Source organism: Protopterus annectens, chromosome 10.part0 (assembly GCF_019279795.1).
Source record: "Protopterus annectens isolate FY-2018-M chromosome 10.part0, PAN1.0, whole genome shotgun sequence".
Classification (NCBI taxonomy): Eukaryota; Metazoa; Chordata; order Ceratodontiformes; family Protopteridae; genus Protopterus; species Protopterus annectens.
Window position 1 is genome coordinate 618,447,789 of NC_056744.1, and position 144,179 is coordinate 618,591,967.

Consider the following 144,179-nt stretch of genomic DNA (forward strand, 5'->3'; position numbering starts at 1 on the left):
GGACATCCAGTGAAATAAATTTATGGTCTGATCTTACCAATGAGGGATATACTTCTGGTGTGGTGCATAGAGTCGGTAATGATCAGGTCTAGTATGTTGTCCCCTCTTGTGGGACTGGTGACTAGTTGTTCCATAGCATTTGAGTTTATAATTTCCAGGATCCTTTGGGCTAAGGTGCTGGGGCTTGAGTAGTGCTCCCAGTCAATGTTTGGGTAGTTGAAATCACCCAATATAATGGTGTTCGGAGAGATCTTCATGTTCTCCAATGTTTTCAGGAAAGCTGAGTGGGATTCCTGACTTTGAGAGGGTGGTCTGTAGGATGCTATAAACTGAAAAGCAGTCTTGCCCACTGTTAGTTGCACATGGATAGTCTCCGATACTTCGTGCAATGCCACTAACCTCTAGGTGTGGATATCCTTGATAAATATGGAAACTCCCCCTCCTTTTGTGGTTTGGTCCGGGTTTTGGGGCCGAAAAGCATGATATGAGGTATAGCCTGGTAGTGCTGGGGTGCTCTTTGGAGCCTTGAACCAGGTTTCTGTCACTGCACAGATATCAATGTTCTCCATACTGAGGAGAGCTCGAAAAGTGCATCTTGAGGTTAAGACTTCTGGCGTTAAGCAGCATTACCCTTAGTTTCTTGTTCCTTGTGCTGTCTATGGGAGTGGTTTTGACTTTTGAGCCTTGCCTAAAAAGGCACTATGGGGGTGGCAAGAGCCTTTGCCAATATCCAAAAGCCCAGTGGTGACAGGTGCAAGCCGTCCCTAGTGAAGCAACGTGGCTTGTCAAGCATGTCATCCCAGGCTGACTGACACTGGATCCCCTTTGAATGACACCAAAATTTTAGCCAATTGTTAAAATCGATCATTTTGTCTTTGTACTGTGGCATCATTCTAGGTGAGGGTAAGATGCTGCTCAAGGTCAGGGTCATACCAGCCTGGGCTACATGATCAGAGAGCTCCTCTATGTCTCTTTTCATGTAGTCCAGGGAGGTATGTCTCAGGTCATTCACACCAGTATGTACAATGACTGAGTCATATTTGTATTTGCTTTGGAGTGACCTGAGTGCTTGTGTTATGTGGCGGATCCTAGCACCCCACAGGCAGCTCACCGTGACCTTCTCTTTATTCAGCCTGGTGAGCGGGACGTCTGACAACAGAGTCACCTATTACAAGAGTATCAGGTGTGTTATTCAGCCTTAAGGTCTGTGGCTGCTTGGCACACTGACTTTGTGGGCTATGTGTTGTGCTTGTTTTGTTTTGAGGTAGCATTTGCTTGGATGTCTGCTTTGGAGGTCTCTGTTGCTTAGGTAGATTTTTATTTAGAGCCTCTGAGTATGTTTTTGTGTATTTATGTGTTTGGTTCGCTGATGTGGTGGGACTATGTGATACTGGAATTGTGTTGTGTGAGGTTACCTTCTCCTCCTGACTGGTTACACCAGTTTTGAGATGAGAGAGCTCAGCCTCCAGTTTGGCTAAATAGTTGCATCTCTCACATATATTTGAACCTGTTTGGAGGAGGAGGAGAGGGTTGTCCATGTACATGAGACAGTTGTAACATTGCCTCAAAATTCCCAGATTCACCAGCTGGACTGGAGAGGAAACCATTGACTGACCTTTGGACATGCTAGAGTAATATAGGGAAACTGAATTTAAAACGGACCAATAGAGGACAGGGTAATCGTAGAGAGTATACGAGTAAGTGGTGCTTATGGTTTAATAGTGCTAACTTGTAGGATTACTTAATTGGACCAGTGAAGGGCCTTAGAATGAGAATATGGTGTTTAAATTGAGAGATAGAGCAGTTCTAAGGGAAAAAGTGAAGAGCAGACTTTGTGGAGCCAGGAATAGTTTAAACCCAATTAGGCGGTGCCGCTTATGCTTATGCACAAAAACGCACAAAACTGCACAAAAGAGGGTTTTAAGAGAGGAAGATGAAGGAGTTTGGAATTGACCCAAAATGGCCAATAAAACTACAGTTTCAAGACAGTAACCACTCCCACAGGGGCAGGCAGGCTGCTCAATGTTTTTCACTGCCACTGATCAACAGAGAGACTTCCCTTTAGCCCAAGCAAAAATTGGCCTCCAAGAAACTTACAAACAGTTCAAGAACAGCAAGCCTGTAACTGAACTTTTCTAAATCTCAGAAATGTGGGAAAAAAGTAAGATTTTTTTTTTGTTTTTTTGTTTTTTTCAGAGATAGCAGAGGTTCACAAGTATCAGCAAGTTATAACAGTGCAGTAAATGACCCCACACAAGAGTGCTAGGCCAAAGACAGATAAAATGCAAGTTTTGAGAAAAAAACGATTTTAAAAATAAGTGCAAACAGGAAATTCAGTAAACAGCTCTAGGTTGTGCTCTAAATACAGTTACTAATGCAGAAGTATCATGGAAGTATCGAATAGAGAAAACTATAAAGCAATTAAGACAAGAAGTGTCACTGTTAGAAGAATACAGAAGAGGGAACAGATCAACAAAAATACTAAGAAAGATGTGATAAAAGCACAGTATTAGAACAGACTAGGATCTGTCATGCACTATCGCAAATAAACTAAAAATCTCAGCACATTTAGAACTTAGAAGATACACAGATAAATATAAAGAAAACATACAAAATAAGCAATTTATTGATGACCCAAAAAAAGTTTTATAGAGAACTGGGAAACAAGGTAAAAGGAATTGAAAGACCACCAAAAAAGAAGAAATAGATACATTTTGGAGAAGTATCTATGAAGAGCCTGTGGAACTTAACAACGATGCTAAATGGATAGAAGAAGTAAAATAAAGAAAGGATAAGAAGTTTAAAGGTACAGAATATGAAATGTGATGAAGTAACAGGTAGAGTGATTAAAACAAATTTAAGAAAAAGCCTCTAATTGGAAAACCCCAGGCCCAGATGCAGTACCTGACTTTTGGTTAAAAGTATTAACATCTTTGCATGAAGATTTAGCCATGAGTAAGAACTATTTATATGCACACCCTGAACAGACACCAACCTCACTAACAACAGGAAAAAAATGCTTTTACTTGTGATGCCCCTGCACTGGTCCAGTAATCAAGGAGCCTCAACCATTGCAACTGGCAAAAGCTAGGGGACATATACGCTGGGAGGATGACAAGTATACACACAGTAAAGTGCAATTTCCCTTAAGAGCACACAGAGACCACAGTCAGTCTGGGGCTAGTTTCTGCCTCTTTTTCCAGATCCTCAATAAGAGTCCTCACTGGCACAGCTGTAGAGTTGAGCCCTTAGCCAGGGTTTCAAGCCAAGTCCTCCAACACTCTCACTGTCCAACCAGTGCTTCGTGTCCCTGCCCAAGTAGCTGACACACACACACTTTGAGATTTGTTTTACACACACACACACACACACACACACACACACACACACACACACACACACACACCTGGGGAAGGCTGGCACAGGTTTACTAGCTATGCCTCCTTCTGCCCAGACTATAAGGTAGTTATCACTGCCATCAGAACACCTACTTATCAGCTACTTTAAGGACCTTACAAAGGGTATCCAATCCTACTGTGTAATGTTACTATTAATCCAAATGGTCGACTGACCAAGACTTGCACGGCTATTTATGAGTGGCCTGTACAGTGTCACCAGATACATATGCACGTACTCTCTGAGCTTAAATATGTCTCACAAATAGCCACAATGATAGGGTTAAATATATTTAATAATAAATAATAAAAGAACAAGGCAATACTCAGTAACTCAACACAGAAACTTCAGAGTTCAAAATCACAGGGAATATTTAAAACAACAATGCAGGACCATCTCAAATAAATGCAGAAAGCATCTAAACTAATCTTTACTATATTCCTAACTATATCTGAAAGAGTTATTATGTCCTAGAAACTTACTTACAGAACAAGGCAATTGCAGATGTGATGAGTAGATGCCCCCAGGTCAAAGACAAAATACAAAATGCCCAGTCTCTCTCTTAAATTAATATCAGATATTACTGTTGGGTTAGCTTGGATGAAATCACTTTTTGTCACCTGACTTCAGTTCCCAGGATAAACCCCTTTTGTCAGAAACAGAATTTAACATCTCTGTGTGAAAAATACACATCTTCAGATGCTTGCAGTTGCTAGAAGACATAAAACAATAAAACACTTACAAAACAATGCAGAAGGCACCCTAGGTCTAGACATCCTGTCTCCTTGCTGCATTGAAACTAACTTTTATAACACAATCATAAAACAATTTAATTTCAACTTATTTTCTTGAAGTTTTACAAGTTAGCCTTTTTTGTCCCAGTTTCTACTGTTAAAACATATAGTTAAACAATTACAATAGTTTATATACATTTCTATTCTAAGCCAGCAGGGCATGCAGTGATTACATTTAACTCAGTTCATAACATAGATTTCTGTATTAATCATATCAATATTCACAAATGACATAAAATTATTTACAAAATTCCAGATAGCTGGGCTGGCAATATTTCCTTTTGTGATAGAGTGAACCTGCAGGCAACCCTAAAAATTATGGACTAATAACTTGCCTTCTGATGACGTATAAACTATATATAGGAAGTGATGCTGACAGAGTTTATCGCCATTTAGAAGAAAACTCAATTATGGCTGTAGAATAAAAGGGCAATAAAAGAAAGTCATATGGAACAAAGGATCATTTGTTGTTAAAGTCATAGCGGAGAACTGTAAAAAGTGGAAGAATCTAAGTAAGGCACGGATTGACTACAAAAAGGTATTTGGTAGTATCCCACATTCATGGATAAAAGAGTGCTTGGAAATGTATAGGATACACCCTACACTGATCAGATATACTGCAGTAACCATGAAACAGTGGCAGACCACTTTGCAATTAAGCCATAATAAAGGACAAATCATTATACCAGGGATACAAAATTCAAAGGGGGATATTCCAAGGTGACTGTCTGTTACCGCTGCTATTCTGCCTTGCCCTTAATCCACTAAGCTGTCTACTTAACAGCTTAGGCCATGGCGCATGTGATAAGTACTGCAAGCTATAGTGTGCACAATTAGATAGGTAGGGGTTCTAATCTCACAGCATCCAACTTGTGTGTGTGTGTGTGTGTGTGTGTGTGTGTGTGTGTGTGTGTGTGTGTGTAAATATATCTCCCATGCAGCACTTCAGACAAGCCCATATGGGCAGTCTCTTTACAATGGTTATGTATTTGGTCTTTGTGTGATCTGTATTGCTCTGAACATCATAATCTCTGACTACATTTAATTTTGATTTGAAGTTCTTTATTTAAGGTTTGATCACGTCTATTTTGTATCTTATTCTAGTATTACATTTATTTTTTTAAGTTGTCTGTTCTGTTGGTGTTTTAAGAGGTCTTGGCTAGGGTCAGTTAAAAAAGTTACCAAAGAATTCCTTTGCAAACTGTGAATAGCATCAGTTAATTAGTGGGAGAGCTGAGAAACAGCACTGTTTTTTTATTTAGAAATATCTGTATTTAGCTAAAGTGTTTGTATGGCCTGCATTTCTCTGAATATCACTCATGTCTGACTGTATTCTTCCCCTTCCCACCCATCATGTCCTTGTTGTGTTGTTAAATTTGGTGGTTTCTGAGTTGTGCACCCCTATTATAAATCTCATTTGGACACTCCTCCCAGTCCCATCTCTCTAGCTCATTCTACTGAGTAGAGAGAGATCATTTGGAAAGGCCCATCCCCTTAGTTTCTCAGCCTTGAATTATCTTGTTTCATTCATTCCCACTTAACCTAAAAAAAAAACAAACAAGCAAAAAATGCACTTTATTCATCTGCTTTTAATGTATTTGTGTTTTTTCCTACTTTATTACTTTATTTTATTTTTGCTGCTTGTTCTTAAAGGTACTCAATTGCATTTATTCTGCTGCATTTATTACTGCTTGTTAGTAGCCTGATTAAACTGTAACTGTTATTCTAAGCCTTTTGGTTTAAGCACTTGGGCTTCAGGCCAGTTGTTTTACATTAAGAAGGTTTGTGGGCTACACTCTTGTGACAGGAGAGGTAGCTTACAACCTTTTAAGTTGGGAATTGCTGGTTGAAGGCTTAGTGTCTTGTATTCTAAAAGTTGGTGACTTTAACTATCCAACCATAGAGTGGAAGATGTATTCTAGCCCAAATATGAAGAACGCCCAGAGATTTCTCATCTTCGTCAATGCCAATACATTGGATCAGCTAGTCAACATCCCTATGAGAGGTGAAAATATCCTGGACCTAGTCCTAACGAACATGAGTAGGCACTGTAGCACCCCTACAGTGTCATCCTCCTTGGTAAGATCTGACTTAAAGCAATCAGTTTTGAAGTCACCATCTCTCCTGGGCCCCCCTTGTCAGGGTCAAACAAAAAAACTTTTCCAGAACTGACTACAACCTCCCCAGAGCAGGTATAAGCAGCTTCACAGCCACTGTCTCTTCAGTCAGGACTAGCACTAATATCCAAGCCCACACCAAAAAACTATATGAGCACCTATATAGCTGTATGGACTCAGCAATACCTGACAGGACCAAATCATCTTCCTCAAGGAAGAGTAAACCTGTCTGGTGGACAGCAACAATAAACAAACTCTATAATAAAAGCAAATAATTGCTGTCCAGGACCAAGAAGGAGCAGGTGCCAAATTGGAACCAATCTCTCCTTTGTCTGAACAAGCAAATACGGTCACTGGTGAAATCCTCTAAGGCTAACTTTGAGTCCAAATTGGCCATATCCACTAAGGACAATCACAAGGCCTTCTTCATATGTCCACAATTCCAAAGGTAACACCCAAATCTGCTCTGAACCGGTGGTCAATAACACCACACACAAATGCCATAGATATAGCCAACCTGCTGGCAGAAAGGTTCAGTGAAGACTTCACCCTCCTGCTGGCAGACAGGTTCAGTGAAAACTTCAACCCCCTGTCCCCCCACTAGTAAACCAGGACATCTCCAACACCCCCCCCCCTTTCCTCATCTCCAGGAAACAGGTCTTCAATGCCCTCTCAAAGGCAAAAAAATACATTCTCCATGGGACCCAATAACATCCCAGCTGTATCCCACATGAGCTCAGGCATGAGATCTCAACTCCATTAGGCACTCTATTCAACCAAAGGTTGAGCAGCGGCTTCATCCCAGCTGAATAGAGGACAGCCACTGTCATCCCTCTTCACAAAGGTGGAGTGTCCACTGACCTATGAAATTATTGGCCCATCAGCCTAACTAGCTTGATCTGCAAGGCCATAGAACGCATTATCATGGACCTTATAAACAAGAACATTGGCAACCTCCAAACACTTGACACCACACAGTTTGGTTTTGTCAAAGGGAGATCATAACCATTAAACTTGGTCGACTTCTTCAAAACAGTCACCAAAGTCATGGAAGAGGGGAAGACAGTTCACACCACCTACCTTGACCTAGCCAAAGCCTTTGACACTATTCCCCACTTAGGTATACTAGATAAACTCTCCCAGCTAGGCATCAACCCATATGTTACCAGATGGGTAGTTAACTGGCTCACTGATAGTACCCACTCAGTCAAAATAGGGGAAGCCACCTCTAGTAGTAGACCCATAATGAGTGGTGTACCCCAAGAATCGGTTTTGGGGCCTCTACTGTTTAGGATATACTTTTCAGAGGTGCAAGCCAAAACCAGTGGTCTCTGGCTGACCATGTTTGCAGATGAGCACAAGTTGGGCACTGTCTTAAATTCCCCTAGTGATGTGAACATCCTCCAAGAAGGCCTTACCGAAACTAATGACCAGTGCAGGAAGCATGGTTTCAAACTGAATGACAAGAAATGCATCAATATTCCCTTTGGGGAAAATGGCATCCCCACTAATTATCATATTAAAAACAACATACTAAGCATGCAATCAGTTGTGAGGGACTAGGACACCCAGGCTGATAGCAACCTAACTTTTGACCACCACATTGTCATACGAAAGGCTTTCTACATGGCCCACATCATAAATAAGGGCATTTCATCCAGGAACAAGGAAGTCATAACATCCCTGTACTCCTCCCTTATCAGACCCATTATCAAGTACAATGCTCCCTTCGGCATACACCTTGCCAAGCACATGCAGCAGCTGGAGAGACCACAGAGGTTCCTGACCAGGAAAATCCAGGGTCTGAAACATCTATCCTATACAGATAGGCTAAAATCCCTGTCCTTCTACTCATTCTCATACAGACTGCTCAGAGGTGGCTTGTGTCTGGCGTACAAGGCCATCTCAGACCCAGTCTTGATGGAGTTGCTGCATATCCATAAGTCAAACTCCACTCATGCAACCCACACACAAGGCCTTAACCTGGTCTGTGACATTAATAGAACTTGTTGGCGGGATAGATTTGTGTCCCAAGGACTCCACCATCTGTGGAATAGACTCCCTCTCCATGTCAAGAAGAGTACCTCTCTAGCCCTCTTTAAAAGGAACCTGGAGAACTGGATGATAAACAGAAAACACACCCCTGGGATCTCACCTGTGTTCCTTCTGGACAGGGAAAACAAGTGCTGACTTTGAGGGAACATGGGCCAAATTCTTGGCTAAGCTTATAAGGGCCTCTGGGCCAATAGCCTAGTATGAACCTATGAACCTATAATTTGGCTCCTAGTGTAAAGACTTCTCATCTTGTCTTTCTCGATGGTTTAAAACTGTATAGCTCATCAGATAAGGAACTGAAAGCACAACTGCAAGATGTCAAAACTTTTTTAGATGATATAAGAATGTCATTTGGTCTTGATAAATGTGCAAAAGCAACTTTTAAAGCAGGAAAATGGCAGCACCAGGAAAACATCAGTTTGGGACAAGAATGTGATATTAAAGAACTTGAGCAAGAGGGAGTGTACAAATATTTAGGAATTGATGAAGGATCAACAATAACACATGAAGAAATGCGAATAAAACTTGGTAAGGAATACTTTAGAAGATGTTAATTAGTCCTGAAAACAGCATTGACATCTAGGAACAAAATCCAAGATGGAAACCAATTTCATCTTCCTGTCCTAACTTACAGTTTTGGACTGATTGACTAGCCCCAAAATGTGCTGAATAGATTAGATAGGAAAACAAGAAGGATGCTTCATGCTCACCAAATGATTTATAAAAATCAGTGCATACCAAGATTATATATTCTGAAGGAGGGATGGGCCTCCTTGAAGTTGATTATATGCATAGATCTACAATTGTGGGACTCCACACATATCTGCTGACTTTATAAGACCCAAATGTAGTAAAATTTCTGAAACACGAGGAGACTACATGTAAAATGACTTCTCTGCTTAATCTAGCAGAAGCATATCGGCATCAAGCAGGAATGGAAATCAAACCAGAAGTAGATAAAAATCAGGCAGCAACTGAATGTGCTAAAAAGCAAAAAAAATAATAAAAGGTGAAGGACAAGATGAGAAGGCAAGAAATGTGGAAAATGCATATAGTTCCAAGTATAGAAAACTTCTGGAAGAACCTGATGTTGATCAGGAATGAATGCTGGAATGGTTAAGAAGAGGCAAATTCAAACCAAGAGATGAAAGATTAATATTGGCGGCCCAAGATAGTGGGTTGCATACACGTTGGTTTACAAAGTCCATTGAACATGTGGGAAAAACAGATAAATGTAGGTTTTGTAAAACTGAATTGGAAACAATCACACACCTCATTGCTGGTTGAGACATACTAATAGCAGAAGGACTGTATACTGAAAGGCATGATGATGTGGCAAGATTGTTGCACTGGAGATTGTGCAAACATTATGGTATTGAAGTGGCTGAAAAACTCTGGAAACATGAACCACAAAGCACCATAGAAAATGATGAAGTTTACATCCCATGGGATCATCCATTACCAACAGTTCAAAAGATAGATGCTAGAAAACCAGATATAGTAGTCCATGAAACCTGGCTAAAACCTTCTACTTCAGATAAAGAAGTTATACCGCCAGGCTATAATATCCTAAGGCTTGATCAAACCAATGGGAAGGGAGGTGTGGTAGCTGTTCTGTACAAATCCATGCTTGAAGAGTCCAGTAATGTCCTGCAAACATCCCTATTTGGCAAGGCTGAAATGCTTATCACGAAGCTCCACATTAATAAGAACAAGTGTATAAATCTCATATGTGTGTATATTCCCCCAGGCAATAACACAAATACCCTTTAAGATATCCTACATTTGTTATACAGCAATTACCCCCAGTAAACCATTGTACTTGGGGACTTCAACATAGACTGGAACATTTGTTCCTCAGAACCCCCCACTCACCACAAAAACCTTTATGGATTTTCACAGGTCATATCCTCCCCAACTAGGATCAGTAAACCCAACAATAAAGCAAGTATTCTGGATTGGATTCTTTTTAACACCCATTCCCTCAAATACAAGAGTGGGACCCTGACTGATGATGTAAGTGATCACCTTCTCACCTATTTAATCAGACAAAAAGCTGATATCCACTACCAGTCCATTTTTAAAGCAATAAGGAACAATAAGAATTTCAACTGCACAAATTTCCAAAATGAACTCAAATCTTGCAATTGGTCAGTTCTGAAGCAATTACCACTTGAAGAAGCAGTAAATTACTTTAATACCAAATTCCTATCCATCCTTGACACCCATGCACCAGCATGGATGATTAGAACCAAAACAAATGTTGCTCCTTAGCTCTCAAAAGAAACCAGACACAAAATACTACTTAGAAATAAGGCTTGGGCCACTTCGAGGACCACAAAAAACCCATAGATCAACTTAGATACAGACAGCTAAGAAATGAAACAAAAAATCCACCACATTAGACAAGAAAAACTATTACTGTCATCTAAAAGAAAAACACCAAAACAAGCCACAAAAGTTTTGGGTAGGTATAAACAAACTCCTTAGTCCAGGACAGTCCTCCACTCATACCTTCTTGGATTCTAACCAAACCCCCCCAGCAGAAATTGCCAATACCTTTAACAGCTTCTTTACAACAACCATCCAAAACCTAGCTAACCAATTATCCCCTGGATGACCATATTCTCCAGCCACTACACCCTGCTCCCAACTCCCCTTTAACTTCAAGCCAGTTTGCACATCTTTGGTCCGAAAATTACTTAAAAAACTAAAGCCTACCACCCAATCGGCTGATCTCCTCCCTGCAGAATATCTACAAAATGCCGCAGATGCCATAGCATACCCCATTACTATCCTGATCAATAGAACTATAACTGAAGTGTCCATTCCCTCCATCTAGAAGATATCCCATGTCATCCCACTTCATAAAGGGGGCAGCTGTACCGAACTTTCAAACTATAGACCCATAGTTATTCTGTCACCCTTGGCTAAAATTATGGAAAAATGCATCCACAATCAACTCCTGAACTATCTTCATAGGTTCATACTAGGCTATCTGTCCTAGGGCATTTATAAGCCTAGCCAGAGTGTGTTTGGCTTTCGCCACCCATTTTAAATGAATTTTGCTATGCCCTTTTTCGAGGTTAGTATATTGTGCCTCTGTCTAACAGTAACACAGAAGTGATACCCGGGGTAAACCTACGATCTCCCATCCACTCATCAAGATTCCTCTTGAAGAGAGTCAATGAGGAACTCTGCCTAACCTGGACTGGGATTTTATTCCAGAGTGAAGGGAGCCTCTGGGTTATGAATCTGTCCCTCCAGCATGTCCTATTTATTGTAGTGCTGAGGTTCAAGTCTCTCGAGCGCGTAGCTCGATGGGATTTGGATTTTTTGAGGTGCAGCATGTCCATTAATTCCGGGTTGGACATGGCTTTATATGTCAGGCACAGATCGCCTCTGAGCAGGCGGTATGCCACTGAGTAGAGCTGGAGTTTCTTTAACCGGGCAGCATATGGCATCTGTTTTTGAGCCCTTTGATCCTCTTGGTGAGGTACTTTTGGGGTCTTTCCAGTTGCTGCAGGTGTCTGGTAAGGTACATCCCAAAAGGGGCATTGTACTCAATTATGGGCCTGATGAGGGATGAGTAAAGAGGCACGATGACCTCCCCTGATCTAGATGTGAATCCCTTCATGGTTAGGTGGGCTATATAAAATGTTTTTCTAACCACTTTGGCCATGTGGTTGTCAAATGAGAGATTGCTATCAACTTGGGTCCCCAGGTCCCTAATTACTTCTTCTGTACTTAATGGATTACCACCTATGTGGTAATTTGTGGGCACTTTGTTTTTGCCAAAGGGGATGACTATACACTTTTTGGCGTTTAGCTTGAGGCCATGGCTCTGGCACCAGTTGTCTGTTTCTATGAGGCCCTTTTGCAGGATGCTTGTGTCGGCTGGAGAGTCGATTATGGCACCCAGTTTGCAGTCATCTGGGAACTTGGTCAGCCACAGTCCTTCCGTGTTTGTCTGTACCTCCGAGAAATATATACCAAACAAGAGAGGTCCCAGGACTGAGCCTTGTGGGATGCCACTTGTAACTGGTTTGGAGTCTGACATGGCTCCAGCAATTCTAACCATGTGGGTTCTGTCCTTGAGCCAGTTTGCAACATATCTAGTGACATAGGGGTTTATATTTAAGCTGGTGAGCTTATCTATAATGCCTGAGTGGGGTATTGTATCGAAGGCTTTTGTGAGGTCCAGGTAGGCTGTGTGGACCACCTTCCCCCCCTTGTCAATGGCCTTGGTGACTGTTTCAAAGAAATTAACCAGGTTTAAGAGGCAGGATCTGCCCTTAACAAAGCCGAACTGGGTAGGATCCAATTTCTGTAGGTCCCCAATATCTTATTTATGAGGTCCATGATGATCCTTTCCATAGCTTTGCAGACCAAGCTAGTCAGGCTTATGGGGCAATAGTTTCCAGGATCCGTTGAGGCACCACCTTTGTGGAGAGGGACCACTGTTGCTGTACGCCACTCTTTGGGTACATGTCCTGTAGTAAGGCTGAGACTGAACACTAGTTTTATGTTTGGGTTTAGCTTTTCTTGCAGTTCATGTAGGACGTAGCCCGGGACACCGTCTGGTCCCATTGATGCTGTGTTTTTTGCTTTGGAGAGGGTGGCTCTTACCTGAGCATCTGAGATGTCAGGGAGGCAGCACACTGCTGGGACAGATATTCGCCCTTTTGGTGGGGGAGGGGGAGTTTGCGCTGAATCTGTCAGCTAGGATGTTGGCAATGTCTGTGGGTTTGGTGTATTTTTTGTCATTTTGGACTAATTCTGAGCATATCTGGGAATTCCCACCCAGGTTCCTAACATAACTAAAGAAAGCCTTGTGATTATCCTTAGTGTCCTGTGCAATTTTTCTCGCGAAGCTGGCCTTAGACGATTTTATGAGTGCCCATAGTTTTTTGCTAATACTGATCAGAGATGCCTTCCCTTTTTGGGATTTTGCTCTATCATATAGTAGCTTCCTCCTTCTATTGTATAGTTTGTTTATGGCTGTGGTCCACCAGACAGGACGTCTGCCTTTGGAGGATTGGGTCTTGGTTTTATTTGGGATTGCATGATCCATACATTCCTGAAGGTGTTCATAGAATGCGTTTATAAAGGATTCTGCAGTCTGGACCGTATTTTCCACAGGCCTGGTGGCTTTGAAGGATTCCACCTCGGTTTTGAGGAGTGTGAAATTTGCATTTAGAGAAGTTTTTCACTGTGGTTTTCTGGGCAGGGGGTGGGGTCGGGATGTGAATATCCAGTGAGATTAGTTTATGGTCTGATCTTACCAGTGAGGGATACACTTCTGGTCTGGAGCATAGAGTCCCCATGTTGGTGATGATCAGGTCCAGTATGTTTGATTATCCATAATAATCTTCTAGCCAACACCAAACATAGCTTTAGACCATTCCATAGTACAACCTCAGCCCTCCTCTCCTTCTCTAATGTCATTAACCAACACCGAAACAATAATAAACTTTCCTTTGCTATCTTTCTTTATCTTTCAAAAGTCTTTGATATGGTAAACCACCAAATATTCATAAACACTTTGAAATCCATCTCCCTAGAGGAACAGGCCATCCAATGGTTTCAATCATATCTCAGTGGTAGACAATAGTTTGTCCTATGGCAGAGAAAACTATCCACCCTTTTACCCATCACCCTCGGAGTACCCCAAGGCTCCATACTCGGACCACTATTTTCCATTTTCATCAATGATTTGTATAAGGTCATCCCAAATGCAACATGCATTCAATATGTGGATGACTCCACTTTAGTATGCTCCAACACTTCCCCTACAGAGTTGCAGATTCTATCCCAAAATACTTTTAACACAGTTAAAAATTGGTTGCTTAACCGTCATCTCATGTTAAATCCTAACAAAACCAAACTGCTGCTTTTCTCCCCAACTCACAGGTCTGCCCCTATAACCTTTACATTAAAATACAACAACGGCACCATTATTTCCCCAGATTCCTCAACCAAACTGTTAGGAGTTATAATAGATAATAACCTTAAGTTTGATTTGCATATCAATAAAACTATTAAAACAGTTAATAAAAAACTTGGCTCATGCCCTTCCTAATGCCATTAGCCAGAACTATAATTGCTCGTACACATCAACTCTCCACCCTCCAATATGCTTCCCCTCTATTTACAAACCTCAGTAAAACTGACCTTAATAAACTTTCTAGCAGCTACAATCACATTGCTAGATTTGTTACCGATGCAGCCTACAGAACTCATCACTGTCATAACCTAAATCTACTAGGATGGCTTGAACTGCCTAACCTACCTCAGGTTAACCAACTAATAGTTGCACACAAGATCCTGTACCAACCAGATAATACACCCGTACTTAAAAACCTCATCACCTCCTACAGTAACCTTAGTGCACTTCATTCATCCGAAAGACTACTAGTTCTAACTCTCAAATCTAACAACACAGCCAGTAAATCTCTATTTGCTAACTCTGTTGGCAAAACTTGGAATTCTCTTCCTGCTAATTTTAAATCTGAACTCTCTCTACCTCAATTCAAGAAAAGTCTGATTCAGTACTTTAAAAAACGATGGCTATGTCCTTGTCCTAATCCAGACTAACTATAACAATCACTCATGTGCACATAGAGGACTTCTGCCTACACTTTATTGTTTCTTAACTTATAAATCTTATGATCTCATTGGATCTACTACCAGGTTAGCCTACTAGACATTCAATACCCTATCATACTTAAAAACACTGTCTAGAATTTTCCATCTAAGTAAAAATGTAATAATTTGTGTATATCTGTTTGTTGTGTTTGTTTACATCTGTGTAAAAATCCTTTTATTTGTGTTTTATTTTCTGTTTTAAACTGTAAAAATGAAACAGTTTGTTAAATGTCTTTTTGGAGCTGTTCTCCCCGGGCCTCCGCTGAAAATGGACATATAGCCAGTCTGACTATCCCGGTAAACAAATGTAAAATAAATAAAATAAATAAATAAGAGAAGACAAAAGTAGAATTGGTCATTGAAATTGCCACAGCCAGTGACTACAGTGCCTTGCATACAGAGACACACAGAATCATAAAATATCAGGATCTGAGGCAGAAACGAGAGTAATGTGGAAGAAAGATACCTAGACAGCCCCAATGATAGTAGGAGCAATGGGTCTTATAAAATATAATCTACAATCATATATAGATATGTTACCAATATATGTAACTCTGTATGAATTGTAGAAAGAGTCATTACTGGGCACATTGCGGGTGCTGCAAAGAGAACTTCTGGCTGCCATCAAAGATTGAAACAATAATAGTTTCATGAAGTTTAATCATACTTTTATTTAGGAATGAGTCCATTCCTGTCATGGTATTAGAAACCCCAAAGACTAGGAGAAATTGGAAAAATGGCAGATATCTCCAGTTATCCTCTTTGCCATTTTTTTTTGCCATTTTTGCCATCACTGTCTACTGATCATCAGTTCAACCATCTAAATGATTAATTTGTACTCCCTTCACTAGAGACTTAGGGTCAGCCAGAAAGGATCATCATTTAGGCAGCCATGTTAGGTGAATGATTATTATTATTTTATGTACTTTAACTCCCACTGCACATGCCCAGTTTTTCCAAGCATTCTATGTGAAATAGGCATATGGATCAAGGACTTTGTCTTCTGCTTCTGTATGTGACATAATCCCACATGACTACCTTAACCCCTCAAAGCCAGAACTCCTGTATAGTTCTCCAGTTTCTACCTGAGATTGATCTGTATGAACAAATGTCCAGATATTAACCCCATTACATGCTCCTGGAAGGGAGATTATCCTTCAAGCCATGTCAGTCCTCTCTTCCCCCCATGTCAGCGGCCACAGGTGTCTGAGATGATATTCACCTCAGGTCATCTGGTTCATAGTCAGAGATTTATCTTAATATGCTGTCAGAGCTGGCTTATACTGAATTTTAATGGTAGTCTGCTGCATAATTACAGTAGTGCCCCCATCAATGGAAACGTAAAATTATCAGCAATATCAATCCTCCAAACCACTAATCAAATATGGGTCACATGGTTCATACTAGTCAGGGCTCTGTCCTTTTATTCTACAGAGGAGGGGTTCAGGCTACCTCTTCTTGAGATTATTTAATGCAGTTTTGAGTTTTCAGGCACCTGTAACATTTTTTTTCTCTTTTTTTTTAACTTTCTAAATGTTTTGGATTTCTAATACCATGAAAGGAATTGACCCCATTCCTGAGTAAGGGTAAGATTAGAGCTTGTCTTTGATGTTTACTTTTACATGCTGTATTTAATACTATGCTTTTGCTAAATGTGTTCTGAGTAGCATTTCATAGTTCTACTGGAAGTGAGAAGACACGAAGTATTCAATTTCAAAATTTATGTTAATTAGGTATCCAGATTTTTGGCTATATATACCTATTTTTCAGGTGCCTTTGCACCTGTTTTCAATGTAGGTGATTAGATGTCTGCCCTATGCTTAGATTTCAGCTACAGTAATGTACATCTTCTATGGTCTGTTTCTTTCCCCACCCCATGCCATTCCCCGTCCCTATCATCTCTGTTATCCATTATCCTTCCTTTCTATAGCCTGTAGAATATCCATCCATTTTACAAGTCTTGTTTTAAACATTTTAATGCAATTGAGCTTTGCCTGAGGCAAGTGGGAGATAAACACAAGCAAGCTTTGTTTTTGTTTATCGTTTTCTTCATCATGAAGTTTTAGATTTCTTTACAAGAAGCCTACAACGGAGATCGAATTAGGTGAACAAACATCTAGCAGAGGCCAGATTTTCATCTAAACCTTTAGGAAAATTCATCCTAATGCTTTAATCAGATGATTATGCAACTAGATTTTTTGGTAAGCTGAGCAAGATTTTATCCAGTACTAGCAAGGATTCCTGTTCTTCCTGCAGAGTTGATTATCCTTCCAGGATTCAGACCCATAAATAACAGAAAATATTGCTGTTTCAGCTGTGGGGAAGAAGTAAAGAACTGTGAGATTAAAAACAAAGCTTAACAGTCATTTGGCTAACATGTTCTGTCTTGTAAAGAACAGAACTCCTGGTGTGGCTTATCCTAGACCCTAAAACAATTATAGCTTGTTACATTTTTCCTTTCCCAGCATGGCAGAACAATCCACAAATAAGACTGCTAGCTGCATGTAATAAAGCCAAGAAACTGAAGCATTCACTTCTATATTTTAAAAGGCTGGCATTACATCAGAGGATAGTGATCAGTCCAGCTGGATAAACTAAACAATCTTCAAAGCTAATCTCAAATCCAGTGCCATCAATAAGACGAAACAAGAAGCTATGGTTGAGACCCATATGATTTCTTTACAGCTCTTATTTTCTGTCACAGCCCGTAAATAGGAGTGGGGCCTGACAAGTTACACCATACATTCAATGTAGTGATTCTATTGAAATGAACTTTTATATCCCAGTAATCCTGGAGAATGACAGTGCTGCTTTATGTCTCTTTTATCATAACTGTACCAATAAAGTCACAGCATACTGACATTTGTCTAGAGATGCTGCACACCTTACATAGCTGGCTTCTTCATTTGGAACAAGTGGAGAGCTTATATTTTGTGTAAGGTGTATGTTTCTATTTATTGATTTGTTGATGCAGAGTTATAATAGTTTGCATTTTCAGAAACAGCTGTACACTCTTTTCTATGTCTGCAAAATTTTGCAGAGAAAGTAAAACCCCAACTACAGATTTTGCTGTGATGGGTACAATTCATAGCAGCTCAGTATTAATAAAAGCGGAGGTGCGAAGCTTGGGTACAGACTGTTTAAGCTTCCAAATCGCTCATGGGAAAAGTTAACATGGACTTTTCTTTATGGGAAATTCACAACTTTGCTTTTTGACAACAAATTCATTTCCCAGTTTTGAAAAGTGCAGAAATTAAATGAAAATAAAGTCTTTTAGAAACATTGATATTGAATAATGTGTCATGTTTAGCACCACGAACAGACACATCAATAAAACTGTACATATCTTATAATGGTATATGTTACCTGTATCCTAATGTATATATTATCAGTCCAAGGTTTGTGTGACCTTATAATGAAAATAATTCAGTACAGATGATTCACAGCATTGCACGGTGGATATGCATGCAGCTATCCCTATGCTTCTGTGGAATTCCGTCTTTTAGAATGTATCCTTCTTACAAACACCACAATTTCCCACTTCCTGACAGAAAAGTATAGTCAGTATAGAAATGTTAAGCTCTGTTTTCATTTTTAATATCTAGAAGCTTGAAGTGCCTCTCCTGTGTCTTCTGGCATGAAATCAGTTAAGAATACTTCTTCTCACAGAAAATGATGTAGAAAAAGATCTGCCAGTACTGTGAGTCTATGACTAATGTTCTAGCATCTCTGAAAGAAAGAATAATTATTATTTTTTGTAACTTTGATGTGCCTACCTTGAAACCATAATGAGTGCTACATAATGCCTGCACAGTTTAAGACCTAAATGACCTTCTGGTGAGAGCTATCCCAGATGATGATTCTCTGAACCCAACATCTGTTTGGAAGATGATTCATTGTGGCTTATCTGAGACCATCTTTGGAATGTGATAAAATGAATGCTCAGGAATAAGGTGAACAAGAGCCTACTGCTAGTTCTAACAACCAGAAAATGATAAGTGAGCTGAAAGAACCTTATTGGTAATAATTAAGTCCCATTTTCTGTAGGTTCATAGGTTCATAAGTGTTTACTAGGCTAATGACCACAAGAGCCTTTTTAAGCCTAGCCATGCATCCCAAATCTCTGACAGGTTAAGGGTAAGCATGGGCCTGGGAGATTAAATATTTACAAGTTAGGGCCTGGGAGATGAACCATTTACAGGTTGCCTGTACCCATTAGAGACATAGGTGCCAAACCAGGGATGAATTTCCTGTTCCCCATCCAATTGCCCAGGTTTCACTTGAATTGATTTAGGGGGAACGCTGCTTCACATGGATGGGGAGCCTGTTCCATAGATGGGGTAGTCTCTGGGATACATACCTATCTCTCCAGCAGGTCCTATTTTTATCATAGGCAATGTTTAAATCTTTAGAACAAGTAATTCTGGTGCTGTTTGTTTTGTGGATATGCAGAAGGACCATCAGAGTGGGGTCTGACAATGTTCTATATCGGGCATAGCTCTCCCCTCAAAAGCCTGTAAGAGACAGACTACAGGGATAGAGTCTTGAGGCTGTCTGCATAGGACATTTTACTTAAGCCCTTTATTCTTTTAGTGAGGAACCTCTGTGTACATTCTAATTGTTGGATATGCTTGGTTAGGTACATACAAAAGGGGGCATTGTACTCAATGATAGGTCTGATGAATGCCAAATACAGTGGAACAATGACTACCTTGGACTTAGATGCCATACCTTTGTTTATAAGTTGTGCAACACAGACTGATTTCCTCACCAGATTACTGTTTACATGTGTCCCTAAGTCCCTAACTACTGGGTCAACTCTAAGGGGTGTGTTGTCAATATGATAGTTACCGAGGTGGATGACTTCCCAAAAGATACTATTATGCATTTCTTGGCATTTAGCTTTAGTCCGTGGCTTTGACACCAGTTGTTTGTCTGTGTCAGCCCCTCCTGGAGAACATTTCTGTCAGTGTGGGATTCAATGACAGCTCCTAATTTGCAATTATCTGCAAATTTAGTCAGCCAGAGACCACTGACATTGGTCTTGACTTCAGAGAAGTAAATGCCAAAAAGGAGAGGTCCAAGGACTGATCCCTGAGGGACTTTACTTGTGACTGGCCTATTTGTAGAGATGAACTTCCCAATTCTAACTTCCTGGGTCCTATCTATAGTTGTTTCTATAGCACCTTGAAGAGGTAGTTGGTGACTGGTAAGGTCCCACTTCCTGACAGAAAAGTATAGTCAGTATAGAAATGTTAAGCTCTGTTTTCATTTTTAATATCTAGAAGCTTGAAGTGCCTCTCCTGTGTCTTCTGGCATGAAATCAGTTAAGAATACTTCTTCTCACAGAAAATGATGTAGAAAAAGATCTGCCAGTACTGTGAGTCTATGACTAATGTTCTAGCATCTCTGAAAGAAAGAATAATTATTATTTTTTGTAACTTTGATGTGCCTACCTTGAAACCATAATGAGTGCTACATAATGCCTGCACAGTTTAAGACCTAAATGACCTTCTGGTGAGAGCTATCCCAGATGATGATTCTCTGAACCCAACATCTGTTTGGAAGATGATTCATTGTGGCTTATCTGAGACCATCTTTGGAATGTGATAAAATGAATGCTCAGGAATAAGGTGAACAAGAGCCTACTGCTAGTTCTAACAACCAGAAAATGATACACATACATATATATAAATATATATTAATACATATGAAATATAGTTGTAGGTCTCAGTAGCCATACACACTCACTACAGGAAACAGTGAAGATATATGCAGCAACCAGAATCTGCAACACAGCCTGGCTCCTGTGAGACCTACTAAGCCCTTTAACTGCTTAAAGGTGCCTCCAGCACTGTGATTGATAGGCCCTATACTCAACTCAAAAGCAGAATATGAGCATACTAGTAGGCCCTACCACAAGACCATTGTAACACTAGTCTGTATGACCTACCACTAAGCCATGACTCTCATACAGGAATATAGTGCTAAATAAGTGGAACATGTAATAGTAGGAATGAAGATAAAGGCAATATAGTATGTCTACTACCCAAAGCATGTCAGGCAGACTTTTATAGTCCCAATTACTGGATTCCCATACTAGAGTAGTGTTAACAGAAACAGCCCTGCTAATTGTTAGCTTGTACCCAATAATGTCAGCTAATGTACATATATGAAAGTATGTATATGTACACAAATATATATATATATATATTTATATAGCAATACATATGACATATAGTTGTAGGTGTCAGTATGCATACACACTCAAATAAAGGAACAGGCAAGATAAATGCAGCAACCTGAATCTACAACACAGCATGAAGCATGGGAGATGTACTAACCTTCACACTCACAGAACACTGTCAACAGCATACCAGCATGGTCCACACAATCTGAAAGGGCAACGCCTATCTCACATACCCTTTTATAGCAGTGTCCTGAAATCACAGTGAGACATGCAATCAGTACACACCCAGCTGCTTGCAATTAGCAAATGCTGCCTTACAATTGGTGCAGAGGCCATCACATGGACCTATGCAGATACCTACAAAAGTATTCAGTACCCACACTCCACTCATGCAATACAGTCATTGCACAAACCTAATGAGAAAGAGAGACAGAGAGACAGAGAGAAGACAAAATATACAGACGGCCAGCAGCAAAACAGCAGCAGCAGCAGCAGCAACAGCACAAAATTCAAGGAGCACGAGTGCCACACCAAAAACTGCCACAAACACAGGTAATGCAAAGTAGCAGGATAATCCTGTGTATACTGTGACACCTCAAATGTATCATAGTTCACTATCTATAGGTATGTCCATGAGATAGGTTGTGTGTAGATAGTCATGAAATATAAACATATGTAATATTGTTGTACATGTGGGCCATAACTAACACTTCCATAGCTTAGAACACAAGGCCAGTTGTGCATATGATGCAGTAGTTCCCAGGGTCAGTAGAGGTTCCTCCTCATTGGTGTGGGACCACTGTGTATGTATGGCACTGTTCAGGTACATATCCTGTAGTATGGCCAGGGATTAATATCAGTCTGTCATGTGGTGCTATGTCCTCCAGGGGTGAATGTAGCACACATCCAGGGATACCATTTCGTAACAGTGATGATATGTGTTCTGCAATGATGAGGGTGGCTCTCACCTGGACATGTGAGAGGATAGGGAGGTTACAGTCATCTGGGATAACTAATAACACGTGTGTAGGACAATGGGGGGGGGTACCTGCACCTAAACTGTCAGGAACAAAGTTGGCAATATCTGTGCATTTGGTGAATGTGAAGCATCTTAACACTGCAGACAACAGATGCCTTCCCGTCATGTGAATCTGCCCTGTGCTGCAGTAGCCTCCTACTATTGTTATACAATATGCCTGTATCTGTAGTCCACTGGACAGGATTAATAAGTGGTGTGCAGTTGTTCTGGGTTAGATAACTGTGTGCACAGTACATGCAGTATGTGGGATGTCTGTGGTAAGCATATGCAAAGGTGCTGGCTGTGTGTGTGGCTTCCACTGGCCCAGTGGGCTGCATGGATAGCATCACTGTCATAACTACTGAATAACTGTGTAATAACATGCATACATAGCAAGGTAGTGTATTGTGCTTGTGGTGTTGTTCAGATATGTATATCCAGGCTGAGTAATGTGTCCACATCACAGGGTTGGATGGCAGCACACATCCAGTATGTATGGATGAACACCCAGAATGTGTCACACGTCACCTGTGCAGACGATCTGGCCATTACCTGTGCATCCCCACAACACACACACACATGCAACATATGGCAGAAGTACTATAGCAGTACACACATGGTTCATACTAGGCTATCTGGAGGGCATTTACAAGCCTAGCCCATCGTTTTGTGGCTTACGCCACCCCTTTAGTATGGGGAACCATACCCATTATTTTGCTGTGCCTCTGTCGAGCAGTGACACTGAGGTAATCCCTGGGGTATATCTGCGATCTCCCATCCATTGGTCAAGATTTCTCTTGAACAAGGCCAGCGAGGTGCTCTGCCTCACATATACCGTGATTTTGTTCCACAGCATAGGGAGTCTTTGGGTGATGAATCTATCCCTCCAGCATGTCCTATTAATAGCCGTGACGAGGTTTAAGTCTCCTGGCCTTGTGGCTCTGATGGATCTAGATTCTTTTAGGAGAAGCATATTCATCAAATCTGGGTTTGACATGGCCTTGTATGTTGGGCAAAGGTCACCTGTGAGCAGGCGGTAAGGGAGTGAAAAGAACAAACATGGACATGCTGGAGGGGCAAATCTCTAACTGAGAGGCTCCCTTTACTCTGTAATGAGCTCGAACAGTTGAGAATGAACAGTTCATAGGTTCATACTAGGCTATTTGCCCTAGGGCATTGGTAAGCCTAGTAGAATGTGTTTGTCTTTTGCCACCCAATCACAAGTTATGCTGCTATGCCCTTGTCCGACTTTTAGTATACTTGCCTCTGTCTAACAGTGACATAGAAGTGATACCTGGGGTACAACTATGATCTCCATCCACTCATCCAGATTCCTATGGAAGAGAGTCAATGAGGGACTCTGCCTAACCAGTAGTGTGAGCTCATTACAGAGTGAAGGGAGCCTCTCGGTTAGGAATATGCCCCTCCAGCATGTCCATGTATGTCAGTGCTGAGGTCCAGCTCTCCTGAGCATGTGGCTGTATGGGACTCTGATTGCCTGAGGTGCATCATGTTCATTACTGCTAGGTAGGACATGGCTGTATATGGCATGCACAGATTGCCTCTGAACAGGCAGTATGCCACTGAGTCCAGCTGGATTCACTTTACCTGGGCAGCATATGACATCTGTGTGAGCCATTGCATCCCTTGATGATGTACTGTTGTCCTGTACCAGTTGCTGTAGGTGTCTGGTTAGGTACATCCCAAAAGGTGCATTGTACGCAATTATAGGCCTGATGATGGATGAGTACAGAGGCACAATGACCTCCCCTGCCATACATGTGAATCAGTCATGATTAGCTGGGCTATATAACATGTCTGTCAATCCACGTTGGCCATGTGGTAGACAAATGACAGACCGCTACCATGTTTCTTCCCAGGTCCCCAACCACGTCTTCTGTACTCAATGGCCTAACACCTATGTTGTACTGTGCCACCAATGTGGAGGTGGGAATCTGCATTGAATACTGATACTCCCCTCCTTGTTCAAGTGTTGGCCGACAAGAATGGTAACAGCTATAACGCTGGTAGTACTGGTGTGCTCCTGTGAAACCTGAAACAGGTTCATGTTACTGCACAGATATCGATGTCCAGAATGCTAGGTAGGGTTTTGGGTGCGTGCATCCTTGGGTCTAGACTCCAGTGTTGAGTAGCATCACTCTTACTTCCTCATCCTTTGTGATACAAATGGATGTGGGTTTGCCTTATGAGCCTTGCCTAATACAGGCACTATGGGTGTAGCAGAAGGCTCCGCCAAATGTCAATAGGACTGTGGTGACAGGTGCAAGCTGTCCCTAGATGCATACCACCCCAAGATGGCAGGCATTGGCACACCTGTGAATGACACCAGTATGTCAGTCAATTGTTGGAAGGGATCATCGTGCCTTGATATTGTGGCATTGTTCTTGGTGAGGGTAGGATGCTACTCAAGGTCAGGGTCAAACTGTCTCGGGCTACGTGCTCAGAGAGCTCTGTAATGTCTCATGTCATGTAGTCCAGGGAGGAATGTGTCAGGCCATTCACAGCAGCATGGACATTGACTGAGTCATACCTGTACCTGCCTTGGGGTTACCTGACTGTTTGTGTTATGTGGCAGGTCATAGTGCCTGACAGGCTGCACCGTGACCCTCACCTCGTTAAGCCTGGTGAACGTGATGTGAGTGTGCCTGATGATAGAGGCACCTAGTACAGGTGTATGAGGTGTGTTGTTAACTGTTAATGGCTGTGAGTGTTCAGCACATTGGCTTTGTGTGATATGTGTTGCACATGTTCGTTTTTGTGTGGTAGTGGTTGCCTGGATGTCTGCTTAGGAGGTCTCTGCTGCATAGGCAGAGCTGTGGCTACAAGTATGATCATGTGTGATCATGTGTTAGGTCCGCTGTTGTGGTAGGTCTACGTGAGACTGGAAGTGTAGTGAGTGATCCCCTTTGCCACCTGACTGGTTATGGCGGTATTGAGTAGACAGAGCCTAGCCTCCAGTCTGGTATATGGTTGCATCACTCACATGAGTTTGAATTTGTTGTTAGGAGGAGGGGGTTGTCTGTGTACATGCATCTGTTCTAACATTGTCTCTGGAGTACCACACTCACCAGCTGGACTGAGGAGGAACTGACAACTGACCTCTGGACATGCTAGAATACTATTGTGAACTCTGTAATCACTAATGATTGAAAACAAGGTCCAGTGGGGAGTGAGGGTGTACTGACATTACCTACAACTGCTGACTGATATAAAAGCGTCAGTGAGCAAATGCCAGGTAACCTAAGTGCAATGTGTCACAATGAAGTAAATGCAACAATGACAAGCAGTCACTTGCTGTCATGTGTAACATGGAAATTACAGTAAGCAATGCAGATAACAGTAGTGAGTCACAGATGTGTTGCAAAGATGTGTACTATGTGGAAGTAGCATACCAGTGAAATAACAAGCTAACAGATAACAAGCATATAAACAAAGGTAGATGGAGGCCTGGATGTAGTACAACAAACAAGGTGTAGCAATGTCAGTAAGATACAGCTATGCAGGCACTATAAACCTGAAACCAGATGTCCCCAGCTATGAATGGCAGAGTACAGCCTATTGTCACACATGAGTGCAGACCACAAACCTCGTTAATGTTAAATAACTGGCCTGAAGGCCAACTGCCCATACCAGAAGTAATACACTTGTACACTGGGCCCACAATCAGCAGTTCCCAACTTCAATGGATGAAAGATATGTGTCCTGCCACCACAGTGCTTGCCACCAACCTCCCTAATGTAAAACAACTGGTCTGAAGGCCAAGTACTTAGTACAAATGACATAGAATGATAGCTACACTGTAATCAGGTTTTAACCAATCAGTAATAAGTAGAAGTTAACACTCCCTGTATAGAATGTGTACCATGTATTGTTGAGATACTATGCTGATAACCTGTTTGTGTACCTTTCCAGATAGACATGGCACCTAAAAGAAATCCTGTGTACTCTGCTGCAGAGGATGACGTGATCCACCAGAGCCTGGTGCGTGACTATGCCATCCTGTTCTGCACCACCCAGAATCAGCAGGAGAGGTCTGCACTGTGGCAAAACCTTGTTAGCAGGATAAATGATGTTGGCATGCATGATAGGACATATGAGCAGGTGAGACATCACTGCAGTGATTTGATAAGGAATGTCCGCCAGCGTGCTGCAGATATCCGCAGGCAACAGGCTGCCACAGGTGGGGTGGCCACACATCCCCCTCACCAGACAGGAGGGGCTACTGCTAAGTGTTGTGGATCCAGCCCCAGAACAACAGCAACATCATGCATCCTGATGGAGGTTGGATCCACACAGCAGCAAGACAGCGGCGTGCAGGGAAGATGCCATATTCATTTATTGTTATTACTTTTACATTTGTTGACCCAGATAGTCTAGCTGCATATAAGTTCATTTTCAGTAGAGGCCTGTGGTGAAAAGCTCCACACATAACGTAATAAAGGCAGACAGACAAGTTGTCAATACAGACAGCCAACATAATAGAATTGTACACCAGCCTGTTAATTAAATCAACATACATGTAAGGAAGTCAAACAGTTTAGAGTCATACACAATGTACCGTTGGTTTCAAAGCAATCCTACCTAAAGCATAATGGTTATGCAATAAGGCAAAAGCCATATACATACTAGCTAGGGCCTGAAGGGTAGAGAAGCAGAAGGAGTATGACAGATACAATGATATGGAAGAGGCAGGAGTCAGAAGGGAAGTGAGGAAAGAAGGGCGAAGACAGCTGAGAGGAGCTGGGTGATGGGAGAAGTAGGTCAGAGCATAGAAGGACATCAAGGTGAAAGAACAGGTAGAAGTTAGTTTCATGCACAATGAGGGTTAAAGGTGAAGAGAGCGTAGGAGAGGGACTGCAGTCGGACCCAAGAAGAAAGTTTCAGTGGTTTGGAAGTACAATTTGAGTTGACGCTGAAGAGAGGGGTAAGGTGAGATTATTAACCCCTGGTATGTACATATGACTGTTCTGTACGCTGTTACCATGCACTAATAAGTGTGCATGTGGTATGTATCTGTTATCATGATATATATACAGACATGATGTTGATGTGTATAAGGAACTAGTGTACTACTTGTACTGTATCATGTGTGAAACAAATGGCACACATAAAACACTGACATTACTCTTCATACCCAGGTCCTCTCCCATGTAGCAACGTAGGCAGGCCATACATGTTGGTGAGTCTTTTAACAGTATCCAGAAAACAATGACAAAACTAGGAAGAGAAAAATCCTGTAGTAGACATGCTGGTGACTGTACACAACTGTAATTGATGGTAAAAATTGAGTAGTGTAACAATGCAATGATGTGTAAATGGGTGTATGTGTATGTTTGTGCCCAAGTGTGCATGTGTGTTAGTGTCCATGAGTGCATGTGTCCACTTGAATGTGCATTAGTATTGAAGTATCTTCAAATATGTATTGAGACCGTAATCTGTGTTCCATGTTTTCTCCCTCAGAGGCTCTTGTGCTGCTCTGTGACTGCAGAACCTTGAATTTTGTGCCCAGGTACTGATGATGATGAAATGTCAATGGTGGTATGTGCCTGGGTTCGCTATTATCAGCCAATCGACAGTGTACACAGCTTTCAACCCCACAAAGACAGTCATCCGTCATAACTTTATCACCATTGTCCCTAGGTGATGGACAGTCAGCAGTGGAATAGATCAGGCAAGTGGTACCTATAATATATCCTCAAGGCAGCCATGTGCAGAGGCCTCCAATGGTACCACGCAGACAGCCGCCTATGGGTTTTGGGCATCCGTGGGTCAGGACGCCCCTGGTCAGATGCGCTCAAGGAGGTATGTCAACCTCCACTATGTTTAGAACTGCCGCGCAGGCACAGGCACGTATGGAAAGGCACCAGACAGGGCCCGAGGATGGTATACGTCGCATAGCCACATGACAGACGGGCATGCATGATGTCATGTAATGCTATCCGAACTTCACAGATGTCGTTGACAGACGCTTTGGGGGCATACAAGGCTGCTCCACAACCAGATGTCCAAGGGCCAGGGCGACAGGTAGTGTTTATGGCTACGACGTGAAGTCAGTATGCTGCAAAGAGCACCAGCTGGCAGTGGCCGGATCTACAACGCTCACCGCTTTCACAGCAGCACCGCCCCAGCAATGCTGGGTCTGTGCTGTCATCCAGACGCCCCAGGAGACCACGCACGTGGCTCTGGACAGTCCCAACAGGGAACTGTGTCCAGCCTTCAACACACCCTCAAGCTCGATGACAGTACCCAGTCTGGGTTAGTACCGATAATGCCTTCCGTAGCACCCCCTGCCAGGCACAGGTGGTACCGCGGTCCTGGGTGCTCTACAGACACTGATCGATCTGGATGACCTGACAGGTGCAGTCTGTGGCTGTCCACAAAACCCCTGTACATGCGGCAGCCATTATGTGGGGACTGTGTGCAGCTTACACACATGCAGAAACCTAACACCTAGGGCAAACACATACACACTGCACCAACAACGGGTCCACCCTGTATCACTGCTGCCCTCACAAACACACATACACACACACATGTCAATTGGTGTTACCAGTGGCCGGGTTTGGGCATACCTTAACCCACACCCCTGTGCATATAGATGACATTCCTCAGCCATTTCCTCCTGCATACTACAACATCGGGTGCAGGTAGCAAACACGTTGCTGATGCACAGATGTGACTAGTATAGATGTGTATAAGTAGTAACATGTTGGTAACTGTTGTGTGTTGCAGTATAAAATGTGTGTATATCCCATCAGTCCTGCTGCAAGGTAACTGTATGAATGTCCTCAATTGTTATCTGCACCCATACTACTTCTAACAGTGTAAAATGCTGCATTACCATTTACATGCTAACATTGACTATGGCAATGTGCACTTTGTGCTGTTATGTAGATTCAGCTATGTATCTGTTCTGTCACACATGCAATATACACACCCTGCTACCCAATATTATTGCACACGCCAATTCCCATTATTTATCACCACATGAGAATATTAAGAAAATACCAGAAGTGCGTATGTTGTTTACTACTGGCATCCTCACCTGTACTCATAGGTGCAGGGCAACCTCATCAGTTGGAGATAATGTATCAGTACTGAAAATTGATTACAGCAGCATGTTTCTCATGGAAATGCACACAGACACATCCCACATCCACACTACTACATTCATACCAGAACACTATTCAGGTATATTCGGTTACATGTGCAGTTATAGTATGTAACACTCATACTGGAGTACTGGCAGTTAGTTGTCTGCTTTCGTCATGTTTAAGTTCCGGTGGATAGAATAAAGAATATTTTATTATCCTACCCGCTTTTGTGATATTACTGAACAAGTGTTACCATATGTAAGCATTATCAGTACCAACACCTTATGTTTTGTAGTTTTGTTTGTATAGGGTGCTATCAACATCACTGCTTGTTAAGGGTAATGACCACCCCTGCAGTGCATAGCCCTCATGGCAAAGCCACATCCTAATTCTGCATCATTATACACACTAACCCCACCAACAGTAAACACATAATTTTCCATTTGGTAAGATTCAAACCCATACCTAATCAGCAATGACAGAAACAGAGCAAGATTAGCAGAGGTGTTATTTGCAGTAAAGCTGGAGAAATCTTTACTGAATGCTGTAATTTGAGGGTGCTGACATCATCTGTGTAGGAGGAGGGATGTGCACTGTAGTGTTCTCCTATTGGCAAAAGGCAGTTAAACCCTCCCATAGTGCACACACATAAACCATACTATATATTCCTTGCAGGATTCAAACCCCACCTAATTACGTTATGACACTGAAGAAAGACATATTGCAGAGCGCTGCCATAAACACCGGAGGACGTTACTACAGGTGATAGTAGTTATACAGTCCCACATCATCACTGTTTCAAAAGGGGGATCTGCATCCCGTAATACTGTCATGGTTGCTAATAGGACATTTCCCACACACACACATCGGCTGTGTTGGAGGCCTGCATGTGGGGATCCAGAACACCCAGTGTGATTAGTATGGTTTGATTGGCAATAATGAGGGAGCATCTGAAGAGTGCTTTACCAAGTTTGTAAAGATCAGTTTGTATATCTGCCCCTCTTGTGGAAGGTTGGGTTACCTGTTCCATAGCCAAAGAATGTCTGATCAATGGGAACCTAGAGCTATTGTGGCCTGTGTAATGGGCTACAGTCTATGTTTGGGTAGCTGGCATCACCCAGCGATGGTGTTTGCAGAGTAATCTAAACCAAACTCTCCTGTGTCAGCATGAAGGCCGTGGGAGACCTTGGAGCCTAGAGGTGCTGTAAGAGCCCTCTGCGTCTCTTTCCATGTGGTCCATAGGGAGGTACTCTCCCCAACAGGTAGCTGGGATCAGACCTCTTGCTCTGTCTGGAGGGCGCACGCCTGTCAACAGCCTGCGTCGCGCGCACACCCTCAAATGATGGAACTTCAAAGGCCCAAGGCCTGTTGAAAATATGGACCAGACTGCAGACACCCATAGAGGCATTCTGTGGACACATTCAGGAATGCATGGATCATGAAGCCAGCATGACCCACTCCTCCAAAGGCAGATGTCTATGCCTGACACCAGCCATAAACACACTATACAATAGAAGGATGAACACTACATGATACAACAACAACCTCCCAAAATGTGAAGGTACCACTGATGAGTATTAAAGACAAATCTACAGGCACCCATGATTGTCTAAGGCCATCTTTGAGAGAGAGATCTCACAAGCCACTGAGGATAATCAAGGCTGCCTGTAGTTATGTTAGTAACCTGTGGTACTACCCAGATCTGCTCAGAGCGTATTCTATATGTCACACAAAATATAAAACACACAGACTTTGCCATCATCCTAGTGGACAGGTTCACGTTGCCTTCTCCCCACCACCAAAAGGAACATATGTCTCGCATCACACTGCTTCCCCCCCCTGACATCACAGATGCTCAGGTAAGAGATGCCCTTCCCAAAGCAATAAACACTGCATCAGTCGGGACCAGACAGTGTCCCAGGCTGTCCTACATGAACCAAGAAGAGCTACACACAGACATAACACCACTGTCCAATGCGAGCATTAATACATGATATGTGGCCAGAGAGTGGCATACAGCAACAGTGGTCCTCAACATGCAGGTGGTGCTGCCACGGATCCTGGACACTACTCGCCCCATAAGGTTCAATTAGCTTTGTCTGCAAAAGTGGCAAGAATCATCATCAAGAACCCTCACATATCTAGATATTGTGACCCACAGATGTCACCACACACAGTTTGGCTTTGTCAATGGCAACTTATCAAACCTGTTTGCTTTGTTTCTGAAACAGTCATCAAGGCCACTGTCAAGGGGTAGAGGTCCACACAGCCTACCTGACCTTGCATGTTCTTGGATACACACCACTCCAGCATTCTAGAAGCTCACCAGCGTACATATTAACCCTATGTCACTATGGGTACAGTGGCTCAAGGGCAGAACACACATGGTAGAATTGCTGGAGCCATGTCAGCCTAACCTGGGTACAAGTGGTGTCCCGACAAGACAAAGCCCCTAGGGGCTGTCATGTTCATTATATATTTGTCATAGGTACAGCCAACATGGAAGTACTGTGGCTCAGCAAGTCACAGGTGACTGCAGACTGAACACCATAATCAACTCAACAGCTAACACACGCATCCTCCAAAAAGGACTCTGCAAACACACGACTTGTGCTACAGCCATGGCCTCCCCAACGTGAATGACAGAAAGAGTATAGTCATCCCCTTTGTCAAACACTAAATGACCACAATAAATTTTACATGTGTTAATCCAGTAAGTGCAGACTTCAAGGAATTATGGACCTAAAGCTACAGGTTGATAGCACCTACCATTTTGACAAACAACATGGACAAAGTGGTTAGGTAAGCATGTGATATGGGCCACATCATCATGGGATCCACATGTAGGCCAGGGGAGGACATTGTGCCTTTTACTCATCCCTCATCATGCCTATAATTGACTATGATGAACCTGTCGGCATGCACCTTACCAGACACCTGCAGCAACTGGGGATACCACATATCTACCTCGACAAGGATCAAAGTGCTCAAACAGATGCCACATACTGACTGGTTAAAAGTAGCAGCAGCTGTACTCAGTGACATACCCCTGACTCTTCATAGGCAATCTGTGTCTGGACATAGAAGAGCCAAGTCATACCCTCAACTAATGGCCATGCTGCATCATCAGAATATCCAGATCCCACCAGGATACACGCTTGGAAATACTTGAACTTCAGGAGTGATGCCTACATAGGACATGGTGGAGGGGCACATTCACAACCCAGAGGCACCCTTCATTCCTGATTTTTATCCCAATAGAGGCGTTAGGTGGACTGACTCAGTGACTATCTTCAAGAGCCGAGCATTAATGACTGGATGTGACATTGTAGGGTTACGCTGGTATCACTCTATGTGTCACTGTGAGAAAGAGGCACAGTATACTAATCCTAGCAGAAAAGGGCATAGCAAGACAGATTCCACAATGCATGTTGAAACGCGCACGACATTTCTGGCTAGGTGGATACATGCCCTGGGCAGATATCCCTGTACCCACCTATGGACCTATGTCTCTTTTCACCATTGGCCCTATGTGCTGTCAATCACCAATGTAATCTCACAATCCGGGTACTCCGGTGGCAACTTGTGCAAAGGTCAGTTGGTTTGGGGTCACCTCTATGGTTTACAGTTGTGGAATATGTGTGTCATGTAATGTAATGTCACAGCTGCCACATGTACACAGTCAACCCTATCCCTACTCCATTGATGTACATCCACATGTATGAGATGAAACACATGGCCAAACTGTAACAGCAACATACAAGTCAGTCCGATGCATGGACACATATGACTCAGTCATTGTCCATGCCACCACAGCTGATGTGGGATGTCACTCACTGGGATACGTGATAGGGAACATGGAAGGGATCACTGAGCAAGTGACACAGGCTGGTAGACCCCTGACCTTGGTTGGCATCAGACCCTCACCAGGGATTCCGACAAATTACTGAATGCTAATGAATAAGTGTATCTACACCATAACTGAATGGTTCTTAGCATGCAGTCACTGCATTGCTATGGAATACTGTCTTACCACTTCCACAATAGGTGAGAACATGCAGCTCCTGTACATTCAACCAACATGTAGACTTTATGCCCCAGACCAGGTGTGCATCCCTCACTACTAGGCTGATAGCATCTACATCTCACACTGTATATACACATCCCACATGCAGCATCTGCACAGAAGACCACGGTCATAATGTTACCCTAGTACAAATACCATGTATTCACATGTGGTAGGCATCACACATGGTAACTATTGAAAGTCTCAGGTACATATGTGTATTTGGCACACACATACATCATGTGTTCATTGCCATAACCGGTGTAATCAATGTCATGCATTATTGTGAGGGACAACCCACACACATGGGCATTCTGTGTGTGCACAACACACATGGCATGTCTGTAATCAAAATCCATACATAATTGTGATATCGTTTAGAAATGGGTATGTGCATCCTGTAGTGTGTTTTCCCAGTTGCCAAAACGGATGTTTCTTTCATACACCCTTACCCCCTTCACACACACTTGCCATCTGCTGTATTCAAACTCCTACTTAACTATGTTATGATACTAGAGACGGACGCATTAGCACAGCGTGCTATTCGCATTACTGGGGAATGTCCTTTCCCCTGATATACTTATGGGGTGCGGACATCATAAGAGTTTAGAAGGGAATGATCATCCTGTGGTGTGTTTTCCCAGTTGCCAAAAGGGATGTTTCTTTCCTTACACCCTTACACACACACTTGCCACCTGCTGGATTCAAGCCCTACCTAACTATGTTATGATACTAGAGGCGGACGCGTGCTTTGCCGCTATTCGCATTACTGGGGCTGTCCTTTCCCCTGCTATACTTGTAGAATTTGACATCATCAGAGTTTAGAAAGTGGAATGATCATCCTGTGGTGTGTTTTCCCAGTTGCCAAAGGGATGTTTCTTTCATACACACTTACCCCCTTCACACACACTCGCCACCTGCTGGATTCTAACCCTACCTAACTATGTTATGATACTAGAGGCGGATGCGTGCTGGCAACTATTCGCAGATGCGTGCAGGGGGAATGTCCTTTCCCTGATATACATGTAAGTGCTGACATCATCAGAGTTTAGAAAGTGGAATGATCATCCTGTGGTGTGTTTTCCCAGTTGCCAAAAGGGATGTTTCTTTCATACCTTACCCCCCTTCACACACTCGCCACCTGCTGGATTCAAACCCCTACCTAACTATGTTGCCGACACTAGAGGCAGATGCATTAACAGCGCACTATTCGCATTACTGGGGAATGTCCTTTCCCCTGATATACTTGTAGGGTGCTGACATCATCAGAGTTTACAAAGTGGAATGATCATCCTGTGGTGTGTTTTCCCAGTTGCCAAAAGGGATGTTTCTTTCACACATCCTTACACACACACTTACCCCCTTCACACACACTTGCCACCTGCTGGATTCAAACCCCTACCTAACTATGTTATGATACCAGAATGAGGCAGACGGCTTTTAGCGCAGCGTGCTATTCGCATTACTGGGCAATGTCCTTTCCCCTGATATACTTGTAGGGTGCTGACATCATCAGAGTTTAGAAAGTGGAATGATCATCCTGTGGTGTGTTTTTTCCCAGTTGCCAAAGGGATGTTTCTTTCATACACACACACACACACTTGCCCCCTTTCACACACACTTGCCACCTGCTGGATTCAAACCCCTACCTAACTATGTTATGACACTAGAGACAGACGCATTAGCACGGCACGCTATTCGGATTACTGCGAGAATCCTTTTCTCCAATACTTATAGGTTGCCATGATCAGTGTCTAGAAAGGGATGAGCATCCTCTGGTGTGTTTTCACATTTGCTAGGGGAGCAACATTTGGACCAAGTGTGTGAGCATGCCCAGTTCAGCCTTCCTGTGGCATGTTGTGTGAAAGATGTCTCATTTATCTAAGTGTGTGAGCATGCCCAGTGTGGGCTTTACATATGTTGAACTCTGCAGCCCATCACATTTGTGGATGAGTGTGACCTTCAACAAATACCTCCAGTTTATGGTTGTGTGTTCTGTGCCATGTTGTGTAGTTACTGTCCGAATGCTTTTTGTGTGAACAAAACTGGGAGTATACTGTGCCTGCAGGTTTTGCATAGGATACTTTGCACACAATTGTCAACATCCGTTCATACTGACCTAACACTGTAGCACTGTCTAGTGTAGTGTTTCAGTACTTTCACTGTGGTGGTCAGTATCCTGGGCTTCAGTCCTATCACTGATTTACTGGTTAGGGTCCAGTTGTGCACATCTGCACAAAGGCAGTGCCTCTACAGACCCTGTTAATTGCTGCCCCATAAGCTTAACAAGTGTAGTCTGCAAATCTATGGAGAGGATCATAATTGAGCTCATAAACAAAGATATAGGGGACATGCAGACATTGTACCCATCCCATTTTGGCTTGGTCATGGGCAGATCATGCCTTTTGTACTGTGTTGACATCTTCAAATTGGTCACTTAGGCCATTGTTGGGGAAAGGCAGTCCATACAGCCTACCTTGGCCTTGCTAACACTTTCAACACAATACCCCACTCAGGTATTGTGGAAAACCCTAACAACTGAAATGTAAACCCATATGTCACAAGATGGGTTGCAAACTGGCTTAAGGACGGGACCCACAGGGTTAGAGTTGCTGGCACTATGTTAGACTCCAGGCTGGTCACAGGTGGTGTCACACAGGGCTCAGTCCTTGCCACCATTGTTTGTCATGTACTTCCCAGGAGTACAGGCCAACATGGGAGGGCTTTGGATGACAATGTTAGCAGATGACTGCACACGGGGCACCATAGTGGACAGTGCATCACACACAGATATCATTCAGAAGGGACTCACAGTAACTGATAGCTGGTGCCAGGGCCATGGCCTGAAGTCAGAGTGCACAACATGTGTAGACATACCCTTCAGGAAAAGCAAGGTGACCCCAAGCTACCATATAGGTGGCAATCCTCTAAGCACAGAGGAGGTTATCATGGACCTGGGGACCCAGGTTGACATTCGCCATTCTTCTGAGACTCACATTGCTAAAGTGGCTAGGAAGACCTTCTACATTGCCCACCTGATAAGGATGGGATTCACATCCAGCCTAGTGGGTCATTGTTCCCTGTACTCTTCAGTTATCAGACCGGTGATCGAGTCAAATGCCCTATTGTGGCTGTATCTCACCCAACATCTGCAGCAATTGGAGACACCCTGACTGTCCCCACCTAAAGGATCAAGGAACCACAACAGCTGTCATATGCTGCCAGATTGAAGACACTCACACTCTATTCACTCACATACTGTCTGCTTAGAGGTGACATGTGCCTGACATGCGAGGCCATGTCCAAACAGGGATTAATGGACATGCTCCACCTCAGACTCAGAAGATCCACCTGAACCACTAGTGCAGGTGACTGACACCTTAGCAAGGATGTATGTTGGACATACAGGAGGGATGGAGTTATCACTCGGAGACTCCCTATGCTGTGGAATACAATCCTGGTCCATTTGAGGCAGAGCACCTTGCTGGCTGTGTTCAAGAGGTATCTTGACCTAATGCTAGTCGGAGAATGTGTTTGTCCATCAACACATTGTAAGCGTGGTTGACATGTCATATGTCTTGTTTAGTATACTGTGCCTCTGTCTACCTGTGACATAACATTGATACCCAGGGTAAACCTCCCATCTCCCATCCACTCATTAGGATTCCTGTTGAGGGGACTCAACAAGTGTCTTTATGGACAACCTGTACTGGTAGTTTACTCATGTCTGGGGGTGGCTTCTGTGTTTTGGATAATGCAGTACAGCCTGTCCTATATATGTCAGTGCTGGGGTTCAGGTCCCTCATGTGCATAGCTCCCTGCCATTCAGATTGTACAAGGTGCAGCATGTGCATTGATTCCAGCTTGGACATGGCTTTCTACATCAGGCAAAGCTTGCATCTGGGTGGACAGCATGGCAGTGTGTGGAGCTGCACTCTGTTTAATCAGACTACACATTACATGTGTTCCAGCTCTGTCATACTCCTGGTGAGGTACTGTTGTGGACTTTACAGGTGCTGGATGTGTGTGCATGAGGTACACCCACAGGGGCTGTTGTGGTCATTTCTACTGCTGATGAAAGATAACTGCAAAACCGAATGACCTCCCCTTAGCTAGATGTCAGACAGCATGGACCATACAATCACAACTGGAAACAGGACCCTCTCCACAAAGGGAAAGTGTCCTGTCTGGTGGACCCCAGCCATAAACAAACTGTATGACAGATGAGGGTTACTAATGCAAGACAGAGCTACATCTCCAAAGGGAAGACAGCTGAGATCAGCACTAGTAGAAAGCTACATTATCTCATGAAGACATGCAAGGTCAACTTGGGGACATAAATCACCAAAGACAATGAAGGTAACCACACTGCTTTCTTCAGTTATGTCAGACACCTGGTTGTGAACCCTCGGATATGCTCAGAGTTGGTACACAACAACATATATTCCAGTGACCTGACAGATATTGGCAACATTCGCGGACAGCTTCAGTGCGATGTACCCTCCCCCTCCTCACCCCAAAACAAGATAGTTATAACTGCTGTATGTAACCTCACTGTCATCTTGGATGTCCATGTGAGAGCCACACTCAGCAAAGACAAGTACACAGCATCCATGGGACCTGCTGGTATCTCCAGTTGCATGCTATGTGAACTCCAGAAGGGCTGGACCCATATATACAACTGCTAGTTAACCTTAGTCTTGCTACAGGATATGTACCTGAACACTGGCATACGGCAACAGTGGTCCCACTCCACAAGGGAGATGCCTCCACAGACCATGGCAACTACCACCACACAGGCTTAACCAGCCTTGTCTGCAAAGATATGGGAGGAGTCATGGAGCTCTTACACAGACACATTACTGACCTACAGACCCTTGTTCCCACCTAGTTCAGCTTTGTACAGGGCAGATCCTGCCTTTTTGCACCTTTGCACCGAAAGTACCTACCATGAAGATCAGGGTTCTTCAACACATGTCATATGCTTCGGAATAGAGGAAGTCCAGCTTTGTTCAGTGTCATACCGCATACTTACAGGTGACCTATGCCTGACATACAAGACCATGTCCAATCAGGATGTGGTAGACATGCTCCACTGCAAGCAATCCAAATCCACCAGAGCCATGAAAGCTGAGTATTTGAACCTCACCACATACATGTATAGGACATGCTGGAGGACAGAGCCATAACTCAGAGGCATCTCACACTCTAGCAGAGTATCCCAGTTCATGTTTGACAGAGTCCCTCACTGACTCTCTTCAGGAGACATCTGGACAACTGCATATGAGACGGAGGCACAGACTAGACAGAGACACAGTCATGTTATTCAATTACGTAAGGTGGTCATAATGTGTCACTACTAAGTCAGAGGCACAATATTCAGAATCTATTCTGTACACTTATTACCACTATAAGGGGTGGCAATAGCCACATCACTATGGCTAGGCTTATACATGCACTAGGGCAGATAGCCTAGTATGAACCTGTGAACATAGGCCTGGGGCAGTTCCTGCTATTAGGACAGTGGTCTGCAGCAAGCTATGTAGTAGTAGTCGGTTTTAGCCATTGGTTTTTGACCATGGCTATTCCATGTTGCTTCTTGTTGTGGTACAAACATGGGTGTGTGGTTATCCATGCTATTTATTGCTAGTCACCCTCATTTTGTATCTTGTTCCATGTTTTTGCACATGTACATCACTGTATGACGTGCAGCTGTTTCCACAGGGTCATATATGGATATGGATGTTAGTTGGGGTCCTCAGGTGTGCATATTGTACATGATATTACATTACTTAACACATGGCATTCATGCCTCAGGTGGTGCTGCAGGGCCACCTCTGTCGGATACACATACTACACTCCCTGTACGTTTGGAAGCAGGTTGTGTCATGTTAGGCATCCCTGTTACTGTATGAGTGAGTCAGAGCGGTATCAGTCCCAGTGTTCCTACTGACCAAGCATATGTGCTATGCGTTGCCTCTTTGCCAAGGCCAGGTCATACTGGACGCCCTTCTTCCTTCATGCTAACGAGTGCAGACCCGGGTTAAAATGCTTAAAAAGTGCCTTTATGGCACTTTGATTGACAGGTCTTGTACTCATTTTGAAAGTCTGAGACAAAATAAATTCCCACTGCCAGTCTCGAACCCAGGACCTTGGTAACATTAGTCTGTATGACCTACCACTAAGCCATGACAGCCATACAAAATCACTCTGCTAAAATAAATATAACAGTCAATAGTAGGAATTAGTATAAAGGCAATATAGGAGATGTACCATCCAAAGCATGTGAGGTAAAGTTTTAATGGCCAAATCTAATTCCACTTGTGTAGGAGAATGACGACGATATCTGCACCTAAGCTGTCTGCAACAATATTGCCAATATCTCAAACATGTTTTCCATACGGAAATGCACACACAGTAACATCCCACATCCACACACTTGCCACATTCAGGCTTCAAAACACTATCTAGGTATATTCTGGTACATCTGCATGTTACAGTAGCATGTAGCACTATACTGAGTAGTGGCAGTTGTCTGTTGCCATGTTGTTTGGATAGAGTAAAAGGAGCATTTGTTTATCCTACTTTGTTTTGTGGACATTAGTTGAAGTGTAACCTTACATGCATCATTGGTACCAACACCTTCTGCGTTGTTGTTCTGTTTGTACAGGGTGCTGTCAACATCACTGTTTGTTAAGGGAAATGTGCACCCTGCAGTGCATAGCCCCATTTGGCAAAAGAGACATCCCACCCCCACCATTGTGCACACACACCAACCCCACCCACAGTAAAACGCATACTTTCCATTTGCAAGATCCAAACCCCTACCTAGATGTGTTATGACTCTAAAGGCAGACACATTAGCAGAGTGTGCTATTTACATTAGTAGGAGCAATTTTTTCCAATACTGTACTTAGAGGGTGCTGACATCATCTGTGTTTACGAAGAGGGATGTGCACCCTGTAGTGTGTTCTCCCAGTTGGCAAAAGGCACTTTCTCTCCACAGCGTTATGCACACACAAACCCCACTCATACTAACACACATATATTCCCTTTGCAGGATTCAAACCCCTACCTAACTATGTTATGACACTAGAGATGGACGTATTAGCAGAGCGCGCTATTCGCATTACTGGGAGATTTCATTTCAGTTGATCTACTTATAGGGTGCTGACATCATCAGTGTTTAGAAAGTGGAATGAGCTCCCTGTGGTGTGTTTCCACAGTTGCCAAAAGGGATGTTCTTCTCATACACACTTATACACACACTTAACCCCATTCACACACACACATGCCACTTGCTGGATTCAAACCCCTACCTAATTATGTTATGACACTAGAGACAGACGCATTAGCGGAGCACGCTATTCGGATTACTGGGAGGTAGCATTTCTACTGATCTACTTATAGGGTGCTGACATCTTCATTGTTTGGAATTGGGAATGTGCATCCTGTGGTGTGTTTTCACAGTTGTTAAGAGGAACATTTGAACTAAGTGTGTGAGCATGCCCAGTTCAGCCTTCCCATGGCATGTTGTGTGAATGATGTCTCATTTATCAAAGTGTGTGAGCATGCCCAGTGTGAGCTTTCCATATGTTGAACTATGCAGCCCATCACAGTTGTGGATGAGTGTGAACTCCAAAAATAACTCCTGTTTAAGGTTGTGTGTTCTGTGACATGTTGTGTAGTTACTGTCCAGATGCTTCTTGTGAACACAACAGGGATTATACTGTGCCTGCAGGTTTTGCATGGGATACTTTGCATACAATTGTTAACATCCATTCCTACTGACCTAGCACTGTAGTACTGTATAGTGTAGTGGTTCAGTACTTTCACTGTGGTGGACAGTATCCTGGGCTTTAGTCCTATCACTGATTTACATTTCCATACTGTGCACAACAGCCTCTTTAGGGTCCAGTTGTGCACGTCTGCACAAAGGCAGTGCCTCTATGGACTCTGGTAATTACTGCCCCATAAGCTTAACAAGTGTAGTCTGCAAAGCTATGGAGAGGATCATAATGGAGCTCATAAAGAAAGATATGGGGACATGCAGACATTGTACCTGTCCCAGTTTGTGTTGATCAAGGGCAAGTCATGCCTTTTGTACTTGGTTGACATTATCAAAACAGTAACTAAGGCCATTGATGAGGGAAAGGCAGTCCATAGAGCCTACCTTGCCCTTGAAAACACTTTCAACGCAATACCCCACTCAGGTATTGTAGGAAACCCTACCAACAGAAATGTACACCCATATGTCACAAGATCAGGTTGCAAACTGTCTGACGGACAGGACCCACAGGGTTAGAGTTGCTGGCACTATGTCAGACACCAGGCCAGTCACATGTGGTCTCACACAGGGCTCAGTTCTTGGCTCCCTATTGTTTGTTATCTACTTCTCAGAAGTACAGGCCAACATGGGAGGACTTTGGCTGACAAAGTTTGCAGATGACTGCACACTGGGTGCCATAGTGGACAGTGCATCAGACACGGATATCCTTCAGAAGGGACTCACGGACACTGATAGCTGGTGCCAGAGCCATGGCCTGAAGTCAACTTGCAAAACATGTGTAGTCATACCCTTCAGGAAAGCAAGGTAACCCCAAGCTACCATATAGGTGGCAATCCTCTAAGCACAGAGGAGGTTATCATGGACCTGGGGACCCAGGTTGACAGTCACTGTTCTGATGACACTCACATTGCTAAAGTGGCTAGTAGGACCTTCTACATTGTCCACATGATCAGGAAGGGATCCACATCCAGATCTAGTGGGTCATTGTTCCCCTGTACTCTTCACTTATCGGACCCGGTGATCTGGTACACTGCCTTATCTGGATGTATCTCACCTGACTTCTGCAGCAAGTCGAGAGCCCCTGAATGTCCCCAACAAAGGATAAAGGGTCTCCAACATCTGTCATATGCTGCCAGATTGAAGACACTACAGCTCTATTCAGTCACATACTGTCTGCTTACAGGTGACATGTGCATGACATGCAAGCATGTCCAACCAGGGATTAATGGACATGCTCCACCTCAAAATCGTCAGATCCACCTGAACCACTAGTGCAAGTGACTTACTCCATAGCAGGGATGTTCATTGGACATGTTGGAGGGGTGGATTTATCACTCGGAGACTCCCTATGCTGTGGAATACAATCACAGTCCATGTGAGTCACAGCACCTTGCTGGCTCTGTTCAAGAGGTATCCTGACCTGTGGATGGGAAATCATAGGTTTACCCCGGGGATCGTCACTGTGTCACTGCTGGAGACAGGCACGTCCAACTAATGGGCACAGTACTGTTTCCATATAAGGGGTGGCGTACGCAACCAGACTCTGGGCTAGGCTTAGAACTGCCTTGGGGCAGATAGCCTAGTATGAACCTATGAACCTATGAACCTATCTGACCATGTTGCATTATGTTCATATGTGAACTACTTACAACGGCCTCATCCAACATCAGTAGTGTATTCCACAACATGGGTGTACATTGGCAAACACTACCGATGTGCCCAAGGCCATTTCTAATGCTTATTGGATAGTGTGTTTGTCCATCAACACATCGTAAGTGCAGTTTGACATGACATATGTCTTGTTTTGTATACTGTGCCTCTGTCTACCTGTGACACAACATTGATACCCAGGGTATACCTACCATCTCCCATCCACTCGTTAGGATCCCTGTTGAGTAGAATCAATGAGTGACTCTATGGATAACCTGTACTGGTAGTTTACTCATGCGTGGGGGTGGCTTCTGTGTTATGGATAATGCAGTACAGCTTGTCCTATGTATGTCAGTGCTGGGGTTCAGGTCCCTCATGTGCATATCTCCCTGCCATTCACATTGTACAAGGTGCGGCATGTGCATTGGGGCCAGCTTGGACATGGCTTGCTACATCAGGCACAGCTTGTGTCTGGGTGGCCAACATGGCAGTGTGTGGAGCTGAATTCTGTTTAATCAGGCGACACATTACATGTGTTCCAGCTCTTTGATACTCCTGGTGAGGTACTGTTGTGGACTTTACAGTTGCTGAATGTATCTGCTGAGGTACACCCCACAGGCGCTGTTGTGGTCATTTGTAATGCTGCTGAAAGATAACTGCAAAACCACAATGACCTCCCGTTAGCTAGATGTCATAACCCTCATGATTAGGTTGGTATACGGATTGTTTCTGTTAACCCTACAGCCACATTTTTGTCCAATGCAGGATATCTATCACCTTGTGTCCCCATTCTGGCATTACATGTTAGGTATGTCATGGGTCGACACCTATGTGGGAATTGGTGGTCACTTACTGGATATCCACAGAGGCTGACTATACTGTTTTCACCATTTAACATGCTGACATGGCTATGGCACCAGTTGTCTGTTTCTATGTGGCCCTTTTATTGGATGCTTGTGTCAGCTGGTGTATCGGATATGTCAGGCGGCTTGTTGTCCTCTACAAACATGTTCCAGCACAGTCCTTACTTGTTGGCCTGTACCTATGGGGCATATATACCAGATGGTGAAGGTCCCAGGACCAAGCTTTGTGGGATGCCTGTTATATGTGGTTTGTAGTCTGACATGGCTGCTGCATGTCTGACCATGTCAGTTCTGTCGTTGGTCTGGTTTGCAACCCTCTCATGACATTGGGGTGTATATATCAGCTGGTGAGCAAATCTATCACGGAACACATAGGGTATTGTACAGAAGGCTTTGCAAGGTCCAGCTACACTGTGTGGACCACATTGCCCTCATCACTGACTTCAAGTACTGTTTCAACTGAGTCACACATGTTTAGGGGTGGGGTCTGCACTTTGTAAACCCACACTGGGTAGGGTCGGGTGTCAATAGATCCACAATATCATTATGTCTGTGGTACATGCTGGTCCTTTCCATAGCTGTGCAGACCAAACCTCTCATGATTCTGTGGTGGTTATTTTTACTATCCATTCAGGAGATACCTTTGTTGAGAACACCCACTGTTGTTGTACACTGCTCTTTGGTGCGTACCCTGTGGTAAGGGTGACATAATGTCAGGGAGGCGGCAGTCTGCTGGGGAAGGTATTTGGCATTATGGGGGGGGGGTTTGCACTGCACATGTCAGGATGTATGTTGGCCATACCTGTGTGTGTCTGGTATGTTGTTTGTAATATCTGTGTGATCCGGAGCATATCCAGGAATCAACAACATGCTTACTACCATCATTTGCAACAGCCTTGGGGTTATCTGTAGTGTCCTGTACAATCTGTATCATAATGGGTTCATACTAGGCTATCCGGCTAGGGCATCTGTAAGCCTGCATGTCCATTTTGTTTGATGGATTCTGGGGAATTGTCTACACCTGTGTCAGTGCTAGTATGATACCTGGGGTATAGTGACAAACAGCTCAGAAGCTGACTTCACACTTCTTCGGACTGAGATGGTATCCATTAAGCCCACTGGGCCAGTGGAAACCACAACACACAATGGTGACTCCTGCACAGACACTTTCACGGACATCTCCGAGTAAGCATGGACCATGCAATCACAAATGAGAATGAGACCTCACCACCAAGGGAAAGTGGCCTGTCTGGTGGACCCCAGCCATAAAACGAACTGTATAACAGATGAAGGATACTAATGCAAGACAGAGCTACATCTCCAGAATGTAAGGCAGCTGTGATCAGCAGTAGTAGAAAGCTACATTCTCACATAAAGACACCCAAGTTCAACTTGGGGACATAAATCACCACAGTCGATGAAGGTAACCACACTGCTTTCTTCAGTTATGTCTGACGCCTGGGTGGGAACCCTCATATATGCTCAGATTTGGTACACAACAACTTATATTCCAGGGACCTGACAGATATTAGTGACACCCTGGCAGACCAGTTCAGTGCAATGTACCCCCTCCCTCACCCCCAAAACATGATAGTTATCACAGCTGTATGTAACCTCACTGTCATCCTGGATGTCCATGTGAGAGCCGCAGTCAGCAAAGGCAGTACACAGCATCAATGGGACCTGATGGTATCCCCAGTTGCATGCTATGTGAACTACAGATGGAGCTAAACCTGTATATGCAGATGCTATTTAACCTTAGCCTTGCTACAGGATCTGTACCTGAACACTGGCGTACGGCAACAGTGGTCCCACTCCACAAAGGAGATGCCTCCACAGACCCTGGCAGCTACCACCACACAAGCTTAAACAGCCTTGTCTGCAAAGCTTTGTGAAGGGTCATTATGGAGCTTCCACACAGAGACATTGGTGTCCTACAGACCCTTGATCCCACCCAATTCAGCTTTGTACAGGGCAGATCCTGCGTTTTGCACCAAGTTGACTACTTTGAAACTGTCAGTAGAGCCGTTGATGAGGGCTACACAGTACACACAACCTACCTGCGCTTGGCTAAGGCCTTTGACACAATACCCCACTCAGGCATCATAGACAAGCTCAACAGCTGAAATATAACACCATATGTCACAGCATAGGTTGCAAAATGGCTCAGAAACAGAACCCATAATGTCAACATTGCAGGTGCCTTGTCAGGTTCAAAGCCAGTCACAAGTGGTGTCCCACAAGGTTGTGTCCTGGGACCTCTCTTATTTGGTATTTACTTTTCAGATGTGAAAGCAAACATAGGAGGGTTGTGGCCGACAAAGTTTACAGATGACTGCAACCTGGGCACCATAGTGAATACATCAGCCAGCACACACATCCTACAGACTGCCGTCACACAGACAGATAGCTGGTGCTGGACTCATGGCCTGAAACTGACTGCAACTGATGTGTAGCCATCCCCTTTGGGAGGAACACAGTACCCACAGATCTGTACATAGACAGCAACCCAATGAGTACAGGAAACAAATCAGACAGCTGGGGACACATGTAGATAGTGACATCTCATTTGACACCCATGTTGCCAAAGTTGTTTGACAGACTTTCTATCTTGGCCACCTTATCATGGAGGTATTCCATCCAGACCATAGGAGGTCATTGTACCACTATACTTCTACCTTATCAGGCCCATGCTTGAATACAACGCCCCATTTGGTATGTACCTCAACCAGCACTTGCAGCAGCTGGAGAGACCCCACAAGTACCTTACCATGAAGATCAGGGATCTACAACACATGTCATATACTTCAAGAATAACTAAAAACAAGCTTTTTTCAGTGTCATACCACATAAGTACAGGTGACCTATGCCTGACATACAAGACCATGTCCAATCAGGATTTGGTAGACATGCTCCACTGCAAGCAATCCACATCCTCCAGAAACATGGGAGCTAAAGATTTGAACCTCAGCACATACATGTATAGGACATGCTGAAGGGACAGAGTCATAACTCAGAGGCATCTCAAACTCTAGCAGAGTATCCCAGTTCATGTTAGACAGAGTACCTCACTGACTCTCTTCAAGAGACATCTGGACAGCTGCATGTGGACAGGGGCACAGACTAGACAGAGGCATAGTCACATTATTCAATTATGTAAGGTGGTCATAATGTGTCACTACTAAGTCAGAGGCACAATATTTCGTATCTATGCAGTACACATATTACCACTATGAGGGGTGGCAATAGTAATATTCATCAAGGACACCCTCACCTCATGGTTGGTGGCAACACACGATGCATTGGACACCATCCGGTGCAATTAACCATAGGCAAGACTGCTCTGCAGTTTGTAGCATGTTACAGGCCATCCTCTGAAACTCAGGTACCTCACAGAGCTTTCATGAAAACAGTGGCGGGGTACATGTACCTGCAAACACCATCACACTGGGTGATCCCAACTATCCAAATATAGACTGGGATCAGTACTACAGCCACAACACTCTAGCCCACAGGTTCCTAGAGTTCATACACTCACATGCCATGGAAGAACTAGTCACCATCCCCACAAGAGGAGACAACATAGTAGATCTCATCATCACAAACATGGGCTCACAATGTTCAACACCAGAGGTATACCCATCATTGGTGAGATCAGATCATAACCTACTCTCAGTGGAAGTCCACATCCCACCCCACCCCAGATAGAAAAGACCACAGTGCAGAACTACTCAGAAGCCGACTACACACTTCTAATGACTGGTGTGGTCTCTTTCAAAGCCCCAAGCCAGCAGACACCATTACCCAAGCCACTGTATCACTTACAACTGCCTTCTACCAGCACCTTCAGGACTGCATGGATGAGGCAATCCCAAACAAAACACAGACTCGTTGTACCAGAGGCAAGTGTGCAGTGTGGTGGACCTCAGCCATAAACAAGCACTACAACACAAGGAAGGAGGTACTACAAGATAGAGTGATATCCGTGGAAGGGTAGACACCCCTGCTCAATATAGGTGAAACACTGAGTTCCCCATGAAATCATCCAAGGCGAATATTGGGAGTAAACCCACTAAGGACTCACGGGACAACCATGAGGCCTTTTATACATACGTTACACACCTGGGAGGAAACTCCCAGATATGCTCAGAATAGGCTCAGAATGCTGTAAATATCACTGAACCTACAGACATTGCCAACATACTGGCTGACAGGTTCAGTGCAGATTTCTCCGTCCACCCCTCCCCCACAACCGTAGAGATATGTATGAAAGAGGATTGTAGCCCCCAAACATCTCAAATGCTCAGGTGGGAACTGCTCTATCCAAGGGAAAGGACGCAGCATCCATGGGACCAGATGGTGTCCCTGGTTTTGTGCTCCATGAACTCACTCAAGAATTAAACCCGGTCAGGGCAGCTGTTTGATCTTAGCCTCAACTCAGGATATGTTCCCAAGGAGTGGCATATGTCAATGGTGGACCCACTTCACATGGGGGTGCCTCCACCAACTACGGAAACTACCATCCCATCAGCTTGACAAGCAGGGTCTGCTAAGCTATGGAGAAGATCATAATGGAAGTCATAGAAGAGGACATAGGGGACTTGCAGACATTAGATCCAACCCAGTTAGGCTTTGTCGAGGGCAGATCATGCCTTTTAAACTTGGTTGACTGTTTCATAACAGACACCAAGGCCATTGACAAGGGCAAGGCACTCCACACAGCCTACCTTGACCTGGCAAAGGCTTTCAACACAATACCCCACTCGGGTATCATTGAAAACATCACCAGCTTAAATGTGAACCCATACATCACAAGATGGGTTGCAAACTGGCTACATGACAGAACAGACAGGTTCAGACTTGCTGGTGCCATGTCACACTCCACAACTGTCACAAGTGGTGTCCCACAGGGCTCAGTCCTGGGCCCACTATTGCTCAGCATCTACTTTTCAGAAGTACAAGCAAACACAGCAGGATTATGGCTGACAAAGTTTGAAGATGACTGCAAACTGGGAACCATAGTTGGACACCCATCTGACACAGACATCCTTCAGAAGGGTGTCATAGACACGGATAACTGGTGCCAGAGCCATGGCCTTACATTAAACACTAAACAATGCATAGCCATACCCTTTGGGAAGAACAAGGTTACCACTAGTTCCCATGTAGGTGGCAATCCTCTAAGCACACAGGAGGTTATCAGGGACCTGGGCACCCAGGTTGACAGTAACCTTTTGTTTGACACTCACGTTGCCAGGGTAGTTAGGTAGAACTTCTACATTGCCCACCTCATCATGCAGGGATTCACATCTAGATCCAGGGAGGTCATTGTTCCCCTGTACTCTTCACTCATCGGACCATTGATTGAGTGCAATGCCCCATTCAGCATGTATATGACCCGACACCTATGGCAATTGGATGGGCCCACAAATTCCTCGACAGGAGGAGAAAGGGTCTCAAACATATTTCTTATGCTGCCCGACTGAAGGAATTCCAGCTTGATTCCGTGACTTACCATCTGCTCAGAGGTGACCTGTGCCTGACATCCAAGGCCATGTCCAAACCTGAGTTAATGTACATGCTTCACCTCAAGACCTCTACATCCATCAGAACTACAGTGGCAGGAGATTTAAACCTCAACACAGATATTAATAGGATGTGCTGGAGGGACAGATTCTTCAACCAGAGAGTCCCTATGCTGTGGAACAACATCCTGGTACATGTGAGGCTGAGTACCTCACTGGCTTTGTTCAAGTGAGATCTTAATCAATGGATGGGAGATTGCAGGTATGCCCCAGGGATAACCTCAGTATCACTGCTTGTCAGAGGCACAGCAATATAATGGGCAAATTATCCGTCAGAGTGAAGGCGGCAGACTCCACGGAACTCTGGTCTAGGCTTATAAATGCCCTAGGGCAGATAGCCTAGTATGAACCTGTGAACCTGTGAACATAGGCCTGGGGCAGTTCCTGCTATTAGGACAGTGGTCTGCAGCAAGCTATATAGTAGTAGTCAGTTTTAGCCATTGGTGTTTGACCATGGCTAATGCATGTTGCTTCTTGTTGTGGTAACAACAGGGGTGTGTGGTTATCCATGCCATTTATTGGTAGTCACCCTCATTTTGTATCTTGTTCCATGTTTTTGCACATGTACATCACTGTATGAGGTGTGACCCTGGTAGTGTCAGGGTGCTGATGTGCGCTTTGACCCTGTTTTCTATTACAGCACTGATATGTGCATTAAAAACTAGTAACCAGTCTCACAATGAAGTTAAAAATAGAGTATAGAAGGCACACCAGCCGAAGATTGATGTACACTCAAACGTTGCTGCCAAAACACCAAAAAACGAATAATCCAAGGTCCATAAACGTATAAACGTGAAATGATTTATTGAAATCACATAAAAACAACGTCGACCTAGGTTTCGTTCATAAAATGAACTTCTTCAGAACAACTTACTGAAATGCAAAACTTCTTTAAATACCTATACGCCCAACCCTAATTGATACCAATTATTCAATCAATATATTAAGCAAACTCTAAATAAACTTAAAAAACCTTAAAAAACAGTTATATTATATTACTAACAGATTTTGAGGCAGCACCAAAATTCGGTACAATGCCCATATACCAATTTATGCGTATACTTGTATATACATAAATAAATAAATAAATAAATATTTAAATATTTGCCTTGCATGAATGTTAAATTGCAAATAATATTGGTACATATAAAATTATATAATGAATATGACAAATGCATTATAAATATATGTACTAAAAATATATATATATGTATGTATTCTTAAAGGAATATGCATTAAATAAGTATAATAAAATCAATATAAAATATAAAATATGAATACTTAGTTAATTGACATTCAGGTTGTTATTAAACACTAAAATCCCCAATACACACCCAAAAAGGCCTTAAAATAAATTCATGAAATATAATACATATAAGTCTTTACAAAAAATATATAAAAATTGTAATTATTAAAAACTGGTTTGAAAACCTTATTAATAACTGCTTCAACTTAATCTTACTTCTGTACATATATAAATTATTAACAATACGTACTTATATTAATACATGAATAAATAAATAACCATATATAATAAAAATAAAATGTTGTTAAAAAACAATATATATATTTAATATGTCAACAGTAATGCTCTTGAAAAAAATATATATATACATATATATATATATATATACATGTATATATAGTATAAACACATCAACACCCTTTGATGTTTTTCATCCTTAGAATGGGCTTAATACTAATAAATTCATTAAGGCCAGGGTGTTGGTGAGCATTTAACATTATTTGCATCCGCAATTCTAGGACATCTAAATTATATTTTGTTATCTTTCCTTGAGGGTCAAAAGGTTGGTGTGACACACCAAAAAACTTAAAACTATGTTCTACATATTGATTTACATGTCTAGCTAATGCATTTGTTAATTTTTTATTTTTGATATCTGATAAATGCTCTCTAATCCGATCTCTCAAATGCCTGCTAGTTTTGCCTACATAAAATCCTTCACATTGTTGACATGTTGCAATGTAAACAACATTGGTGGTATAACAATTAATATTTTGACTGATATTGATGTTGTGTCTATTTACTATCACATTTGTTCCGGTATTTATCAGATACCTACATGTTGAACACCTGCCACATTTGAAATTACCTGAAGGTTTATATGAATAATTTTTAACGTTAACATTTAAACCTTCAAACAAATCCTGAAAGGATGTATCTTTCCTAAATACAAAGGTGACTTGTCCTTTGAATATTTCACCCATAGTCTTGTCAGCTTTTATCAAATTCCAATTTTTGTTAACTATATTCTTTACACTACTTGATGTGTTATTAAATGTTGTAATATACAATGGAATATTATTACTTATATATTTTTTCAAATCAAACTGTTGATCCTTATGATTATTGATAAATGTTTCACCTGTATTATTCAATAAAGCCTTATAAAATCCGGTATGTCTCTTACCAATCACTTCCTTTGCAATATTTCTACAAAATTCATTAGGATAACCCCTATTTAAAAATAATGAAATAATATATTCTATTTCTTGTTCGAAGTCCACCTCCTCACTAACAATTCGCTGCCCTCACCATCTGGCCTTTGACCACGGCCTTTTCTGGTGGTGAGGGTGCCAACTGTCATAATGTAAATACGAATTTGAGAAGGTGGACTTCCTATATATTTTAGATACAAGCTTATGTTTAATTTTATCATAATTTAACTGTATATCTAAATAACTAATATTATAAAAACTAGTTTCATATGTGAAACTTAAAAAATCTACACTACCATTAATATAATCTAAAAAAGTATTGAGTGCTGATTGTTCTCCTTTCCAAATGATAATTAAGTCATCTAAAAAACGACCATAAAATTTGACATTATTAATAAATAAATCCGAATTAAATACATAATTCAATTCCCAAAAAGTCAATACAAAGTTAGCAAAACTGGGTGCACACGCTGCACCCATAGCTACTCCACTGATTTGTTTATAGTGTACTCCTTCAAAAAATATAAAATTATTTTTGAGAACCATTTCCATGAGTTTAACTATAACATTGACTTTATTCTGATCGTATAAATTAGTGTAATACAATTGCTCCTCTAACCATTCTAACCCTTTATCATGCGGTATAACAGTAAAAAGGTTGCATACATCTAATGTAACAAAAATGTCCCCTTCTTGAAACTCTATAACCTTGATTTTGTTCAAAAGGCCCCAAGAATCCTTGAGAATATGAGAGAAATACTCAATACCTGGTTTTAAATGAAAATCTAAAAATTGACTAATGAAATGTGTCTTACTTCTTTTACCGTCAACTATAGGTCTGAATTGTAAATTATTCAGACCTTTATGTATTTTGGGAATTCCAAAAATACCGCTAATCACAGGATAGTCATTTTTCAAAAATTGCCACTCTTCATCTATTTCCCCTTGGAATAGCATGTCAAATAATGCATTGTCAATTCTTTTATATGCTATAACTATCTCATTTTTACTGAGTTGTTCATATGTGTCCCCTTCTAACAAAACATTCATATAAGACACATAATCCTCATAATTGACTATAACTATACCACTGCCCTTATCGGGTTTCATAATTCTAATACCTGGAGTTGATATTATGGTTTTTAAATTAGCTTCTTCTTGTGTAGTTAGATTCTTAATCCTATTATATTTCTTGTTTCTATTGTTAATGGTATATTGGTTAAAAACATCCCTAAAATCATTTTCAGTTACTTTCTCAAAAATGCCACTTTTTGCATGGGTGGATTATAAAAACTGGGTTTGGATAATTTATTTACACCTAACTGTCCACTATCCCAGTTACTACTCCGATATAAAACCTTTAGATTCAATTTCCGAGTAAATAATTTTAAATCCAATATTGTATTAACCACATTGCCCATCTTACAAGGAACGAAACTAAAACCTTTTGAAAAAAGATTGACACATTCATTGTTAAAAACTTGATTTGTATAATTATATAGTTTAAAATCGCCTTTAGTATTAGTAACAATTTTAGGTCTAAAAAACAACCTACATTCATTTGCTAATACTTGCTGATCAATCTCTTGTATATCACCATCATTATTACACACATTTTCTGCACTATTATACTTATAAATTGCATTATTGCTATTAACATCGAATATGTGATTATCAGTATTATCAAACATTCCATCATATGTATGTATAGATAAATTACATAATGCATCACTATTCTCTACACTTAAATTAAAAGAAACATGTTCTGTAACATTTTCCCTAGCAAGATTGTCAGACACATCAATGTCTTTTTGCTGTTCATCATATTCATTATCATCATCATGATATGTGCATTCCCTATACTGTGTGCATTTACACTGCACACATCTTGCTGTTTATACCTTTGGCATTGGGTAGCATTACATCTAGGTTACTATCCCTTGTGATAGCTATGAGGAGGGTTTGTGTTTTGTGGTTTATGATTGGTGAGGGTGGATGTTAGTCATGGTCCTCAGGTGTGCATATGATACATGGTGTTACATTACTTAACACATGGCATTCATGCCTCGGGTGGTGCTGCAGGGCTGCCTCTGTCGGATGCACATACTACACTCCCTGTACGTTTGGAAGCAGGTTGTGTCATGTTAGGCATCCCTGTTACTGTATGAGTGAGTCAGAGCGGTATCAGTCCCAGTGTTCCTACTGACCAAGCATATGTGCTATGCGTTGCCTCTTTGCCAAGGCCAGGGCATACTGGGCACACCTCCTTCTGCCTACTGGGACAAGGTCAGGTTGTTCCTCCTCCAAGTCACCCCCTGCCTGTGGTGGCCTTGGCAATGGTGGGGGGATGTTTGGCCCAGCCCTGTGCTGGTCCTGCTGCAGCTGTTTCTGCAGGATCATATTATGTAGCATAGCACATATCATGATCATTTGGGTACATGTAGTTGGTGTGTACTGCAAAGCTCCACCAGATGTGTCCAGACACTGGAACCGTGACTTGAGCAGCCCAAACACACGCTCTATGATATTACGTGTTTGTGCGTGTGCCTCATTATGGCGTTCCTGTTCGGGTGTGTGTGCATTTCTGATGGGTGTCATCAGCCACGGCTCAAGTGCATAACCAGCATCGCGCACTAGGTGTCCGTGTGGGAAGTCCCCATTGGCAAATGATTGGTACAGCTTCGTCAGATGCCAGATGTGGGAATCGTGGTAGCTCCCAGGGCAGCCAGCACACACATTCATTATTATGCCCTGGGCATCACACATGACCTGGCAGTTGATGGAAAAAGTTTTTTCTTCAACCAGAGAGTCCCTATGCTGTGGAACAACATCCTGGTACATGTGAGGCTGAGTACCTCACTGGCTTTGTTCAAGTGAGATCTTAATCAATGGATGGGAGATTGCAGGTATGCCCCAGGGATAACCTCAGTATCACTGCTTGTCAGAGGCACAGCAATATAATGGGCAAATTATCCGTCAGAGTGAAGGAGCGGCAGACTCCACGGAACTCTGGTCTAGGCTTATAAATGCCCTAGGGCAGATAGCCTAGTATGAACCTGTGAACCTGTGAACATAGGCCTGGGGCAGTTCCTGCTATTAGGACAGTGGTCTGCAGCAAGCTATATAGTAGTAGTCAGTTTTAGCCATTGGTGTTTGACCATGGCTAATGCATGTTGCTTCTTGTTGTGGTAACAACAGGGTGTGTGGTTATCCATGCCATTTATTGGTAGTCACCCTCATTTTGTATCTTGTTCCATGTTTTTGCACATGTACATCACTGTATGAGGTGTGACCCTGGTAGTGTCAGGTGCTGATGTGCGCTTTGACCCTGTTTTCTATTACAGCACTGATATGTGCATTAAAAACTAGTAACCAGTCTCACAATGAAGTTAAAATAGAGTATAGAAGGCACACCAGTCAAAGATTGATGTACACTCAAACGTTGCTGCCAAAACAAAAAGCGAATAATCCAAGGTCCATAAACGATATAAGCGTGAAATGATTTATTGAAATCACATAAAACAACGTCGACCTAGGTTTCGTTCATAAAATGAACTTTCAGAACAACTTACTGAAATGCAAAACTTCTTTAAATACCTATCGCCCAACCCTAATTGATACCAATTATTCAATCAATATATTAAGCAAACTCTAAATAAACTTAAAAAACCTTAAAAAACAGTTATATTATATTACTAACAGATTTTGAGGCAGCACCAAAATTCGGTACAATGCCCATATACCAATTTATGCGTATACTTGTATATACATAAATAAATAAATAAATAAATATTTAAATATTTGCCTTGCATGAATGTTAAATTGCAAATAATATTGGTACATATAAAATTATATAATGAATATGACAAATGCATTATAAATATATGTACTAAAAATATATATATATGTATGTATTCTTAAAGGAATATGCATTAAATAAGTATAATAAAATCAATATAAAAATTAAAATATGAATACTTAGTTAATTGACATTCAGGTTGTTATTAAACACTAAAATCCCCAATACACATCCAAAAAGGCCTTAAAATAAATTCATGAAATATAATACATATAAGGCTTTACAAAAAATATATAAAAATTGTAATTATTAAAAACTAGTTTGAAAACCTTATTAATAACTGCTTCAACTTAATCTTACTTCTGTACATATATAAATTATTAACAATACGTACTTATATTAATACATGAATAAATAAATAACCATATATGATAAAAATAAAATGTTGTTAAAAAACAATATATATATTTAATATGTCAACAGTAATGCTCTTGAAAAAAAAAAATATATATATACATATATATATATATATATATATATACATGTATATATAGTATAAACACATCAACACCCTTTGATGTTTTTCATCCTTAGAATGGGCTTAATACTAATAAATTCATTAAGGCCAGGGTGTTGGTGAGCATTTAACATTATTTGCATCCGCAATTCTAGGACATCTAAATTATATTTTGTTATCTTTCCTTGAGGGTCAAAAGGTTGGTGTGACACACCAAAAAACTTAAAACTATGTTCTACATATTGATTTACATGTCTAGCTAATGCATTTGTTAATTTTTTATTTTTGATATCTGATAAATGCTCTCTAATCCGATCTCTCAAATGCCTGCTAGTTTTGCCTACATAAAATCCTTCACATTGTTGACATGTTGCAATGTAAACAACATTGGTGGTATAACAATTAATATTTTGACTGATATTGATGTTGTGTCTATTTACTATCACATTTGTTCCGGTATTTATCAGATACCTACATGTTGAACACCTGCCACATTTGAAATTACCTGAAGGTTTATATGAATAATTTTAACGTTAACATTTAAACCTTCAAACAAATCCTGAAAGGATGTATCTTTCCTAAATACAAAGGTGACTTGTCCTTTGAATATTTCACCCATAGTCTTGTCAGCTTTTATCAAATTCCAATTTTTGTTAACTATATTCTTTACACTACTTGATGTGTTATTAAATGTTGTAATATACAATGGAATATTATTACTTATATATTTTTTCAAATCAAACTGTTGATCCTTATGATTATTGATAAATGTTTCACCTGTATTATTCAATAAAGCCTTATAAAATCCGGTATGTCTCTTACCAATCACTTCCTTTGCAATATTTCTACAAAATTCATTAGGATAACCCCTATTTAAAAATAATGAAATAATATATTCTATTTCTTGTTCGAAGTCCACCTCCTCACTAACAATTCGCGCTGCCCTCACCATCTGGCCTTTAACCACGGCCTTTTTCTGGTGGTGAGGGTGCCAACTGTCATAATGTAAATACGAATTTGAGAAGGTGGACTTCCTATATATTTTAGATACAAGCTTATGTTTAATTTTATCATAATTTAACTGTATATCTAAATAACTAATATTATAAAAACTAGTTTCATATGTGAAACTTAAAAAATCTACACTACCATTAATATAATCTAAAAAAGTATTGAGTGCTGATTGTTCTCCTTTCCAAATGATAATTAAGTCATCTAAAAAACGACCATAAAATTTGACATTATTAATAAATAAATCCGAATTAAATACATAATTCAATTCCCAAAAAGTCAATACAAAGTTAGCAAAACTGGGTGCACACGCTGCACCCATAGCTACTCCACTGATTTGTTTATAGTGTACTCCTTCAAAAAATATAAAATTATTTTTGAGAACCATTTCCATGAGTTTGACTATAACATTAACTTTATTCTGATCGTATAAATTAGTGTAATACAATTGCTCCTCTAACCATTCTAACCCTTTATCATGCGGTATAACAGTAAAAAGGTTGCATACATCTAATGTAACAAAAATGTCCCCTTCTTGAAACTCTGTAACCTTGATTTTGTTCAAAAGGTCCCAAGAATCCTTGAGAATATGAGAAAAATACTCAATACCTGGTTTTAAATGAAAATCTAAAAATTGACTAATGAAATGTGTCTTACTTCTTTTACCGTCAACTATAGGTCTGAATTGTAAATTATTCAGACCTTTATGTATTTTGGGAATTCCAACACTACCGCCAATCACAGGATAGTCATTTTTCAAAATTGCCACTCTTCTTCATCTATTTCCCCTTGGAATAGCATGTCAAATAATGCATTGTCAATTCTTTTATATGCTATAAATATCTCATTTTTACTGAGTTGTTCATATGTGTCCCTTCTAACAAAACATTCATATAAGACACATAATCCTCATAATTGACTATAACTATACCACTGCCCTTATCGGGTTTCATAATTCTAATACCTGGAGTTGATATTATGGTTTTTAAATTAGCTTCTTCTTGTGTAGTTAGATTCTTAATCCTATTATATTTCTTGTTTCTATTGTTAATGGTATATTGGTTAAAAACATCCCTAAAATCATTTTCAGTTACTTTCTCAAAAAATGCCACTTTTTCGTGCATGGGTGGATTATAAAAACTGGGTTTGGATAATTTATTTACACCTAACTGTCCACTATCCCAGTTACTACTCCGATATAAAACCTTTAGATTCAATTTCCGAGTAAATAATTTTAAATCCAATATTGTATTAACCACATTGCCCATCTTACAAGGAACGAAACTAAAACCTTTGAAAAAGATTGACACATTCATTGTTAAAAACTTGATTTGTATAATTATATAGTTTAAAATCGCCTTTAGTATTAGTAACAATTTTAGGTCTAAAAAACAACCTACATTCATTTGCTAATACTTGCTGATCAATCTCTTGTATATCACCATCATTATTACACACATTTTCTGCACTATTATACTTATAAATTGCATTATTGCTATTAACATCGAATATGTGATTATCAGTATTATCAAACATTCCATCATATGTATGTATAGATAAATTACATAATGCATCACTATTCTCTACACTTAAATTAAAAGAAACATGTTCTGTAACATTTTCCCTAGCAAGATTGTCAGACACATCAATGTCTTTTTGCTGTTCATCATATTCATTATCATCATCATGATATGTGCATTCCCTATACTGTGTGCATTTACACTGCACACATCTTGCTGTTTATACCTTTGGCATTGGGTAGCATTACATCTAGGTTACTATCCCTTGTGATAGCTATGAGGTGGGTTTGTGTTTTTGTGGTTTATGATTGGTGAGGGTGGATGTTAGTCATGGTCCTCAGGTGTGCATATGATACATGGTGTTACATTACTTAACACATGGCATTCATGCCTCGGGTGGTGCTGCAGGGCTGCCTCTGTCGGATGCACCTACTAAACGCTCTGTATGTTTTGAAGCAGGTTGTGTCATGTTAGGCATCCCTGTTACTGTATGAGTGAGTCAGAGCGGTATCAGTCCCAGTGTTCCTACTGACCAAGCATATGTGCTATCGCGCTGCCTCTTTGCCAAGGCCAGGGCATACTGGGCACACCTCCTTCTGCCTACTGGGACAAGGTCAGGTTGTTCCTCCTCAAGTCACCCCTGCCTGTGGTGGCCTTGGCAATGGTGGGGATGTTTGGCCCAGCCCTGTGCTGGTCCTGCTGCAGTTGTTTCTGCAGGATCATATTATGTAGCATAGCACATATCATGATCATTTGGGTACATGTAGTTGGTGTGTACTGCAAAGCTCCACCAGATGTGTCCAGACACTGGAACCGTGACTTGAGCAGCCCAAACACACGCTCTATGATATTACGTGTTTGTGCGTGTGCCTCATTATGGCGTTCCTGTTCGGGTGTGTGTGCATTTCTGATGGGTGTCATCAGCCACGGCTCAAGTGCATAACCAGCATCCCCCACTAGGTGTCCGTGTGGGAAGTCCCCATTGGCAAATGATTGGTACAGCTGCGTCAGATGCCAGATGTGGGAATCGTGGTAGCTCCCAGGGCAGCCAGCACACACATTCATTATTATGCCCTGGGCATCACACATGACCTGGCAGTTGATGGAGGGTATCCCTTGTGGTTAATGTAGACTCTATCCCGCTCACGCTGGTGCCTTGATGCGTATGTGCAGTCTATTGCACCCAGCACCTCAGGGTATCCCGCTATTTGCTGGAAGAGATGCATATTGCTGGCCACAACCTCACGGTCATTAGGGACATATATATGATCACTGACATGTGGTGACATGGCATCCAGGAACTGGTGCAGTACCCTGGAGGCTGATGCCTGTGATATCCCCATCATATCGCCAGTTGGTCTCTGGAAGGTACCTGTTGCTAGTATTCTTAGGCCAACACATACCTTGGTTTCCACTGGGATGGGTTCCCTCTGTTGGTTCTGTGTGTGAGGCGTGGCCTGCACAGCTCAACAATCTGCTGCAGGAGCTCTCTGTCCACTCTATAGCTCTACTATCTCCAGCTCATGTAACCCATGGTAGGTGACCCTGGGCCTGTATACTCTTCTCCTTCTCCTCACTCTGGGTTGTCTGTCAGCATCTGCATTATCACCACCCTCAGCAATTCGCCTATGTCTGATTATAACAGCTATGGCAGCCCCTAGCATTTCTGCTCTGAGTTCAGCTTTTTCAGTTTTCAATTCTGATAGCTTAGTTTCTGGCAGTATCTCTTGTGAGAAACAGCCTGCACTGCTCTCTGTTGTGTTTTAAGTGCTGGGTTGGTTTCTAGTCTGCCTGTGTAATTGCCTGCTTCCAATTGTTTCCACCAATTAACTCCAGCAGTATTCCTGGCAGTTTCCCTGTATTTTGGTTGTTTCCTGCTTCCTCTCTGTTTCCTGAGGGGAGCAATGTGCACACCAGCTTAAACACACTCACAGTCACTTAAACGCGTACACATCCCTACGGTGTTACACGCCACACACATCCTTACACGGTGTTAGCTAGGCTGATTCATGCTAAACGCGCTGCGACACTGCCTTACTTGCACGCCCGCAAGAAACCGTTGTAAACAGTTTGCAACACGCTCCACATGTTGAACCTGCCTTACACGCGCCAGCACGCCACAAGATGCACGATATCAAGAAACTTAGAGTGTAGGGATAGCGTATGCCCTCAATTTCTTGACTTTCCTAGTGTTCTGTTGGGACACACCTCCTCCCTGATGTCTGTCTGTCATCTCTTACCTTACATTGCCCTCCAATCTGGTACATTTCTTTCTATCCTTCCCCCCATGATGTCACCTACCTCTTACTCTGTTCCTCCCCCTTCTCTAACTCTTACACTACTCAGAAAGTGCTCATTACCTATGTGGCAGAGTGATTCAGTATTGTAACCCTCATTTACATAGGATTGCCTAGTAATGCTTAGTTACATATCTTACACGGAGCTTCCCCCCCTTGACAACCACTAAACGGAGGCCATATTGTTTTTGCTCTGCAAGTCCCTCCATTGACATTTCATGTAATACATGAATCCCACAATTGTGGCCTTATAAGCTTCGGTTTTCAGTTTAGGTAGCGCACCCGCTTGCGCTGGTGTGCGCTACAGTTAAACACATAAATCCGTGAAAAAAAAAGTTATATAACTTTTTTTGCAATTTTCATGCCAATGGCCACATATTTGGCCATTGGCATGCTTACTAACAAATGCACTCTTTATTTGGAGCTGACATAGCTCTGTTTTAATTGCAGAAATGTACTCAGTTGTCAGCTGAGTACATTTCAGAATAACATCCGTTACACGGACTGGTTTGGGTTGGATCGCTCACATACCTCATTTGCATATCTTGGAGCTGCAAATGAGGTATTGAGCATTTCCACGAATTGTAAGAGACGTGTTAGCTGTCTCTTACACGGAGATTTGGGCTGTTGCTGAATCAGGAGGCTTACACGGAGGCTTACACTACTCTTAAACTCCGTGTAAGCCTTCCTGAATCTGGCCCATTATGTGTTGTTACTATTGCAAAAAGCCCAGAATTTCCAGACACAGGATATACAAAAAGATTACGAGATAAATTAGAGGAAAGAAAAATACTTCCACAGGAAAAACTGTCAGAAGCTTCAAATAAAAATTTGCATTCATTAGTACAACAGATTTTTGAAAAACAGTATATAGTTCAAGAAACTTTGATCTGTTTGGAAAAAGAAGCATCTGAGGAAGTGCAAAATATAAACATCAAAACCTAGATATTTTTGAAAAGTATAAAAAAGAAATATGGACATGGGAAAGAAAGAGAGATTTGATATGGTGCAATATTTATGCAAAGGAAAAAGCCAAAGTAATCGGGTCTATATCACATAACCAAAGTTTTATAACTTCGAACACGGAATGTTCGAACCATTCCATTTGAAGTTACAAAACTTCGCTTGTGATAAAAAAAAAAAAAAAAAGAAGTAAAAACAAAATAAAATGTTGTAAGCAGGGGGGCAAGCTCCCCTGCACCCCCCCCCCCGCTACTTAAATATACCAACTCAGAGATTGCACCACATTGAAATGAACAGAAACCTCCCCTTATGGAGATTTCCGTTTAAACGCTCGAACTTGTACAAGTTCAAAATTATGGTCTCAACTATATGGGGTTCGAACTTGTACAAGTACAACTATGTGATAGGAGCCCAATTAATCAATATAAAGAAGGCAGCGACAAAGATATTCAAAGAGAAATACAGGCAAAGGCATCCAAATATGGAAAATTTCACAATAACAAAAATAATATCACAAAGATGGAATGTAGAAAAGAAAATTAGTAAAGCAGAAGTTAAAAAAATTGAAGTTGAGGTTATTGAGTGCCTACTAAGTGAATGATTTGGTATAGAAGATCTAACCCAGGTGACATTATAGCATCGTGGAGTGAGTCCCCAAAGTAAGGAAAAGCAGGAAGATCAAGAGACATCTGTAGAAGAAATATGGACATGGAAAAAAAAAAGAGATTTAATGTAGTGTAATATTTATGCAAATGAGAAAGCAAAACTAACCAATACAAAAAGAGCAGCACAAAAGATATTTGAAGAGAAATACAGGGAATGGAATCCAGATATGGAAAACTTTACAATACAAAAAAATAAGAAGACAAAGATGAAAAGCAGAAAAGGGGATTAGTAATGAAGAAGTTAAAGAAACAGAGAGTGAGGTTATAGAGTACATGCAAAGTGAAGGATCCAGTGTAAAAAATCTAATTCAGAAAATACCAAAACAGGATAGAGCAATGGATACCCAAATTAAGTTGAAATCAGTGGAATGAGAAGCAATTGGTCAGGTGCCATATGAAGATACTTTGGACCCTTCCACAGGAAACCAGTATAAATGTTCTCTTGAAGCTGAATAGCAAAACTAGGAACAGGAAACTGTGGAAATTCTGATGCAGTCAATGTTGAGGAGTAATAGGCTAGTGAGTTCCCATATGACAGAGCAACGGATGGCACAGGATGAAATTGAAGAGAATGTGCCACAGGAAGATGCTATAGAACTTTCTATAGAATGCCTGCAGGAAATGGAAAACAAAAAAATGTGCCCTCAGTTTAGAAGAAAATGAGCTAACAGAAGAGTTGCTTGATTTAATAGACATAAATAGATATATTAAGATCAGTTAAAGAAATAGACTGCAGAAGGTCAATAAAGCTCAAAAAGTCAGAAGTTTGATAAAACAAATGAACACAAAAATTAGGACTGTCCATGGAGATCCGTGTGATATCACAGAAGTAAACAGGATATATTACTGTGCAGCTCAATTAATAACTGATAAAATTCTATCACAAGAACATGGGGTAGTAAGGAAAAGGAAGGGGAGAAACCAAATACCATCATAGGTTCATAGGTTCATACTAGGCTATCTGCCCTGGGGCAATTATAAGCCTAGCCTGATTCTGTATGGCTTACGCCACCCCTTGATTTGAGTATACTGTTCCCTTTTTAAGGTTTAGTTTACTGTGCCTCTGTCTAATAGTGACACGGGAGTAATCCCTGGAACAAACCTATGATCCCCCATCCACCTATCGAGATTCTTCTTGAAGAGATTCAGTGAGGTGGTCTGCCTCACATGAACTGGAATTCTATTCCAGAGCGAAGGGAGCCTCTGGGTTATGAACCTGTCCCTCCAGCAAGTTCTATTTATTTCTGTGCTGAGGTTCAAGTCCCTCGAGCATGTGGCTCTAAGGGATTTAGATTTACTGAGTTGGAGCATGTCCATTAATTCTGGATTTGACATAGCTTTGTAAGTCAGGCATAGATCGCCTCGAAGTAGGCAGTATGCAACTGAGTAGAGATGGAGTTTTTTTAACCGAGCAGCATATGGCATCTGTTTGAGACCCTTGATACTCTTGGTGAGATACTTTTGGGGTCTTTCTAATTGCTGCAGGTGTCGGGTAAGGTACATCCCAAAAGGGGCATTGTATTCTATGATGGGCCTGATGAGGGATGAATAAAGGGGCATGATTACCTCTCTTCATCTAGATGTGAAACCCTTTGTGATGAGGTGGGCTATGTAGAAGGTCTTTCTAACCAATTTGGCAATGTGGTTTTCAAAGGAGAGATTGCTATCAACTTGGGTCCCCGGGTCCCTAATAACTTTCTCTGTACTTAATGGGTTTCCACCTATGTGGTAATTTGTGGGCACATTGTTTTTGCCAAAGGGTATGACTATACATTTTTTGGCATTTAGCTTTAAACCATGGCGCTGGCACCAGTTATCTCTGTGAGACCTTTTTGAAGGATGTTTGTGTCAGCTGGAGAGTCGATTATGGCACCCAGTTTGCAGTCGTCTGCGAACTTGGTGAGCCATAGTCCTCCCATGTTTGCCTGTACCTTGGAAAAGTATATACCGAACAAGAATGGTCCCAGGACAAAACCCTGTGGGATGCCACTTGTGACCGGTTTCGAGTCTGACAGGGCTCCAGCAACTCTCACTCTGTGGGTTCTGTCTTTGAGCCAATTTGCGACCCATCTTGTGACATAGGGGTTTATATTTAAGCTGGATAGCTTATCTATGATGCCCGAGTGGGGTATTGTGTCAAATGCCTTTGCAAGGTCCAGATAGGCTGTGTGAACTACCTTCCCTTCATCTATGACTTTGGTGACTGTTTCGAAAAAGTCAACCAGGTTCAAAAGACAGGATCTGCCCTTGACAAAGCCAAACTGGGTAGGATCTAGTGTCTGTAGGTCCCCAATGTCTTTGTTTATGAGCTCCATGATGATCCTCTCCATAGCCTTGCAGACTAAGCTAGTCAGGCTTATGGGGCGATAGTTTCCAGGGTCCATAGAGGCTCCACCTTTGTGGAGTGGGACCACTGTTGCTGTACGCCATTCTGTGGGCACATATCCTGTAGTGAGGCTGAGATTGTATAGCTGTTTTATTTGAGGGATTAGTTCCTCTTGGAGTTCATGTAGGACGCAACCTGGGACGCCATCTGGTCCCATGGAAGCAGTGTTTTTTGCTTTGGAGAGGGCAGCCTTCACCTGAGCATCAGAGATGTTTGGGAGGCAGCCCTCTGCTGGGATAGATACTTGCTCTTTTGGGGGGATGGGGTGGAGAAGTTTGCACTGAACCTGTCTGCCAGGATATTGATGATGTCTGTGGGTTCAGTGTATTTTTTGTCATTTAGAATCAACTCAGAACAAGTCTGCGAGTTTCATCCCAGGTTCCTAACATAACTGAAAAAAGCCTTATGATTGTCTTTGGTGTCCTGTGCAATTTTTCTCTCGAAGCTGGCCTTGGAGGATTTTATGAGGGATCGTAATTTTTTGCTAGTACTGATCAGAGATGCCTTCCCTATTAGGGATTTGGCTCTATCATGTAGTAGCTTTCTCCTTCTGTTGTACAGTTTATTTATGGCAGGGGTCCACCAGACTGGATGCCTGCCTTTGGATGATTGGGTCTTGGTTTTGTTTGGGATAGCATGATCCATGCATTCCTGGAGATGTCCGTAGAATGCGTTTATATAGGATTCTGCAGTTTGGGCCGTAGTTTCCACTTGCCCTGGGGCCTTGAAGGATTCCACTTCAGTTTTGAGAAGTGAGAAGTTTGCTTTTGAGAAGTTTTTCACTGTGGTTTTCTGGGCTAGGGGTGGGGTCGGGATGTGGACATCCAGTGAAATTAATTTATGGTCTGATCTTACCAATGAGGGATATACTTCTGGTGTGGAGCATAGAGTCCCCATGTTGGTAATGATCAGGTCTAGTATGTTGTCCCCTCTTGTGGGAGTGGTGACTAGTTGTTCCATAGCATTTGAGTTTATAATTTCCAGGAACCTTTGGGCTAAGGTCCTGGGGCTTGAGTAGTGCTCCCAGTCAATGTTTGGGTAGTTGAAGTCGCCCAATATAATGGTGTTCGGAGAGATCTTCATGTTCTCCAATGTTTTCAGGAAAGCTGAGTGGGATTCCTGACTTTGAGAGGGTGGTCTGTAGGATGCTATAAACTGAAAAGCAGTCTTGCCCACTGTTAGTTGCACATGGATAGTCTCCAATACTTCGTGCAATGCCACTAACCTGGAGGTGTGGATATCCTTGATAAATATGGAAACTCACCCTTCTTTTGTGGTTCGGTCCGGGTTTTGGGGACGAAAAGCATGATATCAGGTATAGCCTGGTAGTGCTGGGGTGCTCTCTGGAGCTTTGAACCAGGTTTCTGTCACTGCACAGATATCGATGTTCTCCATACTGAGGAGAGCTTCGAGTGCGTGCATCTTGAGGTTAAGACTTCTGGCGTTAAGCAGCATTACCCTTAGTTTCTTGTTTGTTGTGCTGTCTATGGGGGTCAGTTTGACTTTTGAGCCTTGCCTAAAAAAGGCACTATGGGGGTGGCAGGAGCCTTTGCCAATATCCGAAAGCCCAGTGGTGGCAGGTGCAAGCCGCCCCTAGCGAAGCAACGTGGCTTGTCGAGCATGTCATCCCAGGCTGACAGACACTGGATCCCCTTTGAATGACATCAAAATTTTAGCCAATTGTTAAAATCAATCATTTTGTCTTTGTACTGTGGCATCATTCTAGGTGAGGGTAAGATGCTGCTCAAGGTCAGGGTCATACCAGCCTGGGCTACATGATCAGAGAGTTCCTCTATGTCTCTTTTCATGTAGTCCCTGGTACATCTCAGATCATTCACACCAGCATGTACAATGACTGAGTCATATTTGTATTTGCTTTGGAATGACCTGAGTGCTTGTGTTATGTGGCGGATCCTAGCACCCGACAGGCAGCTCACCGTGACCTTCTCTTTATTCAGCCTGCTGAGCGGGACATCAGTGTGTCTGACAATAGAGTCATCTATTACAAGAGTATCAGGTGTGTTATTCAGCCTTAAGGGCTGTGGCTGCTTGGCACACTGACTTTGTGGGCTATGTATTGTGCGTGTTTTGTTTTGAGGTAGCGTTTGCTTGGATGTCTGCTTTGGAGGTCTCTGTTGCTTAGGTAGATTTTTATTTAGAGCCTCCGAGTATGTTTTTGTGTATTTATGTATTTGGTTCGCTGATGTGGTGGGACTATGTGATACTGGAATTGTGTTGTGTGAGGTTACCTTCTCCTCCTGACTGGTTACACCAGTTTTGAGATGAGAGAGCTCAGCCTCCAGTTTGGCTAAATAGTTGCATCTCTCACATATATTTGAACCTGTCTGGTGGAGGAGAGGGTTGTCCATGTACATGAGACAGTTGTAACATTGCCTCAAAATTCCCAGATTCACCAGCTGGACTGGAGAGGAAACCATTGACTGACCTTTGGACATGCTAGAGTAATATAGGGAAACTGAATTTAAGATGGACCAATAGAGGACAGGGTAATCGTAGAGAGTATAAGAGTAAGTAGTGCTTATGGTTTAATAGTGCTAACTTGTAGGATTACTTAATTGGACCAGTGAAGGGCCTTAGAATGAGAATATGGTGTTTAAATTGAGAGATAGAGCAGTTCTAAGGGAAAAAGTGAAGAGCAGACTTTGTGGCGCCAGGAATAGTTTAAACCCAATTAGACGGCGCTGCCCGCTGTTGCACTATGCACAAAAATGTGCAAAACCACGCAAAAGAGGGTTTTAAGAGAGGAAGATGAAGGAATTTGGAATTGACCCAAAATGGCCAATAAAACTACAGTTTCAAGTCAGTAACCACTCCCACAGGGGCAGGCAGGCTGCTCAATGTTTTTCACTGCCACTGATCAACAGAGAGACTTCCCTTTAGCCCAAGCAAAAAATGGCCTCCAAGAAACTTACAAACAGTTCAAGAACAGCAAGCCTGTAACTGAACTTTTTTAAATCTCAGAAAAGTGGGGAAAAAAGCAAGATTTTTTTGTTTTTTTGTTTTTTTTTCAGAGATAGCAGAGGTTCACAAGTATCAACAAGTTATAACAGTGCAGTAAATGACCCCACACAAGAGTGCTAGGCCAAAGACAGATAAAATGCAAGTTTTGAGAAAAAAACGATTTTAAAAATAAGTGCAAACAGGAAATTCAGTAAACAGCTCTAGGTTGTGCTCTAAATACAGTTACTAATGCAGAAATCAAGTTTAACAAGCCAGAAAATGCTCAAAAGAGGCAGCTATGCAGAAAACCTTAGCAAATAAACAGAGGAAAAATACTTAAAATCTCAAAAGTGGCTTCTTTCTTCTCTCAGCATTTTCTCCTCTTGGTGGGTGCTTCACCAACAGCCAACAAGCCTGAAAAGACGCCAAAACCACGAGGCAACCAGGTTTTAAGAGAGGAAGATGAAGGAGTTTGGTATTGACCCAAAATGGCCAATAAAACTACAGTTTCAAGTCAGTAACCACTCCCACAGGGGCAGGCAGGCTGCTCAATGTTTTTCACTGCCACTGATCAACAGAGAGACTTCCCTTTAGCCCAAGCAAAAAATGGCCTCCAAGAAACTTACAAACAGTTCAAGAACAGCAAGCTTGTAACTGAACCTTTTTAAATCTCAGAAAAGTGGGAAAAAAGCAAGTTTTTTTTGTTTTTTTGTTTTTTTTCAGAGATAGCAGAGGTTTACAAGTATCAACAAGTTATAACAGTGCAGTAAATGACCCCACACAAGAGTGCTAGGCCAAAGACAGATAAAATGCAAGTTTTGAGAAAAAAATGATTTTAAAAATAAGTGCAAACAGGAAATTCAGTAAACAGCTCTAGGTTGTGCTCTAAATACAGTTACTAATGCAGAAGTATCATGGAAGTATCGAATAGAGAAAACTATAAAGCAATTAAGACAAGAAGTGTCACTGTTAGAAGAATATAGAAGAGGGAACAGATCAACAAAAATACTAAGAAAGACGTGATAAAAGCACAGTATTAGAACAGACTAGGATCTGTCATGCACTATCACAAATAAACTAAAAATCTTAGCACATTTAGAACTTAGAAGATACACAGATAAATATAAAGGAAACGTACAAAATAAGCAATTTATTGATGACCCAAAAAAGTTTTATAGAGAACTGGGAAACAAGGTAAAAGGAATTGAAAGGCCACCAAAAAAAGAAGAAATAGATACATTTTGGAGAAGTATCTATGAAGAGCCTGTGGAACTTAACAACAATGCTAAATGGATAGAAGAAGTAAAAGAAAGAAAGAATAAGAAGTTTAAAGGTACAGAATATGAAATGTGATGAAGTAACAGGTAGAGTGATTAAAACAAATTTAAGAAAAAGCCTCTAATTGGAAAACCCCAGGCCCAGATGCAGTACCTAACTTTTGGTTAAAAGTATTAACATCTTTGCATGAAGATTTAGCCATGAGTAAGAACTATTTATATGCACACCCTGAACAGACACCAACCTCACTAACAACAGGAAAAAAATGCTCTTACTTGTGATGCCCCTGCACTGGTCCAGTAATCAAGGAGCCTCAAACATTGCAACTGGCAAAAGCTAGGGGACATATACGCTGGGAGGATGACAAGTATACACACAGTAAAGTGCAATTTCCCTTAAGAGCACACAGAGACCACAGTCAGTCTGGGGCTAGTTTCTGCCTCTTTTTCCAGATCCTCAATAAGAGTCCTCACTGGCACAGCTGTAGAGTTGAGCCCTTAGCCAGGGTTTCAAGCCAAGTCCTCCAACACTCTCACTGTCCAACCAGTGCTTCGTGTCCCTGCCCAAGTAGCTGACACACACACACTTTGAGATTTGTTTTACACACACACACACAAACACACACACACACACACACACACACACACACACACACACACCTGGGGAAGTCTGGCACAGGTTTACTAGCTATGCCTCCTTCTACCCAGACTATAAGGTAGTTATCACTGCCATCAGAACACCTACTTATCAGCTACTATAAGGATCTTACAAAGGGTATCCAATCCTACTGTGTAATGTTACTATTAATCCAAATGGTAGACTTACCAAGACTTGCAAGGCTATTTAGGAGTGGCCTGTACAGTGTCACCAGATACATATGCAAGTACTCTCTGAGCTTAAATATGTCTCACAAATAGCCACAACAATAGGGTTAAATATATTTAATAATAAATAATAAAAGAACAAGGCAATACTCAGTAACTCAACACAGAAACTTCAGAGTTCAAAATCACAGGGAATATTTAAAACAACAATGCAGGACCATCTCAAATAAATGCAGAAAGCATCTAAACTAATCTTTACTATATTCCTAACTATATCTGAAAGAGTTATTATGCCCTAGAAACTTACTTACAGAACAAGGCAATTGCAGATGTGATGAGTAGATGCCCCCAGGTCAAAGACAAAATACAAAATGCCCAGTCTCTCTCTTAAATTAATATCAAATATTACTGTTGGGTTAGCTTGGATGACATCACTTTTTGTCACCTGACTTCAGTTCCCAGGATAAACCCCTTTTGTCAGAAACAGAATTTAACATCTCTGTGTGAAAAATACACATCTTCAGATGCTTGCAGTTGCTAGAAGACATAAAACAATAAAACACTTACAAAACAATGCAGAAGGCACCCAAGGTCTAGACATCCTGTCTCCTTGCTGCATTGAAACTAACTTTTATAACACAATCATAAAACAATTTAATTTCAACTTATTTTCTTGAAGTTTTACAAGTTAACCTTTTTTGTCCCAGTTTCTACTGTTAAAACATATAGTTAAACAATTACAATAGTTAAATACATTTCTATTCTAAGCCAGCAGGGCATGGAGTGATTACATTTAACTCAGTACATAACATAGAGTTCTGTATCAATCATATCAATATTCACAAATGACATAGAATTATTTACAAAATTCCAGATAGCTGGGCTGGCAATATTTCCTTTTGTGATCGAGTGAACCTGCAGGCCACCCTAAAAAATTATGGACTAATAACATGCCTTATGATGACGTATAAACTATATATAGGAATTGATGCTGACAGAGTTTATCGCCATTTAGAAGAAAACTCAATTATGGCTGTAGAACAAAAGGGCAATAAAAGAAAGTCATATGGAACAAAGGATCATTTGTTGTTAAATAAAGTCAAAGCGGAGAACTGTAAAAAGTGGAAGAATTTAAGTAAGGCACGGATTGACTACAAAAAGGTATTTGGTAGTATCCCACATTCATGAATAAAAGAGTGCTTGGAAATGTATAGGATACACCCTACACTGATCGGATATACTGCAGTAACCATGAAACAGTGGCAGACCACTTTGCAATTAAGCCATAATAAAGGACAAATCATTATACCAGGGATACAAAATTCAAAGGGGGATATTCCAAGGTGACTGTCTGTTACCGCTGCTATTCTGCCTTGCCCTTAATCCACTAAGCTGTCTACTTAACAGCTTAGGCCATGGCGCATGTGATAAGTACTGCGAGCTATAGTGTGCACAATTAGATAGGTAGGGGTTCTAATCTCACAGCATCCAACTTGTGTGTGTGTGTGTGTGTGTGTGTGTGTGTGTGTGTGTGTGTGTGTGTGTGTGTGTGTGTGTGTGTGTGTGTTTGTGTGTAAATATATCCCCCATGCAGCACTTCAGACAAGCCCATATGGGCAGTCTCTTTACAATGGTTATGTATTTGGTCTTTGTGTGATCTGTATTGCTCTGAACATCATCATCTCTGATTACATTTACTTTTGATTTGAAGTTCTTTATTTAAGGTTTGATCACGTCTATTTTGTATCTTATTCTAGTATTACATTTGTTTTTTTTTAAGTTGTCTGTTCTGTTGGTGTTTTAAGAGGTCTTGGCTAGGGTCAGTTAAAAAAGTTACCAAAGAATTCCTTTGCAAACTGTGAATAGCATCAGTTAATTAGTGGGGGAGCTGAGAAACAGCACTGTTTTTTATTTAGAAATATCTGTATTTAGCTAAAGTGTTTGTATGGCCTGCATTTCTTTGAATATCACTCATGTCTGACTGCATTCTTCCCCTTCCCACCCATCATGTCCTTGTGTTCTTAAATTTGGTGGTTTCTGAGTTGTGCACCCCTATTATAAATCTCATTTGGACACTCCTCCCGGTCACATCTCTCTAGCTCATTCTACTGAGTAGAGAGAGATCATTTGGAAAGGCCCATCCCCTTAGTTTCTCAGCCTTGAATTATCTTGTTTCATTCATTCCCACTTAACTTAAAAAAAACAAACAAGCAAAAAATGCACTTTATTCATCTGCTTTTAATGTATTTGTGTTTTTTCCTACTTTATTACTTTATTTTATTTTTGCTGCTTGTTCTTAAAGGTACTCAATTGCATTTATTCTGCTGCATTTATTACTGCTTGTTAGTAGCCTGATTAAACTGTAACTGTTATTCTAAGCCTTTTGGTTTAAGCACTTGGGCTTCAGGCCAGTTGTTTTACATTAAGAAGGTTTGTGGGCTACACTCTTGTGACAGGAGAGGTAGCTTACATCCTTTTAAGTTGGGAATTGCTGGTTGAAGGCTTAGTGTCTTGTATTCTAAAAGTTGGTGACTTTAACTATCCAACCATAGAGTGGAAGATGTATTCTAGCCCAAACATGAAGAACGCCCAGAGATTTCTCAACTTCGTCAATGCCAATACATTTAATCAGCTAGTCAACATCCCTATGAGAGGTGAAAATATCCTGGACCTAGTCCTAACGAACATGAGTAGGCACTGTAGCACCCCTACAGTGTCATCCTCCTTGGTAAGATCCGACTTAAAGCAATCAGTTTTGAAGTCACCATCTCTCCTGGGCCCCCCTTGTCAGGGTCAAACAAAAAAACTTTTCCAGAGCTGACTACAACCTCCCCAGAGCAGGTATCAGCAGCTTCACAGCCACTGTCTCTTCAGTCGGGACTAGCACTAATATCCAAGCCCACACCAAAAAACTATATGAGCACCTATATAGCTGTATGGACTCAGCAATACATGACAGGACCAAATCATCTTCCTCAAGGAAGAGTAAACCTGTCTGGTGGACAGCAATAATAAACAAACTCTATAATAAAAGGAAATAATTGCTGTCCAGGACCAAGAAGGAGCAGGTGCCAAATTGGAACCAATCTCTCCTTTGTCTGAACAAGCAAATACGGTCACTGGTGAAATCCTCTAAGGCTAACTTTGAGTCCAAATGTGCAATTTTTCTCTCGAAGCTGGCCTTAGACGATTTTATGAGTGCCCGTAGTTTTTTGCTAATACTGATCAGAGATGCCTTCCCTTTTTGGGATTTTGCCCTATCATATAGTAGCTTCCTCCTTCTATTGTATAGTTTATTTATGGCTGGGGTCCACCAGACAGGACGTCTGCCTTTGGAGGATTGGGTCTTGGTTTTATTTGGGATTGCATGATCCATGCATTCCTGAAGGTGTTCATAGAATGCATTTATAAAGGATTCTGCGGTCTGGGCCGTATTTTCCACAGGCCCAGGGGCTTTGAAGGATTCCGCCTCGGTTTTCTGGGCAGGGGGTGGGGTCGGGATGTGAATATCCAGTGAGATTAGTTTATGGTCTGATCTTACCAGTGAGGGATACACTTCTGGTCTGGAGCATAGAGTCCCCATGTTGGTGATGATCAGGTCCAGTATGTTTGATTACCCATAATAATTTTCTAGCCAACACCAAACATAGCTTTAGACCATTCCATAGTACAACCTCAGCCCTCCTCTACTTCTCTAATGTCATTAACCAACACAAAAACAATAATAAACTTTCCTTTGCTATCTTTCTTTATCTTTCAAAAGTCTTTGATATGGTAAACCACCAAATATACATAAACACTTTGAAATCCATTTCCCTAGAGGAACAGGCCATCCAATGGTTTCAATCATATCTCAGTGGTAGACAATAGGTTGTCCTATGGCAGAGAAAACTATCCACCCTTTTACCCATCACCCTCGGAGTACCCCAAGGCTCCATACTCGGACCACTATTTTCCATTTTCATCAATGATTTGTATAAAGTCATCCCAAATGCAACATGCCTTCAATATGCGGATGACTCCACTTTAGTATGCTCCAACACTTCCCCTACAGAGTTGCAGATTCTATCCCAAAATACTTTTAACACAGTTGAAAATTGGTTGCTTAACCGTCATCTCATGTTAAATCCTAACAAAACCAAACTGCTGCTTTTCTCCCCAACTCACAGGTCTGCCCCTATAACCTTTACATTAAAATCCAACAATGGCACCATTATTTCCCTAGATTCCTCAACCAAACTGTTAGGAGTTATAATAGATAATAACCTTAAGTTTGATCTGCATATCAATAAAACTATTAAAACAGTTAATAAAAAACTTGGCTTATGCCTTCCTAATGCCATTAGCCAGAACTGTAATTGCTCGTACACACCTACTCTCCACCCTCCAATATGCTTCCCCTCTATTTACAAACCTCAGTAAAACTGACCTTAATAAACTTTCTAGCAGCTACAATCACATTGCTAGATTTGTTACCGATGCAGCCTACAGAACTCATCACTGTCATAACCTAAATCTACTAGGATGGCTTGAACTGCCTAACCTACTTCAGGTTAACCAACTAATAGTTGCACACAAGATCCTGTACCAACCAGATAATACACCCGTTCTTAAAAACCTCATCACCCCCTACAGTAACCTTAGTGCACTTCGTTCATCTGAAAGACTACTAGTTCAAACTCTCAAATCTAACAACACAGCTGGAGAATCTCTATTTGCTAACTCTGCTGGCAAAACTTGGAATTCTCTTCCTGCTAATTTTAAATCTGAACTCTCTCTACCTCAATTCAAGAAAAGTCTGATTCAGTACTTTAAAAAATGATGGCTATGTCCTTGTCCTAATCCAGACTAACTCTAACAATCACTCATGTGCACATTGAGGACTTCTACCTATACTTTATTGTTTCTTAACTTATAAATCTTATGATCTCCTTGGATCTACTACCAGGTTAGCCTACTAGACATTCAATACCCTATCATTCTTAAAAACACTGTCTAGAATTTTCAATCTGAGTAAAAATGTAATAATTTGTGTATATCTGTTTGTTGTGTTTGTTTACATCTGTGTAAAAATCCTTTTATTTGTGTTTTATTTTCTGTTTTAAACTGTAAAAATGAAACAGTTTGTTGAATGTCTTTTTGGAGCTGTTCTCCCCGGGCCTCCACTGAAAATGGACATATAGCCAGTCTGACTATCCCGGTAAACAAATGTAAAATAAATAAAATAAATAAATAAGAGAAGACAAAAGTAGCATTGGTCATTGAAATTGCCACAGCCAGTGACTACAGTGCCTTGCATACAGAGACACACAAAATCATAAAATATCAGGATCTGAGGCAGAAACGAGAGTAATGTGGAAGAAAGATACCCAGACAGCCCCAATGATAGTAGGAGCAATGGGTCTTATAAAAAAGAATCTACAATCATATATAGATATGTTACCAATATATGTAACTCTGTATGAATTGTAGAAAGAGTCATTGCTGGGCACATTGCGGGTGCTGCAAAGAGCACTTCTGGCTGCCATCAAAGATTGAAACAATAATAGTTTAATGAAGTTTAATCATACTTTTATTTAGGAATGGGGTCCATTCCTGTCATGGTATTAGAAACCCCAAAGACTTGGAGAAATTGGAAAAATAGCAGATATCTCCAGTTATCCTCTTTGCCATTTTTTTGCCATTTTTGCCATCACTGTCAACTGATCATCAGTTCTCCAACCATCTAAATGATTAATTTCTACTCCCTTCACTAGAGACATAGGGTCAGCCAGAAAGGATCATCATTTAGGCGGCCATGTTAGGTGAATGATAATTATTATTATTTTATGTACTTTAACTCCCACTACACATGCCCAGTTTTTCCAAGCATTCTATGTGAAATAGGCATATGGATCAAGGACTTTGTCTTCTGCTTCTGTATGTGACATAATCCCACATGACTACCTTAACCCCTCAAAGCCAGAACTCCTGTATAGTTCTCCAGTTTCCACCTGAGATTGATCTGTATGAACAAATGTCCAGATATTAACCCCATTACATGCTCCTGGAAGGGAGATTATCCTTCAAGCCATGTCAGTCCTCTCTTCCCCCCATGTCAGGGGCAACAGGTATCTGAGATGATATTTACCTCAGGTCATCTGGTTCATAGTCAGAGATTTATCTTAATATGCTGTCAGAGCTGGCTTATACTGAATTTTAATGGTAGTCTGCTGCATAATTACAGTAGTGCCCCCATCAATGGAAACATGTAAAATTATCAGCAATATCAATCCTCCAAACCACTAATCAAATGTGGGTCACATGGTTCATACTAGTCAGGGCTCCGTCCTTTTATTCTACAGAGGAGGGGTTCAGGCTACCTCTTCTTGAGATTATTTAATGCAGTCTTGAGTTTTCCGGCACCTGTAACATTTTTTTTCTCTTTTTTTAACTTTCTAAATGTTTTGGATTTCTAATACCATGAAAGGAATTGACCCCATTCCTGATGAAGGGTAAGATTAGAGCTTGTCTTTGATGTTTACTTTTACGTGCTGTATTTAATACTATGCTTTTGCTAAATGTGTTCTGATTAGCATTTCATAGTTCTACTGGAAGTGAGAAGACACAAAGTATTCAATTTCAAAATTTATGTTAATTAGGTATCCAGATTTTTGGCTATATATACCTATTTTTCAGGTGCCTTTGCACCTGTTTTCAATGTAGGTGATTAGATGTCTGCCCTATGCTTAGATTTCAGCTACAGTAATGTACATCTTCTATGGTCTGTTTCTTTCCCCACCCCATGCCATTCCCCGTCCCTATCATCTCTGTTATCCATTATCCTTCCTTTCTATAGCCTGTAGAATATCCATCCATTTTACAGGTCTTGTTTTAAACATTTTAATGCAATTAAGCTTTGCCTAAGAGGCAAGTGGGAGATAAACACAAGCAAGCTATGTTTTTGTTTATCGTTTTCTTCATCATGAAGTTTTAGATTTCTTTACAAGAAGCCTACAACGGAGATCGAATTAGGTGAACAAACATCTAGCAGAGGCCAGATTTTCATCTAAACCTTTAGGAAAATTCATCCTAATGCTTTAATCAGATGATTATGCAACTAGATTTTTTGGTAAGCTGAGCAAGATTTTATCCAGTACTAGCAAGGATTCCTGTTCTTCCTGCAGAGTTGATTATCCTTCCAGGATTCAGACCCATAAATAACAGAAAATATTGCTGTTTCAGCTGTGGGGAAGAAGTAAAGAACTGTGAGATTAAAAACAAAGCTTAACAGTCATTTGGCTAACATGTTCTGTCTTGTAAAGAACAGAACTCCTGGTGTGGCTTATCCTAGACCCTAAAACAATTATAGCTTGTTACATTTTTCCTTTCCCAGCATGGCAGAACAATCCACAAATAAGACTGCTAGCTGCATGTAATAAAGCCAAGAAACTGAAGCATTCACTTCTATATTTTAAAAGGCTGGCATTACATCAGAGGATAGTGATCAGTCCAGCTGGATAAACTAAACAATCTTCAAAGCTAATCTCAAATCCAGTGCCATCAATAAGGCGAAACAAGAAGCTATGGTTGAGACCCATATGATTTCTTTACAGCTCTTATTTTCTGTCACAGCCCGTAAATAGGAGTGGGGCCTGACAAGTTACACCATACATTCAATGTAGTGATTCTATTGAAATGAACTTTTATATCCCAGTAATCCTGGAGAATGACAATGCTGCTTTATGTCTCTTTCATCATAACTGTACCAATAAAGTCACAGCATACTGACATTTGTCTAGAGATGCTGCACACCTTACATAGCTGGCTTCTTCATTTGGAACAAGTGGAGAGCTTATATTTTGTGTAAGGTGTATGTTTCTATTTATTGATTTGTTGATGCAGAGTTATAATAGTTTGCATTTTCAGAAACAGCTGTACACTCTTTTCTATGTCTGCAAAATTTTGCAGAGAAAGTAAAACCCCAGCTACAGATTTTGCTGTGATGGGTACAATTCATAGCAGCTCAGTATTAATAAAATCTGAGGTGCGAAGCTTGGGTACAGACTGTTTAAGCTTCCAAATCGCTCATGGGAAAAGTTAACATGGACTTTTCTTTATGGGAAATTCACAACTTTGCTTTTTGACAACAAATTCATTTCCCAGTTTTGAAAAGTGCAGAAATTAATTGAAAATAAAGTCTTTTAGAAACATTGATATTGAATAATGTGTCATGTTTAGCACCACGAACAGACACATCAATAAAACTGTACATATCTTATAATGGTATATGTTACCTGTATCCTAATGTATATATTATCAGCCCAAGGTTTGTGTGACCTTATAATGAAAATAATTCAGTACAGATGATTCACAGCATTGCACAGTGGATATGCATGCAGCTATCCCTATGCTTCTGTGGAATTCCGTCTTTTAGAATGTATCCTTCTTACAAACACCACAGTTTCCCACTTCCTGACAGAAAAGTATAGTCAGTATAGAAATGTTAAGCTCTGTTTTCATTTTTAATATCTAGAAGCTTGAAGTGCCTCTCCTGTGTCTTCTGGCATGAAATCAGTTAAGAATACTTCTTCTCACAGCAAATGATGTAGAAAAAGATCTGCCAGTACTGTGAGTCTATGACTAATGTTCTAGCATCTCTGAAAGAAAGAATAATTATTATTTTTTGTAACTTCGATGTGCCTACCTTGAAACAATAATGAGTGCTACATAATGCCTGCACAGTTTAAGACCTAAATGACCTTCTGGTGAGAGCTATCCCAGATGATGATTCTCTGAACCCAACATCTGTTTGGAAGATGATTCATTGTGGCTTATCTGAGACCATCTTTGGAATGTGATAAAATGAATGCTCAGGAATAAGGTGAACACGAGCCTACTACTAGTTCTAACAACCAGAAAATGATAAGTGAGCTGAAAGAACCTTATTGGTAATAATTAAGTCACATTTTCTATAGGTTCATAGGTTCATAAGTGTTTACTAGGCTAATGACCACAAGAGCCTTTTTAAGCCTAGCCATTCATCCCAAATCTCTGACAGGTTAAGGGTAAGCATGGGCTTGGGAGATTAAATATTTACAAGTTAGGGCCTGGGAGATGAACCATTTACAGGTTGCCTGTGCCCATTAGAGACATAGGTGCCAAACCAGGGATGAATTTCCTGTTCCCCATCCAATTGCCCAGGTTTCACTTGAATTGATTTAGGGGGAACGCTGCTTCACATGGATGGGGAGCCTGTTCCATAGATGGGGTAGTCTCTGGGATACATACCTATCTCTCCAGCAGGTCCTATTTTTATCATAGGCAAGGTTTAAATCTTTAGAACAAGTAATTCTGGTGCTGTTTGTTTTGTGGATATGCAGGAGGACCATCAGAGTGGGGTCTGACAATGTTCTATATCGGGCATAGCTCTCCCCTCAAAAGCCTGTAAGAGACAGACTACAGGGATAGAGTCTTGAGGCGGTCTGCATAGGACATTTTACTTAAGCCCTTTATTCTTTTAGTGAGGAACCTCTGTGTACATTCTAATTGTTGGATATGCTTGGTTAGGTACATACCAAAGGGGGCATTGTACTCGATGATAGGTCTGATAAATGCCAAATACAGTGGAACAATGACTACCTTGGACTTAGATGCCATACCTTTGTTTATAAGTTGTGCAACACAGACTGATTTCCTCACCAGATTACTGTTTACATGTGTCCCTAAGTCCCTAACTACTGGGTCAACTCTAAGGGGTGTGTTGTCAATATGATAGTTACCGAGGTGGATGACTTCCCAAAAGATACTATTATACATTTCTTGGCATTTAGTTTTAGTCCGTGGCTTTGACACCAGTTGTTTGTCTGTGTCAGCCCCTCCTGGAGAACATTTCTGTCAGTGTGGGATTCAATGACAGCTCCTAATTTGCAATTATCTGCAAATTTAGTCAGGCAGAGACCAGTGACATTGGTCTTGACTTCAGAGAAGTAAATGCCAAAAAGGAGAGGTCCAAGGACTGATCCCTGAGGGACTTTACTTGTGACTGGCCTCTTTGTAGAGATGAACTTCCCAATTCTAACTTCCTGGGTCCTATCTATAGTTGTTTCTATAGCGCCTTGAAGAGGTAGTTGGTGACTAGTAAGGTCTCAGTGTCACAAACTGGTATACAGTCTTCCAGTGTAGAATATTAAATTGATTTAAATTAATTATCAGACTGTTAAACTGCATTTTAGAGATTGATCATTGCAGTAACAAAATAAATTCCATGTTTGTAACCACAGCCACTTTACTTAGGGTACTCTTTTATTTTGAGATGTTAGGTCAAAGTTTCCCTTGGTACTGTGCCAGATTATGAGAATTTTAACATACTTCTCCAACTGGATTTGTGCCAACATCCAGTGCCTTCTTCAGCTAAGTCATTTCAGTGTTCCAGGCAAGTAGTGCAAAGATGAGGAGTGAACATAAATTGTATATAATTTGAATGAATTCAAAAGCCGAAGCCTTGAAGAAGCTCAGATATTACATGTGAGATTCATTTCAGAATTAAAGGTGATCAAGGTGCTATGAAAACAGTCAAATATGGTACAAAAGGAAACTTTCTGATGTAAAAAATAATAACCGTAAAGATCAGATATTAAGTTAATTAAATTTTTTTTATTTAACATTTGTTTACCAGGAAAGTCTGACTGGGACAAAGCCCATTTTTAGCGGAGGCCCAGGGAGAAATGCTTTATGCTATGGCTCCTTTTTGTACTTACAGTAACACTGCTGATTTGTTTTGCTTACAACTTCTGTGTCCTGCACTTCTCAATATTTTTGTATATCTTTCTAGTTTATACATATGGTAATGAATATCTCTTTTGTTCCATCTTTTTATTTAATACTTTTATATCTCTATAGCTAAAGTGATAAGCAAGTATGCCTGCTTTATGGACCCCACTGAACATACAATTAACAACTAAAGAAAATGGCCTGACTTGTGTCAACTCATATTGTATGCATGTGGAGGAGGATTTAATTTAAAAACTAGGTTTCCAGCTTTACAACTTAATCATACCCCTCATTTACTCAGTACATGATGTTACTTTGCTATACTTCCGACAGCTGGGGAAATCTGACTCATCTGTGAAGTCTGTAACCTAAATTATTATACAAGATATCAGAGGAATTAATTATAACTGCAGAGGCCCACCAAAAATGGTGTCCCTTGTTTTGTTATGTAATTGTGGAGTCTCAGGAAATTTATTTTGGAATATAGACATAATTTACATTGCAAAAACATAAATGGGCACTTATTATACATTCAAATGTTTAAAAACAAAATGCTACACGAAGTAAACACCAAAACATCAGAAGGCTGTAACAGAAAGACTTGCTTGTTTGTGTCTTTCGGCTTTTTCCCGGTTAGGGGTTGCCACAGCGGAACTCCGGTCCACTAATGATTGGCAGTTGATTTTTATGTACCGGCTTGCCAGGCCTGATGCACAACCTTCAACGAAGGTGCGCCCATTCACGCATGTCTCCACACAGGAGACGCTCTAGCTGAGAATCGAACCGGACAGCGTCTTACTGTGAGGCGACAACGCTACCGCAGTACCACCACCGCGGACTGCAACAGAAAGACTGATAATGATCAAATCAAATGCAATAACAATTTTGAAATCTTAGAATGCTTTGCATGATTTAGGTTACTTTTCTGTGACATAATTCAGAGAAACTCAGAAAACAATAAAATGCCTAATTTATCTTTAAATTAAGATAATGTTACTGAGAAACATTTCTAGGGATTCAGAAACTGTGTATCCGCATTTGTGGGCAAGCTTACACTATTTCAATACATGAGTGATGAGCCCTGAGGCTCATTAACAGTGCATATGACCAGGCCAGTGTGAGTGATGAGCAGTTGTTCATCATGACCACAGTAGGCACTTGTGGGAAAATCATGTTACACCAACGCATGTCCAGAGTAAACTAAGAGCAGCTGTTGTGAACACTGATTTCATACAAGCATCTAGCTTAATTGTTGTGAAGCCACATTTACAGATGGTAATGCTAAGGTGCTTGTCTATTGTTCTAACTGAAGGCAACAGATATGAAGAAAAATATCTTTATGAATAAATTTAGGCTAGGATGCCAAAGGGTGGAGTGTATAGGTGGGATTAGGGCAATAGAAACTGAGGGATTTTGAATCCATTACTTTCTTTAGTGATATTCTACCAAACACTGCATTAACAAGAAGAGCCACAGAAGTAATCACACATTAAGGTGTCAAGGAAATACATATCAGGGTAATGTTACACATTTGCAGACTGGAAGTAGAAAATAAATGACAGGCCTCAAGTGAGAAATTTGAACCCTTTGTCTTCTTCAGTGATAACTCTATTAACAAACTTGAGCCAAAGAAGCAGTTATATTTAACATGTCAGGGTAACACATATTAATGGAATGTTACACATTTACAGATTGGAAGCTGAAATCAAAAAGGCCTAAAGGAATTTAAGCCCATTTCTCAATTCAGGGAATATTTTACCAAACACTGCATTAACAAGGTGAGTCAAAGAAGCAGTCACATTAAAGGTGCGATTGCTTCTGTGGTAGTCACACTGAAGGTGTCAAGGAAACACATATCAGGGGAACATTACACATTTGCAGACTGAAGCAGCAACCCTGAGGGGGGTAGAATCCTCCACCTGGTGTACTGATACTCTTCAGCTCACTTTATGAACAAACTGTGCAAAAGAAGCAGTCAGACTACCACCATATGCTTTACCCTGTGTCATACTTGACAAGTATCATGCAACAATGCTTAGCTAATTTCTGTGACCAATGACAGCTGAAGGCAATATATGGAGGACATGATGCTGATTGGACTTCATTGTTGCTATACAATGAGGAGTGCCATATCTCATTGGTAGTACATCTGCAATGATGGTGCTGTCTATAACCTGTCATGCAAAGTATAGTTCACAAAATGGTAAGTAATTTAGAAGCCTTTTGGGGCATGTTTATGGTGGCTTTATCTGTTTTTTTTTTTTTTGGTTTTACCAAATTAAAGGATGGAATAGTAGTATAACAAAGGGATGACAAGTGGGACCAAGCAGGGGATAGAACAGAAAGTAAGCAAATAAGGAATGAGGAAGACAGAGGTGGAGTAGGGGGAACATTTTTTTTTGTGAGATCGGAAACGTTTTTTTGGAAAAAAGGGAAAGTTTAGGAAGGAAGAAAGGGAAGTAAAAGGAACGTAAGCGACATAGGTTAGGTAGTAGGGCTAGACAAACAGACATAACTGACAGGGTATGGAGCAACACAGTAAGAGAAGGGAAACACAATGGTGAGAGAAACATCAGACAAATAGGGAAGACAATAGTGAGGGAAACAGACAAATAGGGAAGACAATAGTGAGGGAAGGACTGTAAAAACAACAGTGGTGGGCATGGACACAAAATGGAGGGGAACTCTAGGTATGGGGAATAGGACTGGCTGTTTGCAGATGTAGTCTCTGCCATATGAGACCAAGTGGGAAATTATTTGTCACCCCTGAGTACTGTTACCACTTGGTCCTGGCTCTGAAGGTGGGGTCACTTCTGGGCAGGGACATGATAAAATGAGTCACTGGAGCATGATCTTCATGTGGTCTATACAGGCATCTTACCTCCTGTTGATGATATACCCTGCAAGATCTGCCAGCTGCCAATGTGTGACAAAGATATCACCTCCACTTTCACTACTATTATCTGTCCCACTGTATCAGCCTGCAGTGAAGGGCAACATGATGCAGGTAGTACAGGAAGGACAGGATGTGTGGAGGCAACTGTGGCAGGCTGGAAACAAGATGTGCTGTGTGTTTCTGCTGCTGGTGGTGGTGGTGGTGCTGCCACCTCTAGGTGGGTTGATAAGCCTTACCGGGAGGATGGGTGCAGGCTGCTGCTGTGATGCTGCTTATAATACTAAAAGAAACTGACAGAAAAAGAAAAAATAAGCAAAACAAATGTGTGTAAGAAAAAGGATAGCAACAAAGAAGGTGAGGAAGGGAAAAACAAAGACAATGAAAATTAAATTCTTAACATGCAGTTAAACAGAATACACTTTTCAAAGCAGTAATCAATCATTAATTTCAACTGCATGTTTATATATATATATATATATATATATATATAGAGAGAGAGAGAGAGAGAGAGAGAGCGAGAGAGAGGGGAACTAAATTTAATCGAATTCCCCTTTAGTCAGCATCTGTTTAGTCAATAAAATTTGGTTGACTAAACAGATGGTCAAAAGGTTGGGAACTATGCCCTTTCCCCAATAATGTGTGATCTCAGAGTTAGTATATATAATTATCAGGGGTGTGAGGGTTTCAGGGCAGAGGCTATCTTTTGGTATGGATACATTCAAGCCAATAAAACCAAACCCCACTAGTTACGAACATAGACGTTTCATCCTTTTTGGTGACCTCATCAGCACAGCATAAATGAATTGTTTGGTTGTACTTTAGAAAAACAAAGCTTAAAGCCTGATATCCATAAACATTAAGTCACCTGCAAAATATCCCAACTAACACCAAATTCAAAGGATAAAAAGGTCATATGGACAAACCATTCAAAAAAATGCATGGCTGGGCTTAAAAAGGCCCTTGTGGCAGTTGGCGAGTACATAGCTATGAACCTTTGACCATAAAAACTGCAAGAAAAACTCACCTGGAGTTTTCACTATATAATACTTTAAACCTCCCAGACCTAAAAAGTTAAAAGTAAAAAGTCATGGTTATTTAGAAGCCATGTACCTGAAACACTGTATACCTTAATGGGTCATTTGCATATATCCATAAGCCTTCATCTCTGAGTCTTGAGCTAATACTTCTGATACAGTATTCTTGAGACAGATGTAAGAGATCCCCCACTGTATCCCCAGTAGGTCACTGAAAGGTCACTATAGCTAATATGCATATAAGCACACATACCTTTGAGTCCGCTGTGATAAGTAATTCAGGAATCCCAGGGGGCTTCAGACTAGCAAATGCATTTCCACAATTTCTTGGATGTTGTCTGTGTCACTGTCACCATGGTACCAGTCCACTATATCATTATTGTGAAGAACATGGAATTGTTGTGAGCAGTTGTATGACTTAGCACCTCTAGGAGTGACATTCTATTCTTTCAGGGAAAGTAACTGCAGTGAGAACCTCCTGCATATAAGCATTTACTATGGCTGTGGCACACTCCAGACATAATTGTGTAGTGTATTCCATCTGAACATAGATATATGACTGTGTTCAAATATAAATTCAGCACAGATTTGTTGTGTGGCATTTACATGTTTTTGAATCACTCTGACAACTTGTTTTGCCTTATTATAATACACAGCACCTCATTATACAGTCATTAACATATGCCATGGCTGACCACATTATTTGGCACATGTATTTGGGTATTTTGAATCACACATACCTTGCATTTAGTCCCTTGTTGCTCAAGTTTGCTTAGCACGATGTGGCAAAGTATTCTGATTACAGTCCTCTGAATTAAGCACTACTCATACCTGCATACTATACTGAGAAATAGGCAATACAGAAAATGGTAAAGAGGCTGGCCATAAAGAAATGGTCGCATGTTCTAGGAGGAAGGCCGGACAACGGAAGGGTGCAGAGTTCATTTCCCCACACTCCCCAATCTCAGAGTGCGGGGGGCTTGCCTCTTACAAACAAACAAAAAAGTCTTTAATATTTTTGTACAGTTGATGAGTTTGATGTGCCCTGATTGTTTCAGTGTAACAGGTACTGAACCTAACATAAATGGCATACAGCAATGAACATTTAGTGTACTCTGAAGGATTATACATCTGGCATGATGAAGTAACTGCTGTTTGTGCCTTTAAATCCAAGAAAAAGAAAAAGTAATGTTTTTTCTAATGTTCTAATCACCTATCTGCAGACCACAAACCTAATGCATTCTTGGATCCCTAAATAAAGCAAAGAAGATCTCCATTCAGGAAGTCCAGAATTAACTGTCACTTTGTCGCTTACAGATTAATTTGCTAGGTGACATGCAGATTTCTTTGTTACATTTGCAAGTAATCATGAAGCCTCCTACCTAGTTAGAGGGGGACAGCAAAATTAGAAGACAATAAATGTCATTTTCCAGAAACCAATTAAAATGTTAAAATATAGCATTTACAGTTAATATAGAATTCCATGTTTGTGTGTTAAGGAAAACGGGATGATCTGTTCAGTTTTCTACTGTCTTCTCTGACTTTTAAGGTCAAGATTAAATGAAGTTGGATTTGCAGTTTTCATTTTTGTACTAAGTAATACATCTTTTCCGCTTAAATTTATCACAAGTAGCTACATTTTTACTTGTACGCGCACGTGTGTGGTGTGTGTGTGTGTGTGTGTGTGTGTGTGTGTGTGTGTGTGTGTGTGTGTGTGTGTGTGTGTGTGTGTATGTATGTATATATATATATATATATATATATATATATATATATATGCATATATATAGATAGATATACATATACATATATTGGCCCCAACATCTGTTTAATTGAAACAATTTGGTTGATAGGAATGCGAGATCAACAATCCCTGGATAGGAGAATACACCTGTTTCCCTGGTGATTGTACAATCTCAGAGTTAGAATATAAAATGAAACAATGCTTTCTGTCTTTCTTTTTTAAGTATTGCATACGCCAAGATTAGTAATTGGAACAGACACAGTAGCATATAGACATGCATAATGTTGATCAATTTGTTTTGATATTATATACGTTGACATAAATGGCATTTGATCAATTTAAGTATATATATATATATATATATATATATATATATATATATATATATATATATAAAAACATCTAAATATGTGTGTCTTTTTTATGTGCGTGTTTTACATACATACATATATTTATATATACTGTAAGTGCATGTAATGCTATCTAAACAGTATAAAATTGCCAGCAAAAATATTGACAGAAAAAAAATCCAACTAAAATATATATATAATATATATAGATAAATATATATATATATATATATATATATATATATATATATATATATATTTATACATATATATATATATATATACATGCATATATATAAATAAAACATATTGACAAAATCAAATGTCTAGATTCCACAAAGATTACGGAATCCAGAGCATTTTATTAAGTTCCATACATAAGTTGCAGATAAACAAGTAATATGCTAATATGTCTTATATCCAGCAAGATCGGTGCACTTACAAGTATGCATGGCAAATATGTGTATGTCCAGACAAGTGCTTCACATACCAAGCTGTGCATTACCAATTCCCATCAATTGAAATAATCTAACATCAATGCAAACAACAAGAAATCAGTAAAGGATTACAGATCTGCAGCAATCCATGCACAGCTGAAAAATATTTACAAACACTGACAAATGTCATGCAACAACATTCAAGTGAATAATATTCACAAACAATTACTATGTTTACACAGCCTAAATAAATGTGAAATGGACTACAGATGTGAAAGAGATGCAAAAGACATATGCTATGTCATATGCATCACAGATGTGCTGTCGTATATGTGTGACCTGCATTGGATGAACAGAATCCAGTCAGAAAGCAAAGTCACTACACATGCACATAACACTGACATTGAGTAATAATCAGTTAGTAAGGTGTACATAGTGATAGATAAGGAATACCAGTTTGTGCCTAGGAATGAAGTAAAAAAAGTCCTGTTTAGTATTCAAAACACAAGTACAACAGGAAAACTGACCTTGCTTACATATGCCTTGCAAGTGTATAATGGTGAAATTGTTGCACGAGGTCTTATTTTAACAGCAAAACTATACAACAATGATGCTAATGTAGAGGGCGTTAAACATATGCCATGTATATGTGCAACATATATGACCTAGAGTGAAATGGATGCAATGTGTACACAGGGATAATGTGTAAGTAAAGGAAATGAATCCATAGCACTGTGTTATGCGAGAAATATGTGAATAATACATTTGTTGAGTTGATGTTATCCCTCTCATGTATACTGTGTTGCAATACAAGCAGAACGATTATGTCTCACTTGCATTATGCTAACTGTAACAGTCAGACCTGTCCCATACAGGTCCACAAATAAACTGGACATAATATTATGCTTCATTGCATGCAAAGAAGTACACTCATACATACATACAAACACGGTGGAGGTGTAGCACCCCTGCCCTTATGAAGCAATGTATGCATTATTGAGTATAGCACATCATGTAAATGTAATTGTGTAATGCATGTGTACTGCATTAATGTGTTGTACATCTTGTGTAACCTAATGCCACCTATGACAAGTTATCAACTGTATAGGATTGGACGTATATCAGCTATGCATGACAGCAGCATGCAATGTCTGCACAACCATGGTGGCAGTATTATATAATTGGATCACAAGGGCAATACTTATGGTCCTGAGGGCCTGTCCTGATGGAGGTGAACATCGCGAATGATCTCCCTAGCAATTTCCTGGAAGGAGTTGTGCATGGCCTGTGCCATATCCTGAATGAAGTTCCTCATCAGGTTCTTCATTTGCATCTGAAAAACATGTGTCATCATCTCCTGCATCTGGTCCTGTAAATCCTCTCCTTGTTATGGTGATTGACATCTCCAACAGCGAGCAGGAGTAATGGCATATGTGGGTCCAAGTCTGTCATCATCATCATCATTATCATCCATCCCATCATCTTCCTGGCCATCTGACTTGGAGTCACCTGACAGTGGTCCCACATCATCTCCTCTGAAGAAGCATAGCTTGGCTATGCGAAAGCGCTCATTTCATGTTATTTGAATAAAAGTTCTTGCTGTTTTTGAAGGATTGCCTATGGTCATTACTTGGGAGTTGCTGTAACCTATGTCCTGCTGATATTCGTGGTGGCTGCTTTCACATTTTTACAGCCAAACTGACATGACCTATGGGTGGAAAGAGTTCATTATGCCACATCACAGTAATTTATGATCGTATGTAACTGTATCATCATTTCAGCACATAACAATGTAAAAATGTTGCCAACCATACATTCAGGTGCAATATACCTCTGTCATAAGACATTATGCAATAGCCACCTAAATATTGTGAAGGATAATGGTGTTAACAAAACAAAATAATATGACACTAACTGTGACATGTTTACTGAAGGTATATCACAATATAATACAGGTATCATTTAATCATATTTATCAGGCAATATGGCTCATAATGCCTTTATATACTTTTTGTATAATATAAATAACTGAGGGCAGCAGGTATATGGTCAGGATCATGCAAAATTCCCATTGTGCTATTATCAATATGTATGGACACACTATGTCCATCATAGAGTGTTTTTACTTTAACCCAGTGCATTACATGTCATACAAGACACAGTTTATAATGCTTGTGCAACTATGAAAACTATGTAAAAGCCATCCGTATGCCTGAAAAACAAACATGTACAAAAGCAGAACACATATATGTCAAGACACATTAAGATAAGCACGGCAGGGCAGTGTGCCATATAAAAATGACATTTTATTTATTTATTTATTTATTTATTTATTTATTTATTTATTGGCATTTGTTAACCGGGTTTGTCCAACTGAGCTTGTGTCCCATTTTCAGAGGAGACCTGAGGAGAAAAGCTCCAGTAGTACATTTTAAACAAGTACAATTTTAAACAATATTGATATAATAGCAGTTATAGCAAAAATATTCACATATGTTGGGTTACATGCATAAAGTTAAAGTTGCATTAAAAAGAAGCTAAGTAACAATTTTACATTGATATAGAGCAATAGGTCAACAATAAAAATGTTTTGTTTGTATAACATTATGCAAATGCATAGTAGACACATTGGAGAGAGAGAGGTGTAATGAGGTACTAGGTATGGTCCTTTTGACGGTACATAAAGGGAAGGAAGACTATGTAGGGTCATGGCAGGGGCAGGTTCTGGAATTGAGAAAATAAGCTTTTAGTTCATTTTTAAAGTGTGAGGTATGGGATATTGAATATAAGTCAAGGGGAAGTATGTTCCAAGCATTAGCAAGGGAGTGTTTGTAGAGTAGTTTGCCTACTGACCTTTTTGGGTGGTAAATATTAAGTAATTGTTGGTTAGAAGTACGGAGGGTCCGGGATGGGATGTAGATGGAGACTAAGGAAGATAGAGATGGACAGAAGGAGAGTTTATAAAGAATAGAGTGTAGCATATGAAATTGATAAGATAGCAGAAATTGGGGAAGTTCAAGCCATTGAAGAGAGTTTAAAGAAATGCAGTGGTGTGAGTTGTATGGGGAGTTAGAAATGAATCTGGCTATTTTATGGTAAGTCTGTTGGAGTTTATTTAGAGTGGAGGCCTGGATATTGGTAAGAACTGGGACGGCGTATAAGAGGGAGGGGAGGAGGCGGAGGGGAGGAGGCAGAGGGGAGGAGGACTGTCTTAAGTCAAAATATTTGCTACACTGTAAGCTGACAGTGACACCAACAGCATAACATTTTGAATGGAATCTGTGATATAAAACCCAAACATACACCTTGCAACATAGTTATATAGGCAGCCTGTCAGAAGAACACACTTTCCATGGTCCATTGCTTGTATGCGTGCCTGAGTTGAGGAGTCCATACAGAGTTCAGCTGAAGTATAACTGAGGTTTATGTAGAACTAAGGTGTCATTTGGACATCCATTGAATAACAGATGTTTCTTAACAATATACAGTAAGATGAACAAGTAGTGGAAATATCAATAGGTATATGCAAATGAGCTGAGAATGCAACATGGTTAATGGCTGACATTACAACATCAGATAATTTCAATGCAGTACAACACCTCAGAAAAAAAACAGTCAAAAACACAGTGACAGCATGTGCTATCTGCCAATGTAGTTTATTCCACAGAGTGTTCATCAAGAACTGTATACCTGTCACCACTTGCATTTGTAGTTATTCTTATCTATGCACTCGATCAATGCTGATCAGTTTATTTAGCTGGCAGATAGGAAATAATAACAGGATTTGGTTTGGGCACAACAATTGTAGAAAAAGGATGTCAATATTGTGTTAAACAGTCCATCACAGTTGTTTACTACAGAAGTGCATATCATATAATGAACTGAAGTACATACCAGAAATTGTCTACCAACCTCATAACAAACACTGAAACTGCAGACAGCCTTTCAGCAATAGAATAGGCAGGCTATACACAACATAACAGTCAGTAAGCAGAACTTCTACACATATACATTTGCCATCACCTGCTTTTCCAAAAGAGATAACACAAGAATTTAAACGTGAAACAGTCCAAGTTTGACAGTTATATTAATATGTCTGTCATTTAGGTTGTGCTTAAAAAAATAATATAAAGATTTTTCTCCAACATTCCCTACTTATACCACAAAAGTGGAATTTTGCAAGACATCTATAATGTCATTCACATGAAATAAATGATTATTGCAGTTACCTTGCAGATGCGTTATGGATAATCTTAGATTAGTTTTAGTCTGCCTGATTCTGCAAGCAAAAGCAGCTGCTTAACAATGTTACGATTGCTTCTGAGGAAATGAATGCTTACAGTTAGAACACATACTTCTCTCTTTCCTTTGCTCCTCCAGCCTGTGCATTCGCTCGATGCACAAAGCACAGCTCCTGGTTCTGTCCTCATCACCCGAAAAAGGGAAAAAATAAGTTTTACTGACACAGAAGGGTTCTTCAAGTTCATTATATATTGTTTTGTATTTAAAAATTAACAATAAAGAACACTAATCATTGCATGTTCTAGAATGTTGATGTGACATACAAGTTCACATTTTACACATTCATTCATTGCTGTTTCACTATCAATGCTTCACAGCTGAAGAGCAATATATACAAATTGGAGGAGCACAGATTTGAACCTACATCCCTCATCTAAGTTTGCATTTCAACTTTGGCACCTACCCGCCTGGCTAATCCACCTTGGCTGTGATTGCATGGATTTGTGTGTTTTCTTTCAGCTTTTCCCGGTTAGGGGTCGCCACAGTGGAACTCCTGTCCGCTAATGATTGGCAGTCGATTTTTATGGTGCCGAGGTGCCAGCCCGACGCCCAACCTTCAATGAAGGCATGCCCATTCATAAATGTCCAGGGAAGATTCAAAAACATGGATCAGGAAAGTTGTAGTAAAAAGCCAACTTTAAACATATGCTGTGCATTTGAAATACAACACCATGCAATCCTGATGGAATGTCATCAGACTAGTCACAGCACTAAACAAAAACTGTCCCAGGTGGTGCAATAAAACCTTTGTATGCACTTCACAGACATATATAGACAGAAAAACATGTACGTCACTGTTGGAACATACATCACCATTTCATTTATGTTGAGTATCAGTTAATGTTAAAATACAACCGAATATATTGTGCCAACAGGGATGTGCAGCTTAGATGTATACGACTTGCCAATGAGATACACATGCAGCCATAGTGACAGAACTGGGAAGTTTCCAGAATCTTTGTGGATAACAGAGATATTCATAGTTATCTCTAAATTAAGTGCTATAGGTGTTAATGCACCTCTTGCGCACATGAGGTTTAAAACAGCTATACTGCATAACAGAACAAGCTAGTATCTATCATATCTGATCTTAATTAGTCATTAGTGAAATACAGAAATAGCATCAATGATCTGAACCCCACATTTCCCCGTGAGACATTCATATTAGATTTTTGCTTAACAGGTTAAGCTAGGTGACAGAAAAATCACCCCATCATACAGGATTATTAAGGAATGCTTGTAGAATCTAGCAGATAATAGAGAAATGCATAGTCATCCAAAGCCTAAGTACTATAGGTGTTAATACACCACATAATTACTAGATATGTTAAAAGCTATATTGCATAGCTAAACAAGCAATTACCCCACATTTCTGCTGCAATACATAAGTATCAAAATGAAATACAAATATTCTATAACCGGAATTGAACCCAAGTGTATCACTAAGACATTCACATTATCCTAGAGCTCAACAGCCTGAGCTAATAGACAGTGCAGTGCTGTACCTCATACCACATTATTTCTATGTCATGAAAACATATTCCATTGTATAGAAGTAGTAGTATGTCTCAGTGTTTACTGTTTTTTTAATTTAGAGACTAATAACATGTTTATATTACTTTGCATTCACACATACTGTCATATACTGTGGGAAGCTTGTAGAACTGTTACAGATAATGCAGAAATGTGTAGTCATCCTAGGCCTAATTGCTATAGGTGTCATGAAACACAGACATTTTATATACTTAGAAAAGATGTACTGTATACTTGCCAAGAAAATAGAGGACTTAAATTACTTAGGTTCAATATCAACTACATAAACAGCAATATTTGCAAAATGCCCTGCAACTAGCTTTGAACCCAAACAAAAGAAATCATTAACTACTACTGTGGCTCACTGCTTAATCAGTTGAACTAATTGACATAACTGAACTTTCCTTCTTCTAATAACAATATTTATGGCATATCCCTCACAGCTCTATGTGTATAATGTTAAATATATTAGTATTACTCTTTAAACACTCCCACAAACATATACAGCTAAAAATACTTTTATTATGATGTAGATGTTAAGCTGTGATTTATGAAGCTTATTGTAGGCATCCTCAGGCTGGCATTAGACATCTGCAACCCTCTAGCAAAGATCCTCAGCATCTCCCCATTTCAGGTCATTGTAGCAGTGATGGACTTGCACATCAGTCTAGAAAATCCCAGTCCATCAGCAGTGCTCCCTCAAATCCAGTTTCAGATATCTGTCATCGCAAAGTTCCATGGTCATGCTCACATCCTCTGCTCATGTCCAGCATAGACAGTGAGCATCTGGGTGGTCTCCTCCTCCATCCAATTTGGTTACCAGACATGCTGAAGCCTCTTCTTAGTCAACATCTTCACTTTTGAAGTAGGAACTTTGTTAAAAAATGCATTCTGAAAAATGCTAACTGAGGTCCCACTCACTTCGCAGGTAGCAAAGGAGTGACCAGTAAATGCATCCAAATCACATTTTAAAATAGATGCATATAAGATGGTGTCAGACTACTGGAAGGCATTGGGCACATGTCACAGATAATCCCATTTACTGATACCTGTTGGGTTGTTGTATTGAGTACCTTCCTGTTATGCCAAGCTATTGGTTAATGCACTGAATTTCTAGAACTTACACAATCGTTCACAAATGGAATTCCAAAACCTTGAATGTTAATGAAGTTCATTAATAATGTATGGAGCAAATGGTACTTAAACAAGCACATAGATGCACTCACTGTCAGGTATAGTTGATTTTCAGTTAGCTTCAAAGGTCACCTGATAGCATTGCTGTGGGGGGATACACTACTGTCATTACATATCTATATTATATTTAATGTTTATAATTCTAATTGTACATGTTGACAGTCCTTTTTTGTTCAAACAAGTCTGAAATGCAAAGTGGATGTGATATAATGTGTGTTTGTAGGGTCAAACAATAAGCATGCAGATGGATATTTGGCTAAAAGCAAACAGACCCTCTGAAAAGTGGATGAAAACAACATACAATTATATCCGCTACAAACTCTGGTTCACTTTGACTGTGTCTGGTATGCTTAAGGAGAATGACAGATTCTAAGGTTTTCTGTAAGTTGTATGTTAACAATTTATGGTACGCTCTGATGCTTATTAGTGCATGTACTATAGATAGTGCCAGAATACTTTAGTGTGACTAACCTGCACTGACTGTGTTATGCTCATGGAGAACAATGAATTATGATGGTTTCGATAAGTTTCAACTTTAATGCATAGTTTATGGATACACTCGGATGCTTAGTACAATAGCACTAATTGTTAGTAAATTCATTCTGAAGTATAGAAAACATGAGGATGGCTTTGACTGTTCACTGTGTACTGTGATGATATGCAAAATATTAAGTGTGTGGCACAAGGGTTTTCTGGTTGCCCTCTAGTTGTCATGATGTCCTCTAAAATGGGTTCAGGTTTCACATTTGGCCTATTCCGATAATGTAATGGATTATTACATGTGATGATGTTGTACAGATTTCAACATTGCTTTCATCTCCAGTATATTCTTAAATACGTAAGAGTAATATACATGAATAAATATTATTTTGCATAACTCACATCAGTAAGGAGAACAGTGCAAGTTATTTGACAAATTCATATAACATCATCATGTCAATTGTCTGCCTAAATAAAATGTATAACATGTACGTATAACACTGTCTTCCAGATGTCAACCCAAACTAAGGAAGAAAATTTTTCTCCATGAGAGCATGACATTGTAACTGAGACTCTATGCCAGCATGGACAAAGCCTCCTTAGATGGATGTGAAATTCTCTGTGGAGGAATGAGGTTTGGACTGAACTGACTAACATTATCAGTGCTGTCAGGGGTCACAATCAATCCTGTGAGGCCTGTCATTGACATTACCCAGACATAAACCTCAACGCTGCTAAACAAGTACACTAATATGAGAGATCCAGGAATGCCATGGGAGATGGTTTACCATTAACTCCCTCAGACGATAGCATGATTTTTCTGGCATCACATCATACCACCAATCGTGATAATCATATACTCAATGGAGGTTTTGAACATGGTGTTCTACGATATACATGTAAGTCATAACTTTAAAACCATTGTAGCATATATACTACCTCAGTCTTTAGCGGAATATGCAAAGTATTCATGTATCGCCATATTATTTTGTTTCAGCAGCACAACTGCATAGGGAACGTGGTCGCACATGGGATGTGGATTACAAAATAAGTGTCACTGCATATTAACAATGCAATATCTAAGACTTCAAGCAACATATGTGATGTTTATCTTTCTTGACTGTATAGGTCCATCAACATCTGCACTGCACCAAACCATGTCACGTAAGTGTCTCCATATACTATTATTGTGATCCATAGCTTTCGGTGTCTCTGCCACCTGTCATGCCAGTAAATTATGCTCACAAGTTGATTTGTTTATGCCATTGTATAGTACAGCTGCATCATTGCAAGAAGTAGCCTGTGAAGATTCACCTACAGACAAACCAGGTATAGTTGCCCACCTTGTTTATAGGAAGCAGCACATTTGACCACAACTGTGATGTATGCTATTCATGTTTTTTTCTTCCATACACAGGGACATCTAGACAAATGTGCACCATTTATCACGTACGTGTCTCTATATACAATTACTGTGATCCATAGCTGTCCCTTCCTCTGCCATCTATCATGACAGTGGGTTATGCTCACAAGTTGATTTAAGTATGTCATTGTATAATACGGATACATCATCACAAGACGTGGCCCATGAACATGCACCTACAGACAGGCCAGATACGGCTGTCAACCTTGTTTATAGGGTGCAGCAAATCTTAGCAAAACTGTGATGTATCTTATTCATGCTGCTTTTTTTTCCATACACAGGGACATCTGGGCAACATGTACCCCTTTTGCCACATGAGTCTCTCCATATCCTGTTAGTTTGTACTGCATTTGGCATGTGCCTTTGCCTGAAGTCATGACTGTGGAGCATTCCCACATATTGATGTTAGTGTGCCTTATCATCCTACTGGATCTGCATTATAACTGATGATATACTCCCCAGACAGGTATGATGTAAATGGTAAAATATTCCATATGCTTATTACATGTCAGTAGATGATCATGTCTGTGCACTTCCTGACTAATGTAATCTTCATCAGCTGCCTAGGACAACAGCAAAATTCACATTTAGCCGTGGCCAAACGGTATGTGTCTATATTATCCTGTGTGTGTTATATCTCTGTTGGAATGCAGCATGATGGCCATTAGTTGCTTAGTAATGATGTATTGTTGTATATGTTTTCCAATGACAGTTTCAGTTCAAAACTCACCTCTGGCAGTGGAGTCCCACCAGGATATGTCAGGTATGTTTTACTATTTTATTTATTCCCAATTGTCAACTGTGTGCAATATGTAGCATACATGAAATTTCTCTGTTTTATAGGGTTTGTGAATCTCCCCCAGGCATATTGTCCTGGTAAGTCCATATCTCCATTAACAATATGGTCATATATTTGCTTTATATATCACTACTAAGCTGCATCATGTATTGTTTGTGCATGTAATTAACCTGTGTCATCTGTCTGTTCTAGTAGCATGTCCACTGCCTGCCTCCTCCAGTAGCCTGTCCAGTGATCCTGAGTTGGGATGTGATGTAGAGAACTGTGATAGCATAGCTCATGACACACAGGCCACAGATTTTGGTTTACTGTCCAGCCCAGGAGGGCACAGACATGTGGATCATGCTGTAGCCTAAGGTATTGAGGACGATGTGGTTGGGCATTCTGATGAAGTGGTGACAGCAGGTGCCATACATGATGATGCCCATAAGCCATTGTCCCATGCAGAGTCAGGTGATGAGGGTGACTTCCCCAAAACCAAGAGGTACCCTGCCCATCGCAGGACAACATGAAAGTGCTGCTGCTGTGCACAGGCATGTGTCGGCCTACTATTACAGGTGCATGAATGTTCCAAGCCACATCATGGAGCTGACATTTATGCTGTTGCTCATGCAAATGATCATGTAGCACACCAGCTGTGTGTGTTACATGAAGGCCAGGAGTGCAGACATGGTAAAATCATGGCTGCGTTGGCTGCACAGCATGACAGTGTGTTGTCTGTTGCATGCTTCATTGAAAGTCTTGCTATGGCAGTGTTAGAGCAGTGCCATAGTACTAACTGGGATTACCTGCCCTAACTGTATTAAGCAGAGTACCTCAAGTATGCAGAGGCCAAGCCCCACTCATTAGACCCACACTTGGCCGTCGGACATTGATGTCTCTATTATAGTGTGTACACACATCTACAGATAACCACTCCAGAGTGAGCCCAGTAGGCATATCCAGATGGTCATATTACAGTCATGTTACACCCACACTGCACCTTCAAGTGTCACCACATCCAGCTCCTCCATTGAGCAACATGGACCAAGTATTAATGGATGTGGCAGAGGCAGCCAATAATGCCAATGTGGACACCCTAGACTGCATTAGTGTAACACCAACAGTTGATCCAATATATGTCCTGTTTGTGTCATTTTGACCTTGTGGCAATGATGAACATTCTGCTGACTGCTGACACAGTAATGTGTCTATGGTTGTTGACAGGTCTAATGCCACAGAATTTTTTTATATTCTTTATGGCATACATGAATAGAGTCATTTGTGGATATGTACTACATGACTGATATTGAGTGACATCTGTCAGTAATGATATGGACAACAGTAATGCACTATGTGATGCCATGCTTTAATGTTTGCATCTTTGTTAGTGAACAGATATGACTTCTGTTTTCTTACAGTCTGCCTTGTCTGCAATTCACACATGCACAGATATGCCTCTGTATATATAACTGAAGTATGGAGCTTTAATATTATCCTGCACATGCCTAACACCAGAACTTACTGATGTTCTGTGTGCCTGTTTCCATTTTTAATCACTGTGCTTACTTGTATTTCCCATGTGTGCCTTCCCATATCTGACTGAATCTGCACATAGATTTATATATAGAGATGTTGCTGCATCAACAACATGGATGTACGTTGCAGGTATGCTGTGTAGTCAGTATCATTTTTGCTCTGCACACCTGGACATATATTACATGGAAATGACCCACATTGTAGATGCATTCCCTTACATGTCATGGACCTTGCTTTCTTGTGAGTGAGTGTGCCTACTGGACAGGTAATGTTCTATGGTGTTACTCTGTATGATGATATCCTACCTGTCCAACAACTACCTCTGTTGTGCACACCTCCTGCATTCATTTTTGGTGATGTCCCCTGCAGACGGTCTTCTTGGATTGCTGTTTCCTCTCAGTGTTTTGTATGTGTTCAGAGTGCTATACATTAAGATTAGGTTATGTATCATGTTCACTTTGTACAATTGATGGGAAATTTCCATTGATTGTAAACTGTGCTGCTGTTTTGTGGCAAGAAATGAACATCAGTGTTTATTGTGTGTACTTATGTACCTGAAGCCGCGGTGGTACAGCAGTAGCATTGTTGCCTCACAGCAAGAGGTTCTCCTATTCGATTCACGGCTGGAGTGCCTTCTGTGTGGAGTCTGCATGCCCTCCCCGCAGTCGAGTTGCCACAGAAAGACATGCGTGAATGGGCGTGCCTTTGCTGAAGGTTGGGCGTTGGGCTGGCAACTCGGCACCATAAAAAAATCTACTGCCAATCATTAGCGGACCGGAGTTCTGCTGTGGCGACCCCTAACCGGGAAAAGCCAAAAAGACAAACAACTTATGAACCTGTGGCCCGTCATGAGCTGCCTGTCGGGTGCTAGGATCCGCCACATAACACAAGTACTCAGGTCACTCCAAGGCAAGTACAAATATGACTCAGTTATTGTCCATGTTGGTGTGAATGACCTGAGACATACCTCCCTGGACTACATGAAAAGAGACATAGAGGAGCTCTCTGAGCATGTAGCCCAGGCCGGTATGACCCTGACCTTGAGTAGCATCTTACCCTCACCAAGAATGATGCCACAATATGAAGACAAGATGATCAATTTCAACAACTGGCTTAAGCATTGGTGTCATTCAAAGGGGATCCAATGCCTGTCAGCCTGGGATGACATGCTCGACAAGCCATGATGCTTCGCTAGGGATGGCTTGCACCTGTCACCCTGGGCTTTGGATATTGGCAAAGGCTCTTCCTACCCCATAGTGCCTTTTTAGGCAAGGCTCAAAAGACAAACTCACCTCCATAGGTATCACAAGGGATAAGAAACTAATAGTAATGCTACTCAACGCCAGAAGTCTAAACATCAAGATGCATGCACTCGAAACTCTCCTTAGCATGGAGAACATCGATATCTGTGCAGTAACAGAAACCTGGTTCAAGGCTCGAGAGCACCCCAGCACTACCAGGTTATACCTCATACCATGCTTTTCGCCCCAAAACTTGGACCGAACCACAAAAGGAGGGGAGTATCAATATTCGTCAAAGATATCCACACCTCCAGGTTGGTGGCACAGCACGAAGCATCAGAGACTATCCATGTGCAACTAACAGTGGGTAAAACTGCCTTCCAGTTTATAGCCTGCTACAGACCACCCTCCCAAACCCAGGAACCCCACTCGGCCTTCCTGAGAACACTGGAAAATATGAAGGTCTCTCCAAACACCATTATATTGGGCAACTTCAACTACCCAAACATGGACTGGGAGCATTACTCTAGCTCCAACACCCTAGCCCAAAGGTTCCTAGAATTTATAAACTCAAATGCTATGGAACAACTTGTTACCACTCCCACAAGAGGGGAAAACATACTGGACCTGATCATCACCAACATGAGGACTCTATGCTCCAGACCAGAAGTGTATCCCTCACTGGTAAGATCAGACCATAAACTAATCTCACTGGATATTCACATCCTGACCCCCACCCCCTGCCAAGAAAACCACAGTGAAAAACTTCTCTAAAGCAAATTTTACACTCCTCAAAACTGAGGTGGAATCCTTTAAAGCCCCTGGGCATGTGGAAAATACGGCCCAGACCGCAGAATCCTTTAAAAACGCATTCTATGAACACCTTCAGGAATGCATGGATCATGCAATCCCAAATAAAACCAAGACCCAATCCTCCAAAGGCAGACGTCCTGTCTGGTGGACCCCAGCCATAAACAAACTATACAATAGAAGGAGGAAGCTACTACATGACAAAGCAAAATCCCAAAAAGGAAGGCATCTCTGATCAGTATTAGCAAAAAACTACGGGCACTCATAAAATCGTCTAAGGCCAGCTTCAAGAGAAAAATTGCACAGGACACTAAGGATAATCACAAGGCTTTCTTTAGTTATGTTAGGAACCTGGGTGGGAATTCCCAGATATGCTCAGAATTAGTCCAAAATGACAAAAAATACACCGAACCCACAGACATTGCCAACATCCTAGCTGACAGGTTCAGCGCAGACTTCTCCCTCCCCCCCACAAAAAGGCAAATATCTATCCCAGCAGAGTGCTGCCCCTGACATCTCAGATGCTCAGGTAAGAGCCGCCCTCTCCAAAGCAAAAAACACAGCATCAATGGGACCAGACGGTGTCCCGGGCTGCTTCCTACATGAACTCCAAGAAGAGCTAAACCCAAACATAAAACTACTGTTCAATCTCAGCCTTACTACAGGATATATACCCAAAGAGTGGCGTACAGCAACAGTGGTCCCTCTCCACAAAGGTGGTGCCTCAACGGATCCTGGAAACTATCACCCCATAAGCCTGACTAGCTTGGTCTGCAAAGCTATGGAAAGGATCATCATGGACCTCATAAATAAAGATATTGGGGACCTACAGACACTGGATCCTACCCAGTTCGGCTTTGTTAAGGGCAGATCCTACCTCTTAAACCTGGTCGATTTCTTTGAAACAGTCACCAAGGTCATTGACGAGGGGAAGGTGGTCCACACAGCCTACCTGGACCTCGCAAAAGCCTTCGATACAATACCCCACTGGGGCATTATAGATAAGCTCACCAGCTTAAATATAAACCCCTATGTCACTAGATGGGTTGCAAACTGGCTCAAGGACAGAACCCACATGGTTAGAATTGCTGGAGCCATGTCAGACTCCAAACCAGTTACAAGTGGCATCCCACAAGGCTCAGTCCTGGGACCTCTCTTGTTCGGTATATATTTCTCGGAGGTACAGGCCAACATGGAGGGATTGTGGCTGACCAAGTTCGCAGATGACTGCAAACTGGGAGCCATAATCGACTCTCCAGCTGACACAAGCATCCTCCAAAAGGGCCTCACAGAAACAGACAACTGGTGCCAGAGCCATGGCCTCAAGCTAAACGCCAAAAAGTGTATAGTCATCCCCTTTGGCAAAAACAAAGTGCCCACAAATTACCACATAGGTGGTAATCCATTAAGTACAGAAGAAGTAATTAGGGACCTGGGGACCCAAGTTGATAGCAATCTCTCATTTGACAACCACATGGCCAAAGTGGTTAGAAAAACATGTTATATAGCCCACCTAATCATGAAGGGATTCACATCGAGATCAGGGGAGGTCATCATGCCTATTTACTCATCCCTCATCAGGCCCATAATTGAGTACAATGCCCCTTTTGGGATGTACCTTACCAGACAACTGCAGCAACTGGAAAGACCCCAAAAGTACCTCACCAGGAGGATCAAAGGGCTCAAACAGATGCCATATGCTGCCCGGTTAAAGAAACTCCAGCTCTACTCAGTGGCATACCGCCTGCTCAGAGGCGATCTGTGCCTGACGTATAAAGCCATGTCCAACCCAGAATTAATGGACATGCTGCACCTCAGAAAATCCAAATCCCATTGAGCTACATGCTCGAGAGACTTGAACCTCAGCACTGAAATAAATAGGACATGCTGGAGGGACAGATTCATAACCCAGAGGCTCCCTTCACTCTGGAATAAAATCCCAGTCCAGGTTAGGCAGAGTCCCTCATTGACTCTCTTCAAGAGGAATCTTGATGACTGGATGGGAGATCATAGGTTTACCCCAGGTATCCCTTCTGTGTCACTGTTAGACAGAGGCACAGTATACTAACCTCGAAAAAGGGCATAGCAAAATTAATTTAAAATGGGTGGCAAAAGCCAAGCACACTCTGGCTAGGTTTATAAATGCCCTATGGTAGATAGCCCAGTATGAACCTATGAACCTATGAACCTATGACTCAAAGATGTGTGTCCTACATTGCAGTGCTGCCTGACCTAGGACTTGTGTACACATCCTGCATCACCCACACTAATTTCTTCTTCCACCTTTGCCCTCCTGATCCTTCTCTGACAGCTGTGGAATGTCATCTTCAGACATCAGGTGTTCTTGGGGTAGATGACCCACACCTGCCACTGGCTTGCCACCATGTTTTTTTGTTAACATGTTGTGTAGCATGGCACATACAGTAATCAACGGTGCTGTCTCTTCAGATGTGTATTCCAGTGTACTCCTGGATGTGTCCAGACATATGAATCTGGATTTCTGCACACCAAGCACACACTTTGTGATGTTTCTTGTTGTAGTGTGTGATATAGTATATGCATCCTCTGCTGGAGTGGATGGGGCTCTACCCATGGATAACTGCAGTCACCTGTTTGTGGGAAGGAGATAACACATATGCTGTCATCCTGCATACTGCTGACAGATTTAGATTCTGTTTACAGCACAGCTGTGTTCCTGTACATACCAAGCAGTAGTCTCTCCAGTATTTCATCATTTTATAAGGAAGCCCTCAGACCACTTTCTCACTATTTTGTGGCATCCTGTACAATCCAGGGTGTGTCACCATTATATTTGTTATGATGCCATCTGCTGTGCACACCACCTGGGAATTAAGCAATGGACACCTTTTTCTATTTATGTAAATTTAAGGTATAGCAGGTGGTTTGATAGGAATGCAGGTGCAGTCTATTACACCATGAACATGGGGAAAGTTGACAATGGTGTAGAATTGGTGTGTGACATTCCTGCACTCTATAACTGTGGCTCAGAAGTGAGTGTACTCACATGTTGATGCACATTGCTGCCAGGAATTTGGAAAGGATGCAACTGGCAGCTATCTGTGAAATTCCAACTACATCTCCCATATGCCTTTGAAATGTCTCTGATGCCAGTATACCTAGGCTAAAACAGACTTTGGTTTCAACAGTTATGGGGTTACCTCACAAGGTACATGCATAGGTGTGTGAGGCACACATGTTACACACAGTGCGCACTGTCTGTCTGCCAAGTCGGTAACTGTAAATTATTTCTTGACCGGAGAGCTAGCATAGATGTAGCTTGGATCTACATCCAGATGGCTGCCTTCTCGGACGCATTGCCAGATCTTCCTCTATCAGTAACTCAGCCTGCTATAATGCATTACATACTCATTGCATGGGTACCTGTTAGAAATTCAAATATTCATAACATTGAAGTTCATAACAGCAAGCCCAGAAGATCGAAAAGGCACAACACTGAAGTGCCATAACACTGAAATTGAGAAGTTCAAAATGCGCAGGTGAATGATTGTACAATATTCTGGTACAGATGGGCTTTGTGTTTTGCCCATTCACAGCTACAGTGTGATCTTGGAGCTGGTATATTGAAATAGCATGAGGTGTGGGGGTACAGCCACCCACATGGGGGCTGGTCCCCTGGAAAAAGCTTTTATAGTCAATGTTTTCAGTTTCAGTGTTGTGGCACTTCAATGTTGTGCCTTTTTGATCTTTTGGGCTTGATGTTATGAACACTCATGTTCTGACAGGGACCTTAGTTGCATATTTCTTTTTTTTTTTTTGGAAATGATGCATATTCTGCAGGATTCCAAAAGAAAGAGCTTTCTCTCATGGCAATAAATGTAGCCTCCACTGAATGCTTTCATAAAGTAGTCAGCGAATCACTTTGTCACATTTAAGTTGCATGGGATGCATTGCTGTCTTTTGGAATCCTGTGAGTGTGCAAGGATTCCATAATTATCCTACAGTGAATAATGAATTCCTAAGGCTTCCTTATGCATACTTTATGGAATCGAGTCAGACGTTTGTGTGCTGATGCCTTCCTTCAGTGTGGTGCACTGCAAGCAAACTTTCTTTTGGAATCTGACTCAAACTTCATAGGTTCATAGGTAAGTACTAGGCTATCTGCCCAAAGGCATTTATAAGGCTAACCAAAATGTGTTGGCTTTCGCCACCCCCTTAGATTAGTTCCCTATGCCTCTGTCCAGCAGAGCAATTGAAGTGATCCCCCAGGTAAACTTTCTGTTTCCCATCCACTCATCAAGTTACACTAGAGAGGGGCTTAAGCTCTTTTCCTACTGTTGTACAACCTCAGAGTTGGAATATATAATTAGTAGGGTGTGTGGAGGTGCAAGCTCCCCACATGGCTTGCCCTCCTACAGCATTGGTTTTGGATGTGATTAGATTTTGTCGATATTTTGTGTAAAGATATTTGTGAGTTTAGATATTCTTCTGTCAATATTTTGCTCTCAATATTATGCTGCTTAGATTATTTAAAGTATACCCATAGAGACAGACAGAAATGTGAGCGTGTGTGTCCATGTGTGTAAAAGATATATATATATATATATATATATATATATATATATATATATATATATATATATATATATATAGATATATATATATATATATATATATATATATATATATATATATATATATATATATTATGTATGGAAAACTATAAATAAAAAACAGATCCTTCTAGGATACAATAGTTTTCGATCCTTTAGAGGTATGATGTCTCACAGCCATAAGGAAAAAAATTACACTACAGAAAAACTGATACTTCATAAACAACAAAGCTGCTGTCTGAGGCTCCATAAAATCATGAAAAAAGAATCACAAACTGAAGACAAGCTGGCTGAGCACTTATAAATTAGTTAGAAATCTATGCTTCTTTATTGAAAATAAAATACATTAAATAGCTGATCACTCTCACTCTTAACTATGCTTTGTCAGTTTTCATGACATGCAGTATTTTTATGTCTTAATACAAATTAATTGTCAATTCACCAGAGTTGAGGTCACCGATGTAAGCCACAGGCTGTTTGGCCTAATTATAGTGGGAAAGTCATTCACACCTGTTCTACAGCTCTTCTCCTATTGGTAGCTGATAAATTATATCTTATAGTTATGTGCTGTATTCCTGTCCTATGCGGCTAGTGCCTATTCAGTACAAACACTTTATATAACTTTTGCCACTGACTATGTACATTCATTAGTACTTTATCTTATCTCACATGGGATACATTGATGTTATTTGATATAAATAAAATGGATAACATACATGATAACCAGTCAAATTATTATCCTAATTGCAGCTAGGCTGGACCATGCTAGAACTTATCTAGGTGATCCAGTGAATGGGAGCATGTACCTTTGTATCCCTTATGTCGGGTAATGTACCACCCTTTCCCTGAAAAAAAAGACTGCAGCTATCTAGTGATACAGCTATTACAAGTGTGTGCCAAGAGACCTAAAGGGTTCTGCATGTGCGAAGTCAAATGTAACATTGTATGACAGTGATCCAAGCAGGGTTAAATGAGGAAAGATACGCCAGACTCCTAATTCAGTATGCTCCATCTAATGAAAATAGATTTCAAAACGGGTAAGTTAAAAGCGGTAGGCAGCAATACATGCATCATAAGTCCTAGTTAATTTTTTGAAGACAAATTACTCCAATATTATGACAGTCATGCAGCAGGTGTCACAGCTGTAATCCCTATCATGTGGCTAAGTATATGGTATGCACACGGACTTGCATATATACAAAAATAAATACCTATATATATATATATATATATATATATATATATATATATATATATATATATATATATATATATATATACATATATATATATATATATATATATATATATATGTGTGTGTGTGTGTATAGATATATATATATATATATACATATATATATATATATATATATTTAGGGGTTGCGACAGCGGAACTCCGGTCCCCTAATGATTGGCAGTAGATTTTCACGGTGCCAAGGTGCCAGCTCGACGCCCAACCTTCAATGAAGGCACACCCATTCACACATGTCTTTTGAACACTACTCGACCACAGGGAGGACATGCAGACTCCACACAGAAGGCACTCCAGCTGAGAATCGAATGGAAGCACCTCTTGCTGTGAGGCAACAGTGCTACCACTGCACCAATATATATACATACATATAAATATATATATATATATATATATATATATATATATATATATATATATATATATATATATATATATATATATACATACACACACACACACACACATATAAATGTATATATTATATATATATATATATATATATATATATATATATATATATATATATATATACACACACACACACACACACACACACACACACATTTAAATGTAAATATATATATATATATATATATATATATATATATATATATATATATATATATACGTATATATAAATAAATATAGGTTCATAGGTACGTATTAGGCTAATGGCCACTAGGGTATTTCAAGCCTAGCTATACATCCCAAATACATGCCAAGGTCTGGTACCCTTGGGGCTTGGGATGCAAAACATTTACAAACAAGAGCCTGGTTGATGGACCATTTACCATCTGCCTGTGTCCATTATAGACATTGCCAAACCAGGGATGAGTTTTCTTTTCCCCATCCAGTTGTCCAAGTTATGCTTGAATTGGGTTAGGGAACACTCTGCTTCACATGGATGGGGAGTCTGTTTCAAAGGAGGGGTAGTCTCTGGGATACATGCCTGTCTCTCCAGCCATGTCCTGTTTATATCACAAGCAAGGCCTTTAGCATGGGCAATTCTGGTGCTATTTGATTTTTGGATATGCAGGAGATCCATCAGGGTGGGGTCCTTCAATGCCTTGCATGCCAGGAATAGATCTCCCCTAAACCGCCTGTAGAACACAGAATACAGGTATAGGGCTCTGAGGTTGTCTGCACAGGGCATATTACTTATGCTCTGTATTTTGTTAGTGCAGAACCTCTGTGGATGTTCCAGTTGTTGGCTGTGCCTGGTTAGTTAGCTACCAAAGAGGGCATTGTATTCACTGATAAGTCTGATGAATGCTGAATACAGTAGAATAATGACCTCCTTGGACCTAGATACCATACCTTTGTATATAAGACTACTGTAGGCATGTGATGGTCAAAGACTAGATTACCATCTATGTTTGTTCCCAAGCTCCAGACTACTGGACCAACTTTTAGGGGTGTGTTGTCAATATGATAGTTACGAGAGGTGGATGACTTCCTAAAGTATACTAGTATGCATTTCTTGGCATTAAGTTTAAGTCAATGGCTCTGCCACAAGTTATTTGCCTATGTCAGGCCTTTCTAGGGAACTACCTACCAGAAGTAAGCCCAGGACTAGCCATAGAAACAAAACTCCCTGGCATCCAAAATTAAACAGGATATACAACAAAAGGAAAAAATAGCAATAATCAGAAAGGGTAATTCCCATGAGAATAAAAACTCTCTCATGAAAGTAAAAAGGCAACTAAGAGGGTTAATCAGGTCAGGCAAAGCCAGCTTTGAGGTTAAGATACCCTCCCAGGTAACGGATAATCATCAGGCCTTCTACAGCTGTGTCAGAAACTTCAAGGGCAGCACACAGCAGTGACGCCACATTAACTGAGCCTGGTCATATAGTGAACCTATTAGTGGACAAATTCAGACCAACTTTAGCTCTTTCTTTACCCTAACCACCCCCTCAAAAATACAGTCAAACATAATCCATTCAACTATAACTAGGGAAAATGTACTGCTGCATTAATTAAAGCCATGAACACATCCTCAATGGGCTCTGATAACAACTGGGGATGCCTCTTAAATAGTATAAAATATGACTTATCAGGACACTTGGTGTTATTATTTAACTATAGACTTAAAACAGGCTTTGTGCCAATTGACTACTAGTCCTTCAACAGATCCTGGAAACTACAGATCCATTAGTCTGACTAGTTTTATTTGCAAAGCCATGGAAAGAAGTATCATTGGAAATTATCAACAAGGACATAGGAGACCTCCAGAGACAGGATTCATCCCAGTCTGGCTTTGTCAAAGGAAGGTCATGCTTACTGAATCTGGTGGACATCTTTGAAAAGGTCACTAAGGCATTGGATGAAGGAAAAACGGTGCATACTGCCTACATAGATCTGGCTAAAGCATTTGATACAATACCCCACTCAGACATTATCAACAAACTTACAGAATTAGGTATAAATGCCTTTATAACATACTGGACATTTATTTTGGTGAGGTCACCTCCACAAAGAGGTCAGTCCCCAGTGGAGTTCCCCAGGCATCCTTGAACCCTGTTCTGCTGAACATTTTGCACATTTGCAAAACAAACAGCATCAGAATTACTAGATTAAAAGACCTAAATTTTGATTGTAACATAAATAGGACAAGGACAGACAGACAGACAGATGGATAGGTATGTTTCTCAAAGAATTCCCATTCTCTGGAACAGGCTCCCCATCCATGTGGAGCAGAGTTCCTCTCTATCCCTATTTAAGTGCAACTTGGACCAGTGGATAAGTAATCATAAATTCATCACTGGTCTGGCTCCTATATTTCTGATAGACAGAAGCAGTCAGTAAACCATCACCTATATAACACAAATTTGTGGGTCATATTTGGGTTGCACAACTAGGCTTATAAGGGCCCTAGTGGTAGTTAGCTTAGTATACTGACTGGAGTGCCTTCTGTGTGGAGTCTGCATGTCCTCCTCATGGTCGATGGACTCCGAAAGACATGCGTGAATGGCCGTGCCTTCGCTGAAGGTTGGGCGTCGGGCTTGCAACTCGACACCATAAAAAAAAATCTACTGCCAATCATTAGCGGACCGGAGTTCTGCTGTGGCGACACCTAACCGGGAAAAGCCGAAAAAGACAAACAACAACACCAATGAACCTTTGAATTAGTATCAGTGGAAGATTCTATGATTGCTCCTAATTTGCAGTCATCTGCAAATTTTGTCAGCCAGAGGCCCTTGACATTGCAAAAAAAATCAGCAGCCCCAGAACAAATCTGAGGGACTCTGCTTGTGAATGGCCTCTTTGTAGAGGTGAACTCCACAATTCTAATGTCTTGGATCAAATCTGTGAGCCAGCTGGCTATATACTGGGTGACATAAGGGTTTATACCTAACCTTTTGAGTTTGTCAACAATGCCCAAGTGGGGTATTGTGTCAAATGTCTAGGTCTGGTCAAGACAGGCAGTGTGAGCCATTTTGTCTTCATCCATTGCTTTGGTAACCTTCTCAAAGAAGTCCACCAGTTTGAGTAGTCATGACCTGCTCTTGATGAAACCAAATTTGGGTCCAATGTCTGGAGGATTCCTATGTAATTATTGATAATTTCCATGATAATTCTTTCCATAGCTTTGCATGAGACTAGAGAGACTTATGGGTCCTTAGTTTCCAGAGTCTGTAAATGGCCCACCTTTGTGCAGAGGGATGACTGTTGCTGTTCTCCATTCGTGAGGGCTTGTTTGGAGGCTACAGTTAAATAGTGATTAAAGACGGTCTGATAGGTCATGTTTCATGCTATTTAGAAAGCATCCTGGGATATTGTCTGGTCCATTGATGCAGTGTTCTTGACTTTAGAGAGATCATTATGGACCTGTTCCATAGTGATAGCAGGGAGAGTTATATTTGATAGTATTTCCTGGGGAAGGTTGAGGGAAAGAGAGGGGTAAAGTTGGAGGTGAATTACAATAAGTTCTGCATATACTTGTGTATTGCTTTTGAGGTTGCAGACATAGCTAAACAATACCTTGTGGTTGTCCTTGGCCTGGGAGGCCAAATTTACCTCAAATTTGGCTTTGGTAGATTTTACTTGTCCTCTGAGTTTTTTTGTTTAGTTTGATGAGAGTGATTTTATCCTACTGGCTGTGGCAGCTCTTAATTTTTGCCATGAGTCTCTTCCTTCTGTTATATAACCTATTGATTTTGTGATTCCACCAGGGTGACTTGTTTTTGAGTTAGTTCTGTATTTCTTCTTGGTGGGTACATGCTTGTATAGGCAGCAGTGTTCTCAGGGTTTATAAGGGCTTGAAATTTAGCCAGGTTATCACTTAATAGCAGGAAGTTAGCCTTAGAATGATTCTTGAATATTCTAGAGTTAGCTGGGGTTCCATGTTAATTTTTACCTCAAAGGAGACCACTTTGTGGTCTGACCTTACCAGAGAAGACATTGCACTAGGGGTTGTGCAACACTCTCCTATATTAGTGAAGACCAGATCCAGTATGGTTGCACCCCTGGTTGGTGTATTGACAATCTGGTCCAGGTGTTTGTGTTTACAATTCAGGAATCTCTGTGCCTGTACATTTGGTGTCATATAGGATTGCCAGTTAATAGTGGGGCAATTAAAGTCACCCATGAATATGGTATTGAATTGGATGGTGAGTGTTTCCTGGTGATTTGAACATGGAGAAGGAAGCAACTGAATTAAGCTATGGGTCAGGTCATAGAGTTCTAAATGCTCTGAGGTGCATGTTTGAACTTTTTTTTACAAACTTTTGATTTAATGATGATTATCTGAACTAGAGGTATAGCTAGCTGCCTCTAGTGCCATGCCACAATCTGGCACCCCTTCAAAACAAGAAATAGCTCTTCTCAGAGCTGAAAAGCCAAATAAAAAGCTCTTATCAGAGTTGAAGAGCAAAAAAAGCTCTTTTTTTCATTACATTTGTAGCAAGCAGCTGCCACTTCAGTTTTTTAAACACCTTTATTAAATTATCATTTAAGACATAGGCAGATGGCAAACATACATTAACCAAAAATAAATCAACCCATATTAACCTGTTTTTCATTTGCATGCATTATATGTTTCATTTATGGTCTCGTTCTTTCTTTACAACTCTTATTTATCAAATATTACATAAATTGCTCAATTTCTGCTTTCCCTTAAACCTCACTCCTCCTCCTGAACATTATTCTGTCTATATCGTTCCCACAAATTCCATTTATTTATATATAATTTGCTCCATCTTTACCTCAAATGCAGTACCAGTATTTATGATGCACTAAAAGAGTGATCAGGATCCAATCACACCTCCTAATACTTAGTGCACAAGTCAGATGTTCCCTTCACCTCACCCTAACTACACTGCTGGCTTGAACAAAAAATCAAGAGTAAGGAAATATACTTAGTCTTGTTTTATTTTTCCTTTAAGGAAAGATTAGTTACATCTAAAACTTAATTTTCAAAGCTAGGAAAATAGTAGGTCCCTAATAAGCTGAAAAGATAATTGTGAGGATGCATAAATCCTATCTGGGAATAGTGCCCACCTTCCTACCCCTCCAAAAAGACATAATTTATCTTCTGTGTTGTAGTGTCTTTTGGCTTTTCCCGGGTAGGGGTCGCCACATCGGAACTCCGGTCCACTAATGATTGGCAGTAGATTTTTACGTGCCGAGTTGACGGCCCTGACACACAACCTTCAACGAAGGTACGCCCATTCACGCATGTCTCCACACAGAAGACGATTTAGCTGAGAATCGAACTTCTGTGTACAACTCTGATATTAGACTGGGATGAAAAGTGAAAGAACAAATGGCAAGAGGTATATATTGTAAATATGAGGGTTTGGGAGAAGAAACCAAATCACATGGATAAAATACACAAAAAGAAAAGATGTACATGCAGATTTCACATAGAAATAATGAGCAGCCAAAAAATGGGAGAGCCTAGTACTTTTACATGGCAATACTACTTGATGCTGCCCACTGCCAATGATCAGTCGCTATCACACACTCAGACTGCCACAGAGCTCCACTTATTGCCTGTAAAGCTGATGTTCGCCTATGATGGAAAGTGAAAAAAAATTATGCACACTACTTCTACAAAGCCAGAATAATGACTGCCTATTCTGAACAAATGACAACTGTGCCAATTATGTTTATCTGCAGACTGTCTCTGTACCCAGCAATTAACAACAACTTCACTGACTGAATATTCATCAGATATCTGAATGTAATAAAATAAAATAAAAATAGCAGCAATTGTCCAAAATAATTTAAAGTAATTTACTTTAAATACAACACACATGCACATATACTCACACAGATGTGACTATCAATTACAGCCATTTGTATGATCGTGAGTGTACCCCTCATAAGTTTGATTGTGATTGAATGCAAGAATTTATAAAATTATGAATAATTGCCACGCAAGAATGTATCATCTTCTTAGTTCACTGCTGTAAGAATACAGTGCAAATGGCTACAAACTCCCCCACCACATGCATCTCAATATCTTATCACTCAGGAAGAAAACTAAAACATAATGACAGATGAGGACTAAAATTAGTCACAGCTATCACCTATGCTTAGAAACTTTCTAGAATAACAAGTTAGCTTTGCATTAGCATGCTTTTTAGAAGATTGGTAAGTCTGAAACACAAATGTGTCTAATCATTATTTAATGACAGCAGTCCATACTGATTTGCCATAAACAACACAGACTTTAAAAGGAACACACCAACATATGACACAAAAGTCAGAATCATTCTGAAAAAGCAAAAAGAGCTAAGAGCATTTACAGCTCCACACACACACGTGACCATCAATTAAAGCCACTTAAAAACTGCACACCTCAGATCCTTGATTGCCATTAAATAACTGCTTACATACATAAAATGTTGAAATACCTGTCAGCTAACAGAATCCAAAATGCAACTCACTGTAACCCCCCACCCATTCCTCTCAAATTCTTATATCTCAAATCAAGGAGAAACCTGACCCCCCCCCCATTCCTCCCAAACTCTTATCTCTCAAATCAAGAAGAAACCTAAAATAATGGTAGACAATGGACAAAAATCAGGAACTGCTACAGCATATATACTTAGGATCTTGCTAGAATAACAGGCTTTGCATAAGCACGATGTTTTTGAAAGTTGAAACTCAAATATATGTTATCACTATTTAGTGATCGCAGTTTACAGAAATTCTTCCACAAACTTTAGGAGGAGCAGATCAAAATATGGTGCAAAACAATTGCAAACATTCTGTGAAATCAGGGACAGTTTGAGCATCTATTCTACTACATACATACATACATATATGCACATAGAAATACCCCCCACCCCACCACCCCCCCCACCCCCCCCCCACACACACACACTTAAATAAAGTGCATCTTGTCTTCCTGCATGCTTTCCAGTAGCAGGCATACCGCCTGTAAAAAAAATACTGTACTTCAACAACAATAAACTTGTTCCAGTGCTCATCTCTCCACACACCCATCGCTACACAATGTCCTTCTATTTTCAGTCATAGGCTGCTTCAATCAAGTCTCTTTACTGCTTCAGGAAGAAGTCTGGGGAGACCCATGTTGAGTGGCATTTCCAGTGTCCTCAGTAACTATGTGAAAGAGCTCCCTGGATTGGTGGAGTAAGTTTGCTGCTGGGCTGTTTTGAAAACAGCACTGCTAGAAGACTACGACAATGTGTGTGTGTGTGCGTGTGTGTGTGTGTGTGTGTGTGTGTGTGTGTGTGTGTGTGTGTGTGTGTGTGTGTGTGTGTGTGTGTGTGTGTGTGTATGCTGGCAAACTTAGAATTAAATCAGAAAGTCAAGCTGACTTTTGGATGATTATTGTATTTAGTATTTTTCTATTCATTTTTTTTAATCAGGGTGGCTGCAGCCCAGCATCCAGTACCACAAGCCATCCATGGTTAATACCGACTCTATAATAGGCACCCATCTATTTGACAAATTTGAAAGTTTATTGTCCATATTCACACCACCATCTATGATTCAGGTAACTGTTGGAGGTACATGTAGTAAATATGATAACAAGGTAAGGACCAATACCAACTATAGGCAAAGTGACTAAATGACTAGGTGAATGGAAGAGTACCTACAGATCCTAAATTTAATACCATGTTTAATAACTGCTGCTGTATCATCACCACTACCACAGGTTTTTGGGACTGAAATTAATTGAATGATGTAACAGTTAAGTATTGCTGCCTCAATGTTCTTGTTTCTCTGGTTTAATTCTCAGCTAGAAGGGCCTTCTGTGTGTAGCTTGCATGCCCTTTCTGTGCTTGCACAGGCTTTTTTCAGGTAATGTAGTTTCCTCCCACATCATAAAACATGCTGGAGATGAGCTGATAACCCTCTAAATTACCTACAGGTGTGTGTATCATGCATGAGCACTTGCATTCTATGAAGGACTGACACCCCACTCAAGATTAGTTTCAGTGTTTTTCTTTCCAGAAAGAAACCAGTTTGGTATAATTTCCTCATTCCTTTTATTTAAAACCACTCTGTTATCTCCATTTCTAACCAGTCATGGTCAGAGGTTTTATCATCATCTTTTTGGGGATACAGACATGGTCAGCTATATGTCTCTGGAAATGCTGTTATTCTTTAATTATAGGTCTGGACAAGCATCCATCATTGGGTATTACTTCTGTTTTCCATCTTGTATCTGTTTAGTGGCTGGTCATCACATCTGTTCTGTTTTTCCTTCTCTGTGTCTGGTTCAATAAAATCAGTTCTCAAGTGGCTGATTCTACACTATGTCATTGCCAATAAGATGTGCATTTTCTAAAATAGCTGACGGTGTAGCCTTCTTTCAGTTTTATAATCTCTGACAAATACTTAATGATTGTTTGCAAAATTTCTTAGCATTCTCTCATTCATATCTTAGAAATGAGCAGTGTGAGTTTTGGGATTGACCATGACACACTGGTGACTCTGAACTGGATTAATTGGGTTACCTGAAAATGAATAAATGAACTGAATTTATCTTTGCATCCCTGACAGGAGAAAAGAAACACAGAAAGAATGATTAGAAAAAAGCATATCTATAAATGGAACTAGATAAAATCGAAGCAGTTTAAATGAAACTATAGAAGGTGTGATGAAAGGAGGTACTGCCAGCACAGCTAGCTGGAATTTTGTAAATAATTATATGTCATTTGTGCATATCAAACTAATTTATTTAAGATGCTTGCATTACAAATTTATTTAAACTGTATGTCATGTGAATATCAAACTGCTTTGTACAGATGTTTGTGTTGAAAAGGCATTTGAAAAGTGATTGTGTTTGAAATGCATCCACAGTATGTTCTACTGGACAGAACAGAAATGTACATGCACTATTGTAACTGTTTAAATGTATATGTTTTAACAGATGAATCTGGAAAACAGAAGGTTAACCTCAGTCCAGCAAACTTTAGAAAAATATTATTAATTAAATTGCTTTATAAGTTAGGCCATAAAGATGCTATCTCACAGGTTTCAAGGCAGCCAGAGACAAAAAGTCTGTACTAGGAAGCTTTCTGTATTGTCTTTGGGGTGAATTAATCACTACTCTGAAAGCATGGAGAATGCAATTGTTTTATGACTTCCAGCACCTGCCAAAGATCTGAGCAAAAGCCCTGGTGTGTGCATTTTTATGGGTAGGTGCTAAATACTGTCAGCTGCCAGCAATAGGGTTTCTGCCTGGGAACTAGAAGTCAGATGACCAGAAATGATGTCATTCTGCAAGCTATTCCAGCAGTAATATTTTGGATATTATTTTGAGAAGTCTCTTAGAGTGAGACAGAGCATTCCTTATTCTGTCTTGGACCTGCCAACAAGGAGAACCATTCACCACATCATCTGCCTTTCTCTATTAGTAAGTTACTAGGGAATAGTATAATTATCTTAGATTTAGTCAGGAATATAGTGAAACTTAGTTTAGATATTATTTTCTTTATTTGTTTGAGACTGCCCTTCAATGTTGTTTTAAATATTTCCTGTGATTTTGAACTCTGATGTCATTGTGAATATATACTTAGTATTTTCTTGTTCCTTTATTATTTATTATTAAATATATTTAAACCTTTCATTGTAGCTGATCTTTGTAGAGATATTTAAGTTTTGAGAGTACTTGGATATTTATTTGGTGACACTGTGTGGGCTACTCCTAACAGCCTTGCTCTTGGTCAGACTACCATTTGTATTAATATTAATTTCACTCAGTATATTGGGTACCCTTGGAAGAGCTTTAAGGTATCTGGCAGAAGGGTTCTGGTGGCAGTGAAAACTACCTTATAGTCCAGGGGGCATAGCTAGTAAACCTGTGCCAGCCTTTCTCAGGTGTGTGTGTGTGTGTGTGTGTGTGTGTGTGTGTGTGTGTGTGTGTGTGTGTGTGTGTGTGTGTGTGTGTGTGTGTGTGTGTGTGTGTGTGTGTATCAAATCTCAGAGAGTGCTTGTGTCAGCTACTTGGGCAGGGACATGAAGCACTGGTTGGACAGAAAGAGTGTTGGAGGACTTGGCTTGAACCCTGGCTAAGGACTCAACTCTATAGCTGTGCCAGTGGGGAGGACCTGGAGAAAGAGGGAGAAAACAGCCCTGGACTGACTGTGATCTTTGAATGCTCTTAAGGGAAATTGCACTTGATGCAGAGAGCTGCATCTGGAAATACTGCATGTGCACCTGTTATCTTCCCAATGAATGTCCCCCACAGGTGCCAGTGGTGAGGAGTGAGGCTCCTTCATTACTGGCACAGAGGTGGGATATCTACATCACATACTGGTTGGCAGTGGTGAGTCGTCACAGAAGGTACAGGAGCAAAGTCAAAATCATGTGATCTGAAGTTAAGTCTATCAATATGATACCAAAGATGGCAGGAGAGATGTTGGAAGATGGATAAAATTTTCTAGCATTTCAATATCACGAACGGTATCAACACTAACAGCATTACTGACAGTCTAGAAATTTTTTGGGATAAGAAGGCTTGATATTAAACTGAAATGAAAATAAGTAAAACTAGATATGAGAAACAACTACATTACAGAAAGTGTGACAGATGCAGGAAATATGACACCAACAAAGAAACATTATGTAAAGACAATGGTAGCATTCCAAAATTGTGAAGAAAGCATCACATATCCCATCAATACTAAACATTTAAGTCAAGTATATTGTCGTAGTGCTACCAAGTACTAAGTTACAGATGTAGTGGCAAACATACAGAAGAAAATGTATGCAGAAGATTGACATAAAACACCACTGTTTCATGGACTCGTATGTACAACAATATGGACTTAGTGAGCTTATGTGTGACGGTTTCTGTTTTTGGTGCATTCCACACTGAAATCCCTTTTGTGTTATATTAGTAAGACATTGCACTAGGGGTTGTGCAACACTCTCTATATTAGTGAAGACCAGATCCAGTATGGTTGCACCCTGGTTGGTGTATTGACAATCTGGTCCAGGTGTTTGTGTTTACAATTCAGGAATCTCTGTGCCTGTACATTTGGTGTCATATAGGATTGCCAGTTAATAGTGGGGCAATTAAAGTCACCCATGAATATGGTATTGAATTGGATGGTGAGTGTTTCCTGGTGATTTGAACATGGAGAAGGAAGCAACTGAATTAAGCTATGGGTCAGGTCATAGAGTTCTAAATGCTCTGAGGTGCATGTTTGAACTTTTTTTTACAAACTTTTGATTTAATGATGATTATCTGAACTAGAGGTATAGCTAGCTGCCTCTAGTGCCATCCCCCAATCTGGCACCCATTCAAAACAAGAAATAGCTCTTCTCAGAGCTGAAAAGCCAAATAAAAAGCTCTTATCAGAGTTGAAGAGCAAAAAAAGCTCTTTTTTTTCATTACATTTGTAGCAAGCAGCTGCCACTTCAGTTTTTTAAACACCTTTATTAAATTATCATTTAAGACATAGGCAGATGGCAAACATACATTAACCAAAAATAAATCAACCCATATTAACCTGTTTTTTATTTGCATACATTATATGTTTCATTTATGTTCTCGTTCTTTCTTTACAACTCTTATTTATCAAATATTACATAAATTGCTCAATTTCTGCTTTCCCTTAAACCTCACTCCTCCTCCTGAACATTATTCTGTCTATATCGTTCCCACAAATTCCATTTATTTATATATAATTTGCTCCATCTTTACCTCAAATGCAGTACCAGTATTTATGATGCACTAAAAGAGTGATCAGGATCCAATCACACCTCCTAATACTTAATGCACAAGTTAGATGTTCCCTTCACCCCACCCTAACTACACTACTGGCTTGAACAAAAAATCAGGAGTAAGGAAATATACTTAGTCTTGTTTTATTTTTCCTTCAAGGAAAGATTAGTTACATCTAAAACTTAATTTTCAAAGCTAGGAAAATAGCAGGTCCCTAATAAGCTGAAAAGATAATTGTGAGGATGCATAAATCCTATCTGGGAATAGTGCCCACCTTCCTACCCCTCCAAAAAGACATAATTTATCTTCTGTGTTGTTGTGTTTTTTGACTTTTCCCGGTTAGGGGTCGGCACATCGGAACTCCGGTCCACTAATGATTGGCAGTAGATTTTTACGTTCCGAGTTGACGGCCCTGACACACAACCTTCAACGAAGGTACGCCCATTCATGCATGTCTCCACACAGAAGACGCTTTAGCTGAGAATCGAACTTCTGTGTACAACTCTGATATTAGACTGGGATGAAAAGTGAAAGAACAAATGGCAAGAGGTATATATTGTAAATATGAGGGTTTGGGAGAAGAAACCAAATCACATGGATAAAATACACAAAAAGAAAAGATGTACATGCAGATTTCACATAGAAAGAATGAGCAGCCAACAAATGGGAGAGCCAATGCTTTTACATGGCAGTACTACTTGATGCAGCCCACTGCCAATGATCAGTCGCTATCACACACTCAGACTGCCACAGAGCTCCACTTATTGCCTGTAAAGCTGATGTTCGCCTATGATGGAAAGTGAAAAAAAATTATGCACACTACTTCTACAAAGCCAGAATAATGACTGCCTATTCTGAACAAATGACAACTGTGCCAATTATGTTTATCTGCAGACTGTCTCTGTACCCAGCAATTAACAACAACTTCATTGACTGAATATTCATCAGATATCTGAATGTAATAAAATAAAATAAAAATAGCAACAATTGTCCGAAGTAATTTAAAGTAATTTACTTTAAATACAACACACATGCACATATACTCACATAGATGTGACTATCAATTACAGCCATTTGTATGATCGTGAGTGTACCCCTCATAAGTCTGATTGTGATTGAATGCAAGAATTTATAAAATTATGAATAATTGCCACACAGGAATTTATCATCTTCTTAGTTCACTGCTGTAAGAATACAGTGCAAATGGCTACAAACTCCCCCACCACATACATCTCAATATCTTATCACTCAGGAAGAAAACTAAAACATAATGACAGATGTGGACTAAAATTAGTCACAGCTATCACCTATGCTTAGAAACTTTTTAAAATAACAAGTTAGCTTTGCATTAGCATGCTTTTTAGAAGATTGGTAAGTCTGAAACACAAATGTGTGTAATCATTATTTAATGACAGCAGTCCATACTGATTTGCCATAAACAACACAGACTTTAAAAGGAACACACCAACATATGACACAAAAAGTCAGAATCATTCTGAAAAAGCAAAAAGAGCTAAGAGCATTTACAGCTCCACACACACACGTGACCATCAATTAAAGCCACTTAAAAACTGCACACCTCAGATCCTTGATTGCTATTAAATAACTGCTTACATACATAAAATGTTGAAATACAGGAATTTATCCTGTCAGCTAACAAAATCCAAAATGCAACTCACTGTAACCCCCCACCCATTCCTCTCAAATTCTTATATCTCAAATCAAGGAGAAACCTGACCCCCCATTCCTCCCAAACTCTTATCTCTCAAATCAAGAAGAAACCTAAAATAATGGTAGACAATGGACAAAAATCAGGAACTGCTACAGCATATATATATATGTATGTAAGCAGAATAACAGGCTTTGCATAAGCATGATGTTTTTGAAAGTTGAAACTCAAATATATGTTATCACTATATAGTGATCGCAGTTTACAGAAATTCTTCCACAAACTTTAGGAGGAGCAGATCAAAATATGGTGCAAAACAATTGCAAACATTCTGTGAAATCAGGGACAGTTTGAGCATCTATTCTACTACATACATACATACATACATACATATATGCACATAGAAATACCCCCCCACACACACTCAACCCCCCCGCACACACACACACACACACTTAAATAAAGTACATCTTGTCTTCCTGCATGCTTGCCAGTAGCAGGCGTAACGCCTGTAAAAAAATACAGTACTTCAACAACAAAAAACTTGTTCCAGTGCTCATCTCTCCACACACCCATCGCTACACAATGTCCTTCTATTTTCAATCATAGGCTGCCTCAATCAAGTCTCTTTGCTGCTTCAGGAAGAAGTCTGGGGAGACCCATGTTGAGTGGCATTTCCAATGTTCTCAGTAACTATGTGAAAGAGCTCCCTGGATTGGTGGAGTAAGTTTGCTGCTGGGCTGTTTTGAAAACAGCCCTGATAGAGGACTACGACAACGTGTGTGTGTGTGTGTGTGTGTGTGTGTGTGTGTGTGTGTGTGTGTGTGTGTGTGTGTGTGTGTGTGTCTGTGTGCGTGTGTCTGTGTGTCTGTGTGTCTGTGCTACCGAAACAGTTAAGTGGGGTTTGAGTAGGTGAGCATGATTGTGTGTGTGTGTATGTGTGTGTGTGTGTGTGTGTGTGTGTGTGTGTGTCTGTGTCTGTGAGTGTGTGTGCGTGTGCGTGTGTGCATGTGCGTGTGTGCGTGTGTGCGTGTGTGTGTGTGTGTGTGTGTGTGTGTGTGCATGTGTAGTACAGTGTGGTGGTTCTCACCAAATTAAATGCTATAGCAGAGTGAAAATGTCACATTGTAAACAGAGTGATGTTTCTTTAAACAAAGTGTTTTAATTAAATTTCTATTTGTTTCTTTAAGAACAGAAAGATAACTAGCTATGTAAATGTCAACAGCCTTGTTTAACATGCTGTTGAATGTAATATAGAAAGACAGCTCAGAGAAGCCCCGTCGGAGAGCATTTGTCCTTTGTGGAAAGGGACTTGGTGTCCAGAGCAGTGGTTCTTGGACAGAACATTATTAAATGAAGACATTGAAGAAGAATCTCAAAATTAGTCCTACCAGAGGAATCCAGAGAGATCTACCATCATAAATTGTTTTCCAACAGTATAAGAGTGAGTCAAATGTACCTGCTGTGCCTTTAGTTACAATGCAAGACTTTCTTTTTACTTGTAAGACCCTGCCCTATTTCAAGCACTTGTGGTCTCAAATGTTTTCATTTTCCACATGAAAAAATATCCAGTTTTGATCAGGTTAGTCCCATTAGGCTACTGTCCTCATTTCAGGAGAGACACAATGTGATATTTATACTACTACGGGACATTTGGCCAGGGCATCAGGGAACTTCTCCTACTCTTTTCGATAGGTGCTATCGGATCTTTTATATCTGCCTGAGCTACCAGCAACTCAAGCAGATGGGTCCTTGTTTCAATATCTCATCTGAGGGACACCACCCTCAGAAGTGCAGCACTCCCCCATATTGCACTGCAGTAGCAGTGATCCATCTTCCTGGTGTGAGAATAGAACCCACAGCTTCTGCACCAAAGATGAGTGTGTGACCCATTGCACCACTGACATTGTATACACAGAGACCACTAGCTTTGTGGGATGAATGCTGTCAACAAAGGATAGATGAAAAATAAATAAAAATGTAGTAGATCTTTTACAGTTTACTATTTTCGTTTCTCATAAATAGTTACTGTCTGCAAATTATTGGCTGTATATCAGTGCATTGCAATTTGTCTAATATTAATTATATTAGCATCTTATTTACAAAATAGTATAACCTCTTATTGGTGAAATACTATAACAATGAATGTGGTATTTTGTTGGCTGCTGTAGTAAAGCTGTTCTCTCCTAAGCAATATTTGCTTATGCATTTGGAATACTTTTAAGAAATGCAGTTTAAAACAAATATTCTTATATGACATACATTAGTATGCTGTCGCTCTAGCTTGTTGGCTTTCATGACTGGGTCTCCCACAAATAGATACCTCTTAACTTCTTAGTGCATGGATTTAGGATAAAGCCAAAAATAATAGGCAATATTTTATATGCCTCCCATATATGCAACAAAATCTAGAATATTTAGGATTTTTGCTTGGAAGTGTTTACATAGATATTTTTATACCCCAAGTAGACTCCAGACAGTTTTTCCTCAGGTAAACAGCAACATTTTGAGGTGTGACAGGGAAGAAAGAGACACTTGGGAACATATTTTTTGGAAGTGCAGTGAGTTGGCGGACTTTAAGGTTTCTCTGTGGCATGCACTGTCGGAGATGCTAGGTGGGCAGATTGGTGTGACAAGGGAGATGATTTTTCTGAGCTATGATACAGAATCAGAATTGCCTAGACATGGTAAGGCATTGTTGTCTCTAATTATGGTGGCTGCCAAAAAAGCAATTACTAGAAAATGGAAATTAAAATCTAAACTAATTATATTAGAAGCAGTAAATTTAGTAACAGAGATAAAACAACTGGAATGAGCTCTTTAGAAAAAGGCAGGAGCAAACTACATAGGAAAATGGGAATTGTGGGAACAATACATACAGGGGAGGAATGAGGTTTAAAAGAAGTCATGACTTAAATGAGCTACAGTATGTAATGTTTGACTGAAAACAATTGGGTAGATTATAAGTGATATATAATGTTTGCACCCAGGAGTGTGTCAGTATGGCTTGTGATGTAGAATGCTTGCAACTAGCATTGTGCCAGTGTGGTTTGTTTTCATTTATATAAATGTATAATTGCTTATGTTGTAAGTGATGGTTTAATAAAGATGTTTCTTGTTTAAAAAGTGGGGCAGGAATTGAATAGTTTATGTAATGTTGCTTAGGTTATATAATATAGAGCAATATATTTTAAACATAATGTTTAAATTTAACTTATTAATACAGTCTGATTACTTTTATATAAATGTAAATGTGCCTATGTCACAAGTGATAATTCAATAAAGGTGTTTAAAAAAGGGCCAAAAATAATAGGGCCCAAAGGCACAAAATCAAGGACAGATTTTAAATACTGCTTGTATAAACTTAGAAAGGGGATAGAATGACAAGTTTTGCATCAACATGCATTTTCTGAAGGAAATAAAGTTTTAGGTCTTGTTTTCCTTAAGTTTTAGGTTTATGAGAGGAATGTTATGTCTAGCTTACCAGGCATTAAGGAATGATGTCCTCTGATTATTACTAAACATTGAGCGTACAGATTCTATTCAGATTACTAGGTGGTGTAACTATTCATTTAAAATTAGAAGATGTAAAGCTGTTGCTAGAGGAAAGTCTCTGTCACATTCTATGGTATGTATGTGGAATAAACTCCTTCTATTAATTAGACAGTCTGAATCATTATATCTATTAAAAATCTTGATAATTGGGTTAATACTAAGATTTATACATATATTTGGCAAAAAACAGCTGGGCACCAGCAAAAAAAGTCCAGGCAATAGATCCAAGCACAGCTCACGATATTTATTATACACAACGACACAAGTTGTTAAGCGCTTTCATCCAAAAGTATGGACTTCCTCAGAACAACTTTACATAATTTTCTCACACTTTAAATACAAAAATTTCCCGCCAAAAAGAACCCCTGTTAATCAATAATCTCATTCAATGATTCAATTAAATAATTTAAAATACTTTTAAAGAAAGTTTTTTACTATATACAACACAATATGCCTACAAATAAAATTACCAGTTTAATATGGGCTATGGGTATGTATTATAACCTTCTTAATATCTTATATAAAACACAATCCTGTCCTATCACATGGTTTAATGACAATTATTTATATGAATTGTCAACTATTGCTCTCTTAATATTCTGGCTAGATAATCATGTGATAGATGTTATTATGATAAACATGTTGTTATATACTACTTTTACTACTTGATAAAAACCATAAGCCATACTCATTCTCTTATAATTAGACATAATATTTCTTTAAAACCAACTGTTGTTTAAAAATAACATGGAAATATAGAATGTGTACATGTATGGCAAAACATAAAATATATCATATATTGATATGTATTTTGTAAATGTGTATGATGATGTGGATTATAAAATTTCCTTTTTACCCTTTGTATTACTGGTGTAATAACTTAAGCTCTCACCGAGGGTTATTTAATTGAATCATTGAATGAGATTATTGATTAACAGGGGTTCTTTTAGATGGAATTTTTGTATTTAAAGTGTATGTAATTGTTCTGGAGAGAGTCCATACTTTTGGATGAAGCTTAAAAACTTGTGGTCAGTGTGTATAATAAATATCGTGAGCTGTGCTTGGATCTATTGCCTGGACTTTTTTTGCTGGTGCCCAGCTGTTTTTTGCCAAATACTGTCGAAATCCAGGATTTATCTGCTTGTAGTCATTTATACATATATATTGGAGTCTGAGTTTTGCCTGGCATTTTGCCCCAAAGCAGTTTATTTTACAAACTATTGAAACTATGAAGTCTGAAGCTGAAATGTTTCATTATTTAGTGACCTCAGTCCTTGGTAATTTGCCAGAAAACCACAAATTTTATAAAGAACAGATCAAAATATGAGACAAAAATCTGGACATTCTGTAAAGTTCTATACAGATAAGAGGTATGCCTCCATACTTTCATATAAAAATACATAGCAGTTTAAACTAAGTATCACAATCATGTAAAATGACATGACATAGTTGCATTATTTTCAGTTCTGCAGACTGGTACTAACACACACCACTTCACATAAATTCCATCATTCATTCATTCCATTCAACATTTGGAATAGTATAAAATTTAAGTGACTGTGTAATCCCATAAGTGTAAAACACAAGGGGCATATAGCATACCCTTCTGCTTCTTTCTATATCAGCAATGATTAATTCTAATGCATTTTAAACTTTCATTTTATTCAGTGTAAAAAAGTACACATATTCCTTGCACAAGACAGAATCGATTTCCTTAATTCATCTGATCAGTGAATACTGGTTTCTTCTGTGCATACTCCACCTAATTAGCAGCTAGTTTCTCATTGTTTTACACCATGTAATAAAACTTTATTTTTTTCTACGCATACCTCATAAAAGTTGAATATTCCTGATACACAGTGTACCAATATGATTAGGAAAAACATGCAGAAATGTACAGGAAGTCGTATACTTAAGGCTGTCTTACCCTGGCAACATGAGATATCTGATAACAGAGATCTCACACCTGATCCTTTCCAAGAGAACCTCAGGGAGCAAACATTACAGTTTGTACTTTAAGTCAGCTTAATCAAAGCAGTTCTGAATATAAAAAATGTGATTACAATGCTTCAAATTATCACTCAGTCACAGTTAACTAATGTTGCTGTTTTGTTTGTTTGTTAACCGATTAAGTGATCTGTACCTCAGACGTTTTTCAGCCAAAGGGCTGAGAAGTCAAGATTGAACCCTGCTCCCTAGAACTGTAAGACAGAGATCACAATCATAGATTGCAAAGATCCCAACAAGTTTTACTCACTCTGGAGAATGCACTTGTCTGACCATTACCAGGGCAAGGTTTAAATCTGCAGAAAGTACTGTGGCATTGCAAAGTGACAAAACGTGGAGAAGTCTCAATTTATATTAGTAACATAACTCTATTTTAGTTAAACTGGACAATGCCCTGGAATTTACCGACGTACAAATCACCATAAACAAAGTCCCATGCCATATAATAGCAAGCTATAGTTTACTATCTATATCCATTGAATCCCATAGCTCATACCTAGACCTACTGGAGACACTCACCATTAAACCAAATATCCTATTTAAGGGAGATTTTAACTACTCCTCTATAGACAGGGAAAACGTATTCTGCCTCATACTCACAGGCACAATGACTCCTGAACTTTACTAACACAAATACCCATGACCAGAAAGTGCACACACCACCAGAGGTTTAAACATAGTGGACCTAGTATTCACCAGTATGGCACAACACTGCACCCCCCCCCCCCAGTGTCATATCCAGACTGGAGAATCAGATCTGTGCAAATCCTGTAATAGTTAGGAACTATTCCAAAGCAAACCACCATATTAACCCATAGTTTATTAAAATTCAGTGCCACTTCCAACAGCATTCTCAACCACCTATGCGGAATTGACAGAGAGCCTGTACAACCATGTAAATGGCTGTATAGAGGCTGCTGTACCAAGCCCAAAGCAAACTGAAAATAAACCACACTGGTGGAATCCTAACCTTAATAAGGTATACAACAAAAGGAAAAAAAGTCATGGCTAAAATCAGGAACAGCAACTCCCATAATTATAGGACCTCTCTAATTAAACTAAACAGCAAGCTAAGAGGACTAATTAAGTCCAACAATGCCAATTACAAGGTCAAGATGGCCTCACAGACTCAAGACACCCCAAAGCCTTCTACATGTATGTCTGAAACCTCAAAGGCAGCACACAACAATGTGGCAAATGGGTGGTCAATGGTATCACCTTCACTGAGCAGGACATAGCAAATTTGGTGACTGTAAAATTCAGCTCAAAATGCAACGTCTACTCCCCCCATGTAATACCTACTAGCATACCCCCAAAACTATTAATAGGGAGCAGGTCCTGGTGGCACTAGCTAAGGCCAAAAACAGAGCCTCAGTGGGTCATGACAATATCACAGGATGCCTCCAAAATAACTGGAAACATGATCTATTGGGACTACTTGAGTCACTTTTCAACTATAGCCTCAAATCAGACTTTGTACCACAAGAATGGATGACTGCAGTGGTTATTCCACTTCATAAGGGTGGGTCATCAACAGACCCCAGAAAAATCAGACCTATTAGTCTATCTAATCTAATATGAAAAGCCACGGAACAAATTATCATAGAAATGATCAGCAAAGACATAGGCAGCCTTCAGACTCTGGACCCAATCCAGTTTGGCTTTGTCAAGGGAAGATCATTCCTACTAAACTTGGTGGACACCAAGGTAATAGATGAAGACGAAATAGTGCATACCACCTACCTACACATGGAGAAGTCATGCAAGACAATACTCCCCAGGTTTAGTTGACAAACTCACCAAACTGGACATAAACTCCCTTCATAACTCACTGAATTGTCAGTCGGCTCACAGACAGGACCCAGGAAGTCAGGATTGGTGATGCCACCTCCACTAAGAGACAAGCCACCAGCAGGGTACCTCAGGGCTCTGTGCTAGGACCACTCCTATTTGGTATCTACTTTTCAGAGGTAAAGGCTAATAATATCAGGGACCTTTGGCTGATCAAGTTCACAGATGACTGCAAATTGGGAGCTATCATAGATTCTACCCATGACACAAACATCTTAAAAGAGGATCTAACACAGAGAAATGACTGGTGCAAAAGTTATGGGCTAAAATCCAATGCCAATACATGTATTTTACTGCCTTTTAGGAAAACTGCCACACAGGCTAAATATTCCATTGATATGACACCCCTATGAGCTGACCCAGTAATCAGGGATCTCGGAATATATGTAGACAGTAATCTGGCCTTTGACCAACATGTGGCCAAGATAGTAAGAAAATCATTCTATGTCACCCAACTTGTAAGTAAGGACATGGCATTCAAGTCCAAGAAAGTCATGGTGTGACTTTATTTTGCCCATATCAGATCCATCATTGAGTATAAATTTCCCTTCGGCATGTACCTGACCAAACATATGCAACAGTTGGAATATCCACAAAGGTTTCTTACCAGGATATAAACACATTGTCCTATACAGATCACCTTAAAGCCATATATATATATATATATATATATATATATATATATATATATATATATATATATATACTCTGTCTTCTCAAGGTTACTAAGAGGCAATCTATACCTGGCAAACAAGACATCCTCTGACCCAGCTCTGATGGACCTTTTGCACATCCACAAAATGAACAGCATCAGAACCATTAGATTCAAGGATTTAAATTTTGCTTGTGGCATAAATAAGCCTTGTTGGTGAGACAGATATATATCTGAGATGATCCCCATGCTCTGGAACTGGCTCTGCATCTATGTGAAGCAGAGTGCATCTGTAACCTTATTTAAGCATAACCTTGAACAATGGATGAGAAATTGGAAACTCACCTCAACTCTGGCAACCGTGTATCTAATAGACAGAGGCAGACAGTAATGCCTGAACTAACATACCCCCACACACAAATAACTTTGAGAACCTTCCTAACTAACATCCCCTCTCCTAATAAGCACCCATGATACATAAGGGTACAACTGGGTTGGATTGCATGGCTAGGCTTATAAAAGCCCTGGTGATTATTAGCCTAGTATAGAACTATGAACCTATGCTGAGATATAATATTTAATTGATTGTATAAAGGGTAACATGGTAGATCAATGCTTGTGTGCTCTGCCTCACAGTGCTAGGCAGTGGGGTTCAGTCCTGACTTCTTGGCCCTGTGGCCAGGTCATGGCTGAAAGGAGGTTGAGATCCAGTTCACTCATCTGGTTAACAAACAAAGAAAGAAAACAGCAACATTAGTCATTTCAATCCTTAAAGATGATCTGAGCCCATTTCATTCTTTCTACATCATTAGTTGTCAAATGTTCAGACAGATGTATCACTTTGTACAAGGTTTTTAATGTTATCTTTCAATTTAAAAAACAGACTAATAACATCTTTCTCAACACTATTTCCCTTGCCAAAGATGATCACAAACTCATATCATGTCTATTCCTTGACCTCTCTAAGGCTTTTGATACTGTCTCTCACCCTATACTACTAAACAAACAAACAGACCTCAACTTCTCCCCTGATACAGTTGCATGGTTCTCTAGCTATCTCACTGACAGACTGCAATCAGTGAGAAGGCACTCTACACTATCACCTCCCCTTTCAGTAAAAATGGGTGCCCCCCAAGGATCCATTCTTGGACCATTACTTTTTAATATCTTCACCAACTTACTCCACTCCTCCTGTCCTCTGTCTACCATTGTCCAATATGCATATGACTCTACTGTCACCACTATTGCTAACTCACCCTCAGAACTTCTATCTTCTATCCAGTCATCCTTTAACTTTGTAGAGACATGGCTCACAAATAACCAGCTCATCCTCAACCCCCAAAAAGCAAAACATCTACTTTTTCTTCCTAAAACCGTTAACCATATCAAATCTTCCTTCTCCATAATGCCCCTAAACAATACTCCCATTAAAGTCGAATCTAGCACGAAACTACTTGGTATCACCATTGATGATCAACTAAAATTTGATCTACATGTAAATAATTGCGTCAGAAAAACCCATCAGCAGCTAGGACTCCTGTATAGAAATAAACATTTCCTCACCACTGAAGTTAGAATTACTCTTATGCATGCTTACTTTCTACCTTGCTTAACATATTGTTCCCAAATATTCACAAATCTTAACTCCTTCCCTACTTACCAGGCTAGAGACAACCTATCATAAGATAGCTAGATTCGCAGCTCAACAAACCTATAAACCACACCACTGTCTCTCCCTAAAATACCTGAACTGGCTAGAGCTACCTCACCTGCTTCTCCAATCTCAGCTCCAAATCATACACTCCATTCTATATCAGCCATCTTTCTGTCCAGCTCTATCATCCCTCATCTCCTACTACTCCTCTGCAAGACATCTCCGAAGCTCATCCCAAGATCTACTAAATGTTTACAAACCCAAATCAATAACTGGGTGCAATTTGTATAGTTACCACCCCTCTATTGCATGGAACAATCTCCCACTACAAACTAGGACTCTTACACACCCCAAACAATTTAAATCAGCCACCAAAGAGTTATTTAATAAGCATAGAACCTGCCTCTGCACTCACCCTCCCTGACCACAACCATCTTACATAATAACCATCTACCTCCATTACTCCTTACTATCCTTCCCACAATCATTCTCTCTGCAGACCTAACTGCACTATTCCTTTTCTCCTAACTACCTCAAATTTACTTTATTTCCATATCTATAAATACCACTGAAGTTACAGTAATTTACTTACCTATAAATACCTCTGAAGTTACTGTAACAGTTATGTAATGTATAATATATAGGATATACAGCTTACTCCCTATGCTCTTCATACAAGTTAATAAGCCTTTGTTACCAGATAATTGTTCTTAGATTTGTAAAATCTTTTTATTACCTCATGTTATTTACTATGCTTAGTTGTTTTCTGTCTTTTGTTTTTATATTCCTAATTTTTGTAACTACTGTAAGCGATTTTAAATCGCCATGATATTTCTATGTTATTTTAAACTGTTTGTACTACTTGGAGCTTTTCTCCCCGGGCCTCCTCTGAAAAAGGGCATTAGCTCAGTCAGACATTCCCGGTCAACAAATGTAAAATAAAATAAATAAAATAAAATAAAAATAAAACAAAAAATCTAAGAAGAAAGATTCATGCAGTAATATTTATCTGTAATCTTTGAAAGTTCTATTTTAAAAGGTGCTATAACATCTATTTTTCTGGATTATCGTTTAAATCTAATGCATGAGTATCTGAAACACTGAGCATTCAGCAACATTGTAAATAACAACTTCCAGAGAAATGACAATGAAGCTATAGATACTAAGAATCATGGAACAAGTATTTTAATATTTTCTATATATTGATGGATAGAGAGAGAGACATATATTTAAATACAATTTTCTTAATATCATCACTGTAGGTAAGTTGGTTGGGTGATATAAAAAGTACTCATTTAAATACAATTTTCATAGTAATGTCATTATTGTAGGCTGGTTAGGTGATATAAAAAGTATTCTATCCTTGCAGGTCTGGCTCTATCAGTATCAGCTTTATTTGGCAATATATGGTTGTAACTTTATATTGTAAAATCACACATAAATGCATATGAATAATTGTCTATAAATATTGTTCAATATCTAGAAAGGCAAAACCTTGTTAACTTACATGTTATATTAAAGTGTTTCATATGTTAGGAGATTCTCTTTCAAAACAAAAAATAAAACTGCTATAATTCAACTATAGGATAAGGGAGGTAAGATTAAAAAATTTATCACAGGGAAAATTATTATAGGTGTAATATTTTAAGAATGAAAAATCAAATCCAGTTTTCATCAAGAATTCTAGTGACAGCGGTGAGGTCTGCGGTGGGAGTGACAGATGCGTTTAAGGTAGAGGTGGGATTACATCAAGGATCAACTCTGAGCCCTTTCTTATTTGCAATGGTGATGGACAGGTTGACAGACGAGATCAGACAGGAGTCCCCGTGGACTATGATATTTGCAGATGACATTGTGATCTTTAGTGAGAGTAGGGAACAGGTAGAGGAGACCCTGGAGAGATGGAGATATGCTCTAGAGAGAAGAGGAATGACGGTCAGCAGGACTACGACAGAATATATGTGTGTGAATGAGAGGGAGGATAGAGGAATGGTGAGGATGCAAGGAGTAGAGGTGGCGAAGGTGGATGAGTTTAAATACTTGGGATCAATAGTTCAGAGTAATGGTGAGTGTGGAAGAGAAGTGAAGAAGAGAGTACAGGCAAGATGGAGTGGATGGAGAAGAGTGTCAGGAGTGATTTGTGATAGACGAGTACCAGTAAGAGTGAAAGGGAAGGTCTACAAGATGGTAGTGAGACCAGCTATGTTATATAGGTTGGAGACAGTGACATTGACAAAAAGGCAGGAGTTAGAGCTGGATGTGGCAGAGTTAAAGATGTTAAGATTTCCACTGGGCATGACGAGGGTGGACAGGATTAGGAATAAGTATATTAGAGGGTCAGCCCAGGTTTGAAGGTTTGGAGACAAAGCCAGAGAGGCAAGATTATGTTGGTTTGGACATGTGCTGAAGAGGGATGCTGAGTATATTGGGAAAAAGATGCTAAGGATGAAGCTACCAGGTAACAGGAAAAGAAGAAGGCCTAAGATAAGATTTATGGATGTGGTGAGAGTGGACATGCAGGTGGTTGGTGTGACAGAGCAAGATGCAGAGGACAGGAAGAAATGGAAGCAGATGATCCACTGTGGCGACCCCTAACGGGAACAGCCGAAAGATGATGATAATCAAGAATGATATATGCTGAAGTTTATGAATAATCTTCACATTAATATGGCTATTACCCTGTGACCATAATTTAAGATGGATATAGTTCTGTAGTCAGCCATTGTTCCCTTCTTTTCCTGCCTTTTCCTACCTTCTTGAGTAAATAAAGAACAAAAACCAAAACTTAGAAAAACAAAAAATGAAGCGGAAAATGTCACCAAGCACCAGTTTATTCCAAATGTTGAGCGCTTTCGTAAGAACAATGTCAAACTTCTTCAGAATACAGTTTAAAATCACAATTAAGCTTCAATACAGCAATTAAGTCACATGACTATGTGAGGGGTGGATTTTTTTTTGTTTTGTTTTTCTACGTTCTTGAGTAGGTTATAGCCATGGTATGAGGTATCCAATAATATGGAAAAGTCAAAAATATGGTACTTTTTAATAAAGTGTTTAATAAGACAACAGTTTGCTAAACTGGCTCCAAAGGTATCCCATACGGACTAGGACACTTGCCCTACTTAAAATGGTCTTGGGAACGGGTGTACTCATCTATAGTGAGTTGTTCATATGCCAGAGTAAATTGGTTTCTTGGAGACTCCTCTGTCCCATCCAACAATGTCTTCTTTCTGGATTTAGGCCTTAATATAAGGAGCAGAGTAAAAATCAGAGGGAGTGTGTGTGTCAGTATGCCAAAAGCAGTTTACTTGAATGTCATTTCAGCAAAACTATTTTACCTTTTTTCTACTGTTTTACAACCTTGGAATATGTATATTTAAGTATAGGGGGTGTAGGAGATTCCCCTCAAACTGGAGTTCAGGGGAGCTTGCCCCCTGTAAAAAACAATTTCCACTGATATTCACTGAGAGTGTTTTGGTGAAATATTTTTGAAGCATTTGGGTTCATGGAAAGTGGTGTCATTCTATCAACATGGTTCTACAGCTGAAATCTCCTTATTCTCCAGAGCTTCTGGTTCTAAAATTTCCTCAAAATAATCTTTTAACATCAGTATATGATTTCATATTCTAGATTGTTGTATATGGTTAGACAGAGGTTTGCTGGCTATGTCCAGTAGAGCAAAGTAGGTTACCTTATTTGTTCACTTTGTATTTGATAAAGCTTCTCTGCATGATATTCCTTTCCATAAGAAGGGATTTCTTCAATCTTACGTATTTATTATATGATATTGGCAATTATGAATACTCAAAATTATTTGTTTTCATTGTATAATCTGTTGAACAAGACTACAGTGTGTCATATTTTTCAAAGTTGTAGCAGTATTATCATGAAAGGCTTTTAAAGTGTACCTAAATTCCGTAAAGGAGACTTGTTGAAGTAAGTTTTCATGAGTGAAAGTTATAGTGCCTTACCTTAATTGTTCTAATGAAACACTTAGCTTTTTAAAGTGACAAAAATCTACTCTGTTTTATTCTAATGAAATATTTTTGCAATTTATTAATTTATTTATTTATTTGACATTTCAAGTCTGTATGGGTCAGTAGCCCATTTTCAGCAGAGGTCTGAGGAGAAAAGCTCCACAAATTAAAATATTGACACAATGAGAAGTACAGAGATAATTAAAATTTACATGTGAGAGTGTATCTTACAATACATTACAGGGTAATCCTATTGACATACAGACACTTGTTACACATTTACATAGTAATCATTGCAGGACAAAGAATACAGAGATATAAGTTGATACAATTAGTTTATCTATTTCCATCTTTTTTAGGCAGACTCTTGGTGTACATTTTGAAAGGTTATGTAGTCTGAAGTCAGCTGCAAAAGATTGTTAGGGGACTGCATGTATACTTTTAGAAAAAGAGGTTAAAAAATTAGCTAGCGAAAGTACAGCAGTAATAGTATCAATTAATAGAGAGAAAAGGAGGAGCTTAGTATTTGTAGTCGTGTATCAGGTTCTTAGACAAGAGTCATTAAATCTAACTGCTGAGTTCTTTAAAAGGGGAAGAGGGAAGGAAGCACGCTAGGGTAGGTAGAGCTGGAAAGGAGGAGTGGGGGGATGAAAGAGAGTATAGAAGAGTGAAAGGAAGGGAAGGGAAGGTGGGGGTAAGATTTAGGTAGCTAGGTTGTTTTGGTACAAGGGTAGATGCTTATATCAAGGAGGTGATATTTTAGCTTGAGTTTAAAATTCGTGTTGTTTGTTATAGCTCTGATGTTAGCTGGTAAGGCATTCCAGACTTTTGCTACAGTGTAGGAGTATAGACACTGTCCAGCTTTTTTGCTTGGTCTGTATAAGGTTACTAGTTACCTGTCCTCAGATCAGAGGGTCCTGGTGGGTATGTAGGTTTGGAGGAGAGGATTAAGTGCTGGGCAGTTATTGGGTTGATAAATAATTTTGTGTGCTATATTGAGTTACAAATGGTCTAGGAGGACTTGAAGTTGGAGCCACTTGAGGGCACTTAGTGCTGTGCAGTGGTGTGTGTTATGGGAAGCATGTGTACAAAATTTATCAATTGTTTTGTAGCAGGATTCACGTTTGTTTTTGAGCACCATAGAGTAGGGAGGGAAGCAGGTAGGTAGTAGCCACAGTGTTTTTTGTGGTTGAGTTCATGAAATGTTTGTGCCAGTATAGCAGTCCTAGTTTGAAGTGAGTTTTTTATTGCATTGTGGATATTTACATCAAAGGAAAGCTTATTGTCTATGGTCACTGCTAGTAGTTTGGCTTGAGAGACAACATATATTTGAGTATGGTTTAGAGAAATTATCTTAAAGTCGGCAGAGAAATGTTTGGGTGTGAAGAGGAGGAGTTGTTCTTTTGTGGGGGCTCAGCATGAGTTGTGCATCATTTAGCCAGATCTATATGGAAGTGAAGGCAGTTTGGGTTAGATGCAGAATGTGTTTTCTGTTGTTGGATGATGAGATGATACTGGAATCGTCAGCATATTGTATTAGGGAGCTTTGGTGGGAGGCAATGTGAAGGTTATTAACGAAGATTTTAAAGAGTAATGGCCTAAGAATGGATCCCCGAGGGACACCTTTGCTATTTGGTAGAAAGTTGGACAGGGTTCCATGCCATTTCATGTATTGTTGTCTGGCTGTTAAGTAACTATTGAACCATTGTTGGGTTGTAAAGGAGAGACCAAGGGAAGACAGTGTTTATAGTAATTTAGGGTGGGAAATGATATTGAAGGCCTTGGACACATCAAGAAGCATTACTGAGGTCAGTAGTCCAGCATCCCTAGCTTTTTTGACTGTGTCTGTGAAGGAGATTTAATGCAGTAGTTATACTATGTGAAGGTCTGAAACCGTGTTGAGTGGGGGTAAGAAAATTTTTTGTAGAATATGATTAAGTAGTTGTTTATGTATGCATTTTTCTAACAGTTTGAATAGGGGAGATAGGATAGCAATAGGATGATAATTGGTAAGGTTGTTGCAATTTCCACCTTTGTGTAAGGGGGTTATTATGGATTTTTTCCATAGGGTGGGGATGTAGGACTCTGAGATGGATTGGTCGAAGAGTCTACTGACAGGATAAGCTATAGCATCAGTGGCATATTTTAAGTACTCTGGTGGGAGGTTGTCAGCAGAGGCAGAACAGGGTTTAGTTTAAGGACTAACTTACGTATGTGGTGTGTGGGTACTGATTGGATAGTAAGGAGAGGAAGATGTTGGCTATCTGTGGTTGTATCCTGAGGTAGTAAAGAAGAAGAGAATGAGTGTTTTGTATTAGGTTGTGAGGGGGCAGGAATTCTGTATGGGATGAGAGTTTGTGGGGTTGTTGAAATGTTTGAGTAAATTGAGTACACAATCTTTAAAATGTGTGTTGAAAGCTTCTGTTATTTGGGATGGGGTTTTGTTGGTGGCAGTTGATGGGTTTTCTTTGGCCCCAGGGTAAGGAGTTGAGAGATGGTATGCTAAAATGTGTTGGGGTTGTTTTTGTGGCAGGTTAGCTGTTGGAAGAAATAGTGCTTCTTATCACAGTTTATTAGTTTTTTTGCTTGGTTGGGTAGCTGTTTACACTTTTGGTAATTTTGGTCATTTTTGTTTTTTTGCTATTCTTGCCAGGATTTATCTCTTGTTACTAGTAAGTTTTTGGTAGTATTGGTTAGCCAGGGAGCATGGTTATTTTTTATTCTTTTTGTCTAGAGAGGGCTAGGTTGTTAAGGGCATCAAGGAATCAAGGAGACTTCTTCATCTAAAGGTAGGGTTTTTAGTATGGTCCAGTTTATTGAACTGAGTATTGAGTTAAATTGGTGTTGGTTGAAATTAAACAAATCACGTGAAGTTTTGTATATATGGTGTTTGGTTGTGTATGTCATTGTTCTGTTTGTGTAGGTGAGCAGGTGGTGACTTAAATTATTTGTCAGTGTTTCGGACTTGGAGTACCTGTGGGGATCTGAAACTAGGATTCAGTCAAGAGTAGATCCTTGGTCACTGTTTTTAGGAATTCTAGTTGGAGCAGAGATGAGTTGGGTAAAGCCATGTAGGTTTATCCAGTTTACTATCAAATTTTCAAATCTAACTCCATCGACTGCACTTTGTTCGAACACAGAAAGTCAAACACGGCAATGTTGAATTCCAAAAGCCAACCTAAGAACAGGTTTTAACATGGGTCGAGATAGGGGCAAAGTTTGTAGTTCGGTAATAGTAGTGAACCCCTATCTCGACCTTGGTTAAAACCCATTCCTAGGTTGGCTTTTGGAGTTCCGCATTGCTGTGTTCGACTTTCTGTGTTCAAACAAAGTGCAGTTGATGGAGTTAGATTCAAAAATTTGATAGTAAACCGTTTATCCTATTTGTGGGATAGTTGGAGTTTAGAGTTAGCAAATTTACATTGGTATCACCATTGATAATGCTTTCATTAGTTACGTTTTGAGAGATCCAGAATAGGATGCCTTCCATTATAGGGATGTTATACCCTGGTGGATTATATAGGACTGTGATACATAGGTGTTTGGTATTACTGATTTTTAAGGAGGCTAAGAGAATTTCAGCAGTACCAAAGGTGGTGATGGGTTTGGGGTATGGGAGTAGGGTGAGAGTGTTGGGATAGATTAAGGCTACGCCTTTCCCTTTTCTATGAATTCAGTGTTCTCTTATTGTGTTGTAGCATGCTGGGAGTAGTTCAGTATCTTTAATATGTGCTTTGAGCCAAGTTTCAGTGACTGCAAATATATACTTCTTTTAGGCAGCACAGACACTAACCTTCCTCAGGTATGACATAATTTGATTCTGTTTATATAAATCCTTAGCCGCTGTCTTGCAGTAGACAATCCTTACCATCTCTTCAAGGACATCAGAACATCCTCTTCTTAAACTGTTCTTTCTTCTCACTAAGATCATGTAAAACTCTAACAACAAATAAAATTTAATAATGAAGAAAAAAACAGTACTTCTCTTAATAACACACATGAATTACAATTTCTTTATTTTCTTTTTTATTCCATTTGTTGACTGGGATGGTCTGATTAGGTACATAACTAGTTTTCAGCAGAGTCACAAGGAGAAACAGCAATTAACATTAGATGTTTGTACTAAAGAAATGTACAATTAGTGGTTACAACTTTCAGTAAATAAAGATTTCTGTAGTAGCAATACAAGTTCTAATGATGCTAGGTATGAGCTAGGGAGAACTGAGAGGTAAGAAAAAAGGAATTGGGGGAGATGATATGAGTATTTCGAGAGAGTGGATGTGAGGGGTAGAAAGAGAGTGAGAGAAAGTGGAGGTAGGAGGGCATAGGGGAAGATGGGGAGTGGTGCATTAATTACAGACTGGAAGCATTTGGAAGTATAGTTTAATTGAATTTGTAAGAAGAGAGAAAAGGTGTGGAGCTGTATAGATGGGTAAAATATGATAGATGAATAGGAAGTGGCCAGTAGATAAATGAGGTAAGGGAAGTCTGGTGGTTTTGCTATGGAAATTTGAGATAGACAGTTGTGGGAAGTTATGGTCAGGTAAAAGGTTTAAAGGTCAAGGGTGGAGGAAAGAAGGAGGTTTAGAGGGCAAGTTCGGAGGAATTTACATGGACTATGAGGGAGGGAGGGAAAAGGAAGTTTGAAAGGAGCAGGTCAGGTACTGGTGCAGTGTTAGTGACATGTACAGGTGAGGTGTACTTTGGGTTGGGTTGGTACTCTATATATTTTGTTTCAGTGGTGAGTTGGAGTGGGAGAGACTTCCATAGTTTTGCAACATGTACAGAATATAAGGATATCCTAACGTGATTACTGTGAAGAGGGATAACAAGATATTTTAGATCTGAGTTCTCTTTTAGGACTGTACGGAGTAATAAGGTTTTGAATGGCTGGACAGCTATGGTGGTTATTTAAGATAGTAAAAGTAGTTTTTATTTGTGAATAGTCCAGGAGTTTGCTGAATTCTAGCCATTGAAATTGCAATGTGTTTAATATGGAAGGCCAGTAGCGAATTTAGCAATTTTATTGTAGGTAGATGACAAGTTTATTGATGATGGCTTTGTTTAGATTGTTTAGAATAGGGGCTGCATTAAACAGATTGAGGAGGAGAATAAATTGAGCAGTTTGGAGCAGACCAAATTTGGGTGTCTGTCCACAACTCCGGAGACATGTTAACTACATCCATCCCATAAGTCTTACAGTACTCTGGTCTGATCACTGTGAGCCACCCTCCCCGTAAAACACACACACACACACACACACACACACACACACACACACACACACACACACACACACACACACACACACACACACACACACACACACACACACACACACACACACACACACACATTCTCCAACTCTCCTTCATGAGCAATGTAAAAAAAAGCACAGTTCAGCAGTAGTTGTGCCTAACTTCAGCTCTGAAAAGAGACACCAGCAACAGAGGCATGATCACCAAAGCAGTGAACTTCTATTTTTACTCACCAGTGAGAAAATATCAGATGGTTAAATCACCAAATGTATGTAATTAAATTACCATAAACAAATTATTTTATTTGAATACCCTCCCTGATCATTGTGGCAAGCTAATGATACTACACTACTCTGTAGAGAAAATAAACATAAAGAGATTCAAATTATAAATAATGCTCTAAAACCAGTGGATACATGACTCTTGAGCTATTTCATTCTGTCTGCACTGCTTAGCAGTCTGCTCAACCACCAAACATTTTGATTCAAACATACACTTGACATAAGATAAACCATATCAACAAATTCACACCTCTTGTGTCACTATTGAATATGTCTTCAAATCAGATTATAAAGTAATAAGAAACACCAAATGTCAAAAAATGTAATCAACTCCTAGAAAGCCTTTAATAGATCAAGGCTTACCTGCAGAATTAGTTTTTTTAAAACTTTTTTAATGGAAGCTTTCTGTACATGAAACAATCAATAGGTAAACTGTACAAACTGGAAAATCTGTTATAAAATCAAATTTGCTCCAGACTCATTTCTTATTCAGCCCAAACAGTCCACCACTGTGACTTATTAGAGAAACTAAACCAGGTAATTTTAAATTAAAAAAAAAAATCACTATATAATGCTCTCTGCCTCCTTGTTGTTGCACTCCAAAGACAATCCATACCACCGACACTTTCTTGAATGGTACACACCCAGCATTAACTTCAGATCCAATTTATAAAGTATTAATCTTTCAACTTGGGTCATGTTCATATTTTCTGTATCTTTTAATGCTTTGAATAATAAATATGTTTTTCTTTCAACTATGCCTTTTAGTATTGTTTTTCATGCAAGGAAAATCAGAAATCAGAAATGAGGTCCAAGTATTCCTCCTCCTCACCAAAGGGTCAACTGGAGTGGTTTATCCTTTTCACCATGAGAAAAGCCCCTTCTTTGAATCAGTTCACTCCATGGTTAACTTTGTAAGATGAAGACAGAGAAAAGATGGTTAATGATGTAGGATAATTGATATCCGTTTGCATCTCTCACATACTCAACATGTGAGAGACACAACTATATTAAGAACCTTGAATCCATGCTCTCTCACATACCATTTAGTACATATGAGAATGAGTTGATTGTTAGCATGCACACCTCATCTCCTACTCCATCCAAGCCCACATCACACATACCAATATATGTGGAGGTTCTCATCAGAAACATACCTAAACACCAGAGACCTCCCAAACACGAACACAAGCACGCTACACATAATACTTCCTCTGCAGAACACAAGACACATAATAGCTCATGCACCAGTGTCTAAAACCAATCATTTTAGTCATAGGTGATTCCATCATGATACAAACAGGTGTCCCTCACACCAGGCTGGATAAGGAAAAGGTGATGGTCAGCTGTCTGTCAGGTGCCAGGGTACACCATATCACACATTACTATTCAACTGTAGCCTCCAAACAGGCTTTATGCCTCATGACTGGATCAAGGCAATAGTCATCCCTCTGCACAAAGGTAGGCCATCTACAGACCCTAGAAACTAAAGACCCATAAGTCTCACTACTGTTATATGTAAAGCTATGGAAAGAATTATCATGGAGATGATTGATATATAGAAAACCTCCAGACACTGGACCCAACCCAGTTTGGTTTCTTCAAGGGCAGATCATGTCTACTCAACCTGGTGGACTTCTTTGAGAAGGTCTCCAAAGCAATGGATGAGGGCAAAATCATTCACACTGCCTACCTTGACCTGACTAAGGCATTTGACACAATACCCCACTCGGGCATTGTTAACAAACTCAAGAGGTTAAGTAAAAACCTCCATGTCACCTGGTGGATAGCAAACAGGACACAAGAAACTAGAATAGGGGAGCCCACCTCTACAAAGAGGCCAGTCACAAGTGGAGTCCCTCAGGGATCAGTCCTTGTACTGCTCCTTTTTAGTATTTACTTATCAGAAGTCAAGGCCAATGTCAGTGGTCTCTGGCTAACTAAATTTGCAGATGCTTGCAAATTAGGAGCTGTCATGGAATCTCACACTGACACAAATGTTCTCCAGGAGGGTCTGACATGGACAAACAACTGGTGTCAGAGCCGTGGGATAAAACTAAATGCCAAGAAATGCATAATAGTATGCTTTGGGAAGTCATCCATCCCTGGTAACTATCACATTGACAACACACCCCTTAGAGTTGACCCAGTAGTCAGAGACACACATAGAGAGTAATCTAGCCTTTGACCATCACGTGTCTACAGTGGTGAGGAAATAATTCTATGTTGCGTAACTTATAAACAAACGTATGGCATCTAAGTCCAAGGAACTCATTGTTCCACTGTATTCACCATTCATCAGACCTATCATTGAGTTCAATTGCCCGATCTAAAGACTTAAACCTTGCCTGTGATATAAATAGGACCTGCTGGAGAGATAGGTATGCATTCCAGAGACTACCCTGTCTATGTAACAGGCTCCCCATCCATATGAAGCAGAGTTCCTCCCTAACCCAATTGAAGTGCAACTTGGACAATTGATGGGAAGCTGGAAATTCATCCCTGATTTGGCACCTATGTCTCTAATGGACACAGGCAACCTGTAAATGGCTCATCTCCCAGGCCAATGCTCAATGGTATCAGAACTTGTCAGAGATTTGCGATGCATGGCTAGGCTTACAAAGACCCTTGTGGTCGTTAGCCTAGTAAACACTTATGAACCTACAAAGCAGCATGATTCCCTGGAGATACTTCAAGTGCAGCTGACTGTTGGTAGAACACCTATTCAAGTTATTGTCAGCTACAGGATCCCCTCCATGAATCAGGACACCCATTCTGCCTGTTTGAATGTACTTGAGTCTATCAAGATACATCCGAACACCACAGTGTTGGGTGACTTTAACTACCCATCCATTGACTGGGCAAATTACTCATGCTCAAACTCACTTGCCCAAAGGTTCCTCCACTTCTTTAACTCCAATGCCCTGGACCAGCTGGTAAACACCCTCACAAGTGGTACCAACATCTTGGATCTGGTTCTTACCAATATGGGGAACAACTGTAGCACCCCCACTTTGAGGTCTTCCCTGGTGAGATCTGACCACAAATCAGTCTCATTTGAAGTAACTATCACACCTAACCCCCCATAGTAATTAAACTAAAAAACTTCTCCAAAGTAGATTATAACCTCTTACATGATGGTATAAATAGCTTCTCTACATCTCCCCCCTCAGATGGAACTGGCAGCTATACCAAGTTCTACACCATTGCTTTATACAAACACCTGTATAACTGCATTGACTTGGCCATATCTGATGGGACCAAAACAAGCTCCTCAAGGAAAAACAAAATTGCCTGGTGGACAACTACCATTAAACAGGCTTTACAATAAGAGGAAGAAATTGCTATCTAAGAGTAAGAGGGAGCAAGCTCTAAATGAGAAATGCTCCCTCGTCAGCTTAAACAAGCGGATAAGACTTCTTGTGAAGTCCTCCAAAGCAAACTATGAATCCAAATTAGTTTCCTCAACTAAAGACAACCATAAGACATTTTTAACTTACATTCGTAATCTAAAAGGAAAGGCCCAGATCTGTGCTGAACTGGTAGTTAATGATACCACATATACTGAGCCTGTGGACATAGCCAACGTGTTGGCTGACAGGTTCTGTAAAAATTCACTCCCCTGTCCCTGCCACATGTACCCCATGACACCGCTACCATCTGTCCGCTACCTTGTATCTCTAAGGACCTGGTTATTAACACCATCTCTAGGGCCAGGAACACAGCATCTAGGGGACCTGATAACATCTCAGGCTGCATCCTACATGGGCTCCAACAAAAATTAGCATCACCGTTGGGTACTCTTTTCATTCATAGTCTAAGCACCTACTTCATCCCAGCTGAATGGAAAATGGCCACCGTTATTTCCTTGCACAAGGGTGGTGCTTCCACTTACCCCAGGAACTGTAGACCTATTAGCCTGACTAGCCTTATCTGCAAGGCCATGGAGCAAATCATCATGGACCTTATCAACAAAGATACAGGTAACATCCAAACACTTGACCCTACTCAGTTTGGATTTGTCAGTGAGAGATCATGTCTATTAAACCTGGTGGACTTCTTCGAGACAGTTACCAAGGCCCTGGATGAGGAGAAATTTGTGTATACAGCCTACCTAGAGTTAGCCAAGGCATTTAACACTACCCCCCACTCAGGCATCATTGACAAACAAACTCACCCAGCTAGATATCAATCCTTATATCATTACATGGGTTGCTAAGTGGCTAACTGATAGAACCCATATAGTCAAAATAGGACAATCCACCTCCAACAGCAGACTGGTAACCAGTGGTGTTCCACAGGGATCAATTCTGGGACCTCTACTGTTTGGAATCTATTTCTCCAAAGTACAAGCAAGAACTAAAGGTCTGTGGCTGACAAAGTTTGCTGATGACTGCAAACTGGGAGCAGTCATAGAATCTCCAAATGATGTTAACATCCTACAAGAGGGTCTTACACAAACAAATGATTGGTGCCAAAGTCATGGCCTTAAACTCAATGCAAAAAAATGTATTATCATCCCTTTTAGTAAGGCGTTATTCCTGCTAACTAGCACATCAGTAGCAACACCTTAAGTATGCACTCAGTGGTGAGAGACCTGGGCACTCAGGTGGACAGCAACCTCACCTTTGACCACCATGTCTCCACAGTGGTAAGAATGGCATTCTATATTGCTCATCTCATAGGTAAGGGCATTGCCTCCAGAAAAAAAAGAAGTTATAACCTCCCTGTACTCTTCCCTCATCAGGAAAATAATTGAGCATAATGCCCCTTTTGGTATGTACCGTTCCAA